This window comes from Pteronotus mesoamericanus, unplaced genomic scaffold, assembly GCF_021234165.1.
Source record: "Pteronotus mesoamericanus isolate MK-2021 breed Mesoamerican mustached bat unplaced genomic scaffold, CSHL_Meso_final scaffold_85, whole genome shotgun sequence".
Lineage (NCBI taxonomy): Eukaryota > Metazoa > Chordata > Mammalia > Chiroptera > Mormoopidae > Pteronotus > Pteronotus mesoamericanus.
In genome coordinates, this window is record NW_026555329.1 from 31,792,051 (window position 1) to 31,936,229 (window position 144,179).

Sequence of the window (144,179 nt, forward strand, 5' to 3'; positions counted from 1 at the left end):
CAAAGAGCTGATGAGCACATGAAAAGGAATGCTCCACACTGTTGGTATAACCTAGCAAACTGGTACTTTGCGTATGGTACTTTGATGCATGACCCAACAAGCAGTGCTAGAGGAAACAGGTTTTTATTTACAGGGGTGAAACCTCAGTGGGCTGTGAGCACTCCTGCTCGGAGTTCTTTTCTCCCACAAGGCCCAGCACTTATAGCCAGAGAACCACCAGACTCTAAGCCAAAACCAAGCCCAACAGTTCCCCGTGTCTTTATCTGTTCTTAAGCCGGCTGTGCACACTGTTCTCCATCTTCTCTGGAACGTGCACACATGGGTTTCAAAGTCTCGATCCTCTTGCTGCAGCTCTCTTCTTCAGGATCTGGGGTACGTTGTCCACAGTCTTCCATATAATAGTCCAGGAAAAGATGTGCTGTGTTGCACTGGGTCATAGTGAAGTCTGGGAAGGCATAAGTCCCCGGAGAGTACTCTCCGTATGTCCCTCAGAGAAGCAGAAATCTAGTCTCCAGTCACAGCTCAGCATCCAGGTGTGTCCCATTAATCCATGCTTGGTTAGGCAGGTTTCTGCACAGCTCCATCAGCTCTCTTCTTACAACCTTTTCTCCTGCAAGGCTGCTACTTCACTAGAGACTTCATGCCAGCTTCCTTACTACACCAGGCTGCATGGCCAAATCCTCAGAGAAGCAGACATAGTTCCTCCCTCACTACAGGCAGCATGACAGAATTTCTCCTGGCTCATGGCTCCTTCCTCATGGCTACTTCCTCCTTCTCTCTCCTCATGGCCGAAGCGTCATTGCTGCCTCCTGCGACAGCCCGCATGGCTCCAATCTCACTACAGATCTCATGGCAGACAAAATCCCCTTCTCTTTCAGACAGCACTTATTTTAAATGCTGACATGAAACTTCCTATGTGACCTCATATCTGGCCCTTCCCACAATGGGGTACTTTCGCCAGTTGCCCCTACTTTCATTCAGCTGCCGTCTTTAGTCAGGGCAAGAGTGACCCAGTGATGCAGGGACCTCTGCCTCCCCTGCCTGTGTCAGGAGTCAGGATACATTCTGAAAGTCACACCTTTTGCCTGGTGCAGTAGCACAGCTATTTTCTTGCTTTTTGGTATGCAAAGTATCTTAAATGCTATATCATCTCCTTCCTCCATTCCCCAACCATGGGCTGTGAGACTTTGGGGACCTCACACTCTGTGCCTCAATACATTAGTAATTATGAAAACACAAATCAAAATCACAATGAGATACCAACTCTTCATCCACTAGAATGATTAGAATCAAACAACAGAAAATTAAAAAAAAAAATTAGCAAGGATTTGGAGAAATGTGAACCCCCCATACAATGCTGGTAAGAATGTAAAATGGTGCAGCCACTATGAAAAACAGTTCATCAGTTCAGTGATTCTCAAAAAGTTAAACTTAGATGTCCTTGTGACCCAGTAATTCCACTCTCAGATATGTACACAAGAGAATCAAAAATATGTGCTCATATAGAAACTTGTTTCTGAATTCTCATAGCAGCATTATTCATAATAGCTCCAAAGTAGAAACAGCCCAAATTTTATCAACTGCTGAATAGGTAAACAAAATGTGATAGATCCAAACAATGAATTATTCTCATTTGGCTATAAAAAGGAATGAAGTATTGATCCATGCTACAGCATGGATAAACTTTGAAAACATTATGCTGAGTGAAGGAAGCCAGACACAAAAGGTTACATATTATATAACTTATATATTATACATATTATATAATTCCATTTAAATGCGATGTCTAGAATATGTAAATTCATAGAAAAAGTAGATTAGTGGTTGCCAGAGGCTGGTGTGTAGGGCAGTAATTGCTTAATAGGTATGGGATTTGGGGGGAGGGGCATTGAAAATGTCCTAGAATTAGATCATCGTGATGGTTTCATCTTGTGATTCACTTCTAAACAGACTAAAAGCACCCCAAATTGTAAACTTTGGATTGGCAAATTTTGTGGCATATGAATTATATCTCACTAAAAATATGTACATATGTGTTTTAAGACATATGTGCATATTCTTATATGAAAGTAATAAAAGTAATAAAAAGTTTAAAGTACGTCTTTCTCATCTCATTAATTACCTCAGGAGAATGATACAGGACAGTGGGAACTAAGCAGTGCTATTGTTCATTATAAGCTTTTCAGTATTATGAATTTTAAAACTATATGTATACTTATTTTAACTCTCACTAAACTTTCATCATTATAATCACTTTAGTATTGTGATTTTAAAACTAAATGGTTATTTGATTTTTTTTACATAAACCTTTTATATAGAATCCAAAATATTACTTACTTTGCAAAGAGTATTTTCTTACTTAATGTGAGCAGTTAGAGAATAATCTCCAGTCTGTGTCAATTATAACATTTCAATGAGTCTAAAATTTAATTATAAAGTATTTTCCCTACCGTAAATTTTATTATTTTGTAGTTCCAGTGTTATTTCCAAGTACACATTGATTTACCACACAGAGGAACACTTAACTGCTGGCACTCAGAGTGCCTGAATACACCCTCTACTGCCTATTTAAAAGAGTAATAATCAGTTCTTTTTTCAAGAAAGCAGTGTAAAGTGGAGCCAGGCAGCCTCTGAGAAGCTGAGCTAACTCATCCCCTTCCATGTGAAACTGGACTTTTGAACTGGGTTAAGTTAAATGGCTACATCGTGATACAAATCCTGAAACTAGCTGTGCATCACTGAACTCTCTATTAGAAAAAAATTTTTTTCCACCCAGCAATAGACATAAGCACTTAATTTTGTGTACTATAGCGTAAGTCTGCTTGCCAGTCACAATTACAGCTCTTTCAAAACACTTAACGTAATTTGCTTTTGAAAGCCCTCTCCCCCTTTTCCGTCTTTATAAACTTTTTCTTTCTACCTTAGAACACATTGAGGGTTTCTACCCAAATCTGTGTCTCCTGGGTTGCAATTCTTAAAAAAGAAAATCCAAATAAAGCTTTGGTTTTCCTTGTAGTTCTTTGTCAAAATTGATTGACAAGACCATAATAAAAACACTACCCTAATTCTCGGTTTTCTCATAGAAACTAATAAAAAGTAGACTCTGAAATGTAGAACAACCCTATTTCTGATTACTGTGCTTTTTTTATCTGACATAGTGAATTATCAAGGAAAACATCTGTAGCTTTTAAGTGTATCCAAGAAATTTTTGCTATCACAAGGAAGCACATATATCACATAATCACAGAAACCCAACAGTGAAACATAAAGTAACTGCTTTCCAGAGGATAAAGATGATCTACAAGATTCTTGTAATTTTCATAAAGTGGAGATTAGTTTAGTCTATTTGTTGGGTTGCCCTACTTATATCTAGTATTATTTAAACTGTCTTATTACATTGTTAACTAAAAAGCAATGGTTTTATATTTGGTTTCATCACATTTACTACCTGTTCGGGTTTGTCATTGTTATTGTAGATTCTTTTGGGACAGACAAAATGCTATTTAAGACTAGGATAACATGGATCCGGCTTACTTCTCATTTCAGCTCCCCTCCTTACTGAAATCACTTACAAAGAATCTCAGAATCCATCTGTTTAGTTACAGAGGTTAAATCTTGACCCTAGCACCTAGCTTGAGACCAAATGCAGGCTTTTAAATCCAGAATTTCCAGATAACACACAAGATGATAGGAAAGGAATAAAAATGATATACACCCACAGCAACACAAATAACAGGAAATGGAACTTCAGCAGATGAGAGTTTACAACAAAAATGCAAAAATCAGAAGACAGAGAGAAGGATGAAGCAGAGAGAAGGAAACCTTCAAGTAAAACAGTCTAAGTAAGAGCTGCAACTGGATAGAGTCTATATGGTAAATTGGGGCTCCGGAGAAACTTGGTACTTAGAGACCATAAATAGAAAAAGAACTAGAGCAGAGAATGAGGCATTAAAAAATTGAACTAACGGAAAGGAAGCCCCTTCCCTCCAATAATACCTCAATACATTACCAACAGTTACACTTTTAAGTCTAAATAAAAAATCACCAGGTATCTCTGTTTTTTAATAAGTGGGAAGAACCAGGGAAACGTATGTGGAAGTTAGTTTCAACTATAAAGTTGAAACTCTTTTTCTGGCATTATAAGGAACCAAGTCTTTATCCAATGTCTCTTCTTGTTTTGTTAAATATATTTTATTGATTTTGCTATTACAGTTGTCCCAATTCTACCCCTTTGTCCCCCTCTACCTGGTGCCCCTATTCCCTCCAGCAGTCCCCTCCCTTAGGTCATGCCCGTGGGTTATGCATATAAGTTCTTTGGCTACTTCATTTCCTATACTGTTCTTAACATCCTCCTATCTATTCTGTACCTACCAATTTGTACTTTTTAAGCCCTGCACCTTTTCCCCCATTCTCCCTCTTCCCACTCCCAGTTGATGACCCTCCAACTGATCTCCATATCTATGATTCTTTTCCTGTTCTGGTTGTTTGCTTAGTTTGTTTTTTAGATTCAGTTGTTGATAATTGTTCATTCATTGCCATTTTAATGTTCACAGCTTTCATCTTTTTCCTAAATAAGTCTCTTTAATATTTAATATAATAATGGTTTGGTGATGATGAGCTCCTTTAGTTTTACCTTGTCTGGGAGCACTTTATCCGCCCTTCCATTCTAAGTGATAGCTTTGCTGGATAGAATAATCTAGGTGGTAGGTTCTTGCTATTCATCACTTTCAAAACTTCTTGCTAATCCCTTCTAGCCTGCAAAGCATCTTTTGAGAAATCAGCTGACAGTCTTATGGGGAACTCCTTTGTAGGTAACTCTCTACTTTTCTCTTACTGCTTTTAAGATGCTCTCTTTATCTTTAAACTTTGGCACTTTGATTATGATGTGCCTTGGTGGGATCCTCTTTGGGTCTAACCCTCTGTGCTTCCCTCTGTGCTTCCTGGACTTGTATGTTTATTTCCTTCACCAAATTAGGGAATTTTTCTTTCATTATTTTTTCAAATAAGTTTTCAATTTCTTGCTCTTTCTCTTCTCCTTTTGGCACCCCTATGATATGGATGTTGGTACATTTGAAGATGTCCCAGAGGCTCCTTAGTCTAGCCTCATTTTTTTTTATTTCTTTTTATTTCTTGCTGTTCTGATTGGATGATCTTTTCTTCCTTATGTTCCAAATCATTGATTTGAATCTCAGCTTCATCTTCTCCACTGTTGATTCCTTGTGGATTTTTCTTTATTTCGCCCCAGGCAAACTTCATTTCTGCCAGGGTCTTTCTTATGCTGTTGCAGTACCCAATAATTTCTTTGAGCATCCTGATAGTCAGTGTTTTGAACTCTGCATCTGATAAGTTCCTTATCTCCATTTCATTTATCTCTTTTCCTGGAATTTTGTTCTGTTCTTTCATTTGGGTCATATTTCTTTGTCTCCTCAATTTGGCAGCCTCCCTGTGTTTATTTCTGTATATTAGGTAGAGCTGTTTTGATTCCCTGTCTTAGTAGGATGGCCTATTGTAGAAAAAGCACCCATTTAGATGAATATGGCTTCTGAAATCCTTGGTTATCAGACTTCCATATAGCTTGATTTTCTGACAAATCTGGGTGATGTTCGTTTTGTAGTTTAGTTGTAGTTTTGTTGTAGTTGTGCATGGAGGCAAAGCATTGTTTACCTATGCCTCCATCTTGGCCAGAAGTGTCTTAATCTGGCATCAGTGGATTCAAGGAAACACAGATTACTGTCTCAAAAAGTAGGAAGAGCACAGTAATGGACAATCCGAGCAGATGTTTCTCAGAAACCAAAAGGCTGCCTCTGGGAAGCCTGTATAAATCCTAAGTGAGGTATTCTTTCCCTGAGGTCCATGGGCTCTCAAACAGTATTCTAACTGAAAATTTTCCTTGATTTCTAAATGAAATTTAGCACTTTCCTCTATTTCCTTGCATCCAGCACTGGTCTATGCATGAAAATCCTAACCCAAGCAGAGCTAATTTTTAAAGAAATGGCATTAGCATTTGAAGAGGAGGTCCATCTCTTTCTTTCCCAAGACCTGCCTGCAGCCAGCTGGGTGGTGCATGTGGTGGCTTCTCACACATGCCATGCCACAGCACAGCTTTTGTTTTTTGATAGTACTGTGTTTAACTTTGTTCATTTTCTTAAAAATTGTTTTCCATATCATGAATCGAAGTTCCTCTTATGAGGATCTATACAAGATCCTGACTTCTGTTAGGGCTCTGGTCTAGGATCTATTCCTTGACACCACTCAGGTTACGTTCCAAGCATGTCACATGTCAGGTAGTCACTCCAGCTTACCTCCTGACTGAGTTATGAACGTGGACATCTGCACATTGCCTATTAGTTGATTCTCCTCCTTGCTTTTCTTACCATGCCCAACCTCTTCTGATAACCTCTTTCCAAGAGAACCATAAATAAGCATTGCAGGGAAAGAGAAAAGATTTTTGTGTTTCTTGAGAGTTGGGACCTTTCGAATGAATTTTGTTGAAACTTTGGATCCTTTGCTAAGAGTAGTGCTTGGGGAGTTAAATGACAACTGCATGGATGGTGAGAGAACTCCAGAGATATTGACGTACCTCTAGAGGTGCATATTTACATTTCGAGATAAAATGAGGCCTAGGAACCTGGAGACATCTTTAGTTATAAAATACAGAAACACTGGATTTTATATGGCATTTAGAAAGATATATTTATATTACAGAAAAATTAAAGTGAGGACACAGGATATTTTTTATCCATCTCCAAGGGGCTAAAAAAAGAAAACACAAACAAAAAAACACTCTAGTTTTTTGGAAGGTTAGGATAAAGCAATTGCCCCTGTCTCCTGTATGTAAGCAGAGAAAATCCATTTTTTCCGTTTTTGTCCTATAATCCATATTTTGAAATTTGCATTTATGGGACATTATACCTAGTTTTCATTTCATTACCCAGGGGTAAAAATAAGAGTGTGGGGAACTACACAATTATTATTAGATTTTAAGTAAATAATGGTTATTTTGATCCAGAAAACTTTATGTGTATATTTACAATTAAACTAATAAAGATGAATATTTAAAACCCAACTACCCTGCCCTAACTCAGAGCTGAATGCCAGTCTTCACAACAGCTCCAGAGGTCTCAAATCAAAACTCCTAAGGGTTAGCTTTAGAAGAATAGAAATAGATAGGCTTTTTCTATTTGTAATCTATAGTGATTCCATAGTACATTTCATAATAGCGTAAGATAACCAACAAGGAAGGTAAGTTAATGCATTTTTTTCTCACCAAAATATAGATAATATTAGCCTATTTGTAGTAACTTATTTATAAATAACATTGACTTAAACATAAAGCAATGGCTAACACTGGGATATAACATTTCCAGCTGGATGTAAGCCATAGGCAAGGCTAAAGTAAGCTGTATATTTTAAAGGTCATCTTATCTCACTACTGCTTCTCAGCCTCCCTAAGTAAAAATAAAAATATCTACTGTGAAAAAACAAAATACACCAAGTATTTTGTATCTTGAACCAAGGATAACAAGGTGGGGGTGGTGAGTAGGACTCAGACTTCACTTTCTAATAAAATTTCATTACAATTTTATTAAACTTTACATTCTCATTGTGAACATGTATATGATAAAGTTCCCTGTAAGTCATTGTTTTTTTCACTTTTCCAAATTATTTATTTTGAAAAATTTCAAATTTACAAAAAAAATTAGAAAAATAGAATAAAAACACCCATATACTCACCTAGATAAACCAATTGTTAATATTTTGCATCATTTTCTCTTTATGTCTCTCTCCTTTCTGCCTGTCTTTTCTTTCCCCCATCCCTATACAAACAATTTTCTGAACCATTTGGGAGTTATTTGCAGACATCTTGACACTTTAGCCCTATGAGTCATTATTTTCTACCAAACAAAAATTAGGTAGGCCAAAAAGTCCATATGGTTTTTACCATAAAGTAAAAGACATGTTTTTTATTTTCACCAGTAACTATATATTTGGATGTTTTGAGTATGTTGGCTGTTTCCTGCTATTGGCTTCTAATGGCTAAAGGGCAAGGGTGCTGCTAAACAGCTTCCAATACATTAGACAGCCCACAGCAAAGAATTATTTGGCCAAAATGTCAGTAGTACTAAGAGACTTCACAAACCACTTTTGACACATTCAATCACAGCATCTTCTCCATACACTACACAAATATTTTTCATTTCACTTGCATTTTTACCATTCTTAAAATAATAAAGCTTAATACACCAAAAATGTTGCTTATTTTCTTCCATCTTCACTATTAAAATGGCCATACAAAAATTCACAAATTTTTATTTTTTTTTATGTACACTGATATGACAGCTGTCACAATACAATATAACAAAATTGTTTTGAATGACGTTAAAGACAGCTAAGCACTACTGGACTCATAGTACAAAAAAAAACTAAACAAATATTTTGGCAAACCCAATATATAAAATAGAAGAAGTTTTGAACTGTTGATTTTTGAGCATGTCATTTTGAGCATGATATTTTGTATTCCCTTTTGCCTGTGTTTATAGCAAACAAATAGAGCCGGTGTCTTTGAGTCAAGTCATTTAACTTAGTACTAATACGTATTTGACAGAGATGTACCTATACCAGAGAGAAAGCTGGGAGCAACACCATTTGCCCTAAAGATTTTGCTACAGGGTGATCTGGCAAGATCACTGAGGATGGGGAAGGACCCTGCAGCAGCGTGGGAGAGGCCAGACCCTGGAGTGAAGGATGGGTTGCGGGAAATGAAGCCCCTGTACAGGGCATGATAGATTTCCATACCCCTGGGTAAAGGGTGAACAAACCAGCACACCAGTGTCGCGTTGCCCAGTGCACGTGAGGCCCTGTCATGGATGAAGACACTGCACACTGCTAGAAACCCTCCTACCCCTTTCCAGAACATGGTGGCAAGGGGAGGGGTAGACCTATCAGTCTAGCCTATGTGATTGGCTAGAAAGCAGACACTTCTAGAGCGCTTGGAACTTTGGGGCTGAAGATTTAAACATAGGGTGGGCAGAGTCTTGCCATTTCTGATTTCCCTTGCTTGCCCAGTTAGGGGCTGGCTCAGGCCATGCCTAGTCTCATGCACTGGGCCACACTCCAGGGACTTGTACCCTGGTGGCTGCCCATGGGATACTGTAGCCCCGTGCAGCACGGAAGGCCCCAGATTGTGCCCTTCTTGCCTCTGAGATCAACACATGGATGCATAGGCCAGAGTGCTCATCGGCCCTGGGGGTACCCGAGTCTCAGGCCCCAGGCCCTGTGGACAAGGCCCCTGTTTGACTAACTGCAGTGATTGGCAGCAGCCCTGGGCCCTGGCATAGGAAGCTGCAGTGAGGGTGATGGCAGCAGGGCCCCACAAGCTTGCTCTCCGTGGAGAGACTCTGAGGCTGGACTGTAACCGGGAACCAGCTAAGCCACGCGGATGATGGTGCTGCAGCCACCTACATTTCTCAAAAGATGGTATTTTAAATGGATGAAGGAATTCCAGGCACAGCTTTGAACTACCTTGCAAAGTGTGGCAGGTTATTTTTCTCTGTGTTTTAGAGGGAATGGGCTCTAAGGCAGAAACCCGTCATTCTTCCAAAAATTGTGTAGCTTTTAAATAAAAGACTCCTTTTCTTTTTCACCAAACATCTGCCTCCTAAATGCATGGGTAGTGAGCAGTAGGGCCCCAGGTTTGTTTGGTAACAGTTTCCTGTTTAGTTTGTCATGACAATACTTGTAGTTTCAGTCATACTGTCCCCAGAACCTCTTTTCTCCAGTTCAGTAAAAATGCCTTGGTCTCTTTGCCTTTTCACCACAACTATCCTGATAATTTCATCTCTTGAGGAATCTAACCATCTCCTTCCTCCACTACAAATCTTTGACTGCCAGGGAGAATCAACCTTATAGCTGTGCATCATTACAAATACAGGCATACCTCAGAGATACTGCAGGTTCAGTTCCAGACCATTGTAATAAAGTGAGCATTGCAATAAAGTGTGTTCTAATCCTTTTGCTGGTGGAGGGTTTTCCTTTTGATTTATACAAAATGCAACTTCTGTGAAGCACAGGACAGTGAAGCACAATAAAATGAGGTATGCCAGTATGTGCTTTGCTTTTGAATAAGCCCATAATCTGTTCATAATTCCATTTTTTCCCCTGAAATTGTATTATTTAAGTAGCTCATTGTCAAAATGAGACCTTCACCTGGACCCTCCAATCAATGCCTGAAACTGTTGGCAGAACAGTGGTATACATGGGCTAGAATCAGTGGTTCTCTTCCTGGCTGTACATTACAACCACTGGGGAGCTTCGTTTTTTGGTTTTTTTTACGTGTTTGTTTATTGATTATGCTATTACAGTTGTCCCACTTTTCTCCCCTTTATTACCCTCCACCCTGCACTGGCCCCTCCTATCAGCATTCCCCACCCCTGAGTTCATGTCCATGGGTCATATATATATAAGTTCTTTGGCTTCTCCATTCCCTATTCTATTCTTAACTTCCCCCTGCCTATTTTGTGCCTACAAATTATGCTTCTTATTCCCTGTACCTTTTCCTCCATCCTCCACCCACCCCATCCCTGCTGATAACCCTCCAAATGATCTCCATTCTTGTGATTCTGTTACTGTTCCAGTTGTTTAGTTTGTTTTTGTTTTTGTTTTAAGTTTAGTTGTTGATAGTTGTGAATTTGTTGTCATTTTACTTTTCATATCTTTGATCTTTTTCTTTTTCTTAGATAATTCCCTTTAACATTTCACATAATAAGTGATGATGAACCCCTTTAACCTGACCTTATCTGGGAACCACTTTATCTGCCCTTCCATTCTAAATGATAGCTTTGCTGGTTAGAGTAATCTTGGATGTAGGTCCTTGCCTTTCATGACATTGAATACTTCTTGCCATCCCCTTCTTGCTTGTAAGGTTTCTTTTGAGAAAAATCAGTTGATAATCTTATGGGAACTCATTTGTAGATAACTCTCTTCTTTTCTCTGGCTTCTTTTAAGATTATGTCCTTATCATTCATTTTGCATAACCTAATTATGATGTGTCTTGGTGTGTTCCTCCTTGGGTTCTTTGGGACTCGCTGAGCTTCCTGGATCTCCTGGAAGAGTATTTCTTTTGCCAGATTGGGAAAGTTTTCCTTCATTTTTTTTTCAAACAAGTTTTCAATTTCTTGTTCTTCCTCTTCTCCTTCTGGCACACCTATTATTCATATGTTAGAACATTTAATGTTGTCCCAGAGGTTCTTAATCCTCTCCTCATTTTTTTGAATTCTTGTTTCTTCATTCTGTTCTGGTTCAATGTTTATCTCTTCCTTCAACTCCAAATCGTTGATGTGAGTCCTGGATTCCTTCCCTTTACTGTTGGTTCCCTGTATATTTTTCTTTATTTCACTTTGCTTGACCTTCACTTTTTCTTCTATTTTGCGTTCGTACTCCACCATTTCTGCAAGCATCCTGATTACTAGTGTTTTGAACTCTGCATCTGATAGGCTGGCTATCTTTACGCTACTTAGTTCTATTTTTGGTGTTTTGATCTGTTCTCTTATTTGGGCCATATTTCTTTCTCTTTACACATCCTTTACGTTGTAAGTGACAGAGCCTTAGGTATTCACCAAGGTGGGGGGTGGGCAACCTACTTCCCTGCATTGTGACATCGTATGTGGTGGGGGAGGAGTAAGAGAGCGGAAAATGCTTCTTGCTCAGCTCTTGCCCTGCTTTCAGTAATTTCCCCTGCTGCCAACAAGCAAATTGGGCCCTTTTGGTGCTGATTCCTGAGTGGGTTGGTTTGTATATGTTCAAGAATGCCATGGGTTTCTCCAACAAACTCTCCTGTGTGGCTGGGAGTTTCTCCTGCTCCCACAGCCCTCACAGGTTTTTACAGCCAGGGTTTTTTTTTTTTATTGCAACATTTTTTTAAATTGCTCAAATATATTTGTCTCCAATTTCCTGGTACCCCTTTCCACTGCCCCTCCCACCCCCATCTCCCACCCTCATCTCCCACCCTCAATCCTTCCTCACTTTGGCTTAATCCATGAGTCTTTTACACACATTCCTTGACTTGACCCTTCTCCTTCTTTTCCCCATTACATCGCCTCCCTCCTCCCCTCTCATTACTGTTGGTTTGTTTTTCCTTTCAATGTTGCTGGTTATATTCTTCTTGCCTGTTTGTTTTGTTGATTAGGTTCCACTTATAGGTGAGATCATATGGTATTTGTCTTTCACCCCCTGGCTTATTTCGCTTAGCATAATGCTTTCCAGCTCCATCCATGCTGTCATGAAGGGTAGGAGTTACTTCTTTCTTTCTGCTACATAGTATTCCATTGTGTAAATGTACTATAGTTTTTTGATCTACTCGTTTATTTGTGAGCACTGAGGTTGTTTCCAACACTTGGCTATTGTAAATTGTGCTGCTATGAACATTGGGGTGCATAGGTTCTTTTGAATTGATGTTTCAGGATTCTTAGGGTATAATCTCAGCAGTGGAATTTCTGGGTCAAAAGAAAGTTCCATTTTTGGCTTTTTGAGGAAATTCCAAACTGTTTTCCACAGTGGCTGCACCAGTCTGCATTCCCATGCAGTGTACTAGGGTTCCTTTTTTCTACAACCCTGACTGCACTTGTTTGTTGATTTGTTTTATGATGGCCATTCTGACTGGTATGAAGTGGTATCTCATTGTGGTTTTAATTTGCATCTCTCTGATGACTAGTGATGCTGAGCATTTTTTCATATGTCTATGGGCCCTCTATATGCTCTCCTTGGAGAAGTGTCTGTTCAGGTCCTTTGCCCATTTTTTAATTGGATTGTTTGTCTTCCTGGAGTGGAGTCGTGTGAGTTCTTTATATGTTTTGGAGATCAAACAGTTGTCTGAGGTATCATTGGAAAATATATACTCCCATATGTTTGGTTCCCTTTTCATTTTGTTGTTTTATTTAGCCATGCAGAAGCTTCTTATTTTGATGAAGTCCCATTTGTTTATTCTTTCATTTATGTCCGTTGCTCCCAGGACATATTGCTGAAAATATTGCTGCATGGAATATCTGAGAGTGTTCTGCCTATGTTCTCCTCTAGGACTTTTATGGTGCTGTAACTTATATTTAAAGCTTTTATCCATCTTGAGTTTATTTTTGTGTATGGTGTAAGTTGATGGTTGAATTTCATTTTTTTGCATGTAACTGTCCAGATATCCCAACACCATTTGTTGAAGAAGCTATTTTTACTCCATTTTCTGCTTCTGCCCCCTTTGTTGAATATTGACCATAGAGACATAGGTTTATTTCTGGGCTCTCTATTCTGTTCCATTGATCTATATGTCTGTTCTTATGCCAGTACCAGACTGTTTTGATTACAGTGGCCTTGTAATATAATTTGGTGTCAGGTATTGTGATCCCTCCTACTTTTTCTTTCTCAAAATTGGTGCAGATATTTGGGGTCATTTATGGTTCCATTTACATTTTTGAAATGTTTGTTTTATATTTGTGAAATACATTATTGGTATTTTAATAGGGATTGCATTAAATCTATAAATTGCTTTGAGTAGTATGGACATTTCAATGACGTTAATTCTTCCAATCCATGAACACGGTATATGCTTCCATTTATTTGTGTCTTCCTTAATTTCTTTCCTCAGTGTTATGTAGTTTTCTGAGTACAGGTGTTTTACCTCCTTGGTTAAGTTTATTCCTGGGTACTTTTTTTTTCTTGTTTCTACAGCAAATGGGTTTTTTTTCTGATTTCTGATTCTGATATTTCATTGTTTGTGTACTAAAATGCCTTCAGTTTCTGAATATTGGCTTTGTATCCTTCTGTTTTGCCAAATTCACTTATTAAGTCAAGTAGTTTTTTGGTGTATTCTATAGGGTTTTCTATGTACACTATCATGTCATCTGCAAACAGTGACCGTTTTACTTCTTCCTTTCCAATTTGGATGCCTTTTATTTCTTTTTCTTGTCTGATGGCTGTGGCTAGGACTTCCCATACTATATCAAATAGAAGTGGTGAAAGTGGACATCCTTGTTCTGTTCCCAATCTTAGTGGGAAAGCTTTTAGTTTTTGCCCATTGAGTATGATGTTGGCTGTACATTTTCAATATATGGCCTTTATTACATTTAGGTATTCCCCCTTTACTCCCACTTTGCTGAGTGTTTTTATCATAAATGGGTGCTCTACCCCATCAAATGCTTTTTCCATATCTATTGATATGATCATGTGGTTTTTGTCTTTCTTTTTGTTTATGTGATGTATTACATTTATTGATTTGCAAATATTGAAGCATTCTTGCATCCCTGGGATGAATCTTACTTGATTGTGGTGGATGATCTTTGTAATGTATTGCTGGATGTGGTTTGCCAGGATTTTGTTAAGGATTTTAGTGTCTCTGTTCATCAGTGATATTGGCCTGTAGTTTTCTTTCTTTGTCATGTCTTTATCTGGTTTTGCAATTAGGATGATGTTGGCCTGGTAAAAAGAGTTTGGGAGTCTTCCCTTTTCTTGGATTTTTTGGTATAGTCTGAGAAAGACAGGTGTTAGCTCTACCTTAAATGTTTTGTAAAATTCTCCTGTGAAACCATCTGGGCTTTTGTGTGCTGGGAGTTTTTTGATTACTGCTTCAATTCCACCAGCTATTATCGGTCTGTTCAGGCTTTCTGCTGCTGCTTCATTCAGTGTTAGAAGGTTATATTCAGAAATTTGTCTATTTCACCAACGTTTTCAAATTTCTTGGCATATAATTGTTGATAGTAATTTCTTACAATCCTTTGTATTTCTGTGATATCAGTTGTAATTTCTCCTCTTTCATTACAGCAAGGGGTTTTGAGGCTTCAGTTTCCTGTGCTGGAGCCCCGGGTTGCATGGTCTGCCTCTCTCCTTCATTGTTCCTTCTGGCTTATCTGCACACGACTGTGGGACAGCCCAGTCCTCCAGCCACAGCCTTGCCATGCGCCCATCCTCTCTGCCCCAGCTTCCCATCTCCACCGCTCCTACTGGTCTGGATGAATGTTTCTTCTTTAATTTTTTGATTGTCAGACTTCCATACAGTTTGATTTTCTTGCAATTCTGGTTGTTTTTTGTTTTTAAATTTGTTGTCCTTCTTTGTTTGCATGAGGAAGCACAGCATATGCCTATGCCTCCATCTTGGCCCACTCTTCATTCTACTTTTTCACTGTAATCAACCCCAAATCCCTTTTTGCAAAAATAATTAATCACAATCTTGAGTACTACCTGCGAATTTTATTTTGTTCTTACTTTAATTACCTTCATCATAGTTAATTTTATAAAATAATTTTGTAAAAAATTTTCCCTCTGTTAACATACTTTCCTTTATCCTTCTGTTGCACCTTCAAATATTAATGGGAGTCGTGTTCTTTCTCTTTTCCAAGGTTAGCTCTTACATGTGTGATATTGATGCCAGCCTCCTCCACATCCCTAGAACTTGCTCCATCATGTATCTTTCCTAACTTTTGGCAGTACATAAAACTACTTCTTTTGGAGAATTCAAATATTTTCTGCTCTTTTGTCTTAATTCTACTCTGGATTGCAAGGAAAAAATTCTTTATCTCACAAACTTCTTTGAAGACCAGGAACTTTCCCACATTTCACATAGTGTTAAATGCACTGCAATCTGTTTTTGTCTGTCAAATATAAGGCCAATAGTAACATCCCAATTGCCTAAATAATGGCTAACTTTCAGTTTAATCCTATTTGGTTCCTCTTTAACATTTTACATTTGAGGCAGTCCCTGCTTGAAATAATTTTTACTCCTCAATACAAGGCACTGTTTTCTTCTGGTGCGCATGCTGCCCATGTGACTTCTTCTTCTAAGCACCTGCCCCATCTTTTCCTTGAATAATCTCATCAAACTAAGTTCTGACAGCACTTGTGAATCAATGGTCTTCAATTCTGTTTCTCCATCTTTCTTCTCCACTTGGCTTTCCTCCTAGTAGAGATACAGTAACTTCTATACAGGAACTTACCCTTGTTAGAGGTTTAATTTCCATAAGAAGTCAATCCTACATTATGTAACTATATATTGCAACACATGAACTTCACTTAACTAACTGGAAAGTGATACTCTATGTACTAGCCAGTGAGAAAAAAATAAAATATATCACTTTAATGTTTTTTAATATTAAATATTTGGTCAGTTGAGCAAAACAATATTCATAAAGTATTGACCAAGAGATGTGTAGAATTCCTATAGATGCTCAAAATGTATCCTTGTATTAAGTCAGAGCATTAAGGATTCTGATAGACTGCTTGAATTTCTTCTTATTGTCCCTCTTCCCCAAATTAGTTTCAGTGAACCACCTTTGGCATGATAGGTTAGTCTGCATTGAGATACAGTAAAGGAAACAGTTCCAGAATACTTATCACAGTATTATCCTAAAGATATTGAGAATGAGAAATACATTGATTTAAGAATTAGGACAGAAAAGGATGTCAGTATCATGGCAGCATGAGTCATTCCTTTGTTTCTCTCCCTTTTGGTACACATCTAATTGGACATTCAAAACAATAAAAAAAAGTGACTTTGCACAGCACAGCAAGACACCAGAGAGACCCATCCATATGTGAACACAAAAGTGTGTGGAATCGCCCTTGGAGGAGGCTGCAGAGTGAGGGGACTGTCAGAGGCAGCAGAGGAGTTGCAGTATCAGAGACAGGTGGCAGATCCATTAGCAGTGGGCACAACTTTTCTGGAAGAGGAGGTGGAGGGGGAAGACAGCGAGTGGAGGGGTCTGCTGGCCATGCACACTGCAGCTGGAGGGCCCCATTGCTCTCTGAGGAGAGACCACCATGAATAGGGGGAAGGAGAGGAAAGAGAAGAAAGCTAATAAGAACTGAAGGAAAGAATTTCCTGCTGTCTGTCCTGAAATTATGGCATGAGGACTCCCCATGGGAGGATTCCCCTGCTGGACGGTGGACACATCCGAAACCCCAAACGCTATGCACATATCTCCCTCCACTCTGTCACCTCCGTCACTACCCTTATTTTTCTCTGCCAGCCTTTTCTTTTTCTTTTCTCTTTCCTTTTTATTGACTTTATTGGGGTGATACTAATTAACAAAATCATATAGGTTTCAGGTGCATAATTCTACACACATCATCTGTACACTGTACTGTGTGTTCCCCACCTAAACTCAAGCCTCTGTCCATCACCATTTATGCCTTTTATACCCTCCCCTGCCTCCCTGCACCACCTCCCTTCCCGGCAATCACCATACTGTATTCATGCCCATGAGTTTTTGTTTGTTTCTGTTTTTGCTCAATCCTTCCACCTCCCCCACCACACACAGCCATCTTAATGGGAGAACATATTAGACAATGATACATCTGATAAGGGGTTAATATTCAAAATTTGTAAAGAACTTAGAAAACTCAACACCAAAGAAATCCAATTTAAAAATGAGCAAGGAACCTAAATAGAAACTTCTCCATTAAGAACATACAGATATGAAAAGATGTTCAATGTCACTAAACATCAGAGAATTGCGAACTAAAGCCACAATGAGATACTATCTAACACCTGTCAGACTATTTATCACCGATAAATCAGCAAACAACAAGTGCTGGCGAGGATGTGAGTAAAGGAAAGCTTTGTACACTCTTGGTGGGAATGTAGACTGAGGCAGCCACAGTGGAAAGCAATATGGGGTTTCCTCAAAAAAAGTAAAAAGAGAACAGCCTTGTGATCCAGTCACTCTATTTCTGGGAATATATGTGAAGAAACCAAAACACCCAATTGAAAGAATATAAGAATATAAGCACCCCTGTGTTCATTGCACAGTGTTATTTACAATCGCCAAGATTTGAAAGCAGCCTAAGTGCCCATCAGTAGATGAGTAGATAAAGAAGCTGTTGTACATTTACACAACCGAATACTACTTGGACATAAAAAAGATGACAATTTTAGCCTTTGTGACAACATGGATGAACCTGGAGAGCACAAGGCTGAGTGAAATAAGCGAGTCAGAGAAAGACAAGTACCACATAATTTCAGTGACATGTGGAATCTAATGAACAAAAATAACTAATAAGCAAAATACAGAGTCATAGGTAGAGAGCAGGCTGAAGCAGGAGTCGGGGGAGGGAGGTTGGTGGTCTGTCAGCTTTTTCATGGCCCATTTTCAACTTCTCAACCTTCAAAGTTAGTAGACTCTAGTGAGAGAAACTAAAAACTTGTGCTCCAGCGCCACCTTCTGGAAAATAAGAGGAAGGCTTTTGGTTACCTACTTGCTAACTGCTAGGAAATCAATGAAAACAGAGTCCTTATATAAATAGAAAAATATATTCATTACTTCAAATGCAGAAATAGAGGATTTGTTCCACAAAACATTATGAAAAATCATAGTAAGGGAGTATCACTAAATTAAAATGACAATTTTCTAGCAACTGAACCCAAAGACCCAGAATATTACAGTCTGACACATAGAGAATTGAAAATAGCTATTATGGGGTAATTCAAGGAGCTACAAGAAAACTCAGAAAGACAATACAATAATCTCAGTCATAAAATTAACAAACTGAAGAAGTACTTTACCAAAGTAATTGAAATTCTAAAGTAGAGCCAAACAGAAATTTTGGTGCTGAATAACTCAATAAATAAGATGAAGGATGCATTACAAAGCACTGGAAATGAAATCAGATGGAAGAGAGAATAAATTCCAGGATAGAGATATGGAGATTTTTCAGGTGGAAAAGCAGAGAGGACTAAAAATGGAAAAACCCTATAAGAACTATCAGAGTCCACTAGGAAAGACAACATAAAACTAGTGGGTATACCAGAAGGAGAAGGGAGAGTAGGGAGCAGAAAGTATATTTAGAGAAATTGATGGATGAGAACTTCCCAAACCTGGGCAAGAACCGGATAGGCAAGTCCACAAAGGAAATAGAACACCCTTATTATCTCAGTGCAAAAAGGCCTTTTGCAAGACACATTATATTAAAATTTTCAAAAATTAATGATAAAGAGAGAATTTTAAAGGCAGTCAGAGAAAGAAAAGACCATAGTCTACAAAGATATCCCCATTAGGCTATCATCAGATTTCTCAGCAGAAACTGCAGTCCAGGAGACCGTGAAGTTACATATTTAAACTATTGAAAGGTAAATATTGCCAGACTAAGTTATACTTAAGATAGGAGGAAAAAATAAAGGCTTTTCTAGACAAACAAAAAAGGAAATTCACCACCACTAAACCTGCCTTACAAGCAATGTTGCAAGGAGCTTTCCAAGCTGAAACAAACAAACAAACAAAAACCCAAAATTACACAATATTCTGATTAAGGTGATAACTATACAATCAGAATTAGAAACCCGTAATTTTTTTTCAGGATAGTATATTAAATTTGTAAATATAGCATAAAAGTTAAAGGAAAAGAGCTTTTTAAAAATAATTACCTTTTTTTAGATTTTTACATATTTTTAGAGGGGAATGGAAGGAGAGAGAGAGAAACATCACTGTGTGGTTGCTTTTCGCGTGTTCCCTACCAGGGACCTCCCACAACACAGGCATGTGCCCTGACTGGGTATCGAACCAGCCACCCTTTCTTTGCTTGACAGGGCAGCACAGGAAAAGAGCATTAAACTATATCTCCTATAATTTTGTAAAAAAATCACAACATAAAAAGTGATAATTTGTGACATAGGAAATATAAAAGGGGAAGGGTAAAAGAATGGTATCTTTATAAATATATTAAGATAATATTGTTATCAGGAATAAATGATATTTTTGTAAACCTCATGGTAATCTCAAAGCAGAAATCTAGAGAGGAAACATGAAAAATTAATAATGGGAGTGGTGGGAAGGAACTGAGCAAATCACCATGGAAAACCACTAACTTAACAAGGTAGACAGAAACAGAAGAAAAAGAAACAACAGAGAGACAAAATAACCAGAAGGGAAGAGAGAAGAATGGCAGTAGTAAATCCTTACATTTCAATAATCATGCTAGATATAAATGAATTGAATTCACTGATCCACCAATCAAAAGGCACAGAGTGACTGGATAGATAAAAAAACAAGACACAACTGTATGTTGCCTACAGGAGATTATTTCAGTTATAAAAACACATATAAACTCAACGTGAAAGAAAGAAAGATGATATTCCAAACAAATGGAAGCCAAAAAATAATGCAAATATAGCCAGACTTGTATCACACAAAAAGGATAACAGAACCTCAAACCAAATGTATAGTAAGAGACAAAAAAGGTCATTTTATAATTACAAAGGTGTCAGTACATCAAGAAGATATAATAATTGTAAATATAAGTTCTTCCAACACCTGAACACCTAACTATATTAAGCAAATACCAACATCTTAAGGGAGAAGTAGACAACAGTACATAATAGCAGTAGACTTTCAAACCACATTATCAGCAACAGACAGATTTTCTAGAGAGAAAATCAATAAAATATTGGAACTGAATCACACTTTTGAAAAAATGTACTTAAACATATACAGAACATTTCAGTCAACAGCAGCAGAGTATACAGTCTTCTCAGGTACTTATGTAACATTGTCCAAGGCAGAATGTATCAGGCCACAAATCTAAACAAATCTAAGATTGAAATCATATCAAACATCTTTTCCAACTACAATGGTGTGAAACTAGAAATCACTTACATGAATAAAACTGGAAAATTCACAAATATATGATGACTAAACAACATGCTACTGAACAAAAAAAGGTCAACAAAGAAATCAGAAGAGAAGATATTTAAAATACCTTAAACAAATGAAAAGGAAAGTACAACATAGAGAAATCAGCTAATTCCTTTAGAATAATGATAAAGCATCTGAAAAGAATTAAAGAAACAATACCATTTACAATTGCATCAAAAACAATATTAGGAATAAATTTACCAAGGAAGTAAAAGATCCATACAATGAAAGTTATAAGACTTTAATGAAAGAAATAGAAGACACAAACAAATGAAAGGACATCCCATGTTTATGGATTAAAAGAATTAATGTTGTTAGAAGGGCCACATTACCCAAAGCCATCTACAGATTCAATGCAATCCTCATCTAAATACCAAAGGCATTCTTCACAAGTATATAAGAAACAGTATCTTCTATGTAATACAAAATAGATTTTATTTTTTTGAATTTACATTGAATTTATTGAGGTGATATTGGTTAATAAAAGTATATAGTTTTCAGGTACAATTCTATGGTGTGTTCATCATCCTAAATCGAGTCTCGTTCCATCACCATTTCATCCCCACTTTACTCTCTTCTACCTTCCCTTCTCTCACCCCCCTCCCTCTGGTAATCACCATAGTGTTATCTGTGTCTATGAGTTTTTTTTCCCTTTGCTTAATCCTTTCATCTTTTTCACCCAGCCCCCTAATACCCTTCACCTCTGACAGCTATCAGTCTCGTTTCCATATCTATGAGTCTGTTTCTATTTTGTTTATTTATTTTGTTCATTAGAATCCACATATAAATGAAATCATATGGTACTTGTCTTTATCTGACTTGCTTATATCACTTAGCATAATTATCTCTAGGTCCATTCCTGCTGTCACAAAGGGTGAGATTTCCTTCTTTTTTACATCCAAATAGTATTCTATTGTGTAAATATGTACAACAGTTTTTTTATCCACTCATCTACTGATGTATACTTTGGCTGCTTCCAAATCTTGGCTATTGTAAATAACACTGCAATGAACATAGGTGTGCGTATATTCTTTTGAATCAGTGTTTCAGGTTTCTTGGAGTGTGTTCCCAGAAATGGAATCGCTGGCTCATAAGGCAGTTCCACTTTAAATGTTTTTGAGGAAACTCCATACTGTTTTCCACAGTGGCTGCACCAGTCTGCATTCCCACCAGTTGTGCACTCAGGTTCCTTTTTCTCCACATCCTCACCAACACTTGTTTTTTGTTCATTTATTGATGACAGCCACTCTGACAGGTGTGAGATGGTATCTCATTGTGGTTTTAATTGAGCATCTTTTCACATGTCTATCGGCCATCTGTATGTCCTCTTTGGAGGAGTGTCAATTCAGGTCTTCAGCCCATATTTTAATTGGGTTGTTTATTTTTTTGGTATTTTTATAGTTACTTTATAAATTTTGGATATTAAACCATCGTCAAATATGTTCTCTCATTCAGTGGGTTTTCTTTTAATTTTGCTGATAGTTTCCTTTGCTGTGCAAAAAATGTTTTTTGATGTAGTCCAATTTGTTTATTTTTTTTCTTTTGTTTCCCTTGCCTAAGGAGACATATCAAAAAAGAATATTGTTCTGAGCAATATCTGAGATTTAACAGCCTATACTTTTTCTAGCATTTTTATAATTTCACATCTTACATTGAAGTCTTTAATCCATTTTCAGTTTATTCTTGTAAATGGTGTAAGAAGGTAGGCTAAATTCATTTTTTTGCACATATCTGTCCATTTTTTCCAACATCATTTATTGATTAGACTATCTTTACCTCATTGTATATTTTTGCTTCCCTTGCCAAATATTAATTAACCACAAAGGCATGCGTTTATTTTTGGGCTCTCTATTCCATTCCATTGATTTATATGTCTGTTTTTATACCAGTACCAGGCTGTTTTGATTACCATGGCCTTGTAATCTAGTCTGATATTAGGTAGTGTTAATTTCTCCAACTTTGTTCTTCTTTCTTAAGATTGCTGTGGCTATCCAGGGTCTTTTGCAGTTCCACATAAATTTTTGGAATATTTGTTTTAGTGCTGTGAAGTATACCATTTGAATCTTGATAGGAATTGCATTGAATTTATAGATTGTCTTGGGTAGTATGAATATTTTAATGATGTTAATTCTTCCTGTCCATGAACATGGTATATGAGTCCACTTAGATGTATCTTCTTCAATTTCTTTCTTCAGTGTCTTATAATTTTCAGAGTACAGGTCTCTTACATACTTGATTAAATTTATTTCTATGTATTTTATTTTTTGATGCAATTGTAAAAGGGATTGTTTTCTTAGTTTCCCTTTATGATAGTTCATTATTGTGTATAAAAATGCAACTACTTTATGGGTATTTATTTTGTATCCTGCTAATTTATTGAATCCATTTATCAGTTCTAGTAGATTTTGGGTGGAATCTTTAGAGTGTTCTATATACAGTATCATGTCATCTGCAAATAATGAGAGTTTTACTTTTCCTTTCCAACTTGGATGCCTTTTATTTCTTCTTCCTTTCTGATTTCTGTGAATAATTTTTAAATTTGCATGGAACCACAAAATAGCCAAGGCACTCTCAAGAAATTAAGAACAAAGTCAGAGGTATCAGACCCCTGTATTTCAAGTTGTATTATAAAGCCATAGTAATATAAACAGTATAGTACTGGCACACAATTAACACATTGATTAATGGCACAGAATAGAGAGTCCAGAATCAAATTCTGGCATATACAGTTAACTTATGTTCAACAGGGTATCCAAGAATACCTATTGTGGAAAGAATAGTTTATTCAACAAATGATACTAAGAAAACTGAAGATGCACATGCCCCACAATAAAATTGAACCCCTATCTTATAAAAAAATAACTCAGAATGAATCAAAGTCTCAAATATAAGCTCTGACACCATAAAACTAGTAGAAGAAAATTTGGGAATGAATCTTCTTGATATTGGCCTTGGCAATGGTTTTTTGGATATGATGCTAAAAGCACAAACAACAAGAGTAAAAATCAACAAACAGGATAACTTTAAACTCAAAATCTTCTCCACAGAGAAAGAAACTATCAACAAAATTAAAAGACAGGCTGCAGAATGGGGGAACATTTTTGCAGCCATATATTGGATAAACGGTTAGTATCCAAAATGTATAAAGAACTCAGTAACTTTAATAACAACAAAAAAAAACTAATTAAAAATGGGCAAAAGAACTAAATAGACATTTTCCCAAAGAAATAAAAATGGCCAATAGGTACATGGAAAGATGTTTGATATTAATAATTGTCATGGAAAAGCAAATCAAAATGACAATGAGATATCATCTAACACCTGCTGGGAGGCTATCATCAAGAAGAAACAGTTGGAACTGGCAAAGATGCAGTGAAAAGGGAACTCTTATACATTGTTGGTGGGAATGTAAATTGGTCCAACCGCTAAGGGAAGTATATAGAGTTTTCTGATAAGATTAAAAATAGATGTGCCACACAATCCAACAACTCTACTTCGGGATATATATCCAAAGGAAATTAAAAGAGGATTTTGATGAGATATACACACTCTTATGTTTATCACAGCATTATTCACATTAGTGAAGATATGGAAACAACACAAACACCCATCAATGAATGAATGAATAAAAAATGATGTGGTAAAAATACACAAAGGAGTATTATTCAACCAATGAGAAAGAAAGACACTCTGATTTGCAACAACATGGATGGGCCTTGAGAACATTATGCTAAGCAAGGCAAGTCAGAGTAAGACAAGTACTCTATGATAACACTTACTTGTGGAATCTAAAAAAGTTAAACCTGTAATAAACAAGAGTAAAATGGTAGTTACAGAGGTGGGGGTGAGGAATATAACTGATGGCGTTAAAGTGTACAAACTTGTAATGAGTGTAATAAGCCATAGAGACATAATGCACAGTATAATGAATGTAAACAATAACACTGTACTATAATTTTGCAATGTGATAAATATCACTACATCAGTTACCACATTACAATACATAAATGTTGTGATGTAACACACTGTACTCCTTGAACTTCTATAATATTATATCAAATTTAATTAAAAACAAAGAGTATGAAATATCTCATCAATAATTTTATATTTATTGTATGGTAAAATTATAATTTTTAGATTAAATAAAATATAATATTGTTAAAAGAATTGGGATAGATTATAAAGTCATTATAGAATCCTCATATTATTAAGAAAAATATATGAATTTTCCCAAAAACCACAAATGCCTATTCTACATAATAGCTACAAGTTTACATTTTTTATTTGGATATATTATGAAACATATTCTTTGTTTATCTCTAATTAAAGAGCTTAAATATATTGCATAGTACTTACAGCTTATAGATGTGTCTTAATTGATTTAGTAATTATATGAAGTATTTAGGTTGATTTTATTATTTTACTATGTAAGTAATTTTATTGATAAAATATTTTAGTCTTTTATGCAATAATATTATAATTATTGGATAACTCAGTATAAACTGTAAAAATTTTAATCATACTCTCTATAGGTATCTAAATAAAATTCTAAAAAGGACACCCAAAACTTCTGAAGCAGAAACATTTACATGTTCCCATGTAAAAAAAAATCAAAGTTAGTATTATAGGGATATAATTTGAAGAGAAAATATGATTAATAGATTTTCATATGCTTCCTCAGCATTTAAGCACATTCTTGCAAATGCATATCACATTTAAAATTTACTGATGCTTTAAAATATTGGATCCAAACTAGACAGGTAAAATTTAAAGATTTGGCTTTATAGGAAATACATTCTTATTGTAACTTTTACTCTAGTGAGGGAAGAAAGAAGCCTCAGTGGATCATTAGATGTATTATATCATGTTAGTCAATTTTTATTCTTTTATAATATACTATTTAAATATTCATTTATATCATATATAATTTTTATGTATGTCAAACCATCTATCTAGAATGCCAATTCTTATCCACTTCTCTACCTAATTTATTTATCTAAATAGTAAAATGTCTGCTGTCTTTATTCAAAGCTCAGCTTCTTTTTTGTTGTTGTTTTATCCCGTTCTGTGCAGCCGTTCTTAATTCTTATTCTCAAGAAGAAGTTGTCATTCTTTGGTGATTGCACCTTACCTTTCAAATATATGTCAAGTTGTTCTTATCATGTTGCATAAACTACCTCTCTTATATTCCTCTGAAATGTATGAGCTGCTTAAAAGAAGAATCCATATTAAATAATTACATATATCAACCAAGGACTTAAGAGCTTATCATCTTTGTATACTTAGCACTCAGCACAAGAACTGGAAAACACTAATAATTAATGACCAAATAAACAGATATTGAGGACATTTAATTAAGGATCACATTTGAAATCTTTTGTGCTCTTTCAATTTTAAGTTCTAAGAAGATTTTACTACAAAGAGAATATCATTTAAAATGTTTCCTTCTTGTATTTCCTATTTTATGTACCTAGCTCTCAAAAATATATTAAGAAAGGAATATAAAATATGATTGGCAATCTTTTAAGAATGGTATTTTTATAAAGTCATCCTTGACACAGAGATAATTGTCATGATCCTAAACATAATTTTTATGATTTTGAACAAAATATATTTGGTGGGAAATAATTTTAGAAAGAACAATCATCCTGATCTCTTAAACGGGAATGGAAAATTCCCTGTGCTATCACCAACATATCAAGGTTATCCATGGAAATGTTTTTAGATATATTGTATGTGCTAGAAATAATTCTGTTTGTAAGGTTACCACAGTTATAACTGCATACAGTATACATTCAAAAATAAGGGGCAAGCCAAGGAACATGAGTAGAGGGCTCATGGGCATGGACAATGGGGAGACTGACTGTGGGAGCTGGGGGGGCAGGGCAGGGGAGAGCAATGGGGAAAAAGACGGGACAACTCTAACCAAACAACAATAAATTAAAAAATAAAAAATAAAAAACAAATGTAAATAGGAAATGTTTAGAAAATTCTGAGGGAAACCTAACTTGAGTATTTATATCTCTGGTGAATACTTGTTTTAATTATATTTAAGTAAAGACAGGTACCTTTGTGGAGGGGAAATGTATTACGCAAATAGAGTTTAGCCTTAGGCAAATCCATTAGGAAGGTGAAGTAAAGTAAGAGGTTGCCCCTATCCCTCTTATTAGCCGCCTATATTGCTCTGGCTCTGATCAATAGACCTTTCCTTTTTTCTGTCAAGATAGTTTTGATAATTAATAATGGTGGACCCTGTACAGTATTTTCACTTTGGTAGGAACTTTCGGAAGAGGCATCAAGATTTAAACAAAACAAAACAAAAACAAAAAAACCCATACGTATTTAATTGCAAAATTTGAACTTGAGTTTGGTAGTAGTAGACGGTGGTAGTTGTTTGGAGAGGGCTTCATTCTTATTCTTCATATCACATTCTGTAGCTCCCCATACACTTAAGCTACATCATACATTGAATCTTTGTGGAAAATTGTTCTTTCTCAAACAACGGTCTTCTGTATTAAATACTATTTCCTCCTCTTTTTTGAACATGCTAGTACTAGCAATAGAAAGAAGCAAAAAGAATTGGGCAATGTTGACATATAACATAGTTTTAAGTAGTCTATTTTTATAGATTCTTTAATAAACAATATGTTGATTTGTCATTGAAAAACTTCTGGTGCAGATGGGGTATATGTTATCATCATTTCTACTTTATGGATAAAGCTATTGAGACCAAAATCACTGAGTGAAGAATATTAACAGAAAGAACTAGGCCTGGAATCTAGACAGTGTGCTTCAAAATTCCATGTCCTCTTCCCAACAAAATAGAAAACAAACAAACAAACAAACAGAGGCCTCAAAGGGAACAGTAAATAAAATTTCAGTTAATATTGAAAAGGTTCTTATTCATGCTAAACCACACCTCTTACACACACAGCTACAAAGGTTTAGACAAAGAGATAAGCCACACAGGACCAACTCATTTTAAGAGGAAGAGATTCCCACAGTGTTGAAAGTCTTCCTTGGTAGCGGATGGGATAGTAGGATTCTGATAACCTGTACGAGTGAAATGTTTTAAGGGCTGCCATGAACACAGAATCTAAGTCTTAAAAGAAGTAAACGATTAGGTTTGACCCTGAGCCTAGGGATCCTTTGTTTGACTATATAGCCTGAAATATCTTATATTAATTTCTACTCTAACAACGTAAATATCTGTTCTCATTCTTTTTTCCCTGCAACACTCGGTCCTTCTGCATTACCTACTTTGCATGATTAGGAAGGCATACTTTGCAGAAGTGAAGAAAGGACCAAATGCTCACAAACCAGTCTAACGATTATTTGTCTTCAAGTCTGCTGATAACTATACTTTGTTTTTGCATTTAATTTTACTTGCCCATCCTTGAAAAGATAGTGACAAAATTAATGATTTATTTTAAAGCTCCCTAAAAGTTCCTTGACATTCTAGAAATGCAGAGTTGAAGAAAGTGGGAAAATATCTTTAGAGTATATTAAAATGAAAAAAATAAAGTTTTATTCAAAAACAATACCATTGATAGGATTTAACACAATAAAACACATTTGTGTACACATAATAAATCTGAAGACTTCAGAAAAGGAAAATGTATTCTATTTTTACCACGTGCAATATACTAAATGCATGCCAGTTTCAATTTTGGAAAATTACCCAGTGGGAGGCAATGTACATTAATAACGTGTCTACAAATAATTAATATAGTTTCACAGACTGCCAAGAACATCAGTATTTTCAACCACCAGATGGCAGAAATGAAACTACAGAACTTTAGAATCTAAAGATTCAGATTATACCCAGAAAAAAATATATCTGCAGTCCTCATCTTGATTTTATTTTTAGTTGAACGGACATAAAAATACATTGATGCAAAATTCCGCTGCATGTTAAGTAGAAAAATATTATTTTGATTAACAGCAGCTTTCCATGTGAATGGGCTGCCAACCCATTTTCCCATCAGTTTGATTATGAGCCTTGTAAAGGAATCATTTTTAAAGACAAGCTACAACAAGATCTGGACTATAAAAGAATTACCCGTTCAAGCAGCATCTCCTTCTGGAAGGCCTTTTAAATTAATCCCACCTGTTTCCAGCCATGCACACTCTCCTTGTTTTACTTTCTCCACCTTTCAGCCCTCTTGCTTTTCAAAAACTGATCAGTTGTATCTGCATCATAATGGCTCTGGATAGTTGGTTTTGCTTATGTCATTCTATCATGTGTGCTTGTATGTTTTATGGTGATTCTCCAGTACTGGCAATCTGGGTTTAAATTTAATTTTTTGCACTAATTTGTATGTATTAAGTGGTTGTGAAATACTAACTATAAAATAATAATAATGATAAAGAGGAACTATTGATACAGCATATTTAAAAACAAACTTTGGTTCTAAGAATCTGGAATTTTCTCATCCCAGTGGTGTAAGTAGTAGTTCTTCAATTTTTCTCTTACATTCCATTAGAGATATTATGAAAGAGATACCTAGCTGATCAAACTATATAGCTTCTATAAGATCTATTTTTGACCTCCTTTGGATTAGCTAAAATTCTAAATATTTTCAATAGAACATTATTTTATTAATGTAAATTAACAATAGTATAATGATGTTGAGTATTTACTGGGTGCCAGAAAGTGTTCTAAGAATTTTAAGGATTCAAAATATAAATTTTATAATGACCTGTAAGTGCATGAATATTCCCATTTTATACCTTAGGACATTATGTAATATTTAAGTTATACATTGTTTCCAAAATCTCACATGTAATATGTATCTGAGCCCTGATTAATACCGAGGGAGTCAGATTCTCCAGGTTTTTAATTTAAACTTATTTATAAGTTTTTAAATAAAAATTACCCAGTGTTAATTTTGCACCTTTATTCAACAACTTTATTGAGTTCCTTCTTGGTAGTAAAGATTGAATATTCATTAATTTTTTTAAATAGACCTTACCCTGGAATGAATACAGTCTGGTGGAGAACAGAGACTTGGGATTGACAAGGACAACAAGGCTTTGTGTGTGCTATGACAGTTAAATATAAGGCATAAGATAAAAAAAGAGCTGATGTTTCCTAGAGTTAATTTTGCTTGATGTCTCCTGACAGGTGACAGAAGGAAGTGTTAGGTCAAGGGGGAAAAGGCATATACATGTGCAGAAGTACCAAAGAGTTATGCACATTTGAAGAAATGCACGTAGATCACTATTTTAGGAACTGAAGTCTAAAAATGGTGTACCATGGGTGTACATATTTATCAAAACACACTGAATTGTACTTAAAAGACTGCATTTTGCAATATGTAAATACCAGTTTTAAAACATTGGTTGCCAATTTTAAAAAGACATGTTTGGAGAGTTGGGAAGAGGTCATAGCACAGTTGACTTTGCATGACATGCTAAGGAGTGTGCATTTTACCATATGTATTGGGGACTTCAAAGGACTAAGCAAGGAAATCATTCTGGTGGCAGTATGAGAATAGATTATAGTGGCATAAGACATGAGATAAATAGATCACATAGGAGACAGTTGCAATAATAAAATACAAAATAATAAGGGCTAGACTAAGGCAGTTGCAAATGAATAAAGAATAAGAATTGAACCTGAAGCTATTTGAATACGTAATTTACTGACCTGTGAAGGGATGTGATCTAAGACAAAGGAGGCAGATTGTACCAGATATGAGCAGGGTTGTCCTCCAGGGCAAGAAAGAAGTTGCAAAGGTGGTAACAGATGGTTATATTTGTTACTATTGCTGATCACTTGGACTTTCTACAGACGGTAATGTGTTCAGTCATAAGTCATCTCTAGAGAGAGAAAGTGTGACCATGCAGGGAGGTAAGCTGAGGAAAACAGCAAGGCTTTGTAACAGTGGTGAGGGTGAATGAAACGGTGAACCTACCACAGAAAATATAAAATGGTGTCCATTTCTTACAGACAGTTTAGGAATGAAGTAGTGAGAGGTACAGAGAAAACTAATGTGGTGGGGCAAGGGGCCCGGGGATGGGGGAGAGAGTGAATCCTTAACCTCAGGGGGAAGAATTGTTATAAAAGAAATATAAATGTAATATATCTTCTGATTCAGCTGTGAATAATAATTACATAGTAGTAATATAAATGCTAAATCTTGATCTAAAGATTAAATATCTTATTAAATCACTATGTTTCCAAGAGGGTGGGAGGGCAGGGTATGATTGGGGAGATGGGGATAAGTGTATAATAAAAATAAGCAATCTTCTTCCTCTGTGGGGAAGTCAACGGCTAACGTCTAAAACTGAAAAATCAAGAAAAACCTGTCACACCTTTTGTTTGTAAATCTGAGGGCCAATTCTAAAAGGAAAGCTAAGAATTGAAAAGTGTTGTTTCTAGGGCATGAGATGGGGGCTGGTGTTTCAGAGACCACTAGATTTTTGAAATAAGCTTTGTAGAACTATTTATATTTTAATAATGTATTCATGTATCACTTTGGTAAATAAATTAAAATATTTTTTAAAAGAAATCAAGAGAAGGAGTGGTCTGGCAGCTCTTAGGGAATTAGGAGATGCCAATTTTGTTTTGAGACCCCGTGGCTCGTGGATGTGGGGCAGCTGAGAAGCTGGTGAACTCAGAGGAAGATAAGCTTTTGTTAGCCTGAGAGCGGGAGGTGCTTCAGGACGTAAGGAAGTTTGTTCAAAGGAATTTTAAAACCCTAAAGTGTGAAATGAGAGAAAAATTTGGAATGGACTCACGCAATAGTATGGGTATTTTAAAAACGTATAAGATAGCAGATTAATAAAAATCAACAGACAAATGGGAGTTTTAGGTAGATAAATGATCGATGGGGAAAAAAATATCAATATCTTGGTACAGTGTAGAAACTGTATTTAGTGTTAACATGAGAGATATTTTTAAGTTCCAAAAGCCTTCACAAGAAAATCTGAAAGGCCTTAAGAAAGGTGACTATCCTACTCCTGATTACAAAGATGGATACTTAAAACAAAGAAAGAAAGATGAGAAAAAATTATTCTTTAATTAACTGGCTTTCTTTTCTCCTTAGAGGGTGATGACATTAACCAAACAGGCCAGGAGGCTGCCGAATAACTTAGAATAGCTCCTGGATTCTTCCTCTTTAATATGCATATATAGGTTGACAATTTAAGTAACAACATTTGTGCCTTGAAGCCAAAATAATATTATATTCAAACATTTCTAGGATCACGCTTTCCTAACCTTAAAAAAACCACAAAAAACAACAACAAAAAAAACCCTCATAGCAAGGGAAAGCACATCGCAGGGGGTCAGGAGTGAAATGGAATTGCTTTGCCTTGGGGCCATCATGAATTTGCTCCGTGAAGCCAAGCAGAGCAGTCTGACTGAAACGCGCACATTCATTTGTTTTCTGCAGTGTTTCTGGTAGTGTTTTCTGTTTCTTTTTCTTCTTCTGACCTTCACATAATTCATTTAAGAAAAGGATACCTCCAAAGTACCGTATTTTGCAGTGTATAATGCGCACTTTTTGCCCACATTTTTGAGGGAAAAATAAGGACGTGCACTATACATGGGTGTAATTATTACGTATCATGGGTATTATAATGGGCATAATAGTCCCATATATAACACGCACAAAACATGAGTGCACATTATACAGGGGAGCACATCAGGCGACAAAACACAGTAGGTCAGTTCCAATCCCCACAATTTGGAATATATATTTAACTGTTTTTCATGACTAGGAAATAGAAATAATGGATTATTGAGTTTAAAAGAATTTATACTTCCTTTGTTTTTTGACTGTAGCTATACCTTTTCTTTGATCTCACTTTATTCAGGGATTTAAGAATCCTAAGACCTTGAGAACAGAGATTCTCTCACCTCACCCTAAGATTTCTCTCATTCCCCTTGATAATGTGGTTCAACTACTCACCCATTAGTGCTGGAAATGTTAGTATACAATAAAACAAAATCTGACTTCTTCATTTTTAATTGACTTGCAGTTTGAAAACTTAAAGAAATATTTTCAACTGGTAAATTCTTTCTCTCTCCTGTCCTCTGTTTTGTGCGTTCTAAAGAGCTCTCAGTTTCCTCAGTGTGATTTGGTGACATAAGTCTCATCCTCACCTGTCCTCCTGGACAAAGCCTCCTAATTTTTTCAAAATTTAAGTATTTTGAATTGCCTCTCAGATTAATGACAAAGGACCAGCTCAAAAATAATGGGTAAGTCAAATTTTCCTCATGGAATTTATGATCGTTCCCTGTTCCCTCTCATAACTGTAACTTAATTTTTTTTATTTACTCATACTTCTACTGCATTGGTTCTCAGAACGTGGCAGGCATGACAGTCACCTGAAGGGCTGGTTAACACACAGGTTGCTGAGCCCCATCCACAGGGTCCCTGATTCAGTAGGTCTGAGGTGGTGCCCAAGATTTGGCATTACTGACAAGTCTCCAGGTAATAAGGACGCTGCAGTTAGGGATCACCTTTTAAGAGCCTCTGGTGTAATGTACATCTCCATTTATTGAAAGTAAGATAGTTCCCATGCTGATGCACCTTCCACATGCAATCGTATTTAATGCCTATCTTATACACGATGACATAGAGGCTAAGAGAGATTAAGTAATATACCCAGGGTGACAGAAACAATAGAGGCATAACCGGAAATTATCCTATCTATGTAAATATCTACTGTTTGATAGGAACATTGTTAAACATCAAGGCATTTCTGTTTGAAAAAATACATACAACAATGAGAAAAAGTTACTTAACGATTTCTTCTTGACACCTCTTACCTTGGGTCCACACTCCAAAACAGAGGTAAGTAGCATTGCCTCCTCAAATTACTAAGAACTTACCAGCTCAAAAGTAGTAGCTGAGAGAAATAGTTGTTCAGAAACTTCTGAAAATGTGGGAATATTAATTATCATTTTTTATCTGAAAGCTCTCTTCAGAGCAACAAACTGCTTCAAGGAAAAGTGAGTCCTAACTGAGTAGCTCAGTCAGTTACAGCATCATCCCCATATACCAATATGGTGGGGGTTTGATCCCCAATCAGGGCACGTGCAAGGATTAACCAATGAGTGTATAAATAAGTGGAACAACAAACATGATGTTTCTCTCTCTCAAAATCAAAAAGTAAAAAATTAATTAAAAAGAGAGAAAATGAAAACAGGCAAGAGCTAGTATATACTTTCAGCTAAAGATAGTCTTCGCTACTCTGCAGTTACTAACAAGGACTTGAAGTCAAGGTTATCTACAATGAATATAATTCACCTGTTGATAGTCAAGAATTAAACGTTTTATAATTACTGTTTTATAGGCAAGCAAACAAGAAAAAGCAGACTTCCCCAGGAGAGTACAATAGGTCAGGAGCAGGTTAAAAAAACAGTTCTCTGACTTCCCTTTAACTTTGATTAGTGAGTTAAACATTGTGAGCATATTGCAGCATTTCTGGAAAAAACCTAAAAGACTACTCTGCCTATTTTATTAAAAAAAAAAAGACAGAAAAAAATACTTGTATAGGGTAAAAATTCATTTTAAATTCCATTTTACTGTCAGGTCTACTGACTGAATTTAATAAATATGGTGTTTTGGAAGTAAAATAAGGCAATGATGATACACAGAAAGAAAGAGCATCACTTTGAGCAAGGCTTTCAATGTGAGGTTCAGAGTTTTAAGGTACCTAGATAAAAATGTCTTAGTAAGATTGAAATACTACCAGAGCTGTGTTGGACAGAGGCTGGTTTTCCAGGATATAGATTACGTTTGGGATGTCTTTGTAAGGAGCAGAAGTAGAATAAAAAGCAGCTTTGAATCTTATTAGAGATATTGGGGCTAAAAAGAAGAAATGAAATACACAGGAGCTATTGTGGTTATTTGGAATTCTTATCTGAAGGGAGTGAGAGATTGTCACTTGTCTCTGAGCTGTCCATGAAAGCCCGGTGTGTGTCTTATTCGCAGTTATATCTTCAGTGTCATACAGTTTTTTATGCATGAAAGTGAGAAGTCAAAATGACCTCAAGGTTTTGAGCTTGGTACCTGAAAGAGGTATAGTGGGTTCCATATATATATGTCAGGGAGGATGAATAATCTGGAGGAAAAAAAATATGTTGGCTCTTAGATAAGTCTAATTGAATAATGCTGTATGTATCTTATGGGCAGTGGAAGTAGGGGTGGAGTTTGGAAAGAATTCATACACAAAACAAATATAGTGACAGAAGTTGACATAAGAGGGTAATGGGAATTCCTAGCGGAGAAAGTGTAAAGAAAAGAGAAGGCCTAGGACAGGTTCTATATTTAAAAGGAGGAGAATAAGGACTTGGGAAGAAAACAAATGAAGAAACGATAGAGACAAAAGTGGAGGACAACCAGGTCTCACATAAAAGGCAGGAGAGGAGACAGTTTCACAAACATGAAGATTTAGACTTTCTAGCTGTCATTTGGCAAGAATTTGATGCTAATAAAATTGAAAAATATAATCTTGTAGGGAGCATAACTCCCCATTCCTGAAGTATGGGCTGTACATAGTGACTTTCCTCCAAAAGTACAAAATGTGAAAGAAGGGAAAGGAGGGAGAGTAACTTTATAATGGGAGAAAATCTTGATAAACACAACTTCAGCCAGGGGATCAAGGTCAACATCAATACTCATGAATCAAGTAAATAGTAAGTACCCTTGATATGATGTGATGAAAATAGTACTTTATCTCTGTAGTCTTCCTCCCCAAAATCTATAACCCTGGTCTAACATGAGAAAGATCATCAGACAAATTCCAGCTGAGGGATAGTCTACAAAATACCTGAATAGTAAGTAAACCTCAGAGCAGTCTAGTTTATCAAAAACAAAGAAAGCCTGAGAAACAGCAAAAAAGAGTCTAAAAAGGACATAATGACTAAATGGAATGTAGTGTCCTGGATGAGATCCTGGGAATTTTAGAAAAGGAAATTAGGTAAAAACCTAGAAAATCTAAATAAATTATAAACTTTAGTTAATATCACTATATCAATAACAGTTAATTAATTATTAAATATACCATACCAATATAGATGTTAATAACAAGGAAAACTGTGATGAGGATGTGGGATATATGGAAATTCTCTGTACCGAATTATTCTGTAAGCCTAAAACTATTTTAAAAATAAAGTATATTAATTTAAAAATATAATTTTTCAGAGATGTCACTTATAATTAAAATATAAAGTACATAGTAAAAATTTAACAAAGATTACAAAATATTTGTAGATATATAATGTACTGGAAGATGTTTTTAAAAAAACAAAATATAAAAAATATACCATGGACAATGAATATGAGTCTCAATATTGTAGAGATGTTGGTTCTTCCCAAATTGATCAATACTTTGATCAATGTCAGTTAACATTCCAAATATTATTTTTCTGGAATTTGAAAAGCTAAATCAAAAGTGTATATGGAAGTATAAAGACTCAAGAATAGGTAAGATACTCTTGAGGAAGATAAAAATGTGGGAATAATTACCTTATCAAATATCAAGAAGTATTATAAATGTATAATAATTAAGATAATAAAAATGTATAGTATTATAAATTTGTAGTATTTTAACTTTAGAGTAATTAAGATAACATGGTATTTGTTAAGGATGAACCACCTGAACAGTCCTCTCTTCCCTTCTCTAACAGAAAGCCCACATATGTCTGGAAATTTGATTTATAACAGAATTGACATTATACGTCCATGGAGAATGGCGCTTTCAATAAATGGTGCTGAGACTATTGTTTAATGTTATCATGACATTTGACTTTTCCCTCATGCTACATATATTTAAATTAGTTGTATAAGATTTAAAGGTAAAATATAATCTATAAAGTTTTACCAGATAATCTAGAAGGTTGTCTTTATGTTATCAGTTAGGGAAGTCTATCTTAAATTTTAAGTCACTAAGTTACACACACAGAGGAAATGATTAATAAAGTCTCGTGATATCAAAAGATAACATAAAGAAAGGAAAGCACAAGCCCAGAACTTAAAAAGTATGGGGTGGTATCCAAAACATATAAAAAATCCTGTAAGTCTATTGAAAACACACACACATCCCAATAGAAAACCTGCCAAAATCATGTAAAGGCACATCACAGAAGAGGGATCATAAACAGCAAATAAAGACATGTAATAATGTTCAACCCCAAAGTTAATCAGGAAAATGAAAATTAAAATCACCATGAAAATACATTTTCATACTCAGAGAAATGACAAATATAAAAGTCTGAGAATGTCAAGTATTGGTAAGACTTGAAGCAAATGGACCCCTTTGATAAAATGATGAAAGTGTTGCTAATTGCCTCAAGCATTTTAGAAAACAAATTGACACTCACTAACAAAGCTGACCTGTAACCCAATAATTCAACATGTGAGTATTTACCCTAAAGAACTCGAGTGCTTGTGCACTTAGACAAAAATACTCCTAACAGGATTGAACATTTATGGAAAAAAATCAAAATGGACATTAGCAAAAGAATCAATAAATAAGGTGGGATATATTCATATCGAATTAATATAAGACAACAGAATGCTTTTTTGGAATATAACATCTAATAAATTTAAAAGGCAAATCATAGATGGTTTCATACAAGATAATTCTTATTTAGAACCATGCAAACATTAAACATTATGTTGTTTTGGCATACAAAAATAGGTAGTAAAAGTCCAAAAGCAAAGCAAAAGCATGTAAAACACAAAACCTATTATATAATTTTCTCTGAGCAGAGAGAAAAGGGAATGGAAATCAGGAGGGTTACCGAGGAGATTTCAAAGGGAATGATAACCATTTCTTAAATCAAGGGTTGAAAAGAATGTGCATTTGAATCGTCATATCTAATACTTTACATATATTTTTAGTTTATTCCATATTTAAAAGAATTATTTTAAAACATAACCAATGTCACATCCCCCCAAACAGTTGGAACAGTCATTTTTACGTAATAACTATAAAACACCTCAGGGTAAACTTGAAGAGATTAGATTATTTGGCTATTTTTGCCCATTTCTTTGGGCAACATAACAGGAACAAAAGAATAAAAAAACTAAAGCCCCAGCTGTTGAAAATATCAATCATTTGTTATATTTCTGATCTCTAAGCATGGTAAGCAAGACCAGAAAAACTGAGGGGTATGAGAGAAGTGTAGAAAGAGGGTGAGTTGTATCAGGCATTTAGGACAAGTTGTGTTGTTACACAGACAATTCACTTACATTCCTTGATCACCTGCAATGTTCTACAGTGTTTTGATTATTCTTTTACTAGATGATTAAGATTAAACCTCTGTTAAGTAGAAAACCATCTTAGCTTTTAAAAGAAAACTAAAGTTGACAGAAGTGAATGACACTAAAAATTTAAGATCATTAACAAGAGCCAGTACAGATGTGGCCCAAGCTCTCCTTTTAAAAATAGTGCAGACTTTGGGGATAAAATCTCTTCAGAGATGTTCTACTTCTACTCTCATTTTGTAGTAGATGCAGTGATTCTGAATCTGCTATTTAGTAACAACGTGGATACTGTCAAGTGTTCCTATTCTTTGACACATAGGATGATGACTGAGCTTTGTAGTGAAGCTTTGAGGCACCCTGTGTGAGGACTGACCAAAGACAGACTCCTGTGCTTTTCATTAGGAGCAGGCAAGTGCACTGACTGGTTGCTGTATCTTAAAAGATACAGGGCTGTCTGCTCTATGAAAGTTTAACGTGCTTGCCAGAACCAGTAGACAATGTAACAGTGATTGTTTCCCATAGAAGAAGTTGCAATTTCAGCTTGAAAGGAAACGATTACTATTGTAAACACATTATTCTTTAAGGACCTGTAACGCTGTTCTGCCAAAAGCACTTACAGCTGAATTCTTAACCACAAAAAAAATGTTTCCGAGTGCTTATTATCATCATCATCACTGACTTATAAGGTAAAAACTAAAGGCTATCAACAGGAAGAAATTAATGAAGATCATTATAGATTTTAGCTTTTAATTTAATGCATGGTTTTTCAGAGACCAAAACAATTATAAGGTATTATATAGGCCCTTTGTCATGATTTATGATTCATGTAATGGCTGCTCTAGTTAAACCTTTTGACTTGGCAAAAATTTAGCATCATTGTAGTTTTGCAGTAGCATAAAAAAAGTGATTGCTCATGTCTTAGGAGTGTTGTATTATGAAACAAGTGAGTATATTTTTAGAACACAATGCTGAATTTCAATGTCACTTGAAAATGCATCTCATAAAACCACAAAACTAAAAATTGAAGAAAATATGTTGGCTTTCTTAGAGGAATATGTAAAAGCAAATTATTATTATAAAATGTGCATTATTATTGACAGTAATATGCCTTGTTCTTGCCACAGTAATACATTTATTAGCATGACCTCAAGTTATGACAGCAAATCTCAAGCAAACATATTATTTACTCTGAATATCATTCAATGGTATGTAAGATAGAACACAGAAAAGTTTATTTCTATTCTAGACCTTTCACATGAAATCATAGAAATGAATACACACTCCACTCTTTTAAATAACTCCTAGAGTTCTTTATATAGTAAATTCTCTATTTTTTCTTCACAGCAATTACTCTGAGTCAGGAGTTAAAAATATTAGAACTGTGCCTAAGGTCTGCTACATTATTTGGGGAAGTCGCTCTGTCTCCCTTGGCCTGCTTCGATCTTCTGATCTGTAAACTGGAAAGAATGAATTTATTCATCCAAAACTGCCTTCCATCAACATCAGCAATATCTAAGGAATGTCTTAAAAACCCTGATCTTCAGGTTTTAATTGGTTGAGGTAAATTCTAGACATCTGCATTTAAAAAAAAAAAAATTTCACAAGTTGAACCTGATCCATAAATAGGTTTATAAATAACTTCCATGATTTTAAAGATCTGTTTTTACTTTTTTCAGTTCTGTAATTCAATAAAATATATTTGTTGGTGAAGGTTACAATTCAGAGAACACTCATTTTAGAATTATAAGAGACTGATTGCAATTAAATTAACCTTAACATTGAAACCATGTTGAAAAGAAATGCATTAAAAATCAAGAAATGTTCAGTTCCAGATATGGCTCATTCAGTTCTTGATATGACTCAACGTCATTATTACTATCATGTGCTATAGGTACACACATAGGGCCAATTAGTTGATATGCTTATGCTATTAAAGTTTCAATCCACATATGACCTAAAGAAATAAAACCATATTTTATATACTACTTATGGGATCAATCTCTGTTTATAAAGACACATTTTATTTTATTGTTACAATATGTATTTTATGAACCTTTTCGAAAACATAAACTTCAATGATCATCTAATTTTAATTAAATTGGCTTTCCCATGTATGACTTAGCTGTGAAACTTATCTTTATTTTTAATTTTTAAAGTTTCCCAAATCAATACATGTTTTTAAAAAAGAATGTATTTATTTATTTTTAGAGATCAAGGAAGGGAGGAAGAAAGAGAGGGGGAGAAAAACTTCAATGTGTGAGAGAAACATCCATCTGTTGCCTCCTGCATGCCCCCAACTTGGGACCTGGCCAAAACCCAGGTATGCCCCCTAATTGGGAACTGAACTTGCAACTTTTTGATCAGAAGGGCAATGCCCAATCCACTGAGCCTCACCAGTCAGGGCCAATAACTGGGTTTTATTGTATCTTTAAAATATCACAAGTCTGTAGAATCATCCAAAAATTTGCTCTTTCTTTGATAGCCTGTTGAACTCTTCCTTTTTCAAAAAAAAAAGATACCATCCAAAAAGTTTTTTCTATTCTTGTTTTTAATTGTGGCTTGCTGAATCAAGGAAGGTGAATTTTATACAAGTTCAATGTCATTCCTTCAAGAATTAACCAACTCATTTTTCTGGGCTTGAGATATTGAACGAATAATGCCCAACTTCATCTGAACCCTGTGGATGTATTTTTGCCCAAGAAGCTTCTGATTTCATCAAGAGAACCATTCTATTGAGTAATGACATTGATGGGGAAGTGAGTGTACATAGACCTCATCTCGTAATGGAAGACCAGTGTAATACCCTTGATCGTGTTCTGTACTTGACGGCAGACTGTGAGAATGGCGGCCTGTTCTTTCCTAGTTCCTCACCATTTGTCACCCCGAACCTTTTTTTTTCTTTCCAAGGAACTAAGTTCTACATTGATGGGATTGTAGCCCCTCCTCAGGGTTCTTCTGGGACCATTCACTATAACTGTACGTCCCTTCAGAATGATGTTAACATTTTCTGGAATGTCGACAGTCTGATTACTGAGCATGGTTTTTATCTTAGCAGTAGATGTAATACAGCTTATCTTCGTACTTTTAAACTGACTCACTTTCTGTACGCTATTACTCGGCACAAATAAACACAGAATATTGGAAATAGTTTGGGAGTAATTTGAGAATAACTAATAATAAGCCCTCTCACTGATGGTATTATTGATAATTAGGCCACTGAGTCAATTGTTTATTGAGACTACTCTAGTTGTATTATCAAGAGCAACTTTCCTATTCACAATGGCCAGGAATAGTTGTTGAATTCTTCTAAAAGCAGTGTCATATCATTCACATACATTTTATAGGGAAATTAAAATTTAATCTTCAAACATCATCCAGGATCATGCCTACCAACCCTGATAGGATTTTTAGATGTGGATCATGCATTCATAATAGTTTGGAGTCCACACGAAAGTCTTGTCAGAGGTTGGTGTCAGCATCTGCACAGAAAAAGTGGAAACATCTGAACTATATTGTCTTTGGTTCCTTTGTTTGCATGGTAGTAGATCAGTGCAATAGTGGTATTGGAAGCCTAAGAGATCTAGATTTAAAGCTTATTAAAAACAAAGAAGGCTGCAAGATTTGAAATAATAAAGCCAATAAGTCTTTGCTTTTATTAATTTTCCTTGACAATTTTCTCATTCCCCCCCCTAAAGTTTTCATTATATGTTTTATAACATTTAGTTATAATTTTACTTATACTTATTTGATCACTCTTTGAATACTGTGGGTAATAAATGGGAATGGGTATTGTCTTGGACCACAATTCACTTGAGAAGTGGCATCTCCAGGACCTGACATGTTGGTAGTGGCAGTAGTAACTGGGAGAGACCTTGAAGTGGGGTGAAACTGAAGAAAAAGTGGCCTACCTGGGTGCTTTCCTGATGGTTATCAATGTGGTGCAAAATCTTGGAAATTCTGTGTTTTGTTTTAACAAGAAACAATTATTTAGACAACAGTTCTTAAAAGATGGGTTAGAAACTACCAGAGAGTTTTAACACAAGAGTTAAAAATAAAAAAAATAAAAAAAGAAAAGGAAACAGAGAATGATACAGCTGATTTGAATTTTAGAAAGATCACCCTGGAAACAGTGTGAAGAATGAATTAAAGAAGGCTGATGATTGAAGGACAGAGATTTTGTGACTAAATTTACTTTTGTACTAAGTCCATAATAGTAGGGTTGGAAAGGATGGATTGGAAGGATTTGGAGAAGATATCAGCCATATATTTAGGGTAAAGAAAGAAGAAGGCTTTTTAGGCTTCTAGCTTGGAAAAATGAGTACTTGGTGCTACCATCAACCAAAACAAAAATACTAGAGAAGCAGGAGGAGGGGTTTTGGTGAGATGAACTGTTTATGCTAAAGCAAACTTTGAATTGCTTACAGCACATTTTTGTGGACACATTTAAGGGTCAGGTTTTTTCAATGTGGTCAATTGAGAAGGAAAGAAAGAAGGAAGAAAGGGAAGGAAAGAAGGAAGGAAGGAAGGAAGGAAGGAAGGAAGGAAGGAAGGAAGGAAGGAAGGAAGGAAGGAAGGAAGGAAGGAAGGAAGGAAGGAAGGAGAGAGGGAGGAAAGGACAGAAGAAGGAAGAAAGAAAAGAGAGGAGAGAAGATGAGAGGAAGAGAGAAAGGAAGAAGGAAGGAAAGAAAGGAAGGAAAGGGGAGGGAAGGAACAGAGAAAGGGAGAGGGGATAAAGAGAGAGAGAGGAAGGAAGGGAGGGAAGGAGGGAAATGAAGGGTACTATGAGGGAAATATGGGTTGGAGATAGGTTTGGGATTCATCAGCATAGGTGGAGTGGTCAATATTTTTAACCAACAAAAAGGTAGACTGTAAAAACTCTGCTAGAATTAACAGTAGTTGTTAACAACAGTAACTGCAGATCTTGGTGAAAGAATTATCCACTTAATGAGGGAGAAAATGAACTTCAGAGTTGAAAAGTAAATTCTAAGTGAAGAATTGAAGGAACATATGGAGGCCACTCCCTGAGGAAATTTGATTGAAAAGGAGTGAAAGTGATAAAAATGTTGAACCAAATAGGTTTGACATATACCTACAATATATAACCATATTAACCAATGTCATTCCAATAAATTTAATTTAAAAAAGGTTTGAAATCAGAATCTTATGTGTATTAATAGGCTGAAGGGGAAATAATAGAGAAGGTGAAGTTTTAAGACAGAGGGGGACACCAATGAAATATGAGGCAATGTCTGAGATGAGATAAGAAGGGAGGGCACTCAAACTGTGAATACATCAATTTGGTCAGTAGGAGAGAATCTTTTCCAGTGAGAAACAACTGAAAAAGAGGAGAATAGAAGCAGATCTCAGAAATTTTATTTAAAGATGGAAAGGGGAGCAGAAAGTTTTAAGTATCAGGTCATGATCTTTTAAATTAAATTCTATTTTGTATTATTAAAGTAATATATATTCATAGTAAAATTTTTTTATAAAATACTAAACATTTTTAAAATAACAAATATAGTACGCTTATGGACATAAACAAAATCATGCCTTCCCCTTCTTTCCTCCTGCTAGTAGGCCCACATTAGTACGTTTTCATGCACTGAGAAGATCACAAATGTTAATTTTGCTTTAGTTTCATCTCAGTAATATCTTTCTTTTTTAAATCCTGAGCTGTTTAACTCTTCCATGTTTTTCAAATCATCCTCATCTGTATCACTGAATTTTTACATCTTCCAAACAATTCCCCTAAATATCTTATTTCTTTACTAGACTTAAGTTACATGAAGGCAAGAGCCACATTCCAGTCATTTTTAGGATTCCACAACACAAACAGAGCTTTCAATATTGTAGATCAGAACAGGCTTATAGAACATTCTGTGACGATGTTATTTCTCTACACCATCTAACACAATTGCTACTTGCTACTGTGGGTATCAAGCACTTGAAATGTAAAACTAAAAAAAGTGGATTTTTAATTTTCATTAAAATAAAAATTTGGATAGTGGCCACCATATTGAACAGGACATTTGTAGATAATAGTATAGTGTTTAAATAAATTATCACTTGTTTTCTTTTTAAATTTATTTTTGAAGTCTCACAGCAAACTAGAGAGAACAAATTGGACAGATGACAAAGAAATGAGAAAAATTTAAACCAGATAAAGGATCTCAAAAAGCCCTAGTCAAATAGTACATGATCAAATAACCCTCATCTCCCAACTGATATTCACAATAATGATCCTAAATCACCTAAGGAATGGATGAATATCAGGAGCCTTGTATAAGCTCAAACTTCATGTTGAGAACAACTCCAGGAGATATAATATTATCCCTATACCTCAATTAAAAACAGAAATTCAAGCAACTTCTACAAAAACCCCTGCTAAATGTAGAATTTTAACCCGTCAGCCCCAAAACCCATGATCTTTACTCTCAATATGATAACTAACACCTATATTATATTCATCACACTCTGCACTCAAAGAAAACATTTTAGAAAAACTTCTCAATAAAAGATTAAAGCTTGAAGCAAATCTTTGTAGTATGTAAAGGGATAAATCTTTAGCTCATTAAAAATACTTGTTCTTCAAATGACTCAATGGTCTACGGATTCTAAATATACAAGGTGACACCATATTCATTTTAGTAAATCACTATGGATGTAGTAAAATATTCAAACCCTAGAAGCTTTTATATGGCATATATTAAATTTCTTTTTAATGTACCATTTTCTCAAATTTGCTCTATTTTAATAGAAAAGCTAAATCAGTGCATTGCAGAGGTACCAAGAATTTTTTTTTCTATTACTTCCAAAGAATAAAATTATAAAACTTATTCTTACCTTTCTGTTCGATGTAAGTGTATGGTACATTCCTGTTGGCTTTCACGACAAACTTCTCCACAGTTCTTTCAAGTGTTTAGGTTTCAAAAGATGTATTAAATAATATATATTTGTTTTATGCTTTCAAAACATTCTTAATCTTCAATAAAGGAATACACTGAAAGATTTTCAATGTCTTCTAAGACTCAAAGAAATATGATGCTTTTAAAATGTGGTGCTATGGTCAAAAAGTACATACTTACTGCTTCCCAATGTCTATAAATAAGCTAGGGTTTCTTAAAAGGCCCATGAAATAAAACTTTGTGATTAGTTATATAATTTCTTAAAGATTACCTTTGTTAGAAATGGAACTTAACTACTTAATGATTTAAATATTTTTCAAATATTATCTTATGATAAGATATTTTTTACACTGGAATTCTTATTTGTCTTCCATAACTTTTCTCATTCTTTTTAGTTACTTTCTGTATTCTCCTGAATTATAATTGTGTATTCTGTTCTGGATAATATACTCTCATTTTTCTCTAAACTGTGGCTGGTAAACAAAACTCTGTAAGAGAATACAGATGCGGGAAGTTCAGACCTCTTTCATCTGTGACTTTTCTTTTCAAGTTATCCTTGGCTTTACTAAACTGTGGGTTGGTGTGTCTGTTATTGTCTCAGCTAAATATAGCCTCTAATTTAGATAATCATAGGATAAAACCCAAAGTGACGTACTGTTTCAAATAAAATACTGATACCCCTTCATATACTAAAGGATGGCAGAGATAAACTGTATTTAACAGTCAACCAGTCATCTCAGGATTGGACTCTGCTATTTCTTTAGTCAGTGTAAACACAGCCAGAGAGAAGTAGATCAGCAGGAAAACAGTACAACTTCGGCATTTTGTATTTCCTCAAGCAAAATATCTTATTGGGAAAGTAAATAATTTTACTTGATGTAAAATGCCATCAAGAATGTGTGACATGTGTTTAATCTAAGAGGATCATGCTGTAGAATTCAGCATACTTTATCCCAACCCAACAGGATTGATTCAATTCACATTTGCTGAACACTTTCTTTAGATAAAAGTTTTGTGTAAATGATTTGTTATAATAAATTGTGCCATATACTAGTTCTCATTCTTGCTTCAATGATGAGCAAAAGAAAATGGCAAAATAATCTAAACACCCGTAGGCTTGAAGCAATCCTTTTTAAGGTGGAAAAGCCCCTAGATAATTACCTGCACTTTCCAATAACTCCACTCTGCAAACCACACATTAATTAGGAAGAAATAAGCATATAAAAATAGAGTTTACATAGGCTTTATCATTGCAATTATATATGCAGCATTTTTATTACCAGTTTATACAATGCTAAAGGACTAAAAATCTAAGACATTGGGTGCAATGCCAAATCAGTTATTGACCAACCAGGAAAAAACTAACCTTTATCGTTCTACAAAATGAATGTTCTGGCTCACTAGTTATTAAGCCTCTAAGTAATCTTATACTGAGTCATTAGTTATCTCTACCTGTTCATAACAACCCTGGGGAATACAGAAATGTGAATTTAAAGAAAGTCAGCTGATGGTGTTGAGCATTAGATGAACTGTAGGTGCTCTAAAAGGTCTGTCCAGAAAAAGTCCAACCATTGTTAATATAATGAGAACAGTTTGCACAACATCCAAGCAACCTGGCAGCCAAGGAGAGTGGACTGGAATGTGCATGCACAGACAATGACAAGTTCACTGTACTAGTCAATGAAGGCAGTGGACGCTTCTTGAGTGAGCATGTGTACTGTGTAGCCATTGCATTCAAAATGATCGAGGAGTAGACAATGAATCTGCCTCAAATTTTGCATTAAGCTCTAAACATTCTTCCACAGAAACCATTCGGAGGATTCAGAAGGCCACAGCCATGGGCAACTGGTGATTGGCAGCTTCATCATGACAAAGGTCCCGTTCATGCATCACATCTCATGCAGAGTTTTTTGGTGAACCATCAAATCACCCAGGTGACTCAGCCCCGCTTCAGCCCAGATTTGGCACCTAGCAACTTGTGGCTTTTCCCAAAACTAAAATCACCTTTGAAAGGGAAGAGATTTCAGACCATCAATGAGATTCAGGAAAAAACAAGGGGGCAGCTGATCACGATTGGGAGAACTGTGTGAGGTCCCAAGGTGCCTACTTGGAAGGGGACTGAAGCATCATCGTCCTAGGTACAATGTGCCTTGTACCTTATATATTCTTCACTAAATGTCTCTATTTTTCATATTACGTGGCTGGAGACCTTCCGGACCCCTACCCTCAGTGAGTGGTGTAGCTGTCCTGCTCTGAACTCCCTTTCCTGCTGGTGCACTTCACCACTTATTTTCTGTATATTTTAGAGTTTGTTTCTTTATTTTTAAAATAGAAATTATAATTTCACAATCCAATGTGCAGTTTCAATGTTTTATTTAGATATTGGAAGAGTTTGGGTGGGTATTTCTTTGCCCTCTCTTTAATTCTGAGTTTTCTAACAGAAAAAACAACAAAAACAAACTTTCCAAAGAGGTCTACAAATTTGTTGAGATTTTTTCCTTTCCTTTTATTTTCACTTTTTCCTCCCAGCATTGAAGTCTATGAAGAATCTATACTTTTTAATGTAAATGAGTCTCAAAGATATAATTACCAGAGTTTTAAATCAATACTTTAGCGAGTTCTTGGTGGGGACAGTCCACAACTGTTTGTATTTACATTAAACATTCCAAAGGCAAGGACGTTTGTATTTTGAGTGTCCTTCCCAGCGACTGGCACATTCAGCACATAATATTGAATAAATACCATTGACTCAATGGAGAGTTCTGCTGGAAGCATCACAACCAGGTGGGAGCGGCAGTGCTCGAGTGGTTAACTAAGGCTGGGGGCTCTGAAATCTGTCAAAAGCTTAAGTCTTAGCTTCATGTCTTAGTAGATATGCAAATTTGTTGCTTACTTCCTTGTTATCTGATTTTTCTAATCTTTAAAAATTGAGGTAATATTCATTCCACAGGTTCTCTGGGAATCTAATGAGACAACTCATTTAGCATGGTAAGTGCAAGATAATCATTAGCTAGTTAGTAGAAATAGTGGTATTATAGTTAAACTTTAAACTCCATATGCAAATCTATTGATAAGGGTTTGTAATAATGAAGTCATTATATAATACATTTGAAATAACATGTACACATTTTTATTGTTTCTATTATTATCATAATAATAATTATTGGTTGATTATCAGAAGACAGTTTTTAGTTATAAAGATAGAAAAAATTTTTATAAGAATTCATGGTAAATAGATGGTCAGTAAAAGGATAGCCCAGAGCCAGTATTTATACAATCTTTTCTGATTATCAAAGAGATATAACAAGAATCAATAATAAGAAGAGAACCAATTCCTAAGCAAAGGACTTGATCAAAGGACAAGTTATATATCTGACTAATATGGAATTAAATACCTATCAGTTTTAGCGATTGTTCTCTTTTTTTAAAAAGATTTTATTTATTTATTTTTAGAGAAGGGAAAGGAAGAAGAAAGAGAGGGAAAGGAACATCAATGTGTGGTTGCATCTCACATGCCCCCTAATGGGGACCTGCATCCCAGGCGTGTGCCCTGCACTGGGAATTGAACCAGTGACATTTTGGTTTGCAGGCCAGCACTCAATCCACTGAGCCACACCAACCAGGACGCCAGTCTTCTGTTTAGAGCTATTTAGGCATACTGAAGGGGGAGCTCTGTCCCGTGGTGTCCCCAGCACTGCAAATGAAATGAAATACCCAACGCAAGATCTGCTTGGGGAGGAAAGGCTGGCTAATCTCTCAGAGGAGAAGAGCCCCGAGCACCTTTCTCCTTCGACTTTTATTGAATTTTGCTCGTATAAGGATATGTAGCATGTGCGTAAGGCTCATCAATCAATGTTAAACAGTGATGATTAAAGGAAGGAGATATGCTTTAAGGATAACAGTAAAGGGATTACAAGAGTCTTTCCGAGTCAGGATCTGGTAGACACCCATTCGGCCCTAAAACCTGGGAAAATAAACTCATCCTACCTGTGCTCAGACTCCAAACACCAGCACTTCTTAGCTTGAGGACATTCTTAGCAAAGCAGGTTTCATAGGATTTAACGCATTCCTCTTCCAGGCCTAATTGCCCCCAGGAACTGCCTGACCCAGTTTAGGGCTGTGCCTGCCTCTAGCATTGTTTCAAGCCTGAGTCAGGCGGAGGGGAGCAGAGCAGCCAAGAGATGAGGAGACTTCTTTCAGACAGAATGAGGACTCAGGCCCTGACAAAGCCGAGGGGGGAGGGTCTCTTGCTCCTTCTGTGTCCCCAAAGTCCTTCCCTGATGGCCCTTGGATATAAAAAAACCCTGACTGTTCATGTTTTAAAGCATAACATGTATAATTGAGGTTAAAACAACAATGGCAAAAAAATATAATAAAAAGTAATAAACTAATTAAATGGAGTTACCAGAAAAAAGAAACAAAAAGATCACTCACACAAAACACTAGTACCTGGAAAGCCATGTCAGACTACTAAAAATGGAAACTATTATTGTCCATAAGAAATAACCAGGTATAATTTTAGGCATTCTTAATACTATTTTTTTGTCATTTTTTAATGGACATTATACATCTACATGTTTGGATTACCTATTTCTATCTCATATAGATTTTTTCAACTCAAAAGCTACTTTCATATTCATCTGCTTAAGTACCAAATAAACATATTTTAATGTAATAATTTATTAAAGTTGTCATTTTAAGAAATACATATTCTGTATTTTATCTATTATTTTAAATGTCTTCGTAATGATATCCAATATACATCTTGCTTATAGAGGAATAATTTACTTTTAGAAATTATTATCCACAATATATATTACTCTCCAGATGAATTAATCTTCCCTTTTATTAAAAAACATACTATACAGCCCATCATATCAAAAAGTACATCTTTAGACAGGGTTCTAAAGAAGGCTTCTAGAAAAAAATCTAAGCAATTAATTTGAATAAATTTTCTTAAATGGCCTCTTTCTCTCTATGAGAAGGGTAGCTTTTCAGTTTTCTAAATCCTAAAAGCCTACCAAGATTTACTGTATTTCAGTTCAAATTATGCTTATTCTTTACCAAAGAAAAACAAAAAGAAACACAAAATGCTGAGTAAATTTGTGTGCAATCTGTTTGCTGCTCTAAAAGAAAAGTAAATATTTGTAGCTCTAAAAAGCATGCTAAAGAACCCTGTAACTGAAAGAAGATACTCTGAATCACATCTTTTTTCTAATTGCATAAACAGCTGGCTCTTGAATGGAAGTTTGGCTGAAATTTTGTACCTTCCTGGACACCATGTTTACTTTGAATGATTCAAAGAATTTGCACAGTGTGAGATAACATCTGTTACCATGGTGTTTGGAATACATCTACTCCAATAGCTCTTCCAGTAAGGGAACTGGGCACTTTTATAGAACAGCAGAAAAACACAATTTTGAAAAATTGCATGTTATAATGATATCCTGCAAAAGAATAGTTGAGTAGGCTAGTGAATGAGTTGTTGATTTACAGCTGTTGCTTGGAAAGCTAAGAGATAGTGATTTAGTTAAAACAGTTTGTGAATATAAGGAATAAAGCAGGAAAATAAAAGTCAAAATTAGTTGATAACTTTGTGTTATTAACATTTATTGAAGCAAACACTACAGAGTGGTTATTCTGGTGATCTAGAATAAATGCAATTTGTGTCTTTATGCTTTTTCAAGGCCTACATACAGTTTTAATGAGACTTAACTCAAATTGCAGTTACTTTATAGAGAGTTTGTTTATCTTCTTTTTCCAGTATACATTTCCCATTTTTGGCCATGTGTGTAATGCTTTCATGTTCTGTAGTTTTTCCCTAGGCCTACACTGCAGTATAGGAGGTTCCATTCCTTTGTACTTTATCCCAACAATTTCTGAACATGTTCTTATGCCTCAAAGACAGCTCTTAGAAAGTGAAATAGAGAAACATGGCTAGAGCTAGAGGTTATGAGGGTTTACTAGGTAATAACAGTGAAAAAGGAATAGAAGGAAAAGGAAAGACGAAGGAGATATGAAGAAACTGAACAGGACCTAAAAATGTGTTCTATGGGAGGATAACAGACCTTCAATTTTGCAATATCATTTTGGCAGCTATGTGGAGAATGGTTTGGATTGAGGCAAGACTAAAAGGAAAGAAAAGAGGATTTCATAGCAGTGATTCATGTGCGAAAAAAAATAGAACCCAAAAGATGGTATTGACAACAGTGATAAGAAAAATGAAAAATTCAGACCTTTGTAAAACAATAATTTCATGTCAATTTTTAAAAAATATTATTATACATGGACAAAATTACCTATGATAGAAAATTGAACGAGATTATTTCCTTCACCTAAATAATTCTCAAAGAATTAAGAAACTGATTTCTGTTTTGTCTTGTTTTGTTTTTATTGCTGACACTATCACAGATGCCCCCGTCCCCACCTTCATTTTTCTGCTTCCATTCAGCCCCCACCCCCACTTCCTTCTGGCCGTCAACACACTGTTGTCTGGGTCTATGGGTTATGCATGTACGTTCTTTGGCTAATCTCTTCATCTTCTTTCTTCCAGTCCCCTTCCCCATTCCCTTCTGACAGCTGTCCATCTGTTCTATGTATCCATTTTTCTGTTTCTGTTTTTTCACTTTATTTTTTTTCATTAGATTCCACACATAAGTGAAATTATATGGTACCTGTATTTCTTTGATTTATTATACTTAACATAATAATCTCCAGATCCATCCATGCTGTTGCAAAAGGTGAGATTTCCTTCTTTTTAACAGCCATGTAATATTCCATTATATAAATGTATGACAGCTTCTTTTATCTACTCATCTACTGATAGGCACTAGGGCTGTTTCCAGATTTTGGCTATTGTAGATAATGCTGCTATAAACAAAGGGGTGCATATATTCTTTTGAATTGGTGTTTCAGGGTTCTTAGGATATATTCCTAGTGTGGGATTGATGGGTAAAAGGCAGTTCCATTTTTCATTTTAACCCCATACTGTTTTCCACAGTGGCTACACCATTCTGCATTCCTAGAATTCTCTTTTCTCCACATCCTCACCAACACTTGTTATTTGTTGATTTATTGATAATAGCCATTCTGACAGGCGTGAGGTGATATCTCATTATGGTTTTAATTTGCATCTCTCTGATGATTAGTGATGTTGAGCATCTTTTCATATGTCTATTGGCCATCTGTATGTCTTCTTTAGAGAGCTGTCTATTCAGGTCTTGTACTCATTTTTTTTTGCTGGATTATTTGTCTTCCTAGTGTTGAGTTGCATAAGGTCTTTATATGTTTTGGATATTAAACCTTATCAAATGTATTATTGGTGAATATGTTCTCCCGTACAATGGATTTCCTTCTCATTCTGTTGGTGGTTTCTTTTGCTGTGCAGATGTTTTTAGTTTCATATAGTCCCTTTGTTTATTTTTTCCTTAATTTCTATTGCACTAGGAGACACATCAGCAAAAGTATTGCTCCAAAAGATGTCTGAGACTTTACTGCCTATGTTTTCTTCTAGGATTTTTATGATCTTGTGACTTATGTTTATTTCTCTTATCCATTTTGGGTCTATTCTTGTGTATGGTAAGTTGGTGGTCTAGTTTCATTTTTGTGTGTGTGTGTCTCTGTCCAGTTTTTCGAACACCATTTATTCAAGGGACTGTCTTTACTCCATTGTATATTCTTGCCTCCTATGTAAAATATTAATTGACCATATGGTCATGGGTTGATTTTGGGCTCTCTCTTCTGTTCTATTTATAAATATATGCCTGTACTTATGTCAGTACAATGGCCTTGTAGCATAGTTTGATATCAGGTGTTGTGATCCCTCCAATTTTGTTCTTAAGATGGTTGAGGCTATTCGGGGTCTTTTTGTTTCCAGATAAATTTTTGGAGTATTTGTTCTAATGTGTGAAATATGCCATTCATATTTTAATAAGAATTGCATGAAATCTATAGATTGCTTTGGGTAGTGCAGGCATTTTAATGATGTTAATTCTTCCAATCCATAAACAAGATGTATGCTTCCACTTCTTTATATCTTCTTCAATTTCTTTCTTCAGTGTTCTGTAGTTTTCTAAGTACAGGTCTTTTACCTCTTCAGTTAAAATTATTCCTAGGTACCTTAGTTTTCATTTGTTGTAGTAACAAATGGGATTGTTTTCTTAGCTTTCCTTTCTGAGAGTTCATTATTGGTTTATAAATGCCACTAATTTCTGAATATTAATTTTGTGTTCTGCTGCTTTGCTGAATTTATTTATTAGTTCTAGTAGCCTTTTTAGTGGAATCTTTAGGGTTTTCTATGTACAATATCATGTCTTCTGCTAACATGACAGTTTTATTTCCTCCTTTCCAACTCGATGCTTTTCTCTTTTTCTTGTTTGGTTGCTGAGGCTAGGACTTTCCATACTATATTGAATAAGAGCGGTAAAAGCACATTTCCCTGTCTTATTCTTGATCTTAAGGGAAACACTTTTAGTTTTTGCCCACTGAGTATGGTGTTGTTGGTGGGTTTTTCATATATTAGGTTGAGGTATGTTCCTTTTATTCTTGCTTTGCTGGGAGTTTTTATCATAAATGGGTACTGAGTTTTATCAAATGCTTTTTTTTGTATTTATTGATATAATCATGTGGTTTTTATCCTTCATTTTGTTAATGGGGTGTATCACATACATTACTTTGCAGACATTGTACCAACCTTGCATCTCTGGAATAAATTCCATTTGATTGTGGTGTATGATTTCTTTGATGTATCATTGGATTCAGTTTGCTAATGTTTTGTTGAGGATTATAGCATCTATGTTCATCAAGGCTATTGGCCTATAATTTTCATTCTTTGTAGCATCTTTAACTGGTTTTGTAATTAGAGTAATTCTGGCCTCGTAAAATGAGCTTGGGAGTTTTCCCTCTTGTTGAATTTTTTGAATAGTTTAAGAATTGGTGTTATCTCTTTTTTGAATATTTGGTAAAATTTACCTGTGACGCCATTTGGTACACACTTTCATTTGTTCGGAGTTTTTTGATTACTGCTTTAATTTCACTAGTTGTAAACTGTCCATTCAGATTCTCTGATTTTTCTGAGTCAGTTTTGAAGATTGTATGTTTCTAGGAACTTACCCACTTCTGTCAGATTGTCCAATTTGTTGGCATATAGTTGTTTGTAATATTTTCTTAATAACTCTTTGTATTTCTTTGGTGTTAGTTGTTACTTCTCCTTTATAATTTTTTATTTATTTTATTTATTTGTGTCCCCTTTCTTTTTTTCCTTAATGTGTGGTTAAAGGTTTGTCAATCATGCTTATCATTTCAAAAAAACAGCTCTTGGTTTTATTAATCTTTTGTTTTTATAGACTCTATTTTATTAATTTCTGCTCTGATCTTTGCTATTTCTTTTATTCTGCTCACTTTTGGCTTTGTTTGTAGGGGTTCTTTTTGTTCTTTTAAGTGTAAAGTTAGACTGCTTATTCGAATTTTTTCTTGTTTCCTGAGGTAGCCTGTAATGCTATGAATTTCCCTCTTATGACTGCTTTTTCTGTGTCCCATAAGTTTTGTGTTTTTGTTCTTATTTTCATTTGTTTTTCGGTATTGTAACTTTTGATATTTTGCTTGATCTCATTGTTAACCCATTCATTGTTTTGTAGCATGTTATTTAGCCTCCATGATTTCAGTTTTTTTTCCTGTGATTGATTTCTAGTTTTATATCATTACGGTCAGAGAAGATGCTTGATATGATTTCAATCTTCTTAAATTTGTTGAGACTTCTTTTTTGTTCAAACATGTGGTATGTCCTAGAAAAAATTCCATGTATGCTTGAAAATAATGTATATTCTGCTGCCTTGGATGCTCTGAAGTTATCAATTAAGTCCTTCTGATCTACTGTGTCATCTAAGGCCACCATTTCCTTTTTGATTTCCTATCTAAAAAAATCTATCCATTGATGTCAATAGGGTGTTAAAATCCCCTATTATGACTCTATTAGTGTCAATCTCTCCCTTTATGTCCATCAAGATTTGCTTTACATAATTAGTGCTCCTATGTTGGGTGCATAAATACTTACCAGGGGTGATATCTTGTTGGACTGCTCCTTTTATCATTATGAAGTGTCCTTCTTTGTCTCTTACTGCAGCCTTTGTTTTAAAGTCTCTTTTGTCAAATGTAAGTATTATTACCCAGCATTTTTTTCAATTCTACTTGCATGAAATATCTTTTCTCATCTCTTTATTTTTAGTCTGTGTGTATCTTTCTTTCAGAAGTAGGTCTCTAGTAGACATCATTTTTATAAATTTTCCTTTTTATCCATTCAGCTGCTCTGTGTTTTTTGATTGGGGCATTTAAACCATTTACATTTAAAGTGGTATTATTAATAGGTCTGTTTTTATTGTCATTTTATACTTTTAACTATGTCCTGTTTCTCCTTCTTCTCTTTCTTCTTTTTCTTAAAGCAGATCTTTTAACATTTCTTGTTAGTTTGGTGTTTACAAATTCCTTCAGCTTTTTCTTTTTGGGGAAGGTCTTTATTTCTCCTTCAATTTAAAATGATAGTCTTGCTTGGTAGTAGTATCAGTCTTGGTTGTAGGTTTTTGCTTCTATTCACTTTGAATATTTCATGCCAGTCCCTTCTGGCCTGAAATGTATCTGTTGGAAAATTAACTGACAGTATTATGGAAGCTCCCTTGTAGGTAATTATCTGCTTTTCTCTTGTTGATTCTAAGATTCACTTTTTGTCTCTAAACTTTGCCATTTTAATTATGATTTGGCTTGGTGTGGACCTCTTCGGGCTCATCGCGATTGGGCTCTCTGTGCTTTCTGGACTGATGTGTCTTTTTCCTGTACCAGGTTAGGGAAGTTTTCAGTCATTATTTCTTCAGACAGGTTCTCAATCCCTTGCTCTCTCTCTCCTCTTTCTGGTAATCCTATGACAGAAATGTTACATTTCACGTTGTCCTAAAGTTCCCTTAATTTATCTTCATTTCTTTTAATTTTTTTCTTTTTACTGCTCTCATTGGGTGGGTTTTTTTTCTACTTTGTCTTCCAAATACCTGTTCAATCTTCTGCTTCATCCAACGTACTTTTTATTCCATTGGTGTATACTTGATATCAGGTATGGTATTCATTTCTGACTGGTTCTTTTTCATGGTTTCTATCTTTTTTCATGCCATTGTATTTCTCACTAAGTTCCTTGGTCATCCTTATAAACATTACTTTGAACTCGATATTTGATAGATGGCTTGCCTCATGTCATTTAGCTCTTTTTCTAGAGATTGTTCTTGTTTTTCCTTTTGGAGCCTGTTTGTTTGTCTCCTTATTTTGGCTGTCTCTTTGCATTTGTCTCTGTGTATTAGGTAGATCTGCTATGACTTCTAGTATTTGTGGGGTGACCTTATGTAGTAGGTGTTCTATGAAACCCAGTGGCTCAATCTCCTCGATCTCCTTACCTGGGTGCTCTAAGAATGTCCCTTGTATGGGTTATGTGGGCTCTCCTGTTGCAATTGAGTTTTGATTGATGTTAGCCAGTTCGCACGTGGGATCAACCCTCAGGCTGACTGACTGTGAGGCTCAACCCCGACCATAAGGTGCAAGCTGCTGTGCAGGTCTACAAAGAGGTTACAAGTTTGATATTGAAGAGAGTAATCAAAAAGTAAAAGTCTGAAGGTAGACTACCTACTACTAGAAAAAAATGGGAGTGGCATTTGTAGACAGAGATTTTTAAAGGGGCTGAAAAATTGACATTGGCAACGTCAACTAGATAGTTCAATTGCAAATATCTTCATAAATTGCCCTATTGGGTTAAGTTCAGTGAGTAAGGAAGAGAGTCAAGCCTTCCAAGGTATTCTCACAATTTGGTCATTTAACACACTCTAAATAAGACACCAATATTTCTCTCCTTTACCAAGATAATGTCTTTTAACTAAATGGTGTCTTGTCCTGCTTCAGTTTGTTGTCATGAAGCAGAAGTATCCTTTAGAACATAGATTAGATTATGTTATGTCTTGGCTCAAAACCATTCAATCATTTCTCATCACAATTATAATGAACTCTGAACTCTTTATCTTAGCCTGCAAGGATCCTGTATAATGTGATCTTTGCTCCCTTCCACCATTCTGACTCTCATTTTAATCACTTTGCTCTAGCCACATTGGCCTTCTCTTTTTCTTTGAGCATTTACATGAGTCTTAGAGTCTCGGTTTTGCTGGTCCCTCAGCATAGAAAGCTTTACTTTAGATGGAGATATGGCTTGATCTCTTAGAAAAGGCCTTCATGATCACCTCATTTATAATACTTTCCATCTCTACCCCTGCTCCCACAGTCACTCTCTAAACCTTTAACCTCATTTTCTTCATAACACTTTTCTCCATCAGATTCTGTGTTATATCTGTTTGTTTATTTTTCTCCCACTAAGATCTTTATGAACAGGAAATTTGTTCAATGTTGCTGTTTCCCAGGGGCATAAAATATTACCTAGAAAATGAGTAAATGAATGAGAAAATGAGAGGTACATGAATTTGATAAATCCATGAGTTTCATCAAATTCATGTAAAGAGAGGTAGAGGACTGTAGCCAAATACACCAACCTCTGTATTAACTAAGTTCAGCACACTAGAGGGAAGCAAGAATGGAAGCGCATCCAGCAGTTGCCACGGAGCCAGGGAATCATGATTTCATTCCAATTCCTAGATAGGTGTGAAAGCTGAGACTATATATATACCTTATAGTTATATTTCCTAATAACTAGGAGCAAGCTTGGACCTGCCGGCTGTCAGGGGGATCTGGGGGTTAGGGTAGAGAAAAATATTAATAAATTTAGCTGTGAGAATACACTGGTGGCAGAAGCAGATGAACAAAGAAAAGTCCAAAAATTGTGAAAGAAACAGATTCTGAATGATATCCCCAGCATTATCACTTACCTGTATTTAGAACTTCATTAATGACAAAGAAGCCCTTCCAATGGTGCCCTCATTTCTGGAAAATAAGATCATATCCAAGGGAGAATAGACTGTTGTGTCCTGGAAATGGACATGCTATACAGTGAATTGGGCTGCAGAGCAGATCCAAACAGTTGAAGAGAAGCATAATGTCTTTACTCACATTAATGGGAAATGCTTAAAAACTTTGTTACTATTCAAAACACACTCATAATTAATGTTTCAGTTTAATTTTTTTCCCAGTTTGGGGTTTCTTTTTCCTAGTCTCAAGAGATGAGAATGATTACTTATTATATAAAGGTATGATTTCTTTAAGAAGCACTTTGAGTTGCATGAGTATGATTCATAGTTAGGAGATTATCACATGCAAAGCCAGCTTAAAAAAAAAATCTTAGAAATCCATTTGCAAATCATATCTAACTCCAAGCTGCATCATAAAACTAGTCAAGCTTAACTCACTGAAGTGCATGCCCTTTAATGAAGGCAGTGAAGCTCAACACTGTTTTCCCCCTTATCAAAAATCAAGATTCAAAATTTGACTCTGTTTGAAATATTGACCATCAAAATGTATTTTACTTATTGCTTCGTATGTTATTCCTATAGAGCTAAGGACATAAGAAATATAGTGTCCCATGATAACAGAAAGTTTCCACCATAAATAACAGAAAATTAAAACAAATACAGGCATCTTTTTTTTTTTTTTTTAAAGGGAAGGGAGAAAGAAAGGAAGGAGGAAAGGAAGCAAAGCAAATGTAAATATTATGGACTAAATAAATACTATGGGCTCTGCTATGTTTCTTTTCTATGAACATTTTTCAGAAGAGTAAAATTACTGGAAATTTCTCATAGTTTAGAAACACAGGTGCTGAAGAAAGATGTGAGGAAATGGTAGGAAAAATAGAGCTGGGAAACGCAGGGAGACTCTCTAAAGATGAGGTGCCAATAGAGACTAGTTTTACTTTTCTCTAACTTCCCTGAATTTAAAAATAAACCATTTCAAAGATTAGTTTTTGGTTTTGTTTACTTCTTGGTTTTTCATTGCTTCTTTGTATTTTATTTATCTCTTTATTTTTATTATAATGTTTATTATTATTGTTTATATTATTATTTCCTTCTTTCATATTTCTATGTGCTATTGAATTTTTTCTAGCTTCTTATGTTCAATTCTTGGTTTACTTGTTAATAAAATTTTTTTTATGAAAAACATATTTGTAACTAAAAAGTTTCCTAAGTGCTACTTCAGCTTCGTCTCACAGCCTTGACAAGTAGTGGCTTAGGTATTATAAATAAGCTAAATTAAACAACTTTCTAATAACTCAGACTTTTAATTGGGCAGATTCCCAGTATCCTCATGTAAATTCTTGTTTATTTTATGTAGTATTTTCTGAGGAGTGTATGCCAGTATCTTCAACCTTAATTATTGGTTCAGACATATTGCTTGCAACTCTGTCAGTTGCTTTAATTTGTTGAGTGCATATATTCTCCTTCACATTGTATAACACTTCTTTTTGATAATTAATACAGAGTAGTAAATAAAAGCACAACCTTTATAGCCTTACACCAAGTTCAAATTGTGATTCTATAATCATCTTTTCAATTAGCATATTTCTTAAGAATAATTTTCCTTTTCTCCCTTGAGGTGAAACTAACTTGATTTTTCATATAGTAAGTTGCTGTGGGACCTTGGCAACTTGTTTAATTTCTGAATTTCTGTTTTTTAATGTGACGTGAGATGTCAATGTTGCTTTCACAAAATTACTGCAAATATTAAATGAAATATGATAGACACAAAGCTTATCATGGTAGTTAAGTACCGCTATCATTGCTTACCTAATCTATTCTCCTGCAAAACCTCAATCTATTTGTATGACTTAAACTCATTTTTCAAACTACTTTTGAAGAGAAATCCCTCCCTCTGGATAATTAACTACTCTTTCCTTTGAAACCTTTACCCTGAACATGATTTCTTACTAATTATGTGACTATATTTATATGTATTGCTATTATTAAGTGACTGAGAGATCTTTAAAGAAAATCCCATTTCTTCCTTATACATATTTTTATCTCTAAAGTCTAGCAAAATATCTATTAGATTATTTAGAGGCATACTTTGTATAATTAATAAATAAGTGGTATGATTGAGCTAGAATAGCATTACCTAAGAACTTTCTGCAATAATGGATACATCTTAACTCTATGCTGCCCAGTTTGATAGTAAATAGTCAATATTCAGCACTCAAAATGGGGTTAGTGAAGAAGTAATTTTAATTTTATTTATTTTTAATTATCAATTTAAATCACTACATGTGGCAAGAGACTACTATATTAGTTTATATCTTCAAGCTTTATGTTGTAAAGAGTGTAGATTAGTAAACTCTTCAGCGCTTCTCCTCTCACTTAGAGTAGAAGTCAAGTCCTCACAGTAACCCACAAGGACCTACAAGAGGGTGCCACCAGTCACAGTTCCTCTCTGACCTCCCCTTCTGCTTCTTCCATGCAGCCGTGGAGGCCTCCTTGCTGGCACACTCTCACCCCAGATATTTTCATGGCTGTTCCCTTTCCCAAAGACGTTTCCCTCAGTTACTTCTATGGTTCCCTCCCTCAATTTTTTTAGGTCTCTCTACAAGTGACAGCTTTTTTAAAAATTACTTTTTTAATCTTTATGGTATTTTTTCCATTACCATTTGGTCCCCTCATACCCCGCTCCCCCCAGGAATCACCACACTGTTGTCCATGTTCATGAGTCCTTTTTCCTTTCTGCTCAATCCCTCCACCCCCTTACATTCCTCCCCCACTAGCTGTCATCTGCTCTCCATCTATGAGTCTGTCTCTGTTTTGCTTGTTAGAGATTTGTTCATTCGATTCCACATATGAGTGAAATCATATGGTATTTGTCTTTTCAAGTGACAGCTTTTTAGTAAAGCATTTTGTGGTCATGGTGTTAAAAATTTTTAGATTTTCTCCCATACAATATCTGTCATTCTTACTTTTTTCTGTAGCACTTCTCTCTGTCTGATATACTTTATTTATTTACCTTGTTTGTTGTCTATGACTACCTACAAAATTATGCTCAAGAGAGCACAGATCATTTTCTTGTTTTACTCATTATATCCCCAGCTTCTGGAATAGTGCTTTACAGGATGAGAAAGCTATTATAGTAATAATACACTATAATAGTAATTACTATATATAGTTTAACTAATATTTGTTGGAGAGGTGTACTGACAAGACTATAAAAGATTTTAAAAATCAGACAGAGAACAGCATCTCAACACTGACTTGCTCTTTTAGTCTGCCCAAAATTTGCTTTCAAAATTTAGTAAGTTGAGACTTTATGGATTTTGGGGTCGCAAAACAATAAGAAACTCTACAAGAAAGCATGAGCAAATTGAAAGAAACTACAGAGAAGCTGGTTTATATCTCCCTAATCTATTACACTTAAAGACTTAGCTTTTACCAAAAAAAAAAAAAAAAAAAGTATAGCCTTATGGAAAATAGAAAAGGAATTGAAATAAATTGGGTTTTACAGCTAGTTTTCATAAGTGAACAACAATTTAAGGTCTATGTTTCCTTAAATTTTAGAGCTACTGCCTGCATGTCTTCAAGTATGGTATAATTGTATTATTGTAGATACACTCTGAGTTCCCTGACACACTGTCTTCTGTTTCCATGGTATAAAGTTGGTTTTTTTTTTCCCCCCTACAGCTGAATTAGTATTATACTTCTAATTTCATCCTGTCTCCTCTCTGTCCTTCCTCCTGAAACCTACTCCAAATTCAGGCTCATCATGCATGCAAAAGACATCAAGAAAAGTAAAATACATCCACTTCCTCTCTATTCTTATCCAAATGTTTAGGAAAAGCAAAAATATCCAGCTGACTCAGGAGCTGTATCATCCACAGTTCAGGCTAATTCAGACCTCACCCAAGTATGGCTTCGGTTATTGTCCTGGAACGTTCACCTCAGCTTTGATCATAAAACAAAACACCTGGGTTAGATAAACTATGCAGACTCCTTGAAATGTATGCATAGAATAATAAATCACCCTCAAGCATTTGGAACATTATCACAATCTTTAGATATTCACCCACAGTAAGTATAGAACACATATATGAAAAGAGATCTGAGAGCCATTATGCACACTCCATCCATTGCCTATGGTTTAAAAATATATTTTGCAAAGTAACTCTTTCCAGTTCCAAAATGGACCTATGGGAAAGTTAAGAAGGAGTTAAATCCTAAGGATGAACTTATTTAAAACAGAAGAGTCACAGAATGACTTCCCCCTCTTGAGGTTATTAATTATTATTATCAGGAATTCAAGTGGCATAGTTATCAGAGAGTGGAGTGGACAGAACCCATCTGAAACCTTTACATTCTGATGCAGTGCAGCGTCGTGGAAAAAAGAGATCTCAGGCAACAGACACTGAGTTCCTGTTCGGTCACTACTATGAACTGCTCCAGTTTAGGTAATTTGTTTACATGTTCTAGTTCTTAATTTTACACTCTTGGAAATAAAGTGATACAAAATTTCTCAACTTCTGAATGATGAATAGTTACATAACATTGAAAAATCTCAAATACTCCAACAGGACATTAATTGAAGTATTAGAATTTGCCATTTAATAAAATACATGAAGAGAAAAGAGGACTACTAACCTTGTGATAGTATTTTATTTATCATAACATCAACAAATTACACTTGAATTATACTTGTAAGTGTGTGCTTAAGATATGCTATTCCAAAATATGCCATTTTGGTATATTGATTGTTTTGAGCAAATACTGAGAGAAGCTCTCTCTTAACTCCCCTCGTCTGCCTAAAGACAGATCCTACAAAAAGAATTCAATTGTCAGAAATCCTTTCCTCAGGAGTCTCATTAATATGACAGATTGACCTTATCATAAGAGAGTAGACTACAAGTGGACACCACACCCAAACTTCGTCACAAACTGTCATACCTCCCATTCTTCTTCTAAGGAGCCATTTATCTTTCCCAAAAATCATTTACTCTCCCTATACCTCTTCTCCACTTTCCCTATTAAAATGATATTTAATCCTGAACTCTAAGCACCTCAGCGAGTTACTTATTTTTCCCTGGGCATCACCCATGTATCCATGAGGCATACATGTTAATAAACTTATGTTTGTTTTTATCTTGTTAATCTGTCTTTTATTACAGGGGTCTCAGTGAAGAACTCAGGAAGATAGAGGGAAAATTATTTTTTCTCCACTATAGCACCCACAGACACACCATTCACACACACACATGATTATATATATATATATGTACATATATATAATATTTTATCTAGAAATATACATAATATTTCTAGAAACATGTGGCTTTTTTTTCAGGCTACACTTTAATTCCTACATGTCTAGGTGCAACATTTGGGCCCCGTTTCAGTATCTGTTCCCTCTTAGAAGGCACTGTGGCCCTAAATTAGAACCAATAGTGCTCAGTGAACTCTAAGTATCCCTGCTGATCCACTGGGCCTGTGAGTGGCTGACACGGAACAAAGCCTAGCTGCATTCTTTCTCCAGACTCTTTGAAAGGGAGAGGGCATGTATTAATTTCTATTTCTGCTGTATCAAATTACTGCAAATGGAGTGGCTAACCACAATAATAATAAAAGATACTAATAATAAGTACATTTATTTTTAGTTCTGGAGGCCAGAAGTCTAACAAGGGTCTCAGAGGACTAGAGTGATGCTTTCTGCAGGGTAAGGTGCCCCTCTGGGAGCTCTGGGGGAGAACCCATTTCCTTACCTTTTTCAGCTTCCAGAGGCTCACGGCCCTCCTCCATCTTCAGAGCCAGCAACAAAGGGCTGTATCGGTCTCATCGGCCAACTCTCTGGTTCCCTCTACTGTGCCTCTCCCCTCCTTCTGTGATTAGATTGGGCCCACCTCAATAATCCAGGATACCCTCATTTCAAGCTCAGCTGATTAGCAACCTGAATTCCAGCTGTAACTTTAATTCCCCTTTGCTAAGTAGCCTAACACACTCACAGGTTCTGGACAGTAGGACATGAGAATCTTTGGGGGTCATTATTTTGCTTACCACAAGGCAGGCAAAACCCATTTTAGAGTCCTAACAGGAATTCAATATTCAATTTTGTCTTCAATGTATGACTCTTCTAAAGCTGGATTTGATTGTAATTTTAAGACCAAGTCTGGTGGTTACGGTAAGGCAGAGAGAGGTAGGGTGGAGTGGGGTGGGTGGATGTTAGCATAGCTCAGGTATCCAAAGAGAAAGAAAATGGAGAGAAAAAAAGTAGAGAAACTACTAGGAGAAAAAGTGATAAAAGCAGAAAAAAACAAAGATAGATACAGGGGAAATACTGTTCATCTGGAGGTGGAAAAGAAAGAGGCAAGAGAAATCTCTATTGAAAAAGCTAAAACAAATAGGAAGTAAATATGCCCTTCTGTTCTCAATTTTTCCTTTAAAGCAAATTCAATTAGTGATGCAGGATTTGATATCAGGTTCTAATAAATTCTTAGATTTTATTAGAACAATGAAAAATGATTTCAAGGTTTTTTTTTTTCTATTCTCCCTTTATTCCTTCCATAAGATATAGTTGCATTTTAACATTTTACAGTTTATATGCAGGAAGAGAAACTTTGACGGGGCCGAGCTGTTCACAGAGCTCTCCTATTGCCTTGACTAGATTGCTTGCCCAGCCCCACCCAAAGGCTGCTTTCCTGAGGGCAGGGACTGTGTGTTATCAACCGCTATAAACCAGCAGCTGACATAGTTCCTGGCACGATGTAAACACCTCAAAATACTAATAAATAAAATCAATAAAGTAATCGGTTGCCTTGCTCAACGTCTCTAGCCCCTTATTTAAACTTCCAAACACATCGATCAAACAAAAGAACAGCACGACTCCATTCAGAATGGGAGGGGGCAGGGGGGAAATGAAGACAATGCAGAGCACGACACCTCCCATTTTCCACTGGATTTAAGATGCTTTTTTAATTTTCATTCACAATTTGCTACAGAAAAAAGTTTTCTTTTTTCTTTCCCAATATTTCAGCTTGGAAATGTGATTTCTGGTAGGGCTTGGCACCCAATAAGGTTTATGATATGATTTTGTCTCAATGGTAAATAGATATGTGGCTCAGAACAGTGCTTCCTTCTGTTTCCACACAATGATAATATGTGAAGAACTGTTCTTTTTCCATGTCTAATACTTTTAGTTGTTAGGATCCTATATGCTACTAGATAAAGTCTTCTTGGTAATACTAGCCCGAAGTAAACTGTGACACAGAGAGAGAAAGGGCTCCTGAACTTCTCCCCTCCACTTTCTCCTCCTTGCTCAGTCCAGATCCCCTGCCTGCCCCCATGCTATCCCAGAGGGCGCCACACCCTGGACACCACTACCTCTCCTGCCACTCCACACACACACACACACACACACACACACGCACGCACGCACGCACGCTCGCACTTTGTGGGGTGAGAGTCTGAGGGTAATCTTTATGTCTAACTCCTTGCCAGAGTTAATTTATGCCTTGTTTAAAAAACCAAAGCATATATGTAGATGGTTAAATTCAAATAATTTAGCCCTGGCTGGCGTGGCTCACTGGACTGAGCACTGGCCTATGAACCACTCTTTCTCCAGTTTGATTCCCAGTCAGGGCACATGCCTAGGTTGCGGGCCAGGTCCCCAGTGAGGGGTGTGACAGAGGCAACCATGCATCGATGTTTTCTCTTCTTTTCCTCACTCCCTTTCTCTAAAAATAAATAAATAAAATCTTAAAAACTCAAGTAATTTAGAGGAGCTGATAAAAAAAATCATCGGTTTCCTATTTGAATTCCTTTTTTCTAAAGAAAGTTTGTTTTTAAAAGCCAACTTTTATATTTTTCTGGCTTTTGACTGCTTATACTGTGATTTTATTTTTTCAATTATTTCTACACATTATCAGTTTCATATTTTAATCTTTAAGTATTTATCTTATACTACTTCTTACCCCTCTCCTTCCTCTTCCCAGTATAGTTCTACCACATCTCTAGTTCCTGGATAACTTAAATTATATACATTATAAAAGTGTAAGACTCAAAAGATTCTGTAGTATTGATGATGTCATGATGATGCAGTCATGAAAAATCATGTTTTGAAGACAGTTAATAACATGAGTAAAGGCTTACCACTTAAAATTAAGTGAAAACTAAAACATACATAGTTACCAGTTATGGTATGATTCAAATTTTTAAAATATATAAATTCCATATAATAAAATTATAAAATTAAATAATAAAGTTAATAATGTTTCAGAAGAACAGGATTATAAATAATTTTTATTTTCTTCTGTTTTTTAAATCTGTAATAAATACGTATCACTTATATAATAAAAATATTCAGAGGGAAAAAGATCTTTGTTAAGTGAAAGGAATCTATAACTAATATGGTACCACTAATTTAAGGTCATGCTCCTCCAGTTATGTGAACTTTGAGATGCTTTCTCACTTAAAATATGCAAACTGGTGGCAGTCCAGAGATCCAAATTGTTATAAAAATGGAAAACATCATCAGAACTTTATAAATGAAAAGCCAACAGTTTTAATTAAATGCATAATACATATGTATGAGTGCACTGTCTTTTGTAAAGAAGACACAGCTGCTTTCTATGGGTGTGAAATCCCATTTAAAACTTTAATCCTATGCTAATGATCTAAAGAGAAAAGGAAGTGGCAGGCAATAACATTTTACTTTAATAAATGCTCTTAATCCCACTGGAATCCTCACTATTTCAGTATTAATTAAAAACGATTATATTTTCTTATGGTAGTATACCCCATCTCTAAAAAGTATACCAAATTACTTTTAATAAAGAGCTCTTCATACTTTGATAAATTCAAGAAATGCTCTTTTCAATACTCAAGATTATATAACCTAATGAATACAGTTGGGGATATTTTGCACAAAGTGGAGAGCTACTGGGGCTGGCTAACTGATTCTGTTCTCTCCAGGACCCAGGAAATTACAGTGGACCCAGCCACACCCTTTTCTGCCCACAAACACCTCCTCCTCCATCTGGGCATTTCTCAGATCTGCTTCCATTGGCCCACATCCTGCCGTTTAATTTCTGGCAGTCTGGCCATCTGTCCCAGGATCAGTCTCGTACCTTTCTACTCACAGAAAGCAGACCGATGATAGAACTCTCTATCTCTGCTTGAGACCTTCAAAAGACGGCCCCATGAGCCTGCCTAGGAGCTGGCATGTATTTTTTACAATGAGAAATTCATGACTTGCTTCTTATTTTGCCTGCCTGCATATCCTCCCTGCTTTTCTGCTCCCCAGATAGAGAAGACAGGAACTGCTAGTCTCCTTGTTTCACCACCCTAACAGCTTTAAGTCACTGTGAAAACTAGAGACACTCTCCTTCCCAGGCCCTAAGTAGGGGTCCCTACTCTCAGGGTTTCTGCTACCCCTGTTCCCTCATCCCTCCACTAACGGCAAGTGCAATATGGGCTCATCTACCATTACAGTATATATTAGCCTCTCTACTGTCTGGGTTCAAATCAAGTTTCGGCTCCTCCTTTTTAGATCTTTTGTCTTGATCAAGGAACTCAACATTTCTGTACCTCATTTTCCTTATCTATAAAGCAAGTAATAATACTACGTCATGGTTATAGTAAGAATTAAATCGGATCATATATATAAAGTACTAAAAACATTGTAGTACATACAGTAAACTCCATGTAAATGTAGCTATTTTTATTTCTATAGGAGGCATACAAAAATTTCATACATTTACACATGCAAACACAAACATATACTTTTTAAAAATCCTGATCCATTTCTGAAAATGGGAAGATTTATTTAGTGGGAAACTAAGCCTTAAGAAGAGACGACTGCACTTTTGCTGTCTCCAAGCCACAACAGAACTTAGCAACAAGCAACTTGTTATGTAATAACAACAATGTACGAAGAAGTACTTCCCTACTCATTCTGAGTCAAAAGGAACTTAAAACCAATGGTATGTAGACTGGCTTTGTGCTAGAAAGACTTGGCTGCAAAATTAAATCAGCACCCAAGGAGGGGAGCTAGAGATTCTTTATGACTTGTCCTTACATATGAGGACACCTAGGACCAGGAAGCCCCAGACACAATTTCAGGACTGATTCAGTACCAAACTGTGTTAATTGCTTTGTTCTGTTGGCAGAGAGCCCTTATCTCTAGGACTTCAGGTCAGCCCACAGGCAAAGGCCTGGCTCAAACAAGGCTCATTTGAAAAATGATAGCTAGATTAAGTGTTTTAGATGAAGGCTTGATGAGTCATTAGACTTCACCCGTCCCTCTGACTCAATTCTGAATAAGTGTACTAGCAGGTGGTGATGGAAATGGCTAGGCTCTTGGCTGTATTCCAACAGCAGTACTATAATTTCATGCCTACAGCAAAACTTACTCCAAATTACACCCACACTATAATCAGCTGCAGAGACCTTGTGTGACTATTTATAAAGGGCACCCTTTAATTCACCCTTATAATTTAACGGGTAGCATTTGCTGAAAGTTTAACAGCTATGCAGAGCAAAGCCACTTCCATTAAGTGCACTGTCTCCTCTGTAAGTGTAGAGTACACCATATAGACCTGAAATGGTAATTAATACAGCTGCCACCAAATTCTGGTTTGTAATTATAACGTTTCTCACTTTTTGGCAATTGCAAATATTTAAAAGTGTTGCAGAAAGAGTCTGGATTGTGTTGGTTTGTACCTTTCCCAAAACAGAAAGCATAGAAAAATGTGCCTCCTTCAAGCTGTACTTAGAGATTCCCTCATTAACCAGTACAATTTTCATCAGAGGAGTACATGAGGTTCATCACGGATGTTCTAGAACAACTCTCATGTGCATGTTAGTGACCTGGAGACCTGGTTTTAGCAAGATCTTCATTTTAATGAAGACAGGAGGTCAGTAGGTCTGAAATAACACTGAGATTCTTCCTTTTATCAAGCTCCCAGGCCATGCCAATGCATATCACGTTTTTAGTGGTAACTGAATTGGGGGCAGGGGTGGGAAATTGGGGAAGAAATGTGGGTCTAATGGACACATGTATGAAGACTGTGTCATTGAATCTTTTTGGTGGTTCTGAAATCCTAATCTACCGAAATCAGTAAAGCTGGTCCTTACGTTGTCAGTCTTTACTGTATTCTCATTATTTTTATAATCATCATCATCACAAATAGAGAAATAACCATGCATAGATTTCTAAGAATAAGTCTATGAATAAGCGAAGGTTTTAAGTTGCACAGGTGACATAAAGGTGCACATTTTTGGAGCTCATATCTGTAATAATAACCAAAAGACTACTCCTCACTCAGATTGAAAATAAAGAAAATTAGCTGTAGGTCTCTGGAAAAGTCAATCTTTTATTCCACAAATTTGTCATTAATAAAGTAAAATGATTTAATTAATTTATCTAAAGTTTCTATGTCTAAAATATGATTCACTAAATCTGATTTTTAAAATTCATGTGTGATATCTGTCACATTTGAAACTGAGTAATACATGTTATATTGCATGAAAAATAGTTCATTCTGTCATCATAAAATTGAAACAAATCATGACATAAACATCTTTCAGCACTCTTACTGATAACTTATTCAATCACAGTAACACGATGTGAGCAACCTCAAATATTTAAAAAGGAAAAATGCTTAGATTCAAAAAATAAATGAGTTGTCTACTAATCAACCTTGATTTATTTTGTTTTACTATTTAAAATTTTTCATATGGAAGACCTTTTCAAAATATACTTATTCTATATCAATAACATCATATAACTGAAACGACTGTTGACCTTTTCAAAAATTCAACATCATTTTTATTAAAGTTTCAATAACTGTTTCAGCAGAAGTAATTCGGCATATTTATGGTAAAACACCATTTTAATGAGCATAACCCCTGAAACTCAAGTGCTTGTGAAACAAATGCATTTTTAAGACTATGTATAAAACTATTTTCTAATACCTTTCTTTGATCTGCTAAGAAGCCCTCTAGTTTTGGGGTTGCTATTTGAGAAATGGGAGATAAATTATTATTAAAAAGTCCACATAAGTACACTTCGAGTTATTTAATGCTAATTCTCTAATTTATATATTTCCAAGGATTCTTTTTCATACCTGTCTGAGTTAACTACATATTTTTTTCCAAGGTAGTAAAAAACTTGAAGAAAAGGGTTAAACTGCACCTAAATATTAATGGGTTTTTTCTTTTATCTAGGAGAGCATGTTAGTAACAGTAAACATGACAACTAAGGATTATTATATTTACTTCCATAAATTTTGCTTATTTTGATTTTTTCCTCATCATATTTTCATCTTATGAAAATATAATATTTTATAACAACAATAATGGAGAAAAATTATAATAAGCAATTGTAGGTCATTGTAATTCTATGAAATATCATTATTTTACAGAAGAAAAAATAAATCTTCAAGTGGTTGAGTAACTTGCCTGTGGTGATACAGGTAATAATTGACAAATCTGAGGTACAAAATCTGATTTCCCTGACTCTAAAATTCATAGGTTTTCAATGTTTCATATGCATCTCTCAGACTTTCTGCACCAAAAGTTTTATGTCTTCTTGGAGCATATAAAACAATGTAAAACTTAGTAAAAACTAAAAGACAGAAAATATTTCGATCTTAGGTCAATTCTGAAAGAAAAAATAACAAATTAAAAGCAAAAAAAAAATCTTACCTGTTTATTTAGTGTTTGTTTTTATTTTTAAAGAGACAAAATATATACTCTAGGAGGGAAGAAAAAGAAACAATGTGAAGTTCAATAGATTAAAAAAAAACAACAACGAAAAAAAAAACCTCTGCCTGATATTTCCAAGACATTCACTCTCCAGGAGATTAAGTTTAGATGAACCTGGATAAGACACAGCCACGGTTGCATAGCTGCACCCCTCCACACACACAGATACTGTTGCATTTCAGAGCTTAGAATATAATAGGTGCTCAAGCGTGATTTATTGTTGACGATGAAAATGTCCATGTTGTGCACACACCAAAATAAGGCTGCTCCCACCTCCATAGCAAGGAAGTCTCCTGAGTCACCAAGTGTAACGTGTTTGTGCTAACTATGTCATCATCGGCACAAGTCAGGGCTGTCCTCCACATTACCCCCTTAAAGCCCATTGAAAGCCTTTAGTTCCTGCTTTTTGCCTCCCTTTTTTCCAGAAATTCAATTGCTGTATTCTCCTTCATTAATGTGCTACAATGTATTAATTGACACCAGGAGAGCTAGGGAGACATAATCTTAACCACTCAAGCACTCACTGCACTTCCTAAAGTTTTGCAAAACGTGTGGTATTTCTTTCAGTGTATGAACTTAATTCTGAGTCTTTCTTATACTACACATATGCTACCTGTGATTTGTTCAACCAGGCTGTAACATCAGCAAGCTAGCAATGTTCGTATTGGCTGCTTTATATTATGTTATGCTGTTCTCTCAAAACTAAATCCATAGCTCACTTCTACAGTATCTTAGTGTCACAATACCAAATCATAACTCAAACTAACTGAATTAAAATTTTACATAGATAAAGACTCCATAGTTAACTTACATGATGCTTTCTTCAAGGCAGAAACACAAATATACAGGTAAAATTGTCAGACTCAAAGGTATTGCATTTGTAAAATATAATTCCATGGCTTACAGATTTCTCACAAATTTGAAATTTTATGTGTAAATTTCCACCAAAAGTAGAGATTATTAATCAATAGTGGTATGCAGAAGCAGCTTCTTAGTTTATATTTTAACAATTTGCCTGAGAATATGATTTCAAGGAACACAGTGGATGTCAGTAAGGGGCCCCCTGCCCTGCGTGTTCTCCACATACAAATCGCTCTCGTCTTTTGATACATTTTTACCACCTAAGACTCCTCTTTGTAGTCTGATGGAGAAATTTTTCAGCAAATTTTCCATCATGTGCACACACACACACAAGAGCTTGGGTGATACACCGTTCCAAAATTTGATATTCAATACCCCAGAACAGTGAGAACATCACCAACTAAAATGTATTGACTTTGCTTTTACCTGCTGTGCTATGTGTATGGAAAACCATTGACTGCCCATATTTTTGGCATCACAACTGATAAGTTATATAACTAAAAGGACACAGAATGGGCAAAATGAGTTTAATATGCCTCTCCAAGGATAGCAAAAGCCATACTCATTGAAATGAAATAAAATACAAAGGGAGATATGAAAATATAGGTAATATGGAGCTACCATCTCCATGAAAGCTAGAGTATACATTTTATATACATTATATATTTGTATACACATTTGTCTCATTGATGTAAATTACTTTAAAGGTGAATGATGCAGCCTCGTTGGGCCAACCAGTGAGACTGAGGTGTCCACACCATGTTTGCTATATACTGAGTTAAGAGAATGAAATGTACTGTTTTCATTTTCTAATCATAAAGTATATTATTTTTTCTTAGGAATGCTCAAAAAATCTACTGATGGAGCTGAATTGCAGTTAAAAGTTATGACTACATCTATCTCTCTGATTCATTTCTCACTCTCATGATATATTTGGAAATTGTTCCTTTAGGATTTCCAGAACCTTGTCAACCACTCTGCTCTTAAACTTGCCATTTCTACAAAATAGTTATAAGTGGAGTTTTGAAGTGTTGGCTTTTGTCACCACTGTGTTCCTTAAAGAGAGCTGAAACTGACATTTTGAAAGCAAAATGAGGCACACACATTAGTTGTATTTTAAAATTTGACAAAGAACATCTTTGTTCTACTCATGTAATTTGTTGAGTTAGGTTTCAAATGCATGGCCATTTGTGCATGTGCAATAAATTCCTTTGAAAGTGAAAACTCTCCACTCATTTCAAGACGGTGTATAAGGGTCAATTGTGGCAACAGTAACTCAAATTTTTCTTTTTAAGCAACAGAGTCCAGAGTCTAAGCACCAAGAGAGCAATTCAACTGTAATAACCAACCTTCTCTGATTTTTGGCTAAAGAGGTTTTAAGATTAAGAATCTCCTGACTCTCCTGGGTTATAGTTTTTAGTCTCCATGTCTTTATTTATGCTCTCACATCTAGAATGCTTAACATGCATACACTCACACACACACACTTCTTCAGGACACAATGTGTCCTGAATCTCACCTGGAATACATCTTTGATTTCTTCTTCCATGTGAATCACAAGGAATTTTTAAAATATCCCACTGTTAACACCACATCCTAGAACAATTAAGTTGGGGTAAGATCCATTTACAAGTATTTTTTAAAGCTACTCAGCAATTCAACCATACAACCAAGGTTGAGACTCACTACAACAGGGTTTTAGCTAACTCTTCTTTCTAATAGCAATCCGTCTCCTGAATTCATCCCCCTCATTCCACTGCCACATTTATCATAACTTTCACTTGGTCTTATTTAAACCATTTTTCTCTACCTTGGCTATAGATTACTATGAGGGCATAGTCAAGTATTTTGTTGAAATCCAAGGCCTGAATTATTTGGTCATTATTTTATTAAACTTCTAAATTTTTAAAAAAATAGCACCTGATAATCCTAAATTACATGAGATTTTTCTATATTCAGCAAAACTTCCATATATGTTAAATATCTTTATTTCTATGAAAACTACATGGATCTCTACTAAGAGCTAAATATAGACACAATATAGCCCATCACAGCCATTTTTAAAGTCAACGTGTTCTATATGTAAACCATGTTTTCTCATGCATATGTAAATATATGCTAATATATTTTATACTCTATCATACCATCCAAATGGCCCAGAAATTGACAGTTAACATGAGAAGTCCCAAACAATATCCACATCACTTGTTTATATTCTCCACCTGAGGATATGTTTATTGATTTTAGACAGTAAAGAAGGGTGAAAGAAAGAGAGAGGCACCTATGTGAGAGACGCATCGATTGGGTTTGCCTCCTATATGAGTCCCAGCCAGGATCAAACCCACAACCTTTTGGTGCACAAGAGAACGTTCCACCCAACTGAGCCACCCAGCAAGGACCACATCACTTTCTAAATGATTATTTTCACTTACAAACTCAGTATTTTGAAAATAAATAAATTTATTTCTCTCAGTTATTTTTCTTGATAGATAACGATGAACATACCAGAGAAGCCAGGCATTTTTCCAAATACTCCTGTGCTTCAGGAAATTGCTATAAAAAGAGTCAAGACCTCTAAATGTTACCCCTGGTTCAACATAGCATACAACCTTTGGCAAAGTTTTGACTTTCCCAGGACACTGTTTCTGAAACACTATATAAAATGAAGATAAGGCTACAGGCTAGAATTCCTAAGAATGCTGTAAAAAGTCAACAAGATAGATGTGCGTGCTGCTTCCTACAGAAGACAAATACACAATGGATCAGAAACTGAAGACAATTTAATAAAAGGTCTGTTTACAAAAGTGTGTGCAACTCAAAGAAATTAGCAAGGGATGGTAAAACACCTAAGAACTAATTAAAATAAGAATGAATTAGTACCCCTAACCTTGAGGGGACAAGGAAGAGAATTTTTTCTAGAACCAGATGAGAGCTCTATCTGGGAAAGAAGGTCCTAAATTGGAACCATGGGCAGAGAAACACAGCCATTGTCCATCCATAACTTGCTGCCTATCTATCAACTTACAGTATAAAGTAGCTTTGGACTTCCTGTTTACTAGTTCATTAAATAAACATTTATAATGTTTTAAAAGTTGTTTTAAACTGATCAAATCCTGTATGTATACTCATATGTAGAAGTATAAAACAATACCTAAACTATTAACAGTATATAAAACAGATAGCTAAGTATCAGGTAAAATGTTTTATTTAAAATATTCTTTTAATAATGTATTGTATTCCATGTTATCATTGTTCTTAGAGTGAGTAGTTTCTCACTTAAAAATAAAGCAACTTTGCTTTTATAATATTTTAAATATAAAACCTCTTTGCCTTTGAAGAGATTGGAAACATAATTTGGAAATATTTTCATGATGTAACCATGTCAGGCTGATAATTCTTTTTTTTCTGAAACAGATTTTTAATAATGTATTCATGTAATTTATAATTTTTAAGCAATCCTGCTGATAATTCTTCACTTAGGTAACAGAGAAAATAAAATACTTTTTAGGTTACAAAAGCACAGTGAATATTAAATTTAACATCAGATTTATTTTTAATTTTAGCTTATTTCAACACAAGTTACTGTATTCTGAAATGCATGTAACACACCAAAATAATGACATTCTACACATTATACAATAAATATAAAAGCGTTTGTGTGTGTGTGTGTGTGTGTGTGTGTGTGTATGAAACACAGGACCATAGGTGTTTGTGAAATCCTGTTAGTGTTTTCTCTTTTTTTTTGACTTATTACACATTATTTTGTTATTATTGACACTACTACATCCATCCCCCATTTCCCTCCTTTTCTCTCACTCCCATGTCCCCACCCCAGGCCTTCACCACACTGTTGTCTGTGTCCATGGGCTCTGCGTATATGCATGTATGTTCTTTGGCTAATCTCTTCCAGTCCCTCCCACCCTCCTCCCCTCTGAGATCTGTCAGTCTGTCCCATGTATCTATACCTCTAGTTTTATTTAGTTCATCAGTTTATTTTTTCCTTAGATCTCACATATGAGTGAGATCATATGGGCGTTTGCATTTCTCTGACTGGCTTATTTTGCTTAGCACAATAATCTCTAGGTCCAAACATGTCACAAAGAGTAAGAGTTCCTTATTTTTTACAGCCACATAGTATTCTATTGTGTAAATGTACCACAGCTTTTTTATCTGCTCACCTATTGATGGACACTTGGGCTATTTCTACATTTTGGCTATTATAAATAATGCTGCTATGAACATAGAGATATATATATTTTTTTTTTTCTGATTGATGTTTCAGGATTCTTAGGATATGATCCCAGAAGTGGAATGACTGGGTCAAACAGCAGTTCTATTTTTAGTTTTTTGAGGAAATCTCACACTGTTTTCCACAGTGGCTGCACCAGTCTGCAGCTGTGTTCTCTTAGTAAAAGAGATTTTACATTTTAAGCACAGATTTATTGGTAATTTAAAATTAGATTAGAAAATAAATCATATAGCAAACTATGTTTAAAAAAATTTTAAATGCTGACTCAGTGTCTAAAAGTAGATCCTCAATAAATGACAATAGAACTTAGAGATGATTCCTGATGCTACTAGCTATAGGAACAAGTGTGGGTTTAGAGAATATATAGCCAGCTATCTCTTTTCTAGAGCATCGGTACATGTACCATTTCCATCACAATATTCACTGCTTAAACCCAAACACCCTGCATTCCTGCCTTAGAAGAGGGTGTTTGTTCTCCAACTGGCTTTTGTTCCCAAGGGTTTTGGGCCCTAGAGAGCAAGAGTCCCTGTCCTTCCAGGAGCTGTGGTCTAGCCACGACAGCTGAGCTGCTGGGTTGCCTCTGAAGAGATTCAGCATAAATGAGGGCAGTTCGCATAGTTTATGGCTTTGATGATAAGACTGTTATTAGTCACAGAGCAATGTTACAAATGTGTTTCCATGCCTCCTTTTTGTTCACTCATGTGCATAAATGTAAACATTGTAGGGATATAAATGCCTTTCTTTCTGGTCTTATCTGTATTGTTTGTGTGCATACCCTAGCCCTGGAAAGACTGAAGAACAAACTCACGCAGAGATACAGAGTGATTTCTAGTTTTCAGCTGCAGCTGTTGTTTGCTGTGCCCGCTGTATTTCACAAGTGTTTTTCTCATCCATGTCTCTGCAGTTACTTTTCTTGAAAAACCTTACCACAAACACTGGGCTAGTTTTATCCAGCCCCGTGACTTCCCAGAAATTCATAGCAGATTAAATCCTCTGTGGGGTTTTAACACAGAAAAGCAGTGTCTTAACTGTTGAAAAAAAAAATATGAGCTTTCTTCTTGAAATAATTAGTAATTGGTAAAAAAAAAAAAAACTTCAAAAACTCAATCCACAATTTACCCTCTGGCTGAAGAGAGGCTGTAATTACAGTTGAGCCTTCTAAGAATTGCTTAGAGTCCCTTATTCTCTAAGGAAGTACATTTTTTGGCCAGGGATAGGCATTTTGTCAAATTAAGATGAACAACAACATCTTAGTAGGTAATAGGTTCAGCAACGACTTCACAATTTGTTCTTGGCAAGATCACCAAGGGTTCTGGGGTTCTGTAACACCCTGGAAAAACACTTAAGGAGAAGAATGCAGGATGCAGCCTAGAAACAGATTACAGCTCCCTCAAGTGAAGACAGGAATGTCTCCTCCCTGTAGCCAGTGTTTGTATTTATTCCTGTAGATTTTGAGAAATAATGAACAATGATTTCTGGTGGCAGTTTTGAAAACACGTCAATAACTTTATCCTCCCCTGATAGGGGAAACAAAAAGGAAAGAGGAAAAATTAATTTATGCATAAAAATGTATACATAAGAAAGTAGGGGAAAATGTGCACATCTTTGACAGCTTATAACTAAATTACGAGGTTAACCACCAGCAACAAAACATGTTATATAAAATAGCAGGAAAAAAAAAGAGGAAAATAATTTATTGTATATATATGTTATATATATATATATACACACACACACATATACATATACACATACATTCACACATGCAGTTAATCCTCAAAAATCTTAGGTTTCATTTTTTAATAACTTTAGAAATATAAATGCTACAAACCAAAAAACAAAACATTATTTCAAGGCTTAATTAAGTTTTTTCACACTTGTTTCCTTTCGTGAATGTTGAACAATACATTTTTAATTTTAACTTCTTAATCAGTCAGCATTTGCCATTGCCTGTATATGTAAACAAAGTTGAAAATACACACAGCAGCAAGTCATGAGGCCAGAGCTAGGTTTTATAACTTCCTTCTTTCAGTATCCAGTTCTTGTTCCATGTTTCTCAACCAGCATTTCTGAGCTGGTGGTTGTTCTTTCAGGTGGGTGACCTGAACGTTATTTCTGAATTGTTACTAATAGTAATAGCAGCAGCAGCAACAGCAGTAATACAAAGAATGCCCCAGAATATACAACAAGCAACTTCATTTCTCCTTGCTAATCAAAATCAATGATCCAAATATTAAACTCCTGGTTTGTCCTGTAAGTGGGAAGGGGAGCTCAAAATGTTTCTGTGGACTTCTCCACTTTCAGTTCAGTAGAACCATTTTTGTGATAACTAAACTCATCATCCAGCAGAGATCAAAGTTATAGGAATGGGAAACAAAACTCTAGTAACTCCTTCACTGAGGTAACAGGGAAAGGGGCTCCTCCCACGCTGATGTTATTGTAGAAAGAGGATTATGTTTTAGTTCCTGTTGCTGTGAGTTGCTATCAGAACATATACTACATCTTGTTGGGTAGCACCTCAACTTGCAAGTTTTTATTTGTATACTTGGGCTGTGTTGTCCTCCCAGCAGGTAACGGATTGTTTCTTCAGTGGAACGTCGTGCCATTCCATCAGGACACTGGCTTCTGGATGATGTTGTACGTGGTGAGACCAGCGAGTCTCATGGATATGAGTCACTGCTTTTGCTGTAAAATGAGCTTTTTGGTCAGAAGCCATATTATGTGGCATATCAATATGAAGAATAAGGTATTCAGTAAGTACACAGGTGGTGATGCTGGCAGAAGCATTGTGAGGGAGGAAATATCATTCATAGCCAAAGTAAATATATTTTCTTAAGGGAATAATTTTTCTCTTTCCAGGATGGCAGGGGTCCAATGTAATCATTCTGTCACTGAGTGGCTCACTAGTCCCACCAGGAAATGATGCTGTCTAGGGGTGCTCAGATTTGGTCCCTGCTGTTGTTGGTTGGTTAACCATACAGCAGTGGTATTTACCATATGAGCTTTGGGGAGATTCCATCTTTATCCCAGCGGTTTTGTTCATGAGTCTAATGACTAAACACTGGAATCACTAAGAAACAAGGCAAACTGAATTCCACAGAATGGGTTGCATCCAAATATTATTGAAGGCTTTCTCTGGAATGCTTTCATGAGCAATCACATACACTTTGCCTAGCCTTCTGAACAGTCAAGCTTCCTATCTTATTTAAGTCTATAATTATCCAGGTTATTAGTCCTTGCTTGTCCATCTGTACCTCTGGCCATTGTCCTTTCAAGGTAAAGTTAAAAACATACTTCTTAAAGTTCTATCCACTGAGAAGGTGTTTTTCCTCACTATCTTTCTATGACACTCCTAATGAGGCTGTAATATGCCTGCAGTTCCCTTCAAACTGGTAGCAGCCTCTATCATCCAGAACTACCTCTAAACCAAGCCCGGAACATTGTTCTGCTCAGACAGCTGGTAAAAGACAACTACTGCCCAGGCATGCATGTGTTAGAGTTAAACAAAAATTGACAGTAAAGCAGAAATAGATGCTTTTGAAGCCTGAGTCACTGGCTCATGCATCTTTCCTGTGCTTTCAGGACCTGTTTGTATGTAATTTCATATGTATCACTTCTATTTGATGATAGAGTGATGTATAACATCCAGGTTGTGATAGGAAACTTAGGTAGCACAGTCCATTTGTATCTTATAGTGAGTCATTCCATCACTCTCAGGGCTGAAAAGCAAGCCAGAGACTATTTCTTAAAAAAAAAGTTAACTGTACTTCTTTATAAAAAAGCCCTAGGGATGCATGCTGTCACGTACTTATTACGTCTTGCCCAAGATGCTGTAGAGCAAACCTGTCTTCCACACATATCTTGAGCACTAATTAAATTTTCTGGTTCATCTTAGCGACTCAATGCAGGCCTCTGATCATGAAACCTAGAGTTTTTATTAAACATCTAGATCAGGTATAAATTATAAAAATCAAGTAAAATTCAGTAGACTGATGCACTCTCAAGCCCTAGACTCTCAGTTAAGCTACTCTGTTGCACTCTGTCCTTTACAGTAATTGTACCTCCTTGTCTCTGGGAATTTAATGCTGCCACCTGGTTTTTGCCATTTTGAGATCCCTTCACCCTTTAAACGCAAGCAGTTCTTTTCTGTGTTTCTACCTCGCACGGTCTACCCCAGCCTGCAAAGAGCAGCTACCACTGTGCTTTCCAAAGACGCTGGTGTTACCTTCATCAGGATTGCTCAAAGCTTTATGAGAGAAGTACTCTCTACACTCTCCTCAGGATACATTAAGGACATATTTGTGAGAGTTTCCCATGACTAATGCCCTCCATCATTTTTATTTCCTTAAGCTTTTAGATTCATTAGTCCACACTATACTAAGGAAATCCTGGCACCTCGTGCTTGTTTAATTTAGGTCAAGATATGTTCAGATTTACATCAACAGACAGGGCTAACTGTAAGAGTCGCTCTTAGCTACTTGTGGTAACAGTTACCCCAGAATGTCTGGTAAGGACACCCATCCAGGAATCTAATCATACACATAATTATTTTTTTTGTCCTGCTGTGAAACCCTTAGAATTATTTTTACTAACACTGCAACATTCCTTCCTGTTTTTTGTGAATATAAATTTGGAAAATATTGCTCTTAGTTCAGTGGCTATGCCGTCTCCTTCTGGATTAGACTTTGTAATCATCCCCAACATCCTCTGCTCAGCCTCTTTACGGATCTGAAGAGATTGTAAGTGGCAGGGGTGGGTCTTGAAGAGAATTGCCATTGTCTGATGAGGGGATGCTTCACTGAGGTAATTTAGAATCATCAGGCAACACAAGGCTAATGTCCCCAGACAGGGGAAGATGGGTTACTTTTGATGGGAAGTAAGGATCAGTGGAAGTAGGCATTTTTAAACCCCTCAGATTCTTTGGAATCCATTAAAAGTTTCTATTCCAGTCTTAGAATTCTACTTTATTCTAATCAATATCCCAGCTTTTACATAAGAGGCAAAACATTTGCCTTATAAATCTGCAACTCACAAAATCAAATCTTATTTCACGTTCTGTATTTTATAGCTCTGTATCTGTAAGTTACTAAAAAAATATTTTTTAAGAACAATCACAGAAGATTTTGCTCCTCCGTGCCATGAAGTTGCCATCAGTAGACCCTGTATTCCTTATTAGTTTCTTTCCCCCCCTTTGGACTACTAGTATTTTATTTTTCACTTATGATGAAGTCACATGGCTTCCAATGACCAATCCCTAATTCCCACCTGTGAAAGTCTGTCTCCTGGATCCATGTTCTTATGTCATATATTGTATCAGATGGGGTTTGGTCAGAAAAACAAAAAACCTACCAAGTATGATAACCAGGGAGGGATTTAAAGGAGGGAATTAGAACCTTACAAAATAACCTAAAAATCTGGCTTGGGGGAGGTAGCAAAGATCTGCTAGATTCAAGAAATCATGAAGTGAGTCTTTGCAAGAAACTAGTTCATATTTACTCAACTACCTTCAGCATCAAAGTGGGTGATCCAACAGCAAGACAGTCAGAAAATGATGGAAAAATCTCTATTTGTTATTTTATAATCCTATAAACTTATTTACCACTGCTCATTTAATAATGGCACTTACTTCTCTCTTCTTGTCAGGAGACTTCTCCTTGGGTCTCTCCCCCTTTTGCACATCTTGAACATAAAGGCACTGACTGGCTCTACTGCAGACTATTCTTTCAAGGATGTTTATGTAACAAATTACATTGGAAGAGAGACAGTGTCTCCCTCCAGGGAAAAGGCCAGATGGGATTACTGCTCCTTTAAAAAGATTCTGGTGCCCTAAGTAGATCCTTTTCTGTCACCCCACCCCACTGCCTGTGCAGCCAGCACAAAACCCTCCTCGCGCTGTCTGGTGGGATTGCAAAACCAATGCAAGTGCTGATTCTCTGTCTTCTACTGTTGCCCTGAATAAAATAAAGTTCATGTCCTCTTCCAGCTTCCATAAAACAGTGACAGACTAATTTGTTAACTTGCAAGTTGGGTGAAATTTCAGATCCTTTCAGTTCTTGATGCTACATTTCTTATCTCTTAGGATGGCCTTCGTTTTCTGCATTACAGAAAAAAAGCACAGAAACAGGCAAAGATAAATGAATGTTGGCTGTCCAATTCTTCACAAAAAAATTATTGAACAGCTTTTTAAAAATATTGATGTAAAAAATACTTTAGATTTTGTTTTTTTTAGTTCATTTTTATGACTCATTAATTTTATCTTTCATCTCCATTAAATCCTCACTTGTACAGTCTCATTCACAACATCTCATTTATACATTTATAGAACAATTGAATTCTTGCTCTCTCCTAGGCTTTGAGTTTAAATTTATAAGCAAAGCAGTCATTGTCTCTATTCCATTGGTATTTTATTTTATTTTTTCCTAACTCCTTAAGTTAAATGTTTCACTTATTTTAAAAACAATTATGGCTTTAGTTTCATTTCATATTTTTAATTTGAAATATCCTATTTTAATAAAGTTCTAAGGTTTTTATAATTCAATTTTTTTCTTCTAAGCAACAATTGATGTGTTTTTGTGATTCTCTACTTTAATTTTTAAATGTCAAAGGTGTTCGCACATAGTGCTTGTTATACCAAATGTAGAAGAATAGAGGACAGGCTCTGAAATAACACAGTAAAAAAGAATTGGTTCAAAGAAAAGTATACATCAAAATACATAATGTTTTGGGAATGGGTATTTTTAGGCCTCTTTTCTTGCCCTAGTTCTGTAAGATGTCTTGTTTCTTTTTTCCCCAACATTCTTTGGAATTTAAGTTGGTAGGGTTTCTAGCAGGCAACTTAGTAGGATAAACAACAAAATGTTAAACACTTGCATATTATTTGATCAAGAAATTCTACTTCTAATACTATATCATAAGGAAATAATTATACATGTTTGTAAAGATATATTCTGGATAATAGTTGTAAAAATTATTTCACTAGTGAAAATTTAAGAACAACTCTAATGTCCATTAATAGGTACTTGAGTAAAATCTGATAAACCCACATATTAAAATTCTGTGTCATTGAGAAAAAGACTTACATATATGTTAACAAGGAATGGAATAGTGTGCATGATAGATCTAGTTATGTGAAAGCAGACTTTGTTCTAGTTTCCCATTAAAATATGTGTGTATTTTGTAGTTATGGGTGGTTAAGAAGTATGAGGGTTACAAAGTAGTCACAGGAATGTAAGCTAAAGCATAGGGAATGTAATCAACACTGTTGTAATAACCATCTATGGTGACAGGTGCAAGCTTGAATTATTGGAAGAAATGCTTTGTAACCTATATGAATGTTTATCCACTGCACTGTACACATGAAACTAATGCAAAATAGTGTTGATGCAAACTGTGATCAAAAAATAAAATAACAATTTAAAAAAAGAAGTATGAAGGTTTTATACCAAAATAGTACTAGTTATTTTTCTTTTTTTTTAGTACAGGTCATTTTTCTTCTTTGGATTATTTTTTATTTTCCAAAGGTTATATTATTTGTTCAATAGAAGCAACATTAATAATAAAAGTTCCTCTCTCTTTTGGTGTGTTTTCAATCTGTAAGTTTCATCTGCTACCAGTGGAGAGAGGTAGTTAAAAGAGATAGAGTATATGGGTTAAAAATGCTGATAAAACCCTGCAGAACCTCACCAGATGAAGATTTTATTTTTTTAAGAAAAACATCATTTTAGGAAACACCAAGTTAACAAGCAAGATCTCTCATGTTGTGCCATGTGTGTTAAATGATCTGAAATTCCTTCCGAGTGCTAAAGCAATGGTACTACAGAATGTTTTACTTTTAACTTAATTAGTGCTAGATTTTAATTATGGGGGGAAAGTAGGGTCCTGGCACATCTCAGTAACCAGCTTCATGGAAAAGAATTACGCAAGTTGGAAAATAAAATGAGTCTTCTCTGTTTCATTTGTATGAGTTAATAAGAGAATAATCTGGGGAAGCTGAATGACTACTGCTAACCTTGGATATACCATGTAAAAATGGCATGGATATTTCCCATCCTGAAGCGTAGATTTTCCTGTTTTCAGGGAATTAGGGAATTATTCTAAAGTCTCCAGTGTAAATGAGAGTGCATGATTGGGACTTTTACCTTTGCACTCTCATCTTCTTACAGCATCATTTCCTTGAATCCTAGTCTTGATTCCTGCTGGCTCAGATTCCACTGGCATCCATCCATGTATCAGAGACATCATAAACTTTCACATGATTCCAACATTCTCTGCATATTTCCTTAATTGGATCATTGACATTCTCTACATAGACTTTGGATACTGGAAAACCACCATTTAATATCTTTATGGTTACATGTCCCCATGCCACCCATCCATAAACCAGCCTCTGTGTTGTAGTTAAAGTAATCACAGAATTCTATCGCCAAGATCTCTCTTAAAATCATCCTCATCTCACTATATTTTATTGGGTTAAAGGATATTCTTAGTGGCCTCAAAAACAAACAAACAACCCTTACTCTCTTTACATACTATTTATTTGTCTTTCACAGAAATAGTTGAATTAATTTTAATACATAATTTTAGAAATAAAGTTACATGATACATCTCACTTTCAGCGGAAATCACTGAGTAACCAAAGTTATTAACTGAATACAAGATAATAGAATACCTAATAGTAATTATATTTCCTTTTATTTTTGACACCTTTTTTTCCAAACAGAACAGAATGTTTTCCACACTCTCTCCCACTTAACTTTTCAACAATAAAATGATTTCTTCTATGGATTCCTGTGGAATCTCTCTCCTTAACCTTTCTATACAGATGGTTCCATTTGTCACAGAAAAACCAGTCAGATAGTAGTTAAAGCTCTAAAAATAGATTTTATCCAGGAACTATTGCAATAGAAGAAAGGAGACCTCAGTATAGAGCTGGACTGAATTATAGATATAACAAGGAAAAGTAGGAATTTATACCCAAACTGTGTGTTGGGGAAGGTACTCAGTGGATGAAAAATGACTTTAAAAAAGCAAGAAGGGTAGGATTCTGGCTAAATCAGTCTAACAGGATTCTTGCTGAAGACAGGCCAAGGCAATCAGATATTACCTGGGGGATGGTGGAGGAGGAGGAATTTGGTCAGATATCAGTGGTGATCAGATATCGAGGGTGCCAGATTCTGGCTAAAGTGACTTACCAAGATTCTTGCTAAAACTGGGCCCTTGGAGCATGTACCCAATAACAGGGCCTAGTCCAGCTCAGAAAACCCTGACCAAATTTTTGTGAAGGAGGAAATCTTTGTCAGTCTCTCCTCTTATTCTTGTTTCCTTTGTAGACCATCTGGATACTTTTTGTTCATTAAGGACCAACTGATGTATGTGTTGGAATTTGGTAGTAAAGGATATTTTCTGAATGGTTCTAATAGTCAGGTATTTAATAAAGCAGTTTATTTGAAAATAAAACAAAATGGAATATTGGTAGTTGGAAATCCAGTTTCTGAGTCCAGAGTGTAGCCAGTGGAGAAGGTTTCTAGATGCTGGCCTTGAGACGGTGATGGCAATCTAATAGCTTGCCTGGTTTACAGTTTGAATGTCTTTGGTGATGACATTGGGTGTTCCAGTGAACTTTCAGAGATGGCCACATAGCAGCAGGCAGGAAGGTCAGCACATATATGAATTGTGTGGCGATTTCCTTGAAGTTTTAATCAAGTCTTCCATCTTCAGCTTCTCAGGCTTTAAGAAAAGGGGAGGAAAAGGGGAACTTTCATTCTCAGTGACATCAAGTCATGACAGTGGGGCACGAAATATACACGTTAGTTTGAAGAGTTGTAGCCAGATATCAGAGAAAACTAGAAGAATTGAGAACCCACAAGAGTGCGCTATAGATTTCCCATTAAAACAAAATTTCTCACCCTCATTTTTCTTCTCGTTTATAAAATAAATATAGATTTTTTCTGTTACTTATATAAGGGCAGCAAGAAAAGTGCATGGCCACATAGGCCTTTTTGAGTTTGCTTTGCTGTAGTGTTTTTGTAAGGAATCTCAGACTAGATTTTTAAATGCCTCTCAATGTTAGGAAGCCAATCCAAGAATTCTGACATCCCTGAGAAGAACACCCCAAAATAGCCAACAGCTATTCACTGGAGAGCTTGGCGGGCAGATATGACAGCAAAAGTTTAATTTAGGATGTGTGAAACCCTCCCTAATTTCTGGGAGAGTTCAAGGGGCCTATAGTAAGAGAAACTGAGGAAGGAACTAGACCAGTCATGCCTCATGAGCTTTCAAAACTGATAGAGTTTTCTTTCTAACAAGGCTCTAGGCCGAAAAGAAACTGTCTGGGATAGGAATAAAAATTGACCAGTTCAGAGACAAAAGAGATGAAGGAAGGAGATGGTTTGAGAGCTTGGGTGGAAACACTGAGCATGTGTGGGGCTTTTGAACTCTACAGCATGACTCGGTAGATGAACCATGAGTGTCAGTGTCTTTACTACTTTCGTTTTGATCTTGTCAGATTCCCCAGAATGTTCTCTCCCAATCTTGCACCTGGCAAGTAGAGTTCCAGGAGTTCAGTGGAGAAAAAGCCTGGGGGCTTAGCCCAGCCTATAACATACATTTGGCCACTTGCTATGGGAATCCAACATTACCATTTGTGCCAGTTGATCCCCATTCCAACAACCCCAGTCTTACCTTTTCCAAGAAATAAATCCCTAACTTCAGTCCACTGAGTTAGTGGAGAAGAAGAATTAGAAATACAGCTTCTGTACAAACAGTTTCCCCCCATTTTCCTCCATTTTAGCTTCTTTCCCTTCACTCCTAGCTCCACAACCACAAGCCGTGTGGCCTATTCCTAATTGTTTTGATGACTCTGCTTTAGATCAGCAGTATTCTCAAATCTCTCAGATCACTGCTGCTTAGGATTCTTCTTTCTCAGGTCTCCTCAGTAAGTTATCCACAGTCCATCTGTTTTCCAGCTTGCAAAATGCATGCTTGTTCACTTAGTAAATGTCACGAATTGCCAGAACTATAAATCTCAGTTACTTTATCTGTTATACGCTTTAGATCTGCATGTTCCTCTGAGCTCTATTGGTCACTTGAGAGTATACTCCTAAGTATACTTGAGAGTATACTTGAGAGTATATCCAATCTGTATGCAGCACACCGGGGACCACTACGAAAGGGTTTTATGTGTGCCATGAAGTCTTTAGTCTTTAGGGTGGTCACGCAGGGTCTGAAATGGTCTCCAGAGATCCAGGCTTTTCTTCCTGGGTTCTACGGACAGTGATCCAGGCGAGCAAGTAGCGAACATATGAAACATACAATACTTACTGCTATACAATAAGGAAGGAAATTTTCTACCACACTGCCTGTTGTGTGTCCTGGGAGCACAAAAACATGCTACACAGGGCAAGGTCAGGGGTAGGATCTAAACTGCCCTCACATACATCTAGGGTTCTGTCCACTTTTCAATCGTTTTTAGAAGTATCTAAAACATATGTGTACTCTCTGCAAATTAAAGATTCAGTATTATTTTAAAATTCTTGATTTGAAAAACTTTAAATGGATTTGAAATCTGTAAATATCACAAGAATTTTTGCCTTTAGATTATTCATGAAAGAAAGAATGTATTAGATCCTTTAAATATAATTTCAATAGTCCCAAGTTCTGAAAAAGTCTTAAAATGTGTTAAAGTAATTTTTCATATATTTGTATGAACAAAGAATTTCTTTGATGGTTACTATCAAGAATTCCAAATAATCACCACTAAAAGGTCTCGACAAGGAGCCCTTTCAAATGAAATAAAACTAATTTTTAAAGTATATTTTAACAGACATAAGCTCAAGTTTCTCATTAAAAGTTTTCAACAGATGATAAGCCCCTTCTTATCCACAGGTTATATGTTCTAAGACTACCAGTCGAAGTCTGAAACCATGGATAATACTAAACCCTATACTATGTTTTTCTCTAAATGTATCAATACATACATTTTCACTTAAGAGCTTTACAGCTTCTCTTTGGCCTATCCTAATTGCCATTGTCACCACCCTTGTACTTGAGGCTCTTATTAAGTAGAATAAAGTTTACTTGAACACAAGCACTGTAGTACTGCAACAGCTGATCTGATAACCAAGATATGAGGCTACTGAGTGTAGCAAGTGGGAGTGTATGCAGTGTGGATACACTGGACAGAGGGATGACTCACATCCTGGGAAGGCCGAGGTGAACCAGTTGGCACAAGGTTTCACCACACTACTCGGAACAGTGTGCAATTTAAAACTTATGAATTGTTCTTTTCTTGAGTTTTCCATTTTATGTTGTTGGACCACAGTTGACCATGGGTAACTGAAACTGAGAAAAGCAAAACCACAGATAAAGGCGGACTTCTCCATCTCCCACTTCAGCCGTCCATGACGCCTGTTGGGAGGGCACGTGGCCTTGGATGAAGTACACTGTACTACGTCGCAGGTGCTCTCCTGCTAGTTTGCAGACAGGTGGGTCAGCCCTGCCTGGGCATAGCCCTGCAGGAGAGGCTACTGTGAGCGCTCAGGAAGCACTGCTGAATTACCACAGAAACCCTACTTTCTACCAAGAAACATTCATTTGGATACTTTACACTGGACTTACTTTTTCTGAAATCCTCTATATATCTGAATTTTCCTCATTCTTGTGGATGATATAACTATATTTTTCATAGCACTAGTTACTATCTAAAACTGTAAGTTAATTTATATGTTGTCACATCTTTGTTGCTATCATTATAATGTAAAAAGTTGAGAGGATGTTGACAGCTTCAGTTATTATTTTCTCTCCAGCACCAAAAACCAGTGACTGGCATATAGCAGGCACTCAATAAATGTTCACTAAATGAATGATAAAATAAATACAGGAATACATGCACCCCCCCCCTTTTTTCTTATTCTTTTTTAGGTCTTTAAGTTCTGCTTCTCACTGTCTTATTCTGCTATAAAATGGATTTGAATGGCAGTGCCACAAAACTAATCCCCATAACTCCCTGGACATCAAAGGAGTTCAGACATTGTTAAAAATCACCCGATGACTTGTCCTGTCCAAGAATTTACTATTTACATTTTAAGAAACATCATTTCCTTAACTTCAACCTATAATTACCTTACATTTTTAAAAGTGATTTTTTGTATTATAATTCATATATCAGAATGGAATTCTCATTTTTATTGAAAATGAAGTTCCCAGTGTCCATACATTTTTCAGTTGTGCAATTGTTACCTTCTCTTGAGTATATCCAGAACTGGGGAACATAGACTTGATATTTTCCATCTCTTATCTCCTTCAGCATGTTTTCTTACTCTGATAATTCTCAATCTTTCTTAGTACAGCTATAAATGTCCCTTTTAGGTGTTGATAACTTATCTAAAAATGCTATAGTACAATTCATATCCTCTGAATAGACTTTTGTTATTATTCTGTTCAAAAATTATTTCATTAACTTTTGCTGTATTTCTAGAAGTAGATGGTCACAACAGTTTAATCTTTTTCTCCCTGGTTTTATCCAGACCATCAGAGTTAGCTTTTTTTTTTTCATTTTTAAAATGTTTCAATTTTTTTTTCATTTTTTCCATTTTTCTCTACTAATCACCTGATTGGTTATTAACGCTGGACCTCTCTATTTCTTTTACAGCCCATAATACTTATTCAGCCATGGCAAATATTATGAAATTTGAAACACATTTTTGCAGACAAGTTTTCAATAATACAGCTCTTAGACATTCCCACTACAGAAAATACATTGCTTCAGAATGACCGAAGACATTTCTGTTGGCAAATGAATTACTTTGTTACCTGAATTTTTTTAATGTCTTAATGTTCTTGGCCATGTGTCAAAAATTATCATTTGCCTATGATTTTCACTTTTCTCCTTCCACACAGTTAATAATCTTTCATATATATACATATTTTTGTTGTTGATATTTTTAGGAACTTTGTTTCAAACAAATACAATCACAGAGACATTTCCACTGTTTCAAACAATTTAATTAAATCAAGATTCTATATAGTTAAGTATCCTTTATAGGAGGTACTGTCCTTTGTAGTGCTCAATGTTTTACTATTGATCTGTCTGTGAATATATTAATAAAGCATGAGCTAGGTATGTCTTTGTCCTGATTATGTTGAGATTTTCTATTTGCCTATAAGCTTTTCTGTATGTTTTTCTACCTCACAGCTTTTTATTTTTTTATTTTAGTTTCATCACTTCAAAGTGTTGAAATTCCAAGTATTAAGGAGTTTCACACTCTTAAACTGCAAAACCTAATAATTATTAACATTTAATATTACTATGTTTCAAGTATTGTTCCCAGTTTGTGAATCATTCCATCATTTCCTTTAATCTTCTTAAACTCCTTACAAAATATTATTATGACCTCTTTTATGAGTGAGAAGATTAAAATCAAATTGGTTAAGCAATCATCCATCATCAGATGACCAGTACATAGGGAAATCTGGTTTAAATCTTAGGTTGTCTGTGCTATTTCACTTCCTCATATCCATGATCTTCTTTAAAATATTGACTTGTTTCCACCACTGAAGTCCCAAATCCATAATACCATTGGGCTGGTGATTCCTATATCTGTCAAAATTTATGAATAAGGACATATAACGCAGTAATTGCTGGAGATATGAATCTGTCTTGTTATGTTGGCCCATTCAAATTTCCTCTGTGATGTGTGATAAGGGGTAGAAGGTGATTTGGAAGTAATCTTCTGGGGACAGAATTTTTTTTTTAATTCCCTATATTATTTTACCAGATTGCAAACAAATTTCCCAAAACAAACAAATTGCTTGCTCTTCAGTCTAAGAATACTCCAGTTTACTAACATAAGTTAACTTACTAATTAACAATCTCACATCCTCTCTATATGAAATATTAATTCTTTACTGTCACCATGACTGCTTTAAAAAATTCTGTAATCAGTTTTTATTTACCAAGTTTCATGTATTCAGAGCAACTTTCCCAATGTCTTTTAGAACCCCGGCCCAATATTATTAACATATTTATCCAAGGTGCTCTCTACAAACAAGATTCTACAAAACCTGATTTCAATACAATATTTCTGGTAAAATAATACCTTCTGCATTTGAGATTAACATTGAAAATGAGGCAGAATAAATAAACTAAATGAAATGGAAAAGAAACACTGGAAATTTCGTTTGGAAATGAGAACTTTACTAGATTTATATGGTAAAAATAAACAAGTGGGAATTGTAAATCATGTTAAGGGGTGACTTATGCTATGAGAGATTAAAATTTATTTTAAAATTATAATACTTCACCTAGTGTGGTGACTTAAGAATCAAAGAACAGATTACAAGGTAACCCTAAAACCAAAATTTGAATCTCAATATAGGACTTAAAAAAACCACAATTCCATAGGAAAACAATGCATTCTGTTTAATATTGTGTTGGGAAAATTAATTATTTTGAAAAAAATTCTCTGTTGGCATTACACCCAAAATATACAGTTGAAACTTGATGGAAAGTTAAAGGTAAAAACTAAAACTATAAAATACATGTGAATATTTAAAATATGGAAGATAATACATTTCTAAAATTAAAACCAAGGTAATACATATGAAGATAATGATTATGTATTTGCCTACTACATAAAAATTTAAATATTTAATATATCAAGAATAATTTAATATGTCAAGAAGAAAATATTAATTTTTTATACTATTAAAAGTCTTTTTTATATATAAATAATTAATAAATCTGTAAACAAGAAGACCAAGTTTATGAATATTTTACTGAAGTCATATAATTAGCTAATGTGCATCTAAAAATGTAATTTATTATAAGTCAAAGGAACACACATAAAAGAATACCAACTGGCATAATAACTTATATATTGGCAACAAGAAAAGGATAAAATTGACAGTTACCACTTCGACCATAGTTGACATCACAAGGAAGCGGTAAGATGACAAAAAAATGAGGTTACATGTATTTGCCAAAGGGCAGTAAATGTAGAAGAAAGTACATTCCATATACTTTCTCTTATGTCCATACATGGACATTTATGGACATTTTTGGTCCATATTATTTGTACATCTACAGTGCCATTATTTTTTGGGTAGAACAAAGGCAATTTTAAGATATGTGAGTCCCATTAAGGACAGAGAGTTCCAGCATTCAAAACACCATACATCAATCACCCTGACTGGTGTGGCTTGGTTGGGTGTCATCCCACAAAGACAAAGGTCACTGGTTCAATTCCTGGTCAGGGCACATGCCTGGGTTGCAGGCCTGATCCATGATTGAAACACATGCAAGAGGCAACCAATCAATGTTTCTTTCCCTCTCTTTTTCCCTCCTTTCCCTTTCTTTCCAAAAATAAATAAATTGTAAAAACACAAATTATCAATATAGCGTCTTAGTCTATTAGAGCTGCTATAACAGAATACCGCAAACTGAGTGGCTTATAAATAACCAAACTTTATTTCTGACAGTTCAAGAGACTGGGAAGTCCAATACCAAGGTGTTGGTAAATTCTATGTCTGGTGAGGTCTGGCTTCCTGGTTCAAAAATGGTAGTCTTTTCCCTGTACCCTCACATGGTGGAAGGAGTAAGGGGAGCTCTCTGGGACCTCTTTTTAAAATGGCACTAATCTCATTTACAAGGGCATCGCCTTCATGACCTAATCACCTCCCAAAGGCCACATCTTCAAATACCATTACACTGGAGATTAGGTTTCAACACATGAATTTTGGAAAATACATTCAGTTTATGGCAGGTGGTAACTATTTATATTCATTATGTATATTATATACATATATGTAATGTCCATTTATATTTAATAACATATATAAAAGTAATGACTACTGTTTTAAGAATTATTGATACCTATAAGTGCTAATATTTCACAAATGTACACAAAGTTTAAAATGTATAGCTTTGTTCAGAACTTAGACTTAATGAATATCTCTATATATTAATTATAAGGAAAAAAATCACACTTCAAATTATGCATGGTTTTTCTTTACAGTTGTAATATAAACATAATCCCAGCTCATGGGTTTAGTTTTTCTTTCTTAGCTTCATTTCACATTTTAGTACAGCCACAAAAATACAAAATGAATAGTATGTGTATATTTTTAATAGGTTATTTTTCCGGGTTGTATCTCTACTGGAATCTTTTGTTCCAAGTCACTGAATGTATTTCATAAGAATGAGTCACTTTAGAAAGAGATTTCTTAGATTATAAGCATAATTTGCATATGTTTGGAAAAAATAGAGAGAGAAATATTTAAAAAAAACAAAACAGATGAGTAAGTCAGCATAGCCTAAGGGCAGCAACATCTAAAGTGGTGACAGGTTTTGCATGCTTCACGTATTCATGCAGTTTCCATAGCAGCCACCACCTCACATGATAGTTCAAAATAATCTGTAATTGCCAAGAACTCTTAAAGGGAAACGTCCTTAACTCTGATATAATTTTTAAAATCAACAAAATATTTCTGAATCTAGATCCTTTACTCAAACCTAACAGTGAAACGTTATGGAAGCCACAATCTCAAAATCTCTATTTCTTTATCCATAAAATATGGATAAAAATATATACCCAGCCTGCCTACCTCACAATGTCATTGAATAATAAAAAGAGTAATATGCTATAAGAATGCAAGGCATGGTTAATTTGCAGAATCATAGATTATTAAAACTAAACAAAATGTTAGAGGTCACCTGGTCCAAGCCTCTTGCTTTATAAATGTAGTAAAAAGCATAAACTCTTCCACAGGGTCACATTAGGTGAGTGGCAAGGTCATCATTAGCACTCAGCTGGTCATTTGTCAAAAGGGGTCAAAGGCCTGGGGGCCCTGGCCTTTACCCCTTCTGTCGCTGTGGTCAGCTACTGCTCTCTGAGATCTGATGCCCCTGCCTCCCTGACCTTCCACACTGATTACTCTGATAGAAAGCAGTCACTTCAGTCTTCAGAGCATAGTTGCATAGATCTGGTCGTGTAGAATTTCAAATTTATCTTTTTCACAGCTAAGAGTCTTACTATTAATCCCACATTGAGTCCTAAGTATACTCTTCTAAGCTCTTTCAGCCTTGCCAGTGTTTAAGAATGATCTCTGATATAATGGGGATTTTTAATAGAAATCTCAAGAACCTAAAAGTATCTAGTCATTATGTAAATCAAAAAGAGGAGAGAATCTTTCTCCAGAAAAAGTTATTATTTGAGTATCCCTCATTGAAAGGATATTTCATTAATAGCCAATTTTAACCATGTATCATATATTTCAGTTTGGGGCAAATTCATTTACAGATCTTTTTATTTAGTACAGATCAAATTTAATCCTCAAATAGAGCTCATTTTGAGGGAGGTTACCCCTCAGCTTGCTGATGAAAAGAATTGATTTTCAGAGATATTAATTAGCCAGGATTTGAACTTAGGTGTTTTTGTTGTTGTTTTGCTTTGTTTTTAATTAGCTGCTTTTTCCGTTACTCAGTGATGTCTACACAATCAGTAAGCTTTGGATCGATCTCACTGACTGTTCAATGCCATGTATCTATGTGAGCTAAAATGGAAGAAGCCTGACTCAAAGAGCAAATTCTTACACAGGTCCCTAAGGTTTCCTAATCTATTCAAACTCATCGCCTTTGTTTATTTCTTCTGACTTGAGGGGCTAACCTTAGTTGTTGTCTTCATCTTGCCTTCTCAGCTTGATTCACAATCTCTCAACTCTTGGCTATAACACCGATTACTGGTTATGACCATCTTGATTTCATCCTAGTGCCCCATGAACAGGCCTTATCTAGCCCATCCAGCCCTCGGAGATAAAAAGCCAATAAATCCCTGCCACCGACAACTTACTATTAACCAAGTACTAGGTAATCATAATTAACAAATTCACAAGAGATATCAGAAATACTATAGAGTTTCTCTTTTCTGTTGAGTCACCAGGACTTGCTGAGGGTGACACACTCATCGGGTCTCTTTTTTCTGGGGTTCTGTACTGAGAATGTGACTAAACCATAGGATGATAGGCCCAGAATGTTTCTGGGTCACTTGGAGGAAACATTTCACTGACTTTGGAGGAACCTTGGAGAGGACCAGGAGGAAAACTGAAATCTGAAAGGGTAGAGCTGAATAGAGAGGCTAGCTGATTTATACACTTACATGTATAATTTAAAAGACTGCTATTTAATTATGGTTTGCCTTTGTTCTCCCCTTTACTATGTCAGATCCATAAAGGAGTCTTTATATTTGCTTTTCACTATTACCTAGCACAGTGGCTACAGCTTAGCTTTTCAAAGATTATATTCTGAAAGAGTAAACAACTGAATATATCCTTTGTATGAAAATATATGATTGATAATTAAAAATATACTTCTTTATTTAGAGATACAACTTCAGTTAATGACACTCAGTTTGCCTTATTTATATGTTGTTATTATTCTCTTCTTATCCCTGCCCATATAGAAGTTGTTTATTAGGAGAGAAAAAAAAGAGAGAGAAAATAAGAACTGCTAACTTAAGGGAGAGAAACTGTTATAGACAGCTTATAAGTGAGATGATAACACTAGACCTCTCAATTTATTGGCTTTTCTGTTGCAGACAATTAGCCAATGAGACTATTTGCACAATGATAGTTTTAGTTTAGGAGCAACACTGAAAATTAATAAATGCCAAAACCCTTCCTTGGCTGTACCATGGTTTTAGAAAATAATTGTTGACAATTATTTTCTGTAAGATCTTTGGATAGAGGTGTTCCAGGTTATTAGTTTCAATGTCTAATGCCTTTCTAGATGGCGACTGATAATTAGATAGATAGATAGAAAGATGATAGATAAATAGATAACGGATAGATGATATTAATTCATTCTCATTGCAAAATAAAAAGAGTTTGTTTTGTTTTATATTTAAAAAGCAAGCAGTTGAAGCAGTTGAGCTGGTCACCATCCTATACCATTCATATGCTAATGTTTTACACATAACAGAAGTCAATAAATAATTAATGACTCATCCTCATAAGTTTTTAATTCATTGCAGTTTATGCAATTTCTAGTAATAGATAATGCCCTGACATTTATAGAATATAGTACAAATATTGTCATCCCTAACTATAATAAATTCTAATTACCTTGGTGGCTTTGTAAATCACTTTTTCACTATATGTCTGTATCCATGAACCAGCACCGCTGCTCCTCTTAACATTCTTATGCGCCATCCCTGCTCCACTGCTACCAGCCATTATTTGTCAGGATGATCTTATAATAACATTCCTTTTACAAAAAGCACTTAAGTTTTAGACGTGGAAGGATTTTCTGGAGATCACAAACCTCAGCCTCACTATTTTGCACATTAAGAATATGAATCCCAGAAAATGTAAGGTCGCCCAGCTGGCTGATGGCAAAGTTGCTGACAATTATCAATCTATCTACTTTCTACTTTGAATTTTTATTAAGTATATTAATAAGAAAATATTGAAATGTATTTCTTTATATAATTTTTTTTTCCTTTCTAGAAAGACTACATCAAGAATTCCATGTGGAACAGAATTCACAAATAGATCGTGTCCTGTCTAGCTATCCTGTTGCTGTCTTATTGCCCGCGAGGGCAATCGCTGAGAGGAATCACAACTCTGTCGATTCACAAGACAGGAATAGTTATTCAAATTAGCTTGGCATGTCTTGTAAAATCACTCAATCATTAATAAGTCCAAGAATGCTTTGGCAAAGAATAAAGAACTGAAATCTGCAGCCATTTGAAGCACATTGCAAACCAATCATGTGATATTCAAATTCCTTAGGATAGCATAACCCAAGGGAATACCTTTTAGTCTAACTCTACACTTCATGAGTATTCATAGATGTTGGTGATTGACTAATCCATTGAATGTAAGGAGGAGTGGTTGAGGGTGTGAGCCATAGTGTTTAACTACAGGAACCCTGTTTTCCTCTTACTGAATTTGTGACCTGGGTAAGTTATTTATTCTCTGTTTCCTTATCTTTAAAATGGAGCTAGTAATACCTCAGATGATTATTGCAAGCTTTACATGGGCTGTTTCAAGCAAAACACCTAGAAAGTACCCGATACAGAGGAATACTAATGAATGTTAGCTATTATGAGTAGATCATTGAAAATTTCTTTTTCATAGATATAAAACAAATGGCAGATTGTGTACATTTTCAGAAAAAAAAGTTTATTCATTTTCAGGAAAAAATATCAGTTTTTTTAAATCCTTGCCAAAGGATGCATTTATTGATTTCAGAGAGGAAGAGAAATAGAGACATTGAAGTGAGAGAGAAACCTCAGTTGGTTGCCTCCTGTATGTGCCCTGACCGGGGGAGCAAACCCACAACCTAGGCATGTGCCCTGGCTGGGAATCAACCCATGACCGTTCAGTGCACATGGTACAGCACTCCAACCGCTGACCCACACTGACCAGGACAAAATATCAGTTTTGGGTTTTCTGGGGGTTTTTTTATGATAGCTTAGATCTGTGTCTAGCCATTGCCCAGTTGTATGAAATAAGTATTATAGTACGTGCTATTTTGTTTCATGTTATAAGGTTTCAATGAATCACTATATATAAAGTACTGAATTTCTAAATGGCCTGAAAGTAGCATATTGCCAACATTTGTTGTTATTCCAGATCTTCTGTATAAAGAAGGATATAATTACAACTACTCCAACCCATTGACTTACTTGAGTATAAAATAAAAAGATTTGCCAGACATTTTTGTTATTCTTTGAGTCAAATTATTTTATATTCTTATAGTACTCAATAGTTATTACTCTCTTTGGCAAGAAATGGTGTAAGATGAGAATGCCTATAAATTACACTATTTTTCAAAGTCTACTGTAGAATCACTGGATTATATTAGATTAGTTAAATAATGCGCCACCACCCAATTCCTACCCAGGCTTTCTGTGAATTTGTCTACTTGTAAGCAGAAAAGATTTAATTAAATTACAGAGGAGTACAGATGTCAAAAATTTTACTGCACAGGCAACAGTACTGCTAGGTGGAATATATCAGGCGTCTTGTCAAGAAATCCCTACCATAAAGGTTACAATACTCTGGGCCACTAACAGGAATAGAGAGCTGTTGCTGCGCTGCAGACTAAAGTGAGAATGAGGAAAGAAACACAGCATCACTCCGAATTCTGATTTTACTCTCCCTTTAACTTTTTTTGACAGAGTAATTGTGTTTGTATGTGTGTACAAAGAAAAAATAATAATACGAATCTCTTTTAAAAAGTTTAAAAGAAAAAATATGGCCCCAATAAACAAGATATTTATCTCTTTTTGTCTACTTGTTTGCTTATGTGTACTATCTTATAGTATTAATATAGATATTAACATTTATGTCATGGTTTTTACTCTTAAAATATATTTTCACATAATATTGTTTGACAAATACCAGGAACATTGTCCCTTGCCTTTGTGTAAAAGCATGGACTTCTTCAGTTATTTCATTAATTTTTTGATATAAGTATTCCTGAGAAGAAAAATGTTTTTCTTTTAAATATAATGGGTTTCTAACACCTTAGAGATAACTGATACCCTTTCCACTGGGAGTGACAGGACATCTGGGGCCTCATGCTCACACTGCATTACAGGTAGGCAAGGGAGAAAAAAATGAAAGGAAGGAAACACTAGCAAACAAACAATAGGAATTACATATATATTTTCTATTCTCATTGCTGCCCAGGTTATGTCCTACCCAAGATATTTCCCTACTAGTCCAACAAAACAGGAACTGTTTTTACCCTCCAAAGGAGTAACACAATACTCCCATGGTTTGGAGTAAGTTACATTTAGTAAATACTCACCCTACTTCATTACCAATGCATTCATCTGTCACATGTGACCTAAACACATGATCAGGGTCATCTCTTTTCATAACATCTCTATTTTCTACAGCAGCGTAACAAAAGAATTATTACCCCAAGACCAATCAAGAAACCATCTATATATAGCACTTCCAGAAACTACCAAGAAGAGAGAATCTACTACAAAAGAGTAGAGAGTTAGCTCTGTTTGGGAACACTGTGTTGCCTGTGGACAGTGCTGAATTAGTACTAATGGGAATGAAGTCATGAGTTTAATTCTCACCAGGATTCTCTTTGTTCTGCTGTTGTACTAATCTGGCCTGGTTTGTTGACTTACAAAAAGAACATGAACCTTATAGGCTCTCCTATGCCTCCATGATGGGTGGGGAATGGCTAAACCAAGACTTTTGAGGTTATCAGAACAACTGGGATTCAGAGCCTCTTCATTGGATCCCCAATGGCACACACATGCCTTGACAAAGAATAACCTGCGGTCTTAAGAGGTGAGAGCTGTCCCTCCCAGGGATCAGGGAAAACTTACCCCAAAAAACTACATCTTAGCTGTCATCCCCTAGAGCAGCAATTTTCAATCATTTTCATCTCATGGCACACATAAACCAATTACTAAAATTCTGCAGCACACCAAAAATTTTATTTTTTGCTGATCTGACAAATAAAATGGGTTTAATTATGATTCATTCATACCAGATGGCTATTGCTGTGTTGGCTGCTGTCATTTTTTTAATTTGACAATCTAAGGGAAAAGAGGTCAGTGCCACTGACTAAATAGTCAGGTATTGCATATTGTAAAAATTGTTGTGGCACACCAGTTGAAAATCGCTGCCCTAGAGGGACCTGCTATGTCAGCTTTCCATTGGAGGTGAAGTTTGACCACGTTTAGGAGCCCACAAGCCTGCTGTTTCCTCTTCTCTACAGAGAGGTGCCAGGAGAATTCACACAGGGTCTGCAGAGACACCAGCCTCTGCTTGTTTCTCAGTCAAAACAACCACAGCATTTCGTTTTCCAAAGATTTTCAAGCCTCCTATTCTCTTTCTCTATCCTGACATCAGATTCAGAAGTCTTTGGAATGTACATGTGGTCTTCTTTCCCTTGTTTGGTGAGACACAGGATTTCTTTCAGCAGAAAGAGGAGGCCACTGGCTCCACTGAAGGGAGAACACCACATGTAGAGGCACTCAGAGGGCAGCCAGGTGGTGACTCCCTCATGTAGATGGCCTTCCCCTCCCGCAGCCTGGAATATTTGGCTCGTCTTTTAGGAGTCAGCACAGTGCAAGAGGTGCAAAAAACCCCTCTCTCTTCTCTATAGGGTTGTAATTTACATGGAACCCATTTTGACTGTATCACTATGTGAAAATCTCCCTTCTCCGCTGGGAGATGGAAAGACACAAGAACACTTACATTTTACAGAATAGAAAATTTCAAATTGATATGAAAAGTAAAAATATAAATGAAGTCATATATTAAAAATAATGAATAACATCAAAGAGTTACTGTTGATAGGCACATTCTTTGAGTGATTTTCCACTCTGGAGAACTAACTATATCAAGGCTGTATATTCATTCCTTTCTGAGTAAAAACAGTAGTGAGTAATATTGAAGTAAGCCTCAAAAAATGCAAAACGATAGCAACTAATTTTCATGTAATTATCATTATACCTTAATACAGTGTAATCCAGATACTGCCAAATATTCCAGTGTAGGTATGTGTATTCACATACGTGTTCATGAATAGAAAACACACACACACACACACACACATACACTCTGATCAACCACTTGCCTAGGAAAATGGCTTAAGTCACATGGTATATCACTTGCCTCCTACTTCATATGTTTCCAGGTTGGTCTTGGGCCACTGTTACTAAGGTACCACTTACTACAGCTATCTCTTTCTTAAAAACTAGAATATGTATCCGTGGACTCTAAATTACCCATTTTTTAAAGATTTTATTTATCATTTTAGAGAGAGGGGAAAGGAAGGAGAAAGAGAGGGAGAGAAACATCAATATGTGGTTGCCTCTCACACATCCCTTACTGGGGACCTGGCCCATAATCCAAGCATATGCCCTGACTGGGAAACAAACCACCAACCCTTTGGTTCACAGGCTGGCACTCATTCCACTGAGCCACACCAGCCAAGGTTCATTGTTAAATTATATTTATTATAGCTAAAATAGATTCAAGAAAAAAGAACTGTTATATATTTTAACCCTCACTTTCTAAATTCACTGTGACCTTAGGTGAAAAGGAAAGTAACTATGTGTTGAAAAAGATAATGCCATCAGAAGAATAACATGTCCACCTGATCGATCTATCTCCACCATTCCAAATCATACCAACTATTACACAGCAAAATATTCCAAATGTGGGACATATTGAACAAAATTGCTCAGAAAAAAATTAAAAGCTTAGCTAACTGATTCAAAAACAGTAACTTCAGTAGAAGAGATGGTGAGTAGAAGTATGATGAAGGCTAACAAAATTTTCACTCCTGCAAGGAAATGTTAGATTGACAAATAAATTACAAGTTAAAATAATAAAAAGATAACTAGATAAAAGAAACATCCTATATCACATATTTTTAAATTTCAGAGCTGAAAATGAATTTTAATCCCTACAGTTAAGTAAGTAAACCAAACCCAAAGAGGTGAGATCTCTTGCCAAAGTAACACTGCAGGTATAGCTAAGTATTAAACTCATCTTTTTGGACCCCTGGCCCAGTGCCCTTTCCAATGCCCTCTATGGACAATACTGAAGAGCACATTATCATGACTTTTGGAAAGGGTCTTATGAAGTGTCTTGTGTACTAAACCTACAATATGCTTCCATGTTAGTCTGCTTTGGGGGTTGGATCCCATCACTGGCCACTGTGCTTTTTCAAAAGCTCCAAAAATTTCCCTCAGAAGATGATCCACTTCTGAAGATGATATCACCAGACAATAGCAAAGACATTAGCAGCTTTTCCTCACCAGAATTTTGCAACAGCTGTGAGTGAAGTGACTAATCTAAACATGCATAAAGCTCTCCAGCAGAAAATGGCAATACTACATGATTTGCTAATGAAAATTCCTTGAGTAGGGAAGTATGGGAAATTTTAAAAAAGAATTAGGGTAGGCATGTAAGACAGATGGTTTAAAACAAATATTGTATTTACATCTTTCAGGAATCCTGTTTTTATATTTCTGTATGCCATGACTGATAATAGAAAAGGAACGTGCCTAGTGAATACAGAGTCTGAAAAAAACACTTGGTCAAACTCAATTGGTATCTCTATCTAATTTGTTCTACCTCGTGGCATGGGGGTGGGGTTAAAGTTGTGTTAGTAAAGCTTGCTCCTACTATAAAGCAGGAAAAATTTCAAACATTTTCAATGTCCTAATAATACAGATTTCTTACATTTCCCCGTTGTCCTATTTTCATTAAAGAGAGAAATGACTCATTTTGGAAATTGAATCTGGGGGTCCATTTCACTCAGAGAGCCATTTATTTGAATTCACCTGGAGAATAGAAGCCATGATTTATGAAGATAGGGTCAAGATCAAGGGCATATCAAATTTCAGTAATAAATTCAGAGCTGGAAATAAGATATAAAACAAAAAATAGGTGCTTAGTAGAGTAGGGGATGAAATAAAAGGGGAAAAACAAGATGAACAGAGATCAGATCAGGTATATTTGACTCAGCTGAGAGATTTGTAAGACCACCATTTTTAATGACTAATGATTCTATTTGCAAAAAATCCAAGACTGACTTAATGGTTCACCACTACCTTCTTCAATCTCTCACTACTATGGGGCAGTATTTCCAAGACTTCCCATCAGTAACTTCTAAAAATACATCACATCTTCTAGTGTATTCCAGAGACAGGAATGATGCTCTAACAACTTGTGTCTGAATACTGTCTTTGCTTTATGAGTAGTTCAGGCTAGTTATTTTAGCATTCTTAACCTGTGTCTTAATCTGCAAAGTGGGGCTAATAATACCTAGTTTACCCTGTTGTTTTGAAGATTAACAAGGCAAGGTACATTTCACTAATATAGAGTAAGTGCTCAATAAATGATAGATGCTACTATCTTCTACTACCATTATCCTTTTTTCTCAAATGGAGCATGTCATAATTCCAGCCCATTTTATGTCATAAATGCTGACTCCTTCTCTGTAATTGCAGATACAGGTGGCAAGAAGAACATGGTTGTAAAGCAGAGACTGTTCCCTAGGAATAACGAGAATCATCAAAAATGTAGATTCATGGATGTTAACAAAATTTCATGATTTTTGAATGGGCAGAGAAAGTGGTTTCCAAGTTATCCAGGGAATTTCAAAAAGTGTGTGTCTGGAAATAAAAGCACACCAAAACCTTAAAAATATACCAGGTTAAAGTGACATCTTTTTTGTGTTTATTACATCATCTATCAAGAATCTACAACACTTGATATGCAATAAGTGTTCAGGAAATATTTGCTAAGGGGGTAAACATTCTAAAAAAAAAATGTTACTTATTTGCAAGGAGAACTACGACATAGTAAGCTGCTCTCTGCTGTGCCTCTTCTGATGATGCTTTGCTCTCCATGACCAAGCTAGTGCTTAAAATTACCCTTATCCTGTTTTGTTCTCACTAGTTTGAATGATGAACTATAGCTCAGTGCCTAAGAGCTTCTGGATCCAATTAGGTCTGGTCTCAAAACACTCCACAATTTCTTGGTTGTCTCTAAACAATAATATCATTATCAGGTGCATGCACATTTCCCTGACCTAATATATGCACTCAGCGTATCTTTATTATTATGGGAAACAAACACAGCTGCAGAGCAGAGATTTGCATTTTGTTATCCTACTATTACCGTCCACTTGGGGAATGTTCTCATTGGTTGATAAAGCATCCTTTTGTTGTGTCTTAACAGTCATTCAAAATTTTGTGCAATCCACCATGACCCTTGGCCATGGCCACATTTATATTTTTTGTAATAATTTGTTTATAATGCCAAGTATGAAAGTATCTTGGAAAAGTTACATACTGTCATGATCAGCACTCCATTTAGTACAGACACTTACTATAAATATATTTTATTTCCAAAACCTTTGGTCAAAAGCTATAAAATCTTGTGAGGACTGACTTACTTCACTTCTCAGTTTTTATTTTAAGGAATATACTAAAGAAATCATGACATCTCATTTTTTATTTTTAATGTGTACTGACCAAAGGGATTTATTTTTTATATTATCTCTGTGATGCTTGAATATCACTCTAGTTTAAGAGTTTCATCACCACTGAATTAGGAAATTTTTGGCAAGTCTATGGAGTTTTCACATAAATTGTAGTATGGTTATAGCTATGGGATGCCCCACCTATCTATGAATAACAGCTTGACTTGTCTCCAGTTCAACTTAAGAGTTGCATAATGTTCTAGAAAAATCATGTCCCAAACATCAAGTATTTGTCTATATGAAGATCAAAAGATCCTCGGCCAACATTAATTTTCTAAAGCCAAATTTATTTCAAAGGAAAATAAATAGAAAATGTGATCAACATTCTAAGTGAAAGCAAATAAGTTGTATTTATTTCTAGCTGAACACAGAAAGACAAATACTGCATGATCTCACTTGTATGTGGAACATAAAAATGTTAAACTCAGAGTAACAGAGAGTAGATTGGTGGTTACCAGGGGCTGAGGCAAGGAGGTAAGGGAAATAGGGAGATGTTGAACAAAGAGCACAAACTTTCAGTTATAAGATGAGTAAGTTCTGGAGACCCACTGTTACAGCATGGTGACTATAGTTGAGGTGATTAAGGGGTGCGAAGGAGGTAAAAGGGACTAAATAGTAATAGAAAAATACAATAAAAACATTAAAAATAATAATGTGTTATATACTTAATATTTGTCAATAGAGCAGATCTCAAGTATTCTCATCATACACAAACAATGGTGACTGTGTGAGGTGATGAATATATTAATTAGCTTGAATGTGATAGCTTGATTTCATATTATATATGTATCAAAACATCACATTGTACACCTTAAATGAATACAGTTTTTATTTGTCAATCATTTCCTTAATAGAGCTGGAAAAAAATATATAATATACATTTCTGCTGAAAGTATATATTTTACTATTTATAATACCCAAGTAATAAAGAAAAAAACAAAATAAATCTACAGAACAAATTTAACATTGGCACAAATCATTTACATACATTTCTACAAAACAATAACAATGTCATATATTTAAATGACTAAGGGATTCTATATGTAAAAATACTGGTTTTAAGAAAGGAAATGAAATGGTTGACCTATTGTAATTAAATACCCATCATGAGAGTCCAGCCAAGATGGAGGGGTAGGTAAATACATGTTGCCTGTTCTCATAACCAGAAGGACAACAGCAAATTTAAAAACAAAAAACAACCAGAACTGCCAGAAAATCAAGCAATATGGAAGTCCGACAACCAAGGAGTTAAAGAAGAAACAGTCAGCCACACTGGTAGGAGGTCCAGAGATGGGCAGCTGGGGCAGAAAGGTCGCATGGCAAGCTGATTTCACAAAAGAAATCTTGCAGGCAAGAACTATTCAGTCATGAAAGCCAAGCACCTACATCCAAGATTACTCTATGCAGCAAAGCTATCATTTAGAATGGAAGGGCAGAAAAAGTGCTTCCCAGGTAAGTTCAGGTTAAAGGAGTTCATCATCATCATCAAGCCCTTATTATATGGAATGTTAAAGGGGCTTATCTAAGAAAAAGAAGAAGATTGGAACTATGAACAGTAAAATGACAACAAGCTCACAACTATTAACAACTGAACCTAAATCAAAAACAAAAACAAACTAAGCAAAAAACTAGAACAGGAACAGAATCACAGAAGTGGAGATCACATGGAGGTGTATCAGCAGGGAGGGTGAGGGGGGAGAATGTGGGAAGAGAGACAGGGAATAAGAAGCATAAACGGTAGGTACAAAATAGACAGGGGGAGGTTAAGAATAGCATAGGGAATGGAGAAGCCAAAGAACTTATATGTGTGACCCGCAGACATGAACTAAGGAGGGTGGGATTCTGGTGGGGGGTAAAGGGCAGAAGGGAATAAAGGGGAGAAAAAAATGGGACAACTGTAATAGCATAATCAATTAAATATACTTTTAAAAAATAAATAAATACCCATCATGATAAATATCTCTGAGACACCTCAACAGCTCAGGAATAAATTTGCCAGCATCAACACCTAAAAGCTTGACAGTGAAGTATCTGTTGGGCTCCTCAGAGGAAACCAGCTTGCATTTACTTCAGATGATACCAAGTTTCCCTCTTACTCCAAAGCAGAAACTTATTTGCTTATATCTGGTAGAGATGGTAAAGTGAAATGATAGAGTAAGATGGAAGAAAGGGGACATGAACCCTGAAAATAGCTTCAGGAATTTCCTTCAACAAGTCAAGGGAGGAAAGAATGAAGAAATGAAAGGAGAACTTTCACTTGCTACAAATACAAAGGGTATTGAGATTCACTTCACATAAATAAGAGCAAGGTGAGAAAACCGAATTTATTTTTTGATTTGTTTTTTTGATTGTGTATAAACTGAAGGACACAAATGCCAGTCTTTCAGTAAACCTCTGTTTTTGTTTGACATAAACATAGTAGTTGATGAGCATAAAGAAAAAAAAGACTTAACCATCATTTGTTCTTGAAGATGCTCTGCTTTGTTCCCTATGGATATGCTTAACCAGAAGCAGTTAGGACCTAGGAAAAACTCCTGAAAACCAAACTTAGTCAAGGCTGACTTATGACTGAAAACTAATTCAATCATTTAAATTAATAAATCCATCATTTCAAAGATAAAATGAAGCACAATTTCTCATAGCCTGAGGTCCAAATTTCTCCTCAAGATTTGGCTTTCTATACAGCCTCAATTAGCTAATAATCTCACATGTAACACCTGTAACTAAAGTGCTAGGCTTCATTACCATTTTAATCAGTTCTTCTATAAAATAGCCCCTGTCCCTCCCTTTTAATTTAAATAACTTATTAATAGTGGCTTGGGAAATTGTTTAAACTAAAATTAAAATGACAAAAACCAATTAGCAGGAGAAAAACATACAAATTTATTTAATATAAGTTTTATGTGACATGATAAAACCTTCATAAGGAAATGAAGACCCAAAGAAACAATTAGACCTGAGTACTACATTTGATGAAGAGTACACTGTAGTGGAGGAACCTGATGAATTAAGGAGTGTGAGCTAAGTGTACTAAATGGGGGGAAACTTAGCAAGGCCTTGTAGTGAAGAATCTTTTTCATATCTCTTTGTCTTCAGAGATAACGGTACTCCTTTTCATTGGATCTAGGGAGGTCCTATCTCATATAAGGAGTGTTAAACTGTATCAGGGAAAAGGGGTGCTGAAGGAGAGGTCTGAATGACCTTCCTGTTTCCATTGTTTTCTCAAAGTTATTCAGCTCATGGTGTTCAATATGCCAAGGTGTCCTATTTTGGGGTCATTTTTCCAGATCCCCGTCCATGTTTGCATACACACACACACACACACACACACACACACATATCCATCATGGTCACCTATTCATATTAGCATATAGCAACTATTTCATTAACCCATTTTCACAAAAATTAGATTGATTTAACCAGTCCCCTACAAGTGAGTATTTAGGATGGTTCCACTGTTTGGCTAACACCAGCAACATTGAAGTAAGCAGCCCGGTATCTTTGAATACTTGTGCAAATTCTTAGCAGTGGATTTTCTGTGCAAATTTTATATGCATTTAAAATATGTTAGACATTTTAAATTAGTATTTAAAAAGGTTGAAACAGTTTACGTTTCTATCATGACTATATGAGAGTGCCTGTTTATCTCAGTCATCATTGGGTAAAATCAAACTAAGTTTTACCACTTTCAAGGATTAAAAAAAATTATTCTGCACTGTTTTGACATTCTTTCTTTTTCTTATGTCGCTGTATTTCTTCATCAAAGGTTAAATAACTAGAGTCAATGGTCAAATGCTTCATAAATAAATGAGAATGGCTGTGATACTTTGAGAGAAGAAAAGTGAAAGGAAAGAGGTGAAACATCCACTTGTGTTTGACTACTCCTAGGTCTGAAAATATTCAAAACACATTGAATGTGGAAACAGCTCCAAAAAATGTTTGTTTTTTGTTCCACAAATGTACTATAACACACACTAGTCAAGATGAAATGGCCTTGCAGAGCATTGACTTTTTCAGCAGCAAAAATTAGCTCTGTGTATTTCTTTTTTCTACTTTGGAAAAAGCTCATGATGCATGCAGAGTGTACATCTGAGTTTCGCAGATGTAGTCTCAATGACTCACATGCTAAGCCCTTTTATCTGGGCACTGCTGGGTCAGTTGCCTGACATAGAAAAGAACAGAATGATGTGTTTTCATAGACTTTGAAATTGGATTGAGTGTGCAATCCAGATTTGCCTTTAAAAATACTATTTAATGCAGTGAAGCTCTACTCAAAGTATGAGGGATATTGTTACCATCTTTTATTCAGTGCCCTAGCCAAATAATAAACTTCAAAAATGCTCTAATAAATATTAGGCTCAATTAATCAAAGAAATTTAGTTTGCTACATTTTTTAATGAAAGAATGTTAACACACACACAAAAATCTGTACCTACAAAACAAGGGAATAACAACAATAGAAGAAATGTAAAAATTCTTCATGGATATAAAATTATTGCTCTGTGTGGGCATTCTACCAAAGATTGCTTAAGTTACAAGAAACATGATTCAAATTCAAATTTTGTTCACATTTTTTATGTGGTTGATATGTAGATAATTACTTCTATCTTCTGGCCACATAACTATTATATTAACTTATTTACCAATTAACTGTAAACATCCTCATTTTTGCATTCTAAAATTTTAACCTTTGTTCCATTATTATCTCTTTCTTCCTGAGTCTGATCCTGTTGTTTCATGCTAAACTCTCACTACTTTCCTAAATTATCTCCCTGATGCTTAAGTTTTTTCTTACAAATGTTATCCTTCATACTAACACAAGATGAATACCTTTTTTAAAAAAGACTTTTTTTTTAGAGCAGCTTCAGATTCATTAAAAAAAATGAGAAGACGGTAAGTATAGAGATTTCCCATTTACTCTCTGTCTGACCCATGCACCAAGCTCCTCCTTCATCAACATTGCTCAGAACAGGACATTTGTTGTCAAAGCTGAAGCTGCATTCACATCGCTATCACCCAAAACTGATTACAGTTTACTTGATGCTGTACATTCTATGGGTTTGAACAAATGTATAATGACACATCCATTGTTATGATATCATACAGAGTATACCATTTCCTTAAGATCCTCTGTGCTCTGCCTATTAATTTCTCCCTTCCTTTCTCATCAATTAACCCCTGATCCTTTTATTGTCTTCATAATTATGCTTTTACAAAATGTCATATGGTTGGAATCATACAGTATAGAACCTTTCTGATTGGCTTCTGTCACTTAGCAATCTGTATTTAAGTTTCCTACATGTCTTTTCATGTTTACTTGCTCATTTCTTTTTACCATCAAATAATATTCCATTGTCTGGATGTACCACAATGTGTTTATCCATTCGCCCACTGAAGGACACTTTAGTTGCTTCCAAGTTTTGGAAACTATGAATAAAACTGCTCTGAATATCCATGTACAGGATTTTGTGTGGCTGTAAGTTTTCAATTCCTTTGGGTAAATATGAAAGAGTGTGATTACAGGATCTTATGGTAAGATTATGTTTAGCTGTATATAAACTGCCAAAATGTCCTCCAAAGTGGATGTGCCATTTACATTCCTATGAGAAGTGTATGAGAGTTTCTGTTGCTCCATAACCTCACCAGCATTTGGTGTTGTAAGAAGGTGGTGTAGTTTCATTTTCTTTTTGCACATATCTGTCCAAATTTCCCAACATTATTTATTAAATAGGCTTTCCTTACCCTATTGTATGGTGTGTCTCTTTTGTTGAATGTTAGTTGACCATAAAAGTGTGGGTTTATTTCTGGGCTCTCTATTCTGTTCCATTGATCTATGTGTCTGTTATTATGCCAGTACCATGTTCCTTTGATTACCATGCTCTAGTAGTATAGAGTGAGAACACGTAGCATAATTTCTCAAATGTTGTTCTTTTTTTTCAAGACTGCTGTGGTTTCTGACAGGGTGGGTGGCGGGGGAGAGGGTTGTCTTTTCTGGTTCCATATAAATTTTTGGAATATTTGTTCCAGTTCTGTGAAATATGCCATTGGAATTTTGATAGGAATTGTATTGAATCTAGATTTGTTTGGGTAGTATGGACATTTTAATGATGTTAATTCTTTCTATACATGAACATAGTATATGCTTCCCCTTATTTGTGTCTTCTTCAATTTCTTTCTTCAGTATCTTATAATTTTCCAAGCACAGGTCTTTCATATCCTTGGTAAACTTTATTTGAAGTTAACGTTTTAAAGCAATGGAGAATTGGATTGTTCTCTTAGTTTCCCTTTCTTATAGCTCATTATTGGTGTATACAAATAAGACTGATTTCTGGATACTTATTTTGTATCCTGCTCCTTTACTGAATTTATCTACCAGTTCTAATAGGATTTTTTTTGTGTGTGGAATCTTTATGGTTCTCTATATATTGTATGAAGCCATCTACAAATAAAGACAGTGTTACTTCTTCTTTTCCAATGGATGCCTTTTATTTCTTCTTCTTGTCTGATTGCTGTGGCTAGGAGTTCCAATACTGCGTTTAATAATAGTGGCAAAAGCAGGCATCCCTGTCTTGTGCTGATCTTAAGGGAAATATTTCTAGTTTTTGCCCATTGAGTATAATGTTGGCTCTGGGTCTGTCATATATGGCCTTTATTATGTTGAGGTATGCTCCCTCTATTTCCTCTTTGCTGAGAGTTTTTATCATAAATGGGTGCTGGATTTTATCAAATGCTTTTTCTGCATCTATTCCATAGTATCATGTTGTTTTTATCCTTTATTTGGTTTATGCAGTGTATCACATTTATTGATTTGTAGAAATTGTACCAAACTTGCATCTCAGGAATAAATCCCACTTGATCATGATGTATAATGTATTGCTGGATCCAGTTTGCTCACACTTTGTTGAGGATTTTGCATCTATGTTCATCAGGGACATTGGCCTATAATTTTCTTGCTTTGTAATGTCTTTATCTGGTTTTGGAATTAGGTTAATGTCAGCCTTGCAAAATGAACTTGGGTCTGGTTTGTCCTCTTCAAATTTCTAAGAATAGTTTGAGAAAGATAGGTGTTAGTTCTTCTTTGAATATTTGGTAGAATTAACATGTGAAACCATCTAGTCGAAGACACTTGTTTTGGGGGATTACTGCTTCAATCTCACCAGCTTTAGTCTGTCTATTCGGATTCTCTGATTCTTCCTGAATTAGTTTTGGAGGACTGTATGTTTCTAGGAATTTATTCATTTCTCCCAGATTATCCAATTTGCTGGCACATTGTTGTTCAAAATATTTTCTTACAATTCTTTGTATTTTTTGGTGTCAGTTGTTACTTCTCCTCTTTCATTTCTGATATTTATTTGGGATCTTTCTCTTTCTTTCTTGATGAGCCTGCTTAAAGGTTTGTCAATCTTGCTTATCTTTGAAAGAACCATCTTGGTTTCACTGATCTTTTGTGTTGTTTTTGTTGTTGTTATTTAGATTCCATTTAGTTTATTTCTCCTCTGACCCTTATTATTTCCTTCCTTCAACTCACTTTTGGTTTTGTTGGTTGTTCTTTTTCAAGTTCGATTAGGTGTAAAGTTAGATTGTTTATTTGAGATTTTTCTAGTTTATTAAGATAGGCTTATAATATCATGAATTTCCCTCTTAGGACCACTTTCAGTGTGTCCCATAAATTTTGGGTTGTTGCATTCTCAATTTTTTTTCTTTCAAACTATCTTTTCATTTCTTCCTTGGTATAATTGTTAACCCATCTATTGTTTAATAACATGTTATTTAACCTCCATATCTTTGTTTGTGTTTTAGTTTTTTTCCTGTGATTTGCTTTCTAGTTTTATACCATTATGTTCAGAGAAGATGCTTGATAAGATTTTGATCTTAAATTTACTGAGACTTGTTTTGTGACCTAATATGTGGTATTCTAGAAAATGTTCCTTGTGCACTTGAAAAGTATGTATATTCTGCTGCTGCTTATTATTCTTTAAATTCTAAGGGAAATGTGTGATATCCTCTTTTTCATTTCTATTATTGGCAATTTGTGTTCTTTTTTTCTGTTAGCCAATCATAGTCTTATTGATTTTATTGATCATTTTAGATACCTAGATTTTAATTTTGTTGATTTCTCTATTGATTATCTATTTTTAATTTTATTAATTTCTGATCTAATTCTTATTATTTTTATTCTTCTGCTACCTTGGATTTAATTTGCTCCTCTTTTACTAGTTTTCTAAAGTGGAAATTTAGAGTATTTATTTTAAATCTTTCTTCTTTTATAACACTTCATTCAATGCTATAAATTGACCTATAAGCCCTAGTTTTACTGCATCCCACAAATTTTGGTATGTTGTGTTTTTATTTTCACTTAGTTCAAAATGTTTCCAAACTTCTCTTATGAATTGTTTTTTGATTCACTGTTATTTACAAGTGTGTTGTTAATCTCCATGTATTTGGAGATTTTCTAGTTATCTTCTTGTTACTGATGTCTAGTTTAATTCTACTGTGGTCTGGGAACAAACATTGTATGATTTCCTTTTTTAAATTTGTTAAGATATGTTTTTATGGACAAGAATTAATCTATCTTGGTGAATATTCTGTGTGAATTTGAGAAAGTTGTGTATTTTCCTGTTTTGGGATGAAGTAGTCTATAAATATCCATTATATCCAGCAGGTGCTGTTGAGTTCACTATGTCCTTACTAATTTTACACCTGATGGATCTGTCCATTTCTTTCTTGCTTTTTTTAGAGTTTATTTATTTTTAGAGAGACAGGAGGGAGAGAGAGGGAGAGAAACACTGATGTGAGAGAGAAATATGAATGGGATGCCTCTCATAAATGCTCTGACTGAGGACCAAACCCACAACTCACGTGTGTGCTCTGACCAGGAATAAAACCAGGAACCTTTCACTTTGCAGAACAATGCCCAACCGGCTGAGCCACCCTGGTCAGGGCTGGATCTGTCCATTTCTGATAGAGTACTGAAGTCTTCAACTATGATAATAGACTCATCTATGTTTCCTTGAAATTCTATCAGCTTTTGCCTTACAAAGTGTGATGTTATGTTATTAGATGCACACACGTTAAAAATTTTTAAGACTTTTTAGAGAATTGAATCCTTTATCATTATGGAATACCCCTCTTTATCCCTGATACCTTTCTTTTATGTTTGTTGTGTGAAATTATTATAGCTAACCCTGCTTTGATTTTATGAGTGTTAGCATGGTATATTTTTCTCTATTCATTTACCCTTAATATATATGTGTCTTTATATTTAAAGTGGGTTTCTTGTAGATAACATATCGCTGGGTCTTGTTTTTTTCCACTCTGATATCTTTTTTTTTTAATTGGTGCATTTAGACCACTAATATTCAAGGTGCTTATTGATATCTTTGTATTACTATCTACCATATTTGTTATGGTTTTCTATTTGTTGCCCTGTTTTTTGTTATTTTTTTGTCTTCATCTCTTTTTTTCCCCTTCTGTTCTTGTATACTATCTACCTTTTCCACTAGAGCCTATAGCATATTAGTCATAGTTATTTTAAATTCCCAAAGAATTCCAACATCTCTGCTATGTCTGGTTCTGATGCTTGCTCTTTCTCCTCCAATTGTGGTTTTGCTTTTGGGTTACCTTGCAATTTTTCTTGACAGCTGGGCATGGTATATTCGGTAAAAGCACTTAGTAGGTAAATAGACCTTTAATAATGTGGTAAGGTATAGCGGAAAGGAAGCATTCTATAGTCTTACACTTAAGTCTCTGCCTCTGCAATGTAAACTTAAGATCTTCTGTTTGTCTGTTTTCTCTCTCTCTCTCTCCTACCTTCAGGTGGAAGAAGAAGGCTAGAGTGGGCTAGAGTTGGGGATATTTCATCCTCCATTTCTGTCAGTCTCTCATAAATTTCCAGGTGGCTAGACTCTGGTTAACTCCTTTTCTCCTAAGGGGAGGCCTCTTTCAGAAAAATAGAATACTCTGTTTCAAAAAGGTTTGTTTTTCCCTCCCCCTGCAGGAAGCAGAGGGGATTTTTCTGATATTTACTGTGGGAATCTTGTCAAGATCCTAAAGGTAAGTATCATAGTATCTTGTCAGTTACCCAATGACTGGGGCTCCCTGGAGTTTAAATCTCAGGCTAGTGCTAACTGGGCCTCCAGCAATTCATCAATTCCAGTTCAGGTTTTCCTACTCCAGCACTGGTTCATGCGTGGGTTTCTGCTCCTGCTCTCTGTTCTGGTAAACTATGACTTCCTGTATTCATCTGTCTGTCCCTCTAACCTCAGGAGGCAGCAGTTTTCTATGTATGTCCTTTGTTTATGGCTCCTAGAAGAGTTTATTTTTCAGTCTGTTTAACTTTTCACTGGTTGTTAGGATGGAATGGCAAATTTTATGCACAACAGGACAAAATTAATATTCTGAAAACATAATTTTCTTCATTTTACCTCCCCCCCAAAAAAAGTAGACTGAATTTTCAGTAGCTACATAATAAAAACCCAACTCCTTAACTTGGCATTGAAGGCCCTTCAAAATCTAAAGTAAACCTGTCTTCAAATGTTATTTCTCTTTTCTGCCTACATAAGGCAAAGACTGCTGAGGGCTTGCTAATATCCATTTCCCTGTTCCACTTTGGCACATTTTGTCTAAGAACTTTCTCATATAATGTAATTACTACAACTCCCAGCTTCCTCTGGAGCTAGATGTAGCCTTGAGACTAAATTCAGTCCAGTGAGATGTTAGCAGAAATGTAGTTGGGATGTCAATGATAGCTCTTTAAATAACAGTTACATAAAGGAATTAGATTCAATGGCAAAATGTATCCCTTTTGCTTTCCTGCATTTTCTTCTTCTATTGTTCTTTCTTTCATTCTGTTCTACGCATTGTTTTATATGCTAAATATGGGACAGAGAGTAAAATAGTAAAAACCTAGTGCGCCCATTCAGCTATCTCCTAGTGCTTTTTAGAGTTTAATGAAATTATTGGAGCTCCAGTAGTCACTTCACACCATGAGGTAAATTTAAGGATGGAAATAATGTGTGTAGATCAGAAAAAAAAGAACAGAAATCATGGTCTTTGGTAATTTCATGAAACATTAACATGATCCATAATTCCAAACACACATGTCAAAACTTTGAAACTTCTTTCAGTTAAGACCATAAACTCATAATGGGAAAGTGAATGCACTATACTTATGTAAAGCTACCCACATTAATCTTAGTAAATATTAGACCCAGCTTGTTACCCTAACCTGATTTTTCTCTCAAAAGCTTGAGTTTACATGTTAAAAGTTTCTTTTCTAAGCATACTTTGGTAGAATCAACAGGTCAATTCCTGTGTAAACCTAAGAAAATGCCTGATCTCAGAATCCCTCTTAGCTGACAAAGACCAAATGGCCCACTCAGGGACACTGACCATAAGATCCATGTTGGGACCAGCAAGGACACTGGCTGCATGACCACAGCCCCTCCACCTCACCTCTCTGTCCTGCTTCCCTCTCCTCCCTCCTCATAAAAACTTCTGCCTGCACTGAATTGTTAGTAATCAAAGTTAAATAATAACTTTGTTTTAGTTTCTGTTGCAGTTACAAACCACAGGTGTCCAAGAAAGGAGGAATGCTAACGCAAACTGAGAGATAACACCAGAGCAGAAGAAAGGAGCAGACCTGAGCAGGAGCTCAGCACTCCCCAACTCCCCTTTCAGCTTCCTCGCCTTCTCCCCGCTGCTCCCTCTCCGCACACCCACAGTGCCCCGGGGGTGCTTCTCCCTCCCAGATTCCTGCCAATCCCCTGTAAGAACTGCTGGCTTAACTAGAGATGTCAAGATCGGTTTTTAAGGACAGTAGTCTTTCCACCTTCTCAAGATGCCAGCATGCAAATGAATCACTTCCTTTCTCACCAGCACCTGTCTCACGAGTTTGGCTTTCATTGAAAAAGGCAGCCAAACTTGGGTTCAGTTGTACTTTTATGTTTAAACTTCTGTATCTGAACCTCTGAAGCTAGTAACCAAAACTCAACTTTCCTGATACTTATTTTTCAGAGTATTTCACATTCCAGTCTTCTAGTGATTTCTGACCACTCTGATCCTAAGTGATCTCTAGGTGCTCTGAATAGCCTATTTACTACATGTATTAGTACTTTCCCTACTTTCATATGTAAATTTTAGCCCTTCTTCTATACATAAATAACTTAGAAAAAGGTACAATGTTCCTTCTTGGTATTCCTCATGGCCAAATTTAGTTCCCTGTCATAAATATTTAATTAAAAAGTGATTAAAATATTTAATTAAAACTGATAACTATTTCTTTATTACCTGATCGAATTGCCTATTTAGGTGAATATTGAACTAGATTTTTCTCTGTGGTTTTGCTTATAATTTACCTTACCTTAGGTAAGACTGTTCTAATCTAGTAGGTGCCCTTTCAGTTTGTTCAAATACGGTTATTAGTGTTTATTTTACAATAGACAGGGACTAGAGTAAGAAACATGGTTTCTGCTCTCAAGATCTTACCAATCAAAAAGGAAAACTGACATTTAAGAAATAATTACAATAAAGACTAGAGAATATTTATATTAGATGTAGTACAGGGCTTAGTGGAGGCAGAAAAGTGGAGGTGAAAAAGATCTCCCTGAAGATGTGATGTTTCAGCTGAAGTCCAACAGTGAGCAATTTTAGTATTTTGATTTAGATCTGATGTGCCACAACACCCGATGCAACACAGTTCATATGGCCACAAAAATCCAAGAAACACAAGCATGTCCATAAGCAATGTTTATTATGCTGAATTAAAAAAAAAGAAATGTCACTAAGGACTATATGAAAGGTTAAATATACAATGTTGTAGATTAAGAAGGATGAGAAAGAGAAGGCAGGGTAGGAGAAAAGAAGAGGAGGTACAGAAAGATAATGAGAAACAAGCAGAGCAGAAAGGCGGGTGGAAGAAAAAGAGAAAGAGGGAGAGAAGGGGAAAAGTAGCAGGAGGAGGAGGCACCTTTACTGTAGTTTCCATACAAGTCAACCTGAAGACGAAGTCCAAACATGAGAGCCTCCCATCTCTTCCAGGTCTTTGATTCATTGTGTAGATGGGTTTATTCATAAGAATTCATTTTTTGTAGGACTAAGAAGGGTACATTCTTTAAAAAATTTATTAAAATATAATAACATACAATAACTTGGACTCTTGTAAGCATACATTTGATGAGTTTTGACCTGTATATTCATCCATAAAACCACCAACACAGTCATGTTAATTATGCCCAAAAGTTTTAGTGTCCCTTTATAATCTTTCACCCTGCTCCTTCCTACGGTCCTCACCCATGTCCTCAGACAACCAATGATCTGCTTTATATAGACTCATTGGCATTTTCCAGAATTTTACATAAACAGAATTGTATAGTACACATTACTGTATGTTTTGCCCTTGGAATAATTATTCTTATATTAATCCAATTTGTTGTGGGTATCAATATTTATTCCTTTTTGTTGATGAGTAGTATTAAGTTAGAGAGATTTACTATGATTTGTTTATATACTCACCTGCTGAATCATATTTGATGCATGTTCTATTTAAAACAAAGCTAATGTGTACAGTCTTGTACAAGTATTTGTATAAACATAAACTTGCATTTCTCTTGGGCTAAACACCTAGGAGTGACTCATATAGTAAGTGTATGTTTAATATTTTTAAGAAACTGATAATCTGATTTACAAAGTGGTTGTACTATTTTACATTCCCACCAGCAGTGTGTGTGAGTTCTACTTCCACTACATCTTTCTTAACATTTGATTGATCTTTTAAATTTTAAGCATGCTAATAAGTAATGATATCTCATGGTGACTTTAATCTGCATTTCTCCAACAGAAAATGAAATGAACACATTTTCATGTGCCTATTTACTTTCTCTGGTAAATGTCTTTTCAAATCTTTTGGCTATTTTTTTTAATTGTTTTCTTAGTATTGAGTTTTGAGAGTTCTCTGTGTATTCTGTCTGGATACAAGTTATTTATCAGATTTGTGCTTCTTAGTAGAGTACATTTAAATACATATTTATTTGCTTGCTTCAAGTGATAAGAAGAATATTTAAGATATTTTATTTTTATTTAAAATAATAACACAAGGAAACAACAATAAATTCAGAAATGTTTATTAGAAATAATATATAATTATAACCGTGTATGTACATATATATACAAGTCTGTCTGGAAAAAGCCCAGCCATTGTTAATATAATGAGAATGGTTTGCATCACATTGATGTAACCTGGCAGCCAAGAGCAGTGGACTGGAATGAACATACATGAACAATGATGATTTTCCTGTACCAGTCAGTGGGGACAGTCGACGCCATTGAGTGAGCCTGTGTACTGTGTGGCCATCGCATTCAAAATGGCTAAATGAGTAGGGCAATGAATCTGCATCAAATTTTGCATTAAGTTTAACCATTCTTCTCAGGAAACTGTTTGGATGATTCAGGAGGCTGCAGTTATGGGCAACTTGCGATTGGCAGTTTCATCATGACAATGAGCCTGCTCATTCATCACGTCTCATGCAGAGTTTTTTGGCAAAACATCAAACCACCCAGGTGACTCAGCCCACCTACAGCCCAGATTTGGTGCCCTGTGAATTCTGCTTTTTCTCAAAACTAAAATCAGCTTTGAAAGGGGAGAGATTTCAGATAGTCAGCACATTTAGGAAAATATGATGGCCAGCTGATGGAGATTGGGAGAACTGTGTGAGGTCCCAAGGTGCCTGCTTTGAAGGTACTGAGGCATCATTGTCCTATGTACAATGTTTCTTATATCTTGTATCGTCTTAATAAATGCCTCTATCATGCATAGTATATGGCTGGATACTTTCTGGACAGACCTAATATGTATGTGTAAACAAACCAAAAGAAAAGTCTTTGAGCCAGTTAATTATGTTTTCCATTGGAATAACAAATATATGAAATACAAAGTAAGAATTTGCTTCAATCAATGCTGCTCCATCCCCTTGCTTTGATCTGGCTTTTCTTTCCTCTTTTTCCTAAAATTTTGACCGACTGTGGATTGTTGCCTACAGTTCACATCATTAGCTATTAATGACTTGGTCAAAATTTCCTGTTGCTCAATCCACACAGCCTTCTAAAGATTCATTTTAAGCTGCTATTCAAGACTGTTCAGGAAATAGATTTACTATTTATGGAACAACCTTGAACATATTTTCTTGCATGCATCTTCAGAAGCAAGAGTTGCATCAGCTTTGGTTCCACAGTTTCAATGCATAAACTCAGCAGTCTAGACAACTCTTCAACTTGAAATTGATAAGCATACTTAAGTGATGACTAATCTAATCATTTAATGGGAACACAGAAAAAAGAACTGAGATAGTGTTTTTTCTCCTTCATTAAGGACAAAACAATATTTAAGAGACATCTCTAACATAGTTACCAAAGGGCAATGTATTAATTCATATTACTTTACAATCATTTACTTCGATTGTAAAATAAAAAGGTCAAGAGAGGTTTTTATTAGAAGAGAAGTTCAAATTGGCAACATGTTGTGCACCAGTCTAATAAAGTCTGCAAAATTATCTCTGTATAAGGGAATTCATAATTCCACAAGTTTATCTAAGTAAAATATGGACAAAGAAAGCTAACATTGACTAATATGTCCAGGGTTTCCATGATTAAAATTAAGAGATTCCAGATCTGAACTCTGTGATTTTATGACTCTAGTTTATATTCCATTTTCCAAACTTATGCAAAGTAATGGGAATATATCAAAGAAATAAATGAAAGGAACATACAAAATTTTACAGTGCTAGTCACTTTTTCAGAGTAACAGTTGCTGCTGGTGTTTGGCATGTACAGTTCTGTCTGACATTTCACTAACCGAGAATCTGGTATGCAGTTCTCTCTTTTTAGTTTTGACTATGTAAACCAAAGAAAAAGAAATTATTCTAACTCCTGAAGTATCTGTATTTTTTAATTAAAATCTTGATATCAAAACCTTTACAATGACACTCTAATGTTATCATCTGACCAAGTAGATAAGTAAACAAGCCAAATGCACACCTCTAAAAAAAATAATATCAATAAAAACCTAAAATTTCATTCTGGGAGCACTCTTAAAAATAGTAATACATCATATCTATAATAGTACATTCAGTCATACTTCCCAATAAATTTACTCTGAAGAAAAGGGTAATAATTTCAGAAAACATGTTTAACCAATTTTTTTGTTTTTGTTACTTAAATTTAAAACTCATATCTTCATTTTGACATCAGACATATTGAGTATAAAAGCTGAAAGCAAAGTTAAAGTTGGTTAATCTAGCTGTTGAGTCATGAAAGCCAGAATATGTAGTTCAAATAAGAAGTTAAGACTGATACAAGTTAAAAAATACTTTTGACCTTACAAACTCATAGTTTTTTGCTTTTTTTTTTTTTTTTACAAAATCAATTTCTTTATTTGAAATAATTAAAGTGAATATGCACCATTTTGAAAGGTGGCTGTATTAGACTTTTGGCCCAAGCTTTGGTCTTCACCTTTATAAATGAAAGCTCTACATAATAAATATCTTTGATTAAAATTAAGAATTTTTATAATGTGGTCTGGATTTCATACTAAAATTATTAGTATAATCTCATACTAGAAGTTATTGTATAAGAATCCATGTGTTACTGTGTTAGTGTGTTCTAGAAAGAGAGTAGTGTGTTGCACCTTTTCAATGAAAGTATCCAATGCTTTATCAAGCAAATATCTTTGAAGTTAAAAAGTTATGCACACATATTTGTGCTACGTATATCCACACATTCATAGTCTTATCCTAAAAGTTTTATTAAGGGAAGAAGAGCAAGTTTGCTGTTTATAGTAACACTCTTGAAGCAGTTCATAAATATTTGTTGAAAGAATGATTCATTCAGAAAAAAATTCAAATGACAAGATGAAAATCTAAATTAACCTTTAAGTCGTTTGTGCCAGGATCAAACAAGCACATACACAAAAGATGAGTTTGAATGTATTTTGAAGGCCTAGTTTTAAGTAATATAGAGTGCCTCGAAAGAGTAAGTAAATAAGATCAAACATTACTAAGGTCAGCTTAGAAACAGGAGAGTATGGGAATAGTTTCATGGTGCCTGGGACACTAGATCTCTGGCAGAACAGTTGGGAGAGCTGGCTTCTTGGGTGACCACACCTTGGCATGCAATGATTTTCCCACACATTCATATCTTTCTTGTACCACCCACACCTTGCCCTGTCTGCTCCAGAAATGTTTTCATATACCAATTTTGTTGTACTCACCACTATTCACACATAAAAATAGATAATTTACTACATTGAAAATTGTCCAAAATGCCCCCTTAATTTAAGCTTTAGCAATAAGTAAGAACTGTGTATTTCTACTTTGGAGGTAAGAGAGAACATACATTTATGACAAGGCTATTCACTTGGTCCCCAAATCATTTCTTCATTACTTGAAGGAAAATCTTTCCTCTGTACCTAGTGAAAATGAACTTGAAGCTTCCTGGGATCTGCCTGTAGAATTACACTGTCCCCAACTTTCCTTTCTGTAACACTACTTATCAGAGTCAGATTTCCAAAGCAACCTATATTCAGACAGTTTTCTCATGCTATTAAATGCTTCATCTCATGTGTGCCCTCATAATTTCTATAAAAGTACAAAATTATTTGTCCCCCAAATCTTCCTTTCCAGACCTACTAGTCTCTTTAATTAACCTGACACGCATTTGCCATTGTTGTTACTAGACCAATAGAAATGTAAATGTTTATGTGCTCTAAAACATGCTTGTATATTACTTTGAACCAAGCCAGAGAGAATTTATTCCAAAAGGTCACAAGATTTGGGGCAGGCTCTTTTTTTTTTTTTTAACAAAACCGCACCTCTCTAAGTTCAAATTCTGTAAACCACAAAACAATTCTCCAAACAACTCTGGGACATTTGCTCTTTTTTGGGTATCTGCAAGGTCAGAATCATACATAGGTAAAAAGATTCATTCAGAGTTCTAGATAGACCAATGGATCATGTGTCACAAAGTGAGAAATGTTTATTGAAATGGTTATAGATTCTACATTGTATCTAACCTTTAAGAAACCACCTCTTGTTGAGTTTTTTACAAAAATAAACTTATTCACAGATATAATTCACATACAATTATAACACTCAAGGTGTACAATTCAGTGGCTTTCAGTACATCCACAGATCTATGAAACCACCTCCACAGCCAATTTTATAACATTTTAATCACCACAAATAGAAATCTTGTACCCTTCAGCTGTCATTTTTCTCTTCTCCCATACAGTCCCAGCCATATGCAACCACTTATTAGAGTCTATAGATTTCCCTACTGTGACATTTCACACAAATGAAACCATGAAATATGTGACTTTTTACACCTGGCTTTGTAAACTTAGTACAACGTCTCTAGAATTCACTTATGTTGTATCATATGTCAGTATTTCATTTCCTTTTATGGTCAAATAATATCCCATCGTGTGGATATAACACATTTTATTTACCCATTCACACATTAATGGATATTTGGTTGTTTCTTACTTTTAGGCATTATGAATAATTCTGCTACAAACATTCATTTATAAGTTTTTGTGTGGACATGCGTTTTCATTTCCTTTAGGTATATCACTAGAAGTAGTATTGCTAGATCATGTGTTAACTCTATGTATATTTATTTTATAAATTTCCAAACTGTCTTCCAAGTGGTTGCATCATTTCAGATTCCCACAAGCAGTTTTAGGGTTCCAGTGTCTCTATATCTCTATCGACATTTGATAAGTGTCTTTTTTATTATATCTATCCTAGTGGATGTGATCTAGTACCTTATAATTTTGAGTTAGATTTCTTTGATGACTAGTGATGTCAAAAAATTTTTCAGGTGTTTTCTGGCCATTTCTATATATTATTTGGAGACATGTCTACTCAGGTCCTTAGCTCATTTTTCATTTGTGTTAATCTTTATTGTTTATAGAGCTCTTCATATATTCTCAATATAAGTCTCTTAACAGATAGATGATTTGCAAAATCTTTCTCCCATTCTAGGTGTTGTCTTTTCACTTTATTGGTACTGTGTTTTGAAGCAAAGAAACAAAGTTTTTAGTGTTGGTGAAACTTGATTTTTTTTGGTTTTCTTGTGTTACTTATGCCTTTGATGATATATATGAAAAATCTATGACAAACCCAAAAATACATAGAGACTTGCCCCTACTTTTTCTCTAAGAATATCATGCTGTTTCTTCTACAATTAGGTCTTTGATCTGTGTTGAGTTAATTTTTACGTGGTAGGGGGTAAGAGTCCATTTCATTCATTTGCATGTGGCTATCCCTTATCTCAGCACTATTTGTTGAAAAGGCCCTTCTTCCTTCACTGAATGATCTTGGCACTTTTGTTGAATTTCAGTTCACCATAAACATAGGAGTTTATTTTCAAACTCTCAATTCTATTCCATTGATCTATATATCTGCCTTATAGCTGTACCACACAGTCTTCACCTCTGTTACTTTGCAGTATGTTTTGAACTCATAGAGTGTAAGTCTTCCTACTCTGTTTTGCTTTTTCAAGATTGTTTTGGCTACCTCAGATCCATTGCAATTTAATATAAATTTTAGAATCAGTTTGTCAAGTTTTAGCAAAGAAGCCAGCTGTGATCCTTACAGGAATTGAGTTGAATCTGGAGAGTATTGTCATCTTAACAATGTTAAGTTTTCAAAAACTTCCCTCTTCCCAAGCATTCTTTTTATTGAATTTTAAAGTGCAGTTTTCTTTTCACTGTAAATGTTATATGAAAAGAACTAAACCAGAAGTATTAGTAACATTGAATCAGTGATTTGGACAATTCAAAATAACATAAAGGGAAAGAGCAACAAGGGAAGTGAACAAATAAAGGTTTAGAAGGAAAATAGGCTTTTCTGCCTTAGTTCTCACCCATCAGAAGGGCTTTCTCCCTCTATACATTTTTTAAATCAGCATGTTAATGAGGAACTGGGATTACTCCAACATTTCATTTATCAAAATTTGAAATATAAGAATGGAGCTACCCTGAGTGTAGGCCCTAACTCTTCATTAATCAGGATAAAATATGAATTACAAGATCTCTTTTCAAAAGAGTGTAACAGAGAAAATTATGTTAAAAAAATCTTGGAGGGAAAAGATTCCAGAGGAATAAAGGAGAGATAAGAATGCAACTTGAGATGGAAAAAAGCAAAGTGTACTATGTTTTATCTTTTAATAATTTGTATATTTTAGACTATAAGCTAAATAGAGAAATAATTATTATAAGCTAGCTTGGTATTATATTAAGACAAACTAAAGAATAGAGACTAGTCTAATAAAATTATTTCAGGTATACTAGGAGCTCTCCTGCAAACAGTTTACTTCATAATGTCTGAAATGTTTTTAACAGGAAAAAAAACACTATTAATTTTATAATTACTTAGAAGCAAATATAATGCTCATACTCGTTGGAAAGAGTAAATATTGAATAAAACTCATACAAGTTATAATAAAGTAATATCATATCCTTTGATAATTATAGGGAGATAAGAAAGATACGTTCTGCAGCGGGAGGGGCTTTCTGGGGTGAAGGATGGACAGCGGGATCGCAGCAGAGTGTAAGGTCAGAGGAGGAAACTGGTGAAACACAAACCCCCAGGGCGGCCCTTTATAAATTCCTCAGGGTCTGCAACATGCCGAGTGCCACCCAAAAATAAGACAACAGATTCTTTCTATTTTAATCTCTTATACTTGATTGCAGTGTTTGAAAATAATAGATGTCAAGATTGGTAAAGGGGATATGTATGGAGAGACTCCGTATGCACCTTTGCACCTTTCCTCTGGCTCACAGAACACATACCTTGGCCTCTTGACATGGCACACATACAGCTATCTTAATGGAGAGCAGGACCTAGGAAAGGGAAAAAGGGTTAGATTCCTCATTGCCAATAATTTTGTATGCAGATCCTTACTAGAGTCCAGCAGCAGGTGATACATTTTATCACTGATTTCCAGAAAAATACTGCTGGAAAAGGAGCATAATATATACTCTTCATCTCGTGATAGTAATATGGGAGGGACTTGCTGGCTGAAATACAAGAGCTTTGCTTTAAAGCAATGTTTCCTAATCTTTATTGTTATTATTATCTTTTTAGAAATTTTTCCATAACTACTTCCCATGAAATTTAAACACAGCAGATATAGTATGTATTTGTTGGTATATTGCGATTTATATGCAAAAATCATACCTGTGATTTATATACGAAAAAAAGTTAAATATTTTTTCTCACCCAAGAATGAGTTTTTGCCCCATTGAGGGAGATACTTTTTCCACTGAGAATGCTTGTTTCAATGATTTATCATTGGATATATGGCACAATGCAGCTTGCATTCCCTTTATCCTAATTTGTGCAACTAGAATAGACTGTTAAAATTTGTTTTTATCCTTAAGAAAAAGGCTCAGCATCATATTTTTGAAACTACTGTGGAGAAATCATTCAGATTAAGCAATTAAGGAGAATGAGTCAATTGGAGTTTTTCTGGCATGAAGTCAATGCAAGTATGCTTTCACATCCTTCCCACTACTGAAATTTGAAAGAAAATGTGTCATGCCTTTAGAAATAACTTACATATAATTACTAACTAATTTGTATTGCAAATATTCCATATTCTTCATATACCTTGTATAAAATAAAGAGCTGAAATATCACAGAATCATAGTAAACCAAAAGAGATACCTCAAGGGCAGAATCACATGACATATGTATTTTAACCAAATTCACTTAACTGTTCTCCATAGTTATATTTATTTTATTACACATTTTGGAAATAATTTTAAGAAAATATTTTATATAACCTCTCATGTTGTACTATAGTGCACACACACACACAACACAGACACAAGAAATGTTTCCTTCTCTCTTAGTAAATCATTTTATTCTTCTTACAACAAATCAGAACAGCAAGAAGAAAAGAATCCAAAAGAATGAGGATAGTGTAAGAAGCCTCTGGGACAACTTCAAGCAAACCAACATTCAGATCATGGGGGTTGCCAAAAGGAAAAGAGAGAGAGCAAGAAATTGGAAATCTATTTGAAAAAATAACATCATAAAACTTTTCTAAGTTGGTGAAGAAAATAAATATACAAGTCCAGGAAGTGCAGAGTCCCAAACAAGATGAACCCAAAGAAGTCCACACCAAGACACATCATAATTAATATATCAAAAGTTAAATACAAAGAGAGAATCTTAAAAGCAACAAGAGAAAAGCAGCTAGTTATCTACAAGGGTGCTCCCATAAGACTATCAGCTGATCTCCCAAAAGAAATTTTGCAGGCTATAAGAAACAGGCAAGAAATATTCAAAGTGATGAAAAACAAGGACACAAGGCCATATAACCAAGATTACTCTACACAGCAAAGCTATAATTTAGAATTGAAGGACAGATAAAGAGCTTCCCAGACAAGAAAAAACTAAAGTCTATCACCATCAAACCAGTACCACATGAAATGTTAAAGGTTCTTCATTAAGAAGAAGAAGAAGAAGAGTATGAACAATAAAATGGCAATAAATGCATATCTATCAACAATTGAATCTAAAAAAACAAAATAAACAAACAAGCAGAACAGAAACAGAATTGTAGATACAGAATATATGCATGACCCATGGACATGGACAATAGTGTAGGGATTGCCTAAGGGAGTGGATGGGGGTGTTGAATAAAAGGTGGCAAAAAGGGAAAAATTTGGACAATTGTAATAGCATTAACAATGAAATATAATTAAAAAATGATGGCAATATGCCTTAGCTGGTGTGGCTCAGTGGACTGAGCATCTGTCTGCAAACCAAAGAGTTGCCAGTTCAATTCCCAGTGCATGCCTGGGTTGCAGGCCAAGTCCCCAGCAGGGGGCGCATGAAATGCAACCACACATTGATGTTTCTCTCCCGCTCTTCCCCTCTCTAAAAATAAATAAATAAATAAGTAAAAATACTTTTAAAATGATGGAAATAATAACCCTGGCTTTCAGTACCTTATATGGACTAAGCCCTTTACAAGGAAGAGTAACAAGTTGTTATCCAGTTTTGCTTTGAAAGGTAAGAAGTGGGTAGCCAGCAATGTCTGTCCAACCCTACTCACCCTATTCATTTATAATGTATCTCTTACCAGCTTCAAGGTCAAAGTACAGCTTTATACCTTCACGATGTATTTCCTCACATTTTTTTAAAATACCAGAAATAAATTGGATATGAATCATCAATACCAATAAAAATGTACAAAATCCATATCTAAAACTTTAAAAAAGAAGTAATCTGGAATGCTCACAAATGATATTATCAATTTTTTAAACTGCCATTTACTGATAGAATTAAAGCAGTACTCAACTGTAATATAGAAGCTCTGGATTCAGTCAAGTGTGGCTGGAGCTCTAGCCCCACTTTTCACTAGCTGTGTGACCTTGGAGAAGTTTGTTTAATACTAGCCTTGATGCAAATTACATACAACTGAATTAATAACACCAGCCTCAAATGGTGACTTTGTGGACTGCAGATCAGAAGTGGCCAGAAGAATGTCCAGCACATTGCAAGCATTCAGAAAGGACTTAATATTGATAACAATAATATTAGCCTATTTCTCCTGGTATTCTTTGTCTTTCCCCAATAGCACCTAGTACAGAGCTTGTACATCAGTACAATATTAAGTAGTAAATACATGTGCTAATGAATTAATAAATGTAATTATGATAAAACTACATACAACTCCTTAGCATATGTATTGCTAAATTAAATATTTTCTTCTTTTTCTAATGTTCTTTATTGACTAGTCTATATGATACTGAAAATCTCAAAGTGTAATGGTGATTATCAAGAATGACAGTGATCAGATGTCATCCTGATAGGTGGGTTCAGTGGATTGAGTGCCAGCCTGCAAACCAAAGGGTCACCAGCTCTATTCCCAGTCAGGGCATATGCCTGGGTTGTGGGCCAGGTCCCCAGTAAGGGGCGCGTGAGAGGCAACCACATATTGATGTTTTCCTCCCTCTCCTTCCCTCCACCTCTGTCTAAAAATAAATAAATAAAATCTTTTTTCTTTTTAAAGAAAGTGATCGGATGTCAATTCATGTTTTCAGCTATCTAAAATTAAGATATTGAAATGAGAATGGAGAAAATCAACAAATAATATAATTTCCGTTATGATATTCTACAGTTTTAATTTGTATAAGTCTCATAACCCAGGAAGTAATAAATGAATTGGTTACTTTTATGTCTTCCCAAAAACAGACTACAGGATCCAAAATGATCCTTTTCAAATGATAACAGACGATGCATTACTAGGACTTTTATGGGGATCTTAAAAGCACCTAAAAGGTAGATCCTAATTATGTGTGTCTGGCATGGGGCCTGAGACTCTGCAGACATGGAAGCAACGCTGATGCTGCAAACCACAGTTTGAAAAATAAAATCCTACAATCTTAGATATTCCATGTTACTTAAGTTGAGTGAGAAATAAAATAGCTTTGAGTCACTAATAAGAGATAGGTCATAATAAAAAAAAATTCGATTTTACCATCCATTTGCGCCTCCGGGCAAATTTTTAGCTCTTTCCATCTCTATCATTAACTGTAAAAATTTAAAAAATGATGCTATACAAATGGAGATTATAACAGATTAGTAGAGACAAGTGACAACTAACTGTGACTGGCAGACTTTTTTTAGCTTTCAATAACAAGCCTGGAAAAACCCAAAAAGGTGTATTTGAAAAAGATTACTCAAATGTCAGTTTTTAACCAAAAAAAGCAGGAAAAAAGAGGGAAGTGTTGAATATTAAAAAAACATAAGTCAAATGAAAAAGTGGGAGATTATTTGCTATGTATATGATGAACAATAGATTAGTTTTCTTAATATATAAAGCAGTCTTAGATATAACAAGTTCTTAGATATAAAGAAGTCCAATTTAAAAATAGGCTAATGACCTGAATTGACCACCAAGAGAAGAATAAATGTATATACATTTTCAAAATATAACCATGCTAGTAATCAAGTAACAAATTTAAAATATGATACTATTTATCAACTATTAAACTGTGAGACTAAAAATGTTTATTTCCGATGTTACCTAAGATACAGTGAAATGAGTGCTCTTACATGTTGGGAAATGCCCTGTCTGGTGTCAGGGACTGTAGCCTCGCTGACAGGCAAGAGGGCCCCAAGGCTGGAAATAATCACGGAGGCCTTGGGAAAACAGGCCACCTGTTCCCGGTTCCTGGGGGGCAATCAGGCCTAGAAGTAAGTTTCTCTAAGCAGGGTTTGTTCTTCCCACAAAAGCTGTGATAAGTGGCTCATACTGGGAAGGAGATTTACATTATTCATAGACCCTGACCTGAGGCAGATCTCTTGTGTTCCTTCGATTGTTATCAATTGTTATCTATGATCTCTATTTGTTTTCTGTAAACATAGCCTTTTGACTTTGATTGATGAGCTTTGTTGTATATCCCTGCGCACGTGGTTCTCAATTAAAGCCTTTGGACATGGGGGCTCAGGGCCTTCTCCACTAGAGGGAAGAGTCATGTCCTCTCTCCTGGCAAAAAGAAAAGTGTTTGCAATGACTCATGTTTATTCCTCCCGTCCATGACAATCCCCGGGACGGGCTCTGGGGGATTCAGAGCCCCGCTCCCTCCTCAGCTGGCTCCGGACAGGAACCCTCAGATCCAGGAACGCCCGGTGCAGCGCTCCCCCCACAACATTTACACAATGTGCTTTGATGGTGTTTCAGAGCCATTCAGTAATCTGTATCAGAACTTGCACATTAGGTGGGCACTCAGGACTGTAAAATACTTGCCACTCCAAAATAGAAACTTTCTCTTTTTATTTCTTCCTAGATATAAAGAGACTACTTCCTAGCCTTAGTATTTGATATGGTCTTCTACATTCATGCCCTCTTTGATTTTACTGAAAGCAAAACATCATCCCCAAAGACTATTTCCTTGAAGAGTCATGGGATCAGATGATTTGCATGCTCAGCTTCATATCCTCTCAGTGCGACTTTCTGCTCTGGCCGTCACTGCAGCAACCAGCTGCATGCAGATGTGACCTGACAACACTGCTTCTTAGCTACCCTAAATGTCTTCTTTTCTGACCTGGAGCTTTTCTGCTATTGCCACGTGGGATGAATCCTTTCAGTCCTTCTGATGCCTGCGCAAGTTTGGATACATGAAGAAATGAACTTCCCATGCGATATCTGTAAGTGAAGGGATGCCCTGTAGTTTTGTTGAAGTACAGAATTTCCTCCAAAGCTTCTCCACTACCCACTGCAAGTGTGAAATTCCCTATCTGCCAGCAGCAGACACCAATGCCAAGCCCTGCGCAGAGCCATGCGCCTAGTGGAGCCCAGGCATGCACTCTGTGGCAGGTTGTGTACATTGGATCATCTTTACCCTGATGAGGCAGCAATTTCCTGTTGCCAGAATTGAAATTATTTCTATAATGACGTTGCATCTGGGGTGGAGGGTGTAAAATGGATACTAAGAAGAAATTATTACTTTTTACTACAAATCCTTTCATATTTTCTGGGTTTTATACTATATGCATTTATAAATTGTTTTTTAAATGGTCACATAAAACTCAATTATTTTCATCATTACTATGACTTTAGCTATTTGTTTACCTCATTTTAAAATACTTAGAATTCCGTCATAAATAAACAATAATTTATTCAACCATTTCTCTATTTTTGCATGTTTTTTCCTAATTGTGGATATTATAGATTTCATATGCTTCAGTATGAGAATTTCTCATCCTTAGGCATGTTCCAGCCATGTTGGTCTGCTCACTAATATGCTCTGCATATTCCTATCTCTAATCTTTTCTTTTCCATTAACCTGACTTGTCTTTCCCTACCTCTTCTCAACAGCATTAAGTCTAATCCATCTTATAACATATTTCCCCTTTGAGTCCTGACCCTGAATTTTCTCATTCATTTATTTCCTATATATTTATTACTCTTCTGTACCTATTTTGGTTTTCTTTAGAAGGTACAAGAAGCTGGAAAAAAAGAATTGCATAGTGTCTTCTAACTATACTTCAGCTAATATCTGTTTGAGGTGCCCTTAGTTACTACCTGCTGGCTGGTGTTCAACCATGAAGAGCAAATTGGTAGATTGTATTCCTCATGATACTTTTATTTTCTGCCTAATGATGTATTAACATAGCAAATGTTGGCTGTCCTGATTAGAATCAATTAGCACATCAGAACACTGTTTATTGAGCATGGTAAATGTTTGCCTAAACTTCTTTAATTTCTTGTCCTTAAAACAATAAAAGGAATGATATGCTAAGGAGGCCTAATAAGAAAAGAAAATTAAATAATTTTATTCCAAGCAGGAGCACCCTCTGCCCCAATCTCTTAATTTTCAGCTCACTGGTAGACTTTAATGTATAAACTTTCTCAGATAAAATAGTGGTGTGTTTATGTGTAAAATTTATTAAACTTATTTATTAATAAAATATATACTTATATGTATAATTTGTGTCTTTATGTATAAATATGTATTCTGAATTATAGATGTTTATAAGTTAGTGAAAAATATTAACTAAGAATATATCATATATAAAAAGTATAGATTATACTAATAAGCACATTAATATTGGCTAACATAAGAAGTCGGCCCTCAGTTATAAGTTCATAATCAACTAAACACAGTATTGTGTGCATTAAGGCAGTATGTGCTGCTTTTCCTCCATTTAACTTTTCTTCTAGGCTGTGCTCTAAAAATTCATTGAATTGCATTCCTGGGCTCACCTTCTCTCTGACTTATAATTGTATCTGGTCCAAAAAAAGGCACTGGCAAAAGATGAGAGAGAGGAAGGAGACAGAGTACAGTGCATTCATTCACTTGTCCTGGGATACTGTTTGATTATTCCTGCACTTTTTTTTATGGTCTAGCATCTGTCAGAAACTTTATTTCAGTGGCTATTTCTCCAATCAAGTTCTAACACCACCATGCCCCTTCGAGTTTCAAGATAGTAGACTGAACATACACACGAAAATTTCTGGCTCCTATTCAAAACATATTGTAGTTTATCAGTTTAAAACAAATATTATATCAAGTTTAGAAACATAAATAAATATTAATTCATAGTTATATTGAAAGAAAGAGAGGGAATAAAATGTTCTTATATCAGAAAAGGCTGCCACTACTGCTAGACCGAAACTAATAGCATCACCAAAAAGGTGACTACATTGAAGGCCATGGTGTCAGCAGGTGGTCACAACTGAGGACACAGGATCAACACATGACTAAAAATCATCAATCATCTGAGAAACACCAGAAAAGGAAGTAATGAGTTCATGAGTTAAAGAATTTATACCAAATAATGTAGAGATAATATGGAAATAAAAAGAATTTGAAATAAGTATAGCTACTATTTACAGAGACATAAATAAAAGTAATATTTCCATGACACAAAAAGTAACTAGTTATTAAACAAAACTTTATCATTGTAGAAAAAGAAATTAGTGTTCATAAAAAAACCAATTTGTTGAAATTAATAAAAACAAGAAACTCACTACAGCCTGGTTAAATAACAAAATGAACCTAGCTAAAGAATAAAATAGTTCTCACATATAAAATGTAGGCATTTGCCATGGGGACAATCGCTTAATATTTGCGAATTCAATGCTTGCAGACACTTTGTAGGATATAACTCCCAAGAATAACAAGTCGACTCAAGAAAGTATCAAAGAACTGAAGAAGCACAAAGAAAAAAACTAGAAGTTTAAATTTCTATTTAAATGGAATTTCATAAAAAGTAATAGAAAAAATTTTAAAAACCAATATTTGAAGTAATAATGGCATGATTTTGCATATTGTAAAAGTTCAGTTAATGCAAAACAAAACAAACAATCAAGGATTAAATAAAACTTCTCAATTAAATACTTCGTGGGTTAGCTTACACATGCTAAGGAGAAATAGACATTTCTAAAGCCATCAGAGAGAAAAATAACACAATAATGTGAAAAAAAAATCAGTTTTCATCACTATTTTATCAGGTTCATTAGATGCATGACATCCATAGAGCAATATTTTCAAAATACTAAGGGAGAGTCTGCCTTTTGAATTGTATGCTAACTTGTTTCAAACCAGCCTTCCCACCAAAAAAGACTAAGAAATATGAATAAAATTTAAAGTGGAAAAAAATACATTTGTTTGAACATGTGCAGTAAAGCTTTAGCCAGCAGGCTTAGAGTGTGCAAACCTTTCATAGTTAAATAAAAGGACAGTTCCTCAACTGCTTCCTGAGAGAAAACATCTAAATCCTTATGTCCTTCTGTTATAAACATCTTTGCATATATAAAGCTTTGGGACATTCCTGTTAGTTTATGCTAACAATGTGATTTATGGTGGGGAACTTGGGCCAAATCATATTAGTTTAATCTCTGGAGTTGCTGGAAACTACGTAACTGTAAATTCAGCCCCATGGGTAATCAGCTGTGCCTACATGACTGACCTCCCATAAAAACCTCTATACCGAGGCACAGGTGAGGTTTCCTCTTTGGCAATACTTCATACATCTTGCCATCAGTTGGTGAGAAATTATGTCCAATTCAATGACTCCAGGGGGAAGAACAACTGGAAGCTAATTCCTAATTTCTCCTTGACTCTGCCCTTTGTGCCATTTGGCTTTGCTTCACTTAATTTGTATCCTTTCAATGTAATAAACCATCACCAGGAATATAACAGTTTTTTGGAATTCTTTGAGTCCTTCTAACAAATCATCAAACCTGAAGGTGGTCTTGGGAACCCCCAACACAGAAGGCATCAGAGGATTTGAAGGCAGTAAAGACAAACAATAGAAAATTCTGAAGATTGTGCGTAAGTGGAAATTTGATGTATTCTTGAGGTTGTATAACAAATTAGTGGTTGAAAATATTTAACTATTTACCAAAATATAAAACACAGTAATATAAGTCTAGCTCTCCACATGGCCAAATATATATAATATAAAGAGAATGTATATGTATGTATATAAATATTTTTCCTATCCATTACCTCAAACACAAATTTCAAATGGAGAAGAGACCTAACTAAAAATAAAAACATCATTTTTTAATAAAGAAAACTGTCTCTATGATATTGAGGTAGGGTAGCCTTTTAATAAAGTAATTTTTGAAGGTAAAATTGGTAAAAGAAAACATTACCAAATGTTGTGACTATCTCAAAAGGACTAATACTCACTTGACAAAACACAGTATAAACAAAGTTAATAAGAAAGAGAGAAATTGGGAGAAAAACATATATAAATATAAATAAAATATTTTGTGTATTGATAAAACAAAATAAGGGACTACTATGCAACGTAAAGAACATTAACAAGTCAATAAGAAAAGCACAAAGAACTATATAGAAACTGGGGAAAAACATAGATAGTTCTTCAAAAAATTAAAACCAAATGGCTTGTAAATATATTTTAAAATTATACAACTGCACTGGTAATGAAGTAAATGAAATTTGAAAGAACAGTAAGATACTATTTTTTCCTTTTGTCAAATTAGGAACACAATTCAAAGTGATTTAAATCAATTCAAAGTGATTTAAATCAATTCAAAGTTGATTAAGTTTTGGGAAACATAAACTCTCATAAAGTGCTATTCAGGGCAATTTGAGAATGTCTATTAAAATAAGAATGGTGCATAGTCTGGAACTTAGTATTTCTGTTTCAAGGTATCTCCCTTAAAGAAGTACTCATGAATGTCAAGTAAACACTTACAGATTGTCCTTCCTTCATATAACTTGTTTAGGGGCATTTAAGAACCTCACACTCCATTGGTTTTTCTCCTTGGTCAGAGTGCATTCCTCATTCTCCATTGTAGTTTTCTCATTTTTTTGGCCCTATCGGGTTAGAGTGTCCCCAAGCTCAGACCCTGCTGCCACTCTCTTCTCCAACTACACTTACTCTCTTAATTACCTAAGATGCATGGCTTTAAATGGCATCTTTAGGCTGATAACTCCAAGATAATATGCCTACAGACCAGACCATTCTCATAAATTGCAGAGTCACATATCCAGTGGCCTGATCACCAACTACTGTATTATTAGACAAAAGTCTTCTGTGCCTCTTCAATTTCCCTTGACCACCTCTTTCTTTACAGAGATGCTTCCTAGCGTAGGGACCATGCTGCTGCTGTTTTTGCCAGTGCCCTGGCCAAGTTTTCTGAGCTGATTGGAAGCCTTCTCCACCCCTACTGTGCCACAAACCAAGCTCCATCTACTTTTGAACTACAATGAAAAAATGAGGTGTGGAATTTCTCTTTCTTATTGACCATCAAGGTACTGACTAATAACATCCAGGAAAGCATGGTGACTGTATTCCCTTGACTAATGGAAAATGGGAGATGGGATAAAACTGAGCAAATAAATTTTGTCTTTCTTCTGAACTATCCTGAAGTGCAATTTTTCTTTGAAAACCTATCTTAGAAGTCTAAAATTCTGAATAAACACACCTGTTTATAACCTGCTATGTCTCTTCCTGGCTCTGAATGATGTGGCTCTTTTGGTAAAATATTACTCAGTTTGCTTTTCATCTTTCTTTGCCTCACTTGCTTTTTCTTTCTTATGCTCATGACCCTGGTCTTGCACTACCCAAGTCAGCAATTTAATCCTTGTCTCAGGTTCTATTTCCAAATGACTAGAATCCCTAAACCTGCTCTTCTTTTAGCCTGCCTCATACCATTAATTGACAACTTTCCGCTATTTAGCCCCAAATCCTTAAAGTCACCCTTACCTCCTCTCTTTTTTTATGCCTCATTAAATCAATCAGCAAATCCTTTTTGTACTATTTTAAAAATATATCCAGAATCACACATATTTAGCACCTGCACTTCTATTCTACTGGTCTAAGACACCGTTAACTTATTGCTTGAATTACTTCAAATGGTCCAAAGCTCTTCTGTCTTTGCCTTCCTACAATCTATTCCACAAACAGTAGCTAGAATAATACTCTCATATAAGTCCACACTGCTTAAAACATTTCAGTATCCTTCCATTTCATTTGGAGTAAACAGCAAAATCTTTACAATGGCCTACAGGACCCTATGTGTTCACCCACTTACCCTACCCTTCCCTCAACCTCCTCTTCTACTATTTTCTCCTTTATTTTTTTTGTTTCAACCACCTTGTCCTTGATGTTCTTGAAACACGTGAGCGATTCTATTGCCTAAAGATCTTTGTATTCTCTCCTTAGAACCACTTACTCCAAAATATCTGCTTGGCTAATTTCTTATTGCCTACAATATTTTTTTTCAAATCTAATGTTCTCAATGAGTCCTACCCTGACCCTTCTATTTAATACAAATCTCTAACTCTCGCTTCAGCATTTTTGACCTTTTTATATTACATTGTTTTTCTTTGTATCATAACTCTTATTCTCTTCTACTATTTCTATTGTTTATTATTTACTGTCAACCTTGTTATAATGCAAACTACATTAAAGTAGAGATTTTTGTCTGTTTCATTCACTGATATATTATCTACAACAATGCCTTGCAGCCCTGACAGGTGTGGCTCAGTGGGTTGGACCTTGTCCTGCAAAGTGAAAGTTTGTTGGATGAATTCCTGGTCAGGGCACATGCTTGGGTTTCAGGTTTGGTTTCAGCTGGGGCTTCTTTTCCAGGGGCATACCAGGCAATGGATCAATGTTTCTTTCTTCCTCCCTTTCCACTTGTTCCAAAAATAAATATATAATGTTTAAAAAAGAACAATTTCCACTTAGGAAACAGTCAGTAAAACATATTTTGATGAATAATTGCTTATTAAAATATTTTCATAATAGTAAACTTTACAGACATAAGCATTCAGAAATAGAATAGTTTGATAAAGTGCAGCATATTCACAAAATGGAATATTAAAAAGCAGTTAATATGAATAAGCCATACTTATACATCTCTATATCAAGAGATCTTCTAAAACAAAACATTGAGTGAAAAAAATCAAATTAAACAATAATGTTCAGTGTCAGATTTAATTTATATAAAACTGTACATACTAGGTAAACTAATATGATATGTATTTTATGAGTTTGAAGTGCCCATAACCTGCTACATATAAAATTCCTGAAGTTAATGATCACATGGGACTTCAGCTTTATCTGTAAAGCTTTATTTATTTATTTATTTTCATTATATTTTATTGATTATGCTATTAGGGTTGTCCTTCTTTTTCCCTCTTTTCCCCCATCCACCCAGCGCCCCCTACTCCCTCAGGCAGTCCCTCCACCACTGTTCATGTCCATGGGTCATGCGTATAAATTCTTTGGCTACTCCATCTCCTATACTGTCCTTTACATCTCCATGGCTATTCTGTAACTACCTATTTTTACTTCTTAATTCTCTCTCCTCACCCATCTGGCAACCTTCTGGGAACTAACTTCTTTTCTCTTGCTTTTAAGAGTCTCTTTATCTTTCACCTTTGGTCTTTTAATAATGATGTATCTTGGAGTGGGCCCCTTTGCATCCACCATAATTGGGATTCTCTGCGCTTCCTGAACTTGCACATCTATTTCCTTCACCAAATTGGGGAAGTTTTCTTTTGCACTCATGTGTTATTGACCACATGGTGTAATTGCAAATCAAAACATATTTAGAAGACAAAAGACAACTCTGGCTTGTGTACGGGAAATAGATTTGAGTGAGACAATAAGATGGGACAAAAGTTAAAGTGATTTCATGAGTTTCCTTTTTCTGCAGCCTGGAAAATGACTCTGGAGTACTAAATTCAGAGTTGGGAGGTGAAAGAAAGATATCACTGCCCTTGAAGTAAAAGGCACCTGTGGGTCAGAGTAGATGTGTGGTCAGTCACACATTTGTGGATCCATCTCCAACTTCTCCTGCCCATATCCATCACTTCCCCCTCTAAATACCTGAATATACTGTAGATTTCTTTTTTATTTATCCCCACAGTATCTAGCATCTTGTTGAACACATATTAAAAATTCTCTACAGATGGACTTGGGCACGTACAAGGTGGTAAAAAAAGAAAGAAGGAAATACTGTTAGAAAATTATTTCCATTCAAACTATTACATTTGTGATTTCATAACATATTTAAATAGGTATTACAGTTCACAATATACATATTTTAAAATGTAGCACCCACATTATTATTATTTAATCAATGAGATGTGTTACATTAATACTAATTATTTACACTCTCCTCTTACCTCAGGCCTTTTTAAGAACACGTTTATTATCTGTTTTATGGTGGTGTTAATGGGTGAAGGTACAATTCAGAAACTTCTTCAAATAAGAAAGGAACAGAGGCATTGAAAAGGGGATCATAAGGGATATTTAGGTGACAGGAAGAGGGGAGAGAATCTGAGGGGTTTCAAAGAAAGAGGAAAGTAATCAGGGGTTGGAGGGAAAGAAATTTGAGGATTTGTTGTATTATCTATTATGTAACGCCTCTCTCAGCCACCCCACAAAAACAGAAGTAAAATTCAGTTGTGGTAAAAAAAAAAATTTGTACTATAAATGTGGTAAAAAAGAAATCTGTACAACAAAGAGAGACAGTGATTATGGAAAAGGGAATGTGTGAAAGAAGAACAAAAGAGAGGAAAAATAAACCAGCTCAGGTCAACATATCAACTACTCTAGTCTCTAAACTGTTGTGAATACCTACTACTTTTTTTCTCTAAGTGATAAAATCCAATCATTTATGTTGGCAAAGGAGCTCAAACAAATATTAAAATTTGGATTTATCAAAGTAAAGGCAATTAGATTTTCAGCAGATATGGGAATGTTATTTGTGCATCTTACATATCTTCCTAACTCTCTTCTTCCCATTTGGAATTTATTTTATATATGACTGACAGGTTGCTCTGCATAAATATTGCTACCTTTGGTTCACTGCCACTTTTCTGTATGAGGACTTTATAGCATTAAGTCTATACTCCTATTCCTGGATTTTAATAATACGCTTTAGCCTAACCATACCTTGACAATAACCTAAACTTACTCCCAAATAATATCTTTCCTACAGCTCCCTTAAACAATATCCACTTTGTTCAGAGAATTTTAACTTTGTCCCTTGTCCTGCTTATGTCTACAGGCTCAGGGTAATGCTGCTGTATCTTCCCGTGATACATGATCCTCTCCTCCCACCCCTGCTTAAATCTATTACTAGTATGATAGCTTTTCCTTCTTAGTGACTATAGGTCCTTTGGGTGGTGGGATAAATAAAGAGGAGGACAATAAGATAGGCTTCCAGGATTTCAGTAATTTAATTGATCTCATTATGACCATCACCATCAAGTTTTGTTGCAATGTATTTTGTGCTATGGCTTAATTATAGCTCAAATACACCTTTATAAGATATATAAGATTAATTTTTCTCCATTGCCATCACAAGTGAGCCCTCTGTAATTGCCTCTACCATGTCTCATCTATTACAGAGTCAGCGTTAGTCATTCAAAGCATTTATTCATCGATAATTCTGTATGCCAGATGATCTTCAAAGCACAAGAAATTCATTGGTAATCAAGATAGACTTCATTTTTGCCCTTTTAGAGCATATATTTTAGTAAAGAGAAATAAATAATTAATAAATAAATAAGATAATTTCAAAGCTATTAGTGCTGTAAGTACATAAACAGTATGATACGGCAGTAAATTGTACAAAAAAGAAACAATTGTAGATTGAGTCATCAGGGCAGGTTTTCTGATGTACAATGTGAGTGAAGCCCTGATAAAGACTCAGCATTTCAAGAGCCTGGGAAAGAGTATTCCAGGTAGTGGGACCAACAGAAACAAGAATCCTGAGGTTGGAAGGACACTGGTATCTGGATAATCAGAGGGTTCAGTGAGGCTGCCCCATAGTGAGGAAGGGACAAAATGGTACAAGTTGATGTAGAAAAGAAGACAGGGACAAATCATTCAGGACCTTGTGGACCAAGGAATAGAATTTTCATTTTATTGAAAGTAAAATTGGAGGCCACTGGAGGGTTTTAGTAGGAGGTTGACATCTGATTTTCATGTCAAGATTGATCTTTTTCCTCAATGGAGAAGGAAGGAAGAAGATGGCATACCAATTCCACTCTTGCTCCTACTTCAGAAAAACAATTACTAATGGATGAACCAGTATATTGGACAAGAGAGTAAAAAGGTTAAAAAATAAAAAGTGAAAAGTATAAAAAGCATAATTAAAAAGATACTAATGAGGGCAACTCTGGCTTTATTAGAGAACATGGCATAACTTCCCCAATTCAGATTTACCCTCTTCCAATTATATAGCCCTCCTTTGTTCTTCAAGGTCAAAGTTAGGTCCCACATCCCATATGAATATTTATCTTATGTTTACAAACACTATCATAGAGTGAAATATTATATTATTCTTAAAATATGTTGCACGACTGCTGAAAACTACAGCTATTGCAATAATCCAGGATGTAAATTGAGCATTTTGACCATTTATTTTTGGAAAATATGTGCTCATATAATGTACTTCTACCAAAAGCTTATAGTATTCAATAAAAGAAGTGAGTGAGGTTGCATTCAATCTGTTCAAAGATTTCCAGAAAGTTACATAATCCTAGGTAGGTTATAAATCGAAAATACTGAATGGCTGTATTTGGCAAGCTCTGAGCACAAGAAACAAGAAAGCCCTGTTAAAAAGAGTATGCCAGAAATATGTACAAAATATAAATCCTAATGCAAATGAGAGGAGAGGTAAATTAAAAAGAGCCAGGGAAAATATCCTCTACAATCAATTGTTACTAAACTCAGCTGACTGGAATATAGGTCAACCCAATGATCACTCTTGATAGAGCTCATGGTAGATATCTGGCATTGTTTTTGTTGTTGTTGTTGCTAGCATCCAAATTCCTACTTCCTGTTAGCACCTTATCTCTCTGTTGTCAAAAGCTCCTTTTTGTGTATCCTTTATGGAAGGTAGTGCCCAGCTTCACAGATATCAAAGGGAATGATGTTTCTCACTCCATGCCAGCATAGACAGGAGATAGCATATAACATGGAAGTGATCAGTTAGAATTTGCGGCTCCTGAGACTGAATTTTGATGATGCCATGCACTAGTTAGAGTCTATATTCTCTAAAGGGGCAGACTGGCCCAGCCTCTTATTGCTGCATAAACGTTGTCATATATTATCTAGCCTTCCAGAACTGACTTGTTCTTTGTTAATTTTTCAAATCAAGTCCTCAAGGCTATCATGAATTTTGAAAGCTTCCATTATCCTTCCAATAAAATTGCTTTTTTGGCTTAAGATAGCCAGAGTTTGGTTCTAATGCTTGAAACCAATAAATGTGGTTAGTACGGACTCAGGCATTATTTCATCTTTTTTTTTCCTCAGTGTCAAACTCCCTCCAAGCCAACACTGCCAATCCCATTTCCCCATTTAGTGGAAATATCTTAAATGTCCCCAGTGTGCACTGCTCCCCCAACCACAGCCCCAAGCAACATGATACCTCTTCTTTCCCAACTCAGAAGCTACCCCTAAAATACAAAAATTATTAGAAGATGGAATCCAAAGCTAAAGCAGCTATTCTTAAATTTAGTATCCTTAGAATCTGAAATGGTATATATTAAAAGTTACTCAAAATTAAAACATGCAAGAAGCCTAGGAATTTGCATTTTTTACAAACTAAACAGAGTTCTGCTAAATAAGATCAAGGAACCATTTGACTATGAAGGGAAAGAGCCACATACGGATGGTTCTCTGTCTCATAATGTATGTCATATTTCATTGATATTTACCTCACCAACCGAGTTCTTTAACAATATGCACCTTTTTTGGCATTCAATATATAGTTTGCTCTGATTTGCCTGTGATTTCTGGTGAATTTCTTGTTACTATTTAAAGCTTATTTATTTTGTTGAAGTGTCTAGCTTCTTATAATCAACTTAGAGCATTTTGCAAAGGTCAGTTTCTCTACTGAAAAAACTTAAATTCTGCTCCTCAAAGGAATCCTTCCTCTAAGCATGGGAAATAGTAAACATTTGTCATTAGCAACCACTTGCCAAGGTGTCCTATTATAAGCCGAAAAATAAATGCTTACTGCTTCAGCACCTCAGAGAATATAGATATTCATGTTTCCTTTTAATGTGTCAAAAATATTGACCACTGAGAATAAACATTTTCACAGCAAATTGAAATTAAATTAAAATTGTTATCTTTTAAAAATAGTCATATATTTACTATTCTGAGAATAATTTCTGTGTAGAAGTTGAAAAGTCAAAACATTTTTTCTAAAATTTATATAGTTTTCATTATAGCTATATAATAAAATTAATCCTTGTTGGAGATTGAAAATGTAAGTTCAAATCTCACTTTTTAAAAATCTTATAAATTTTAAATTTTCTAATCTATTAAATTGGTATAATTCTACCTTGCTTAATTATATTATTACAAGACAGGATTAAGTTTGAAAACTATAAAAGCACTTCACAAACAGAAAATATTTGGAAATACTATATTAATATTGTCACAGAATAAGTCATTTAATTTAAATAGTATTGAGAAATAACAGCAATAACCCTGACTGTGTGGCTCAATGGATTGAGTGCTGGCCTGGGGACCAGGGGGTCGTGGGTTCAATTCCCAGTCAGGGGCCATGCCTGGGTTGCTGGCTGGGTCTCCAGCTGGGGGTGTGCAAGAGGCAACCACACATTGATGTCTCTCTTGCTTCCCCTCTCTCTAAAAACAAATAAATAAAATCTTTTTAAAAAAGGAATAACAACAATAGTTTATACAGTTTTATGTGTTTGGCACTATTCTAAGCAGTGTGTGTGTATATGTGTGTGTGTGTGGAGAGAAAGAAAGAAAGAGATTGAGAGAAGTGGGGGAGAACTTCATTTAACACTCAAAAAACCCTATGATATTGTGATCCCACATCTCAGATAAGAAAGCTGAGTCACAGAGAACCTAAATAACATGGCAAAGACCCCGTAGTTTTTCACAGGTATTTTGCACAAATGAGTCAAGAGCAAAATATTTTTTTAAAATAAATACACCAATATCCACAAATATTTTGAAATTCACCCTGGAATCTTGATAGTTCCATGACATAAGTATACAGTTTTCTCCTTATGAAGCTCAACAAAATAAAGCCATTTTATTTAATTAAGAGGAGTTTGTACTATGCACTACTTCTGCCAAATCCTGTGACTCTAAGATAATTGCCTGCTTTTACACAGATAGCAAAAATAGCCAACTGGAATGCCATGTAATTGCTGGAATTTTAATTGCCTGGGAAAGAAAAGCATAAAACAGTGTTACAGCTAGAGCCAGGCTAGATTTAAAGTTAGTGACTATTTAAGTTTGTGATTATGAGCCTCCTCTGCAATGCATGCTCCATCTTCAGAATCCTCACCAGAGAACTACAGTCCTACATCTTTTCTTAGATAATAAAATTCCCACCACTAATATCACTTCTATGCATGTCACTTCATTTTTTTTATCAAATATATTCTGATAAAAGACATAGAAGTCATACTCATTGTGTAACACCATGAATTATTGATCAATATTAACCATGAAATTAGAATACCAAAGATTTTATTACAAATTAGATACTATTGCTCACTAGATTATGACACATACTTAATGAAATTTTAAGAAAAAGAGTTAAAAGTATAAAATTTGATTAATCAGTTTAACTTGTTTCTTAATATTAGAAAAAGTCTACTACTATTGGATTAATCCCAAGAATTTTCAAGTTCAGTGGGAGAGCTTCTGTGTTTCAAGTACAGATATAGACTGTCAGGAATGGGGAAAGAAGAGAGACTTGTTATTTCTCTCTTTATTGAAAAGACATCTAGAGTGATTGCTTTACCTATGTTATGTTTATACTCATGGAAGCATGGAGAATCTGGCCAAAAATCCTGAGATTCTGTTCCAAAAAGTAACAGAACAGGAAACGGGATTTGCACAGTAACCTAATTGTCAGCTGGGCACTGAAATGAAGGCCTCTCGGCCTTGATTCAGTCCAGGGAGGTCAATGTGAGGAAGCAGGGCCAGATGCTGGAAAACACACTATAGTGTGTATGTTAGGAAGGCCAAATTATTGTCACTTTTTGGTAACGATTCATGAGGCATTTATTTAGTGCCAGATTTTTGTTAAGGATCTCACATTTCTGAGCTGTCTTTCAATGTGGAAGCATTTTAGTTGAAGTAGCCCTCCTAATCTCCTTCTTCCCCCTGGACAAGCATGACATATGATTAGTGAGTTTATGAGGAGGACATGTTCATCCCATAATACATGGGGTCTCTGTCTTCCAGGTCTAATACTTTTGGAGAGAACTGCAATCTGATCTTTTCCAAACCACATAGTCAGTGGTCTGCCCCTTCAAAGGAGCACCGAGGTCATTCAACTTTGTCGATGACAAAAAGTGTGAATTTACTTCCCTTGTGAAGTATTAAAAAGCCCATGGTAGCCACACATTAAGGTCCCATCATACATTTCAGCCTTTATAAGTAAAAACACTAATATTTAATTTTCCCGTTGTCCTTTGTGCTTTATTTCTCAGTTGGCCCTATATTTGAGTGATGAAAGGGAT